At 44.4% G+C, this 142297-nt stretch overlaps 10 protein-coding genes and 1 long non-coding RNA gene across 33 annotated transcripts in view; 3 read left to right on the top strand and 8 right to left on the bottom strand.

Annotated features, from left to right (window-relative positions):
• Nucleotides 1-11105: 11105 nt before the first annotated feature.
• Nucleotides 11106-15645, bottom strand: LOC115184166 (rano class II histocompatibility antigen, A beta chain-like). The gene is made up of 4 exons (XM_029745167.1): nucleotides 15348-15645; nucleotides 14602-14883; nucleotides 14213-14338; nucleotides 11106-11875 (listed from the first exon to the last, which is right to left on the bottom strand). Exons 1-4 carry the CDS (start codon nucleotides 15643-15645, stop codon nucleotides 11838-11840), a joined length of 744 nt encoding a protein of 247 aa, XP_029601027.1. The 3' UTR covers nucleotides 11106-11837.
• Nucleotides 15646-27774: 12129 nt separating this feature from the next.
• LOC115184169 (uncharacterized) lies at nucleotides 27775-29563 on the bottom strand. The gene is made up of 3 exons (XR_003874211.1): nucleotides 28869-29563; nucleotides 28580-28726; nucleotides 27775-28249 (listed from the first exon to the last, which is right to left on the bottom strand). It is a non-coding gene; the product is annotated as an uncharacterized LOC115184169 (long non-coding RNA).
• Nucleotides 29564-31277: 1714 nt separating this feature from the next.
• On the top strand, nucleotides 31278-47349 carry LOC115184175 (peroxisome proliferator-activated receptor gamma coactivator-related protein 1). The gene is made up of 13 exons (XM_029745192.1): nucleotides 31278-31359; nucleotides 33612-33716; nucleotides 34356-34508; nucleotides 34754-34861; nucleotides 37382-39365; nucleotides 40003-40056; nucleotides 40305-40388; nucleotides 40669-41527; nucleotides 42390-42614; nucleotides 42801-42870; nucleotides 45377-45498; nucleotides 46073-46224; nucleotides 46693-47349. The coding sequence occupies exons 1-13, from the start codon at nucleotides 31279-31281 to the stop codon at nucleotides 46794-46796; spliced, it is 4101 nt and encodes a 1366-aa protein (XP_029601052.1). The 5' UTR covers nucleotide 31278; the 3' UTR covers nucleotides 46797-47349.
• A 379-nt stretch (nucleotides 47350-47728) lies between these two features.
• On the top strand, nucleotides 47729-62133 carry LOC115184176 (protein O-GlcNAcase). 2 transcript variants are annotated; one of them, XM_029745194.1, is made up of 17 exons: nucleotides 47729-48153; nucleotides 50015-50066; nucleotides 50207-50304; nucleotides 50901-51031; nucleotides 51611-51782; nucleotides 52084-52182; nucleotides 52362-52501; nucleotides 54308-54458; nucleotides 54735-54842; nucleotides 55037-55305; nucleotides 55912-56086; nucleotides 56216-56301; nucleotides 57873-57965; nucleotides 58954-59039; nucleotides 59903-60023; nucleotides 60226-60343; nucleotides 61610-62133. In XM_029745194.1, exons 1-17 carry the CDS (start codon nucleotides 48078-48080, stop codon nucleotides 61744-61746), a joined length of 2112 nt encoding a protein of 703 aa, XP_029601054.1. In that variant the 5' UTR covers nucleotides 47729-48077; the 3' UTR covers nucleotides 61747-62133. The 2 variants fall into 2 exon arrangements, with proteins under 2 accessions (XP_029601054.1, XP_029601053.1); XM_029745193.1 differs by having other exon boundaries at nucleotides 54732-54842.
• On the bottom strand, nucleotides 61855-75352 carry LOC115184177 (soluble calcium-activated nucleotidase 1). Its single transcript, XM_029745195.1, has 6 exons — nucleotides 75147-75352; nucleotides 70258-70733; nucleotides 68392-68518; nucleotides 64029-64169; nucleotides 63671-63874; nucleotides 61855-63436 (listed from the first exon to the last, which is right to left on the bottom strand). Exons 1-6 carry the CDS (start codon nucleotides 75343-75345, stop codon nucleotides 63066-63068), a joined length of 1518 nt encoding a protein of 505 aa, XP_029601055.1. The 5' UTR covers nucleotides 75346-75352; the 3' UTR covers nucleotides 61855-63065.
• Nucleotides 75353-79708: 4356 nt separating this feature from the next.
• Nucleotides 79709-89243, bottom strand: LOC115184172 (kynurenine formamidase). 4 transcript variants are annotated; one of them, XM_029745184.1, is made up of 12 exons: nucleotides 88990-89237; nucleotides 88622-88708; nucleotides 87823-87913; nucleotides 87395-87499; nucleotides 85633-85681; nucleotides 84815-84900; nucleotides 84488-84560; nucleotides 84139-84236; nucleotides 83893-83971; nucleotides 80743-80878; nucleotides 80340-80447; nucleotides 79709-80016 (listed from the first exon to the last, which is right to left on the bottom strand). In XM_029745184.1, the coding sequence occupies exons 1-12, from the start codon at nucleotides 89059-89061 to the stop codon at nucleotides 79987-79989; spliced, it is 1014 nt and encodes a 337-aa protein (XP_029601044.1). In that variant the 5' UTR covers nucleotides 89062-89237; the 3' UTR covers nucleotides 79709-79986. The 4 variants fall into 4 exon arrangements, with proteins under 4 accessions (XP_029601044.1, XP_029601046.1, XP_029601045.1 ...); XM_029745186.1 differs by lacking the exon at nucleotides 88622-88708 and having other exon boundaries at nucleotides 88990-89239; XM_029745185.1 differs by lacking the exons at nucleotides 88622-88708; nucleotides 88990-89237 and adding an exon at nucleotides 88411-88580 and having other exon boundaries at nucleotides 79711-80016.
• On the top strand, nucleotides 88694-92843 carry LOC115184174 (thymidine kinase, cytosolic). 2 transcript variants are annotated; one of them, XM_029745190.1, is made up of 7 exons: nucleotides 89352-89503; nucleotides 89693-89724; nucleotides 90114-90227; nucleotides 90765-90858; nucleotides 91310-91399; nucleotides 91625-91744; nucleotides 92174-92843. In XM_029745190.1, the coding sequence occupies exons 1-7, from the start codon at nucleotides 89408-89410 to the stop codon at nucleotides 92354-92356; spliced, it is 729 nt and encodes a 242-aa protein (XP_029601050.1). In that variant the 5' UTR covers nucleotides 89352-89407; the 3' UTR covers nucleotides 92357-92843. The 2 variants fall into 2 exon arrangements, with proteins under 2 accessions (XP_029601051.1, XP_029601050.1); XM_029745191.1 differs by lacking the exons at nucleotides 89352-89503; nucleotides 89693-89724 and adding an exon at nucleotides 88694-88819 and having other exon boundaries at nucleotides 92174-92408.
• A 2976-nt stretch (nucleotides 92844-95819) lies between these two features.
• LOC115184173 (synaptogyrin-2) lies at nucleotides 95820-106905 on the bottom strand. The gene is made up of 5 exons (XM_029745189.1): nucleotides 106640-106905; nucleotides 100072-100204; nucleotides 98521-98625; nucleotides 98101-98237; nucleotides 95820-97899 (listed from the first exon to the last, which is right to left on the bottom strand). Exons 1-5 carry the CDS (start codon nucleotides 106757-106759, stop codon nucleotides 97648-97650), a joined length of 747 nt encoding a protein of 248 aa, XP_029601049.1. The 5' UTR covers nucleotides 106760-106905; the 3' UTR covers nucleotides 95820-97647.
• An 855-nt stretch (nucleotides 106906-107760) lies between these two features.
• LOC115184170 (Fc receptor-like protein 3) lies at nucleotides 107761-122298 on the bottom strand. 15 transcript variants are annotated; one of them, XM_029745180.1, is made up of 10 exons: nucleotides 121935-122298; nucleotides 121492-121738; nucleotides 120546-120721; nucleotides 118128-118311; nucleotides 117786-117892; nucleotides 114172-114295; nucleotides 112515-112616; nucleotides 108720-108750; nucleotides 108560-108599; nucleotides 108321-108386 (listed from the first exon to the last, which is right to left on the bottom strand). In XM_029745180.1, exons 1-8 carry the CDS (start codon nucleotides 122041-122043, stop codon nucleotides 108729-108731), a joined length of 1071 nt encoding a protein of 356 aa, XP_029601040.1. In that variant the 5' UTR covers nucleotides 122044-122298; the 3' UTR covers nucleotides 108321-108386; nucleotides 108560-108599; nucleotides 108720-108728. The 15 variants fall into 15 exon arrangements, 10 of the variants coding, with proteins under 10 accessions (XP_029601039.1, XP_029601035.1, XP_029601036.1 ...); XR_003874216.1 differs by having other exon boundaries at nucleotides 108332-108386; nucleotides 108515-108599; nucleotides 121935-122297; XM_029745179.1 differs by lacking the exons at nucleotides 108560-108599; nucleotides 108720-108750 and adding an exon at nucleotides 107761-108178.
• Nucleotides 122299-128623: 6325 nt separating this feature from the next.
• LOC115184168 (Fc receptor-like protein 5) lies at nucleotides 128624-134118 on the bottom strand. Of its 4 annotated transcripts, none has more exons than XM_029745170.1 (10): nucleotides 133802-134117; nucleotides 133571-133597; nucleotides 132947-133228; nucleotides 132420-132731; nucleotides 131747-132019; nucleotides 130966-131286; nucleotides 130621-130731; nucleotides 130486-130525; nucleotides 130163-130231; nucleotides 128624-129295 (listed from the first exon to the last, which is right to left on the bottom strand). In XM_029745170.1, the coding sequence occupies exons 1-10, from the start codon at nucleotides 133839-133841 to the stop codon at nucleotides 128965-128967; spliced, it is 1806 nt and encodes a 601-aa protein (XP_029601030.1). In that variant the 5' UTR covers nucleotides 133842-134117; the 3' UTR covers nucleotides 128624-128964. The 4 variants fall into 4 exon arrangements, with proteins under 4 accessions (XP_029601030.1, XP_029601029.1, XP_029601032.1 ...); XM_029745172.1 differs by having other exon boundaries at nucleotides 129153-129295; nucleotides 130108-130231; nucleotides 133802-134116; XM_029745169.1 differs by having other exon boundaries at nucleotides 130108-130231; nucleotides 130486-130731.
• Nucleotides 134119-139884: 5766 nt separating this feature from the next.
• LOC115184167 (transmembrane channel-like protein 7) overlaps nucleotides 139885-142297 on the bottom strand; it is a gene marked incomplete at its 5' end in the record, with an annotated part of 2623 nt that continues 210 nt past the window's right edge. The window contains 4 exon segments of the mRNA XM_029745168.1: nucleotides 139885-141079; nucleotides 141394-141472; nucleotides 141699-141854; nucleotides 142054-142184. Coding sequence (XP_029601028.1) covers nucleotides 140867-141079; nucleotides 141394-141472; nucleotides 141699-141854; nucleotides 142054-142184 — 579 coding nt within the window.

Genomic DNA, 142297 nt, shown 5'->3' with positions numbered 1-142297 from the left:
AAAAGTCAATGGACAAGTGCGACCATGGTCGTTGTGGAACGGGGAGGGGCTGTAACTTCCCTCTCGGTAGATGCCTAGGAGCCTTACTCTGGGCACACACCGAACAGGAAGAGACATAGGACCTCACGTCCTTAGCCAAGGTGGGCCACCAGTACTTCCCCCTTAGACTCCGCACTATCCTCACCTCACCAGGATGACCCGCAGTAGGTAGCGTGTGCGCCCACCGAATCAAACGATCACGAACACTGAACGGCACATACATGCGCCCCACGGGCACCTGCGCAGGCGTAGGTTCCAACACCAATGCCCGCTCGATGTCCGCGTCCACCTCCCATACCACTGGTGCCACCAGCCTAGATGCTGGAATGATGGGAGTTGGATCGATGGACCGGTCCTCCATGTCATAGAGATGGGACAGCGCGTCGGCTTTAGTATTCAGGGAACCCGGTCTATAGGAGATGGTAAACCTAAACCGGGCGAAGAACATGGCCCACCTCGCCTGACGTGAATTCAGTCTCCTCGCTGCCCGGATGTACTCCAGGTTTCGGTGGTCGGTCCAGATGAAAAAGGGGTGCTTAGCCCCCTCAAGCCAGTGCCGCCACACCCTCAGGGCTTTGACCACAGCTAGCAACTCCCTGTCCCCCACATCGTAGTTACGCTCCACCGAACTTTTATTCGAAAAGAAAGCGCAGGGGCGGAGTTTCGATGGCGTACCCGAGCGCTGTGATAGCACGGCACCCACCCCAGCCTCGGATGCGTCCACCTCCACTACGAACGCTAAAGACGGGTCCGGGTGCGCCAACACGGGTGCGTCGGTGAACAGCGTCTTCAACTTCTTGAAGGCTCCGTCCGCCTTCGTCGACCATCGCAAACGCACCGGCCCCCCTTCAGCAGTGAGGTAATGGGAGCCGCTACCTGGCCAAAACTCCGGATAAACCTCCGGTAGTAATTGGCAAAGCCTAAGAACCGCTGCACCTCCTTCACCGTGGTTGGAGTCGGCCAATTACGCACGGCCTTAACGCGGTCACACTCCATCACCACCCCCGTGGTGGAAATGCGATAACCCAGAAAGGAGACGGCTCGTTTGGAAAACTCACACTTCTCAGCCTTAACGTACAGGTCATGCTCCAGCAGTCTACCAAGCAGCTTGCGCACCAGGGACACATGCGCGGAGCGGGTGGCGGAATATATCAGAATGTCATCGATATAGACTATCACGCCCTGCCCGTGCAGGTCCCTGAGAATTTCGTCAACAAAGGATTGAAAGACGGCTGGAGCATTTTTCAACCCATACGGCATGACAAGGTACTCATAATGGCCTGATGTGGTACTAAAGGCGGTTTTCCACTCGTCTCCCTTCTTGATACGCACCAAATTATACGCGCTCCTGAGATCCAGTTTTGTGAAGAACTGTGCTCCGTGAAATTATTCCACCGCCGTAGCGATGAGAGGTAGTGGGTAACTAAACCCCACCGTAATAGCGTTTAGACCTCGGTAATCAATGCACGGACGCAGACATCCCTCCTTTTTCTTCACAAAAAAGAAACTCGAGGAAGCGGGTGAGATGGAGGGCCGAATGTACCCCTGTCCCAGGGATTCCGTGACATATGTCTCCATAGCCGCCGTCTCCTCCTGTGACAAGGGGTACACGTGACTCCTGGGAAGCGCAGCGTTAACCTGGAGATCTATCGCACAATCCCCCTGTTGATGAGGTGGTAATTTAGTCGCTCTCTTTTTACAAAAAGCGATCGCCAAATCGGCGTATTCAGGGGGGGATGCGCACGGTGGACACCTGGTCTGGACTTTCCACCGACGTGGCACCTATGGAAACTCCTAGACACCTCCCTGAACACTCCTCTGACCACCCCTAGAGAACTCCCTGTTTCCACGAAATACGGGGGTTGTGACCAGCCAGCCAGGGGACCCCCAGCACCACCGGAAACGCAGGCGAATCAATAAGGAAAAAACTAATGCGTTCCTTATGATTCCCCTGCGTTACCATGTCCAGTGGCACCGTAGACTCCCTGACTAGCCCTGACCCTAATGGTCGGCTATGTCGGGAGTGCACGGGGAAGGGGGAATCTAACGGCAACCGCGGAATGCCCAGCTTAATGGCAAGTCCACGATCCATAAAGTTCCCAGCTGCGCCTGAATCGACTAGCGCCCTATGCTGGGAAGAGGGAAAAAATTTGGTAAACAAAACAGGTAAAAACACGTGACCAACAGGGGGTTCTGGGTGACTCTGGTGCTGACTCACCTGAGGTGACCGAGAAGTGTTCTGCCTGCCCTCTCGACTCCCAGACTGGCTCCTCCAGCACCGGTCGGCCGTGTGTCCTCTTCAACCACAGCTGGTGCAGGAGGAGCCACCTCCTCCGGTGCCCCTTGGCACGGCCCCCCCTACCTCCATAGGGCTGGGGGTGGGGGTGCACGGGGGTGGAACGGGCAGGACCCTCTCCGAACGCCCGCGGGCAGCCAGCAAATTGTCGAGACGTATAGACATGTCTATCAACTGGTCCAGGGACAGAGCTGTGTCCCGACAGGCCAGCTCCCTGCGGACGTCCGCCCAGAGACTGCAGCGGTAGTGGTCTATGAGGGCCCTGTCGTTCCACCCCGCCCCAGCAGCCAAGGTCCTGAACTTCAGCGCGAAGTCCTGAGCACTCCTCGTCTCCTGCCTGAGGTGGAACAGCCGTTCACCCGCCGCTCTTCCTTCTGGAGGGTGGTCGAACACGGCCCGAAAGCGGCGGGTGAACTCTGGGTAGTGGTCCCTCGCCGAGTCTGGGCTGTTCCAGACCGCATTAGCCCATTCCAGAGCCCGGCCCGTCAGGCAGGAAACGAGGGCACTCACGCTCTCCTCTCCTGTGGGAGCAGGTCTGACGGTGGCCAGGTACAGCTCAAGCTGGAGCAAAAACCCCTGGCACCCAGCCGCCGCCCCATCGTACTCCCTTGGGAGCGCCAAACGAAGCGCGCCAGAGCCAGACGTAGTAGGAGGCGAAGGTGGCTGTATCGGAGGAGGTGGAGGTGGAGAGAGGATTCCACTTCTCTCCCATCGGTCCATCCTCTCCATCATCTGGTCCATCGCCGATCCGATGCGGTGTAGGACCGTAGTGTGGTGAAGCACACGTTCCTCCATCGAGGGAAGAGGAGTGCCCGCTGCTCCCGCTGATTCCATGCCTTTTCAGTGGTGCGGGATTCTGTAATGGCTTCGGTAGTCGTGTAGGAGGAATGAGGCGCAGGAAGCAGCGAACACAGGAAGTGGTGTTTTTAATAACACTGGAGAATAAACAAAAGTTCCCAAACATAGGGAATCAATACAAAATAGGCGACCAGGTAAAGCCAACGAACAACACGTCGCCAATGAACAAAATTAATCCCGCACAAACAACAGACGGGCCAGCTAAACTAAATACCCCCTCTAATAGCTAATTGGCCACAGGTGCCCAAAACCCAAAAAAAGGGAAAACCAAAAAGGGGATCGGTGGTAGCTAATAGGCCGGTGACGACGACCGCCGAGCGCCACCCGAGCAGGAGGGGGCGCCACCGTCGGTGGGAATCGTGACAACGACACAACAGTGGTAGGCCTGATCACCAACAACGACGAGACAGCCTATAGGGAGGAGGTCAGAGACCTGGCCGGGTGGTGCTAGAATAACAACCTCTCCCTCAACGTAACCAAGACTAAGGAGAATATTGTGGACTACAGGAAAAGGAGGACCGAGCACGCCCCCATTCTCATCAACGGGGCTGTAGTGGAGCAGGTTGAGAGCTTCAAGTTCCTTGGTGTCCACATCACCAACAAACTATCATGGTCCAAACACACCAAGACAGTCATGAAGAGGGCACGACAAAGCCTATTCCCCCTCTGGAAACTAAAAAGATTTGGCATGGGTCCTGAGATCCTCAAATGATTCTACAGCTGCAACATCGTGAGCATCCTGACTGGTTGCATCACTGCCTGGTACGGCAATTGCTCGGCCTCTGACCGCAAGGCACTACAGATGGTAGTGCGTACGGCCCAGTACGTCACTGGGGCTAAGCTGCCTGCCATCCAGGACCTCTACACCTGGCGGTGTCAGAGGAAGGCCCTAAAAATTTTCAAAGACCCCAGCCACCCCAGTCATAGACTGTTCTCTCTAGTACCGCATGGCAAGCGGTACCGGAGTGCCAAGTCTAGGACAAAAAGGCTTCTCAACAGTTTTTACCCCCAAGTCATAAGACTCCTGAACAGGTAATCAAATGGCTACCCAGACTATTTGCATTTTGTGTGCCCCACCCCAACCCCTCTTTTTACGCTGCTGCTACTCTCTGTTTATCATATATGCATAGTCACTTTAACCATATCTACATACTACCTCAATCAGCCTGACTAACCGGTGTCTGTATGTAGCCTTGCTACTGTATATAGCCTGTCTTTTTACTGTTGTTTTATTTCTTTACTTACCTATTGTTCAACTAACACCTTTTTTTGCACTATTGGTTAGAGCCTGTAAGTAAGCATTTCAGCATTTCATTCTGCCCTACCAAGCAAAAAGGCAGTAACTGCTCATAGCGTGGAACTGAGAAAAATTGCTTTAATTTACCTTGGTTTCACAGTAACGTTATACAGTTACTGCTAACATGACCCCCATTTTCTCCAAAACACAATACAAAAGAGGCAGGATACTTGTTCACATGATTAAGCATGTATTCAACATAGCAAAAATGACATTAACAAATTTTCGACCAAATGAGCAGTTACTGACTTTTTGAGAGCAGCATAGGGCTCTGAACAAAGGTCAAGGGCCAATAGGGCTCTGGTTAAAAGTAGTGTGGTATATAGGGAACAGGGTGGTGTTTGGGAAGTAGCCCAGGTTTGAATGTAATTACAGTATCCATCTCATTTTACTCCTGTTCAGCCATCTTGGATTAAACTGAATTAAACTCAGGTGTGATGGTGATTAATTATAGAAAAGCTGAGATTCTCCTCAGAGGAAGAGATGTGTTAGGTTAGGTTGGGTTGGTGGGACAAAGATGGGTTTCTTCAAGGCTTCATCAGGTTTCCCAACATGACGCTTTGTCAAGTTAGATTGTGAGGTTGATCAGTTTTCGATTTGATAAAAACATTTTCCCTAAGTGTCTCATTCCTGTTATCTGTCAATCCAGCAGCAACATCAAATAATCAGACAGGTACACTAGCCGGGCCACAAAAAAGTCAGGAGATGGGCCGACATATGGTTTGACCCACCTGTGTTACAGAATTACAGCTACACACTCACTCTACCCACACTCACACACACTACACTGACACTCCAACACACACACACACACACACACACACACACACACACACACACACACACACACACACACACACACACACACACACACACACACACACACACACACACACACACACACACACACACACACACACACACACACTACATACGTTCCAAAACACACACCCACTTCACATACGCTGCTGCTACTCTGTTTATTATCTATCCTGATTGCCATGTCACTTTTACCCCTACCTACATGTACATATTACCTCAACCAGCTCAACTACCTCGTACCCCTGCACATTGACTCAGTACTGGTACTCCCTGTATATAACCATGTTATTACCTCATAGCCCTGCACATTGACTCAGTACTGGTACTCCCTGTATATAACCATGTTACTACCTCATACCCCTACACATTGACTCAGTACTGGTACTTCCTGTATATAACCATGTTACTACCTCATATCCCTACACATTGACTCAGTACTGGTACTCCCTGTATATAACCATGTTATTACCTCATACACCTACACATTGACTCAGTACTGGTACTCCCTGTATATAACCATGTTATTACCTCATACCCCTAAACATTGACTCAGTACTGGTACTCCCTGTATATAACCATGTTATTACCTCGTACTCCTGCACATTGACTCAGTACTGGTACTCCCTGTATATAACCCTGTTATTACCTCATAGCCCTGCACATTGACTCAGTACTGGTACTCCTTGGATATAGCCATGTTATTACCTCATACCCCTACACATTGACTCAGTACTGGTACTCCTTGTATATAACCATGTTACTACCTCATACCCCTACACATTGACTCAGTACTGGTACTCCCTGTATATAACCATGTTATTACCTCATACCCCTACACATTGACTCAGTACTGGTACTCCTTGTATATAACCATGTTACTACCTCATATCCCTACACATTGACTCAGTACTGGTACTCCCTGTATATAACCATGTTATTACCTCATACACCTACACATTGACTCAGTACTGGTACTCCCTGTATATAACCATGTTACTACCTCATATCCCTGCACATTGACTCAGTACTGGTACTCCCTGTATATAACCATGTTATTACCTCATACCCCTACACATTGACTCAGTACTGGTACTCCCTGTATATAACCATGTTATTACCTCATACACCTACACATTGACTCAGTACTGGTACTCCCTGTATATAACCATGTTATTACCTCATATCCCTACACATTGACTCAGTACTGGTACTCCCTGTATATAGCCATGTTATTACCTCATATCCCTACACATTGACTCAGTACTGGTACTCCCTGTATATAACCATGTGACTACCTCGTACCCCTACACATTGACTCAGTACTGGTACTTCCTGTATATAACCATGTTATTACCTCATAGCCCTGCACATTGACTCAGTACTGGTACTCCCTGTATATAGTCATGTTATTACCTCATATCCCTACACATTGACTCAGTACTGGTACTCCCTGTATATAACCATGTTACTACCTCGTAGCCCTGCACATTGACTCAGTACTGGTACTCCCTGTATATAACCATGTTATTACCTCATAGCCCTGCACATTGACTCAGTACTGGTACTCCCTGTATATAACCATGTTACTACCTCATACCCCTACACATTGACTCAGTACTGGTACTTCCTGTATATAACCATGTTATTACCTCATACCCCTGCACATTGACTCAGTACTGGTACTCCCTGTATATAACCCTGTTATTACCTCATAGCCCTACACATTGACTCAGTACTGGTACTCCTTGGATATAGCCATGTTATTACCTCATAGCCCTGCACATTGACTCAGTACTGGTACTCCCTGTATATAACCATGTTATTACCTCATACCCCTACACATTGACTCAGTACTGGTACTCCCTGTATATAACCATGTTATTACCTCATACCCCTGCACATTGACTCAGTACTGGTACTCCCTGTATATAACCATGTTATTACCTCATATCCCTACACATTGACTCAGTACTGGTACTCCCTGTATATAACCATGTTATTACCTCATATCCCTGCACATTGACTCAGTACTGGTACTTCCTGTATATAACCATGTTATTACCTCGTACCCCTGCACATTGACTCGGTACTGATACTCCTTGGATATCGCCTCGTTATTGTTTTATTTTTGTTACTATTTCCTTTTTATTTAGCAGATATTTGGTTTACTTTTTTAACTTTGCATTGTTGGGAATGAGTTCGTAAGTAAGCATTTCACTGTAAAGTCTACACTTGTTGTATTCGGCACATGTGACCAATAAAATCAGATTTGAATTGATTTGACACAAGAGACAGACAGATACAGTACGTCTCTACATAGCGTGTTTATCATTTGAACAGGTACTGCCACCTAGTGGATAAAATAGGTTACAACAGCTAAACCGACTTGAATAGGCCTACTACTCTGACAGTAATGAGCTGATCTACATGTCTTTAAAAGAGGTCCCAGACAACTTGGTAAAGGATGCAGTGATGAGTATTAAAGCTGTCAGATGTAATAAATGAAGGTCGCTGTGATAAACACAATCAAGAGATTTTAGAGAAGAGTCAGTTGTACTTCAGGAGATGGTATCACCATAGTCAAGAACAGGTAGAAAAGTTGATTCTATAATTGGCTTCCTGCTAGCCAGAGAAAAACAAGCTGTTTCTATATAGGAAACCCACTTTACACTGCCAAAATCCCATTTAATCATGTAGTTTGCTAATAAAATAAAACTGTCCATATCCTGCATGTGCTTTCTCACATGCTCACCAATTTCACTTGTTTTATTTGTTGTTGTTGTTTATATAGCACAGTCCTAGCCTACCTCAAACCAGCTATTTCCAATCATGTTGAAGGGGTATTTATCACCCATTAATTTGACTGATATGATCTAGGTGTGGATCAGCTCATTAGACAGGTCGTCATTGTTATCATATTCCAGCCATGACTGGCTACAGTTTACATTTGTTTAGATATAAACACTACTTTGGATTAGGATCCATAGGCATAGGCTCCATAGGGTCCAAACTGCCTCCTTAAATTACCATAGACTCCATAGGGTCCAAACTGCCTCCTTAAATTACCATAGACTCCATAGGGTCCAAACTGTCTCCTTAAATTACCATAGACTCCATAGGGTCCAAACTGCCTCCTTAAATTACCATAGACTCCATAGGGTTCAAACTGTCTCCTTAAATGACCATAGACTCCATAGGGTCCAAACTGTCTCCTTAAATTACCATAGACTCCATAGGGTTCAAACTGTCTCCTTAAATTACCATAGACTCCATAGGGTTCAAACTGTCTCCTTAAATTACCATAGACTCCATAGGGTCCAAACTGACTCCTTAAATTCTTACTTCAACATAGTGCATTCAAGATAAGTCTTACTTCAGCAGAGTGCATTCAAGATAAGTCTTACTTCAACAGAGTGCATTCAAGATAAGTCTTACCTCAGCAGAGTGCATTCAAGATAAGTCTTACCTCAGCAGAGTGCATTCAAGATAAGTCTTACTTCAGCAGAGTGCATTCAAGATAAGTCTTACTTCAGCAAAGTGCATTCAAGATAAGTCTTACTTCAGCAGAGTGCATTCAAGATAAGTCTTACTTCAGCAGAGTGCATTCAAGATAAGTCTTACCTCAGCAGAGTGCATTCAAGATAAGTCTTACTTCAGCAGAGTGCATTCAAGATAAGTCTTACTTCAGCAAAGTGCATTCAAGATAAGTCTTACTTCAGCAGAGTGCATTCAAGATAAGTCTTACTTCAACATAGTATATTCAAGATAAGTCTTACCTCAGCAGAGTGCATTCAAGATAAGTCTTACTTCAGCAAAGTGCATTCAAGATAAGTCTTACTTCAGCAGAGTGCATTCAAGATAAGTCTTACTTCAGCAGAGTGCATTCAAGATAAGTCTTACTTCAACAGAGTGCATTCAAGATAAGTCTTACCTCAGCAGAGTGCATTCAAGATATCAACTGAAAAGTAGAATTCCTGTGACTAGAAGTCAAGTGGTAGAATGTGTCTGAGTCTGACCAGCTCCCTCCTCAGTAATACCATCGATGCTTCCTCCGCTCTCAATACTTTCCAATCTGCTTCAACTCCTAGAGCCTCCCATCCTGACTTTCTGACGTTTTAAATGACCTTGTTCACTTGTATGGGAGGTGTACTGTAATTCAGCTTTTTAGCTGCCAAGTAGAGCCTACATGTAACAATAATAATGAACCAGTACTGTTACTACTAACTGGATCCACCTCATCCACTAGGTGGTGGTGTTGACTAAGCCAATAGAGGTAACTATACTTTTAACTGTTTCCCCTTTTATCTGTGGTAATAGTGTCTCGCTGTTATTGTAATATGAATGTATCCACTCTCAAATCCCCATATATTACATGGTCATTGACTTCTAATGGTTTCTAGTTATTGCTAAATATTGTCAGATAAAAATGCCCATGAAGATATTGTAACCTTTCATTGAGAAAGTGAGGCCAGTTTCAAAACTTCATTTTTAAGCTTTATTAGTAAACCCAAAACTCCGAAGTATTACAAAAGTTATATGTATAAGCAGTGGTGGAAAAAGTACTTTATTGTCATATTTGAGTAAAAGTTGAAATATCTTAATAGAAAATGATTCAAGTAAAAGTGAAAGTCACCCAGTAAAATACTAATTGAGTAAAAGTCTAAAAGTACTTGGTTTTAAATATACTTCAGTATCAAAAGTAAATGTAATTGATAAAATATACTTAAGTATCAAAAGTAAAAGTATCAATAATTTCAAATTCCTTATATTAAGCAAAACAGGTGGCACCATTTTTTTGTAAACTCAGTCATCGTTTACAAAGGAAGCATGTGTGTTTAGTGAGTCCGCCAGATCAGAAGCAGTAAGATGACCAGGGATGTTCTCTTGATAGGTGTGTGAATTGATCAATTTTCCTATCCTGCGAAGCATTCAAAATGTGACGAGTATTTTTGGTTGTCAGGTAAAATGTATGGAGTAGAAAGTACATTATGTTCTTTAGGAATATAGTGAAGTAAAACTAGTCAAAAATATAAATAGTAAAGTACAGATACCCCAAAAACCTACTTAAGTATTACTTTAAAGTATTTTTACTTAAGAACTTTACATCCATCCTATACAGAGGCTGCTCTCCAAATGGTTACAAATGGCACCCTATTCCCTATGTAGTGCACTACTTTAGACCAGGGCACATATGGCTCTGGTCAAAACTAGTGCACTATATAGGGGATAGGGTGCCATATTGGCCCTGGCCAAAAGTAGTGCACTACATAGGGAATAGGGTGCCATTTGCGACGCATCCAGAGTGTTGCTGCAGTAAAGTATTTAGTTGGTACTGTAACAGCAATGTAAAAAGCCTCAGTGATACACAGAAACACACATACACAGATGTCGGATCTTAAATTGATCACTCTTTTGTTGCTGAGAATTTACCTGCACCACAGGAAATGCAGATGAGCTTTGTGATGTACATAAGTTCACTGAAAGCCCCACCCTAAAACACAAGATTATATGAACAGTATTGCACTTTTCATGTAGCCTACTTTTGTCCAGCTTATAGCCTAACCACCGATCCAGCAATATTATGGATTAAACATTTCAATCCTGTTACTACAGGATTATTTTGCTATGACAATATAGCTCAAATTACGATCCTACATCTGTAGCCTACACACACACATTATACACACACACATACCACACATGTTTACAGTAATAGCAAACACAACATTCTTAACGCTGAAATCCGCACCAGGGGAAACAGCGCCACTGTTCAACCCAGCACATTTGTTCATGTTTTTGTTATTGTTTTTGTTATTGTTTTGTTGAGGAGCATCAACAACAACAACATTTTTGCAGTACATACTCTGCTGTTATATTGTATGTACAATGATGTACAACGGTGTCCAAGGAGAAAAACTGTGTTCATTGTTGTTGTAATATCGAAAAAGGATGAGGCAGTTTCACAATGACGGATTCCAGGGTTAAAGGGATACTGCGAGATTCTGGCATTTACAATATCATTTTTACTTCTCTGCGTGCAGTATGAAGGAAGTTAGCGCTAGTTTCGCGCAATGACAGGAAGTCCACAGGTACGGTAGCATTGAAGGCTAGTTTACAGAGTTTTACATTAAGGTCGTTCAAGAACATAAAAAGTGGTTCCAACTACTTGGTTTGTTCAAAATATTTCAAGACAATTTGTGAGGAACAAACTACTTCATAAAAATGTATCTTGTATCCTATAGCATATATGTAGGAACTTACTTTAAAATGTTACTGTAACAATAATATAAACTCTTGATAGTCTTTAGAAAAGCAGCAGGCACTCCTTACACATTTATAACATATAGACACCATCATCAAACCTGCAGTCAGAGACATAATAACAATTAGGCAGCATCCTAAATGGAACCCTATTCCCTATATGGTACACTTATTTTGACCAGGACCGGGGTCCATATAGGGAATAGGGTGCCATTTGGGACTCATATTTACACTATGCAGAACTGTAATGTAGTCACTGAGAGATCACTGGGATGGGTGACTTGTTGGCACCAATTCCATCCCTGTTGAACAAAATACACCACAGTTTGAGTTTTTACATTTGTGCATTTTGGTTATTAGCATTGATTGACTAAGAAGCAGTTAATAACATATTATTCATTTATATTGTTGGTCTTGAAAAGTGACAGCAGCACAATCATGGGGGATAGATACTGCAGAGAGTTATTCCTCTAACCTTGCGGTTATGGTATCTCACAGGTAGCCTAGCGGTTATGGTATCTCACAGGTAGCCTAGCGGTTATGGTATCTCACAGGTAGCCTAGCGGTTATGGTATCTCACAGGTAGCCTAGCGGTTATGGTATCTCACAGGTAGCCTAGCGGTTATGGTATCTCACAGGTAGCCTAGCGATTATGGTATATCACAGGTAGCCTAGCGGTTATGGTATCTCACAGGTAGCCTAGCGGTTATGGTATCTCACAGGTAGCCTAGCGGTTATGGTATCTCACAGGTAGCCTTGCGGTTATGGTATCTCACAGGTAGCCTAGCGATTATGGTATCTCACAGGTAGCCTAGCGGTTATGGTATCTCACAGGTAGCCTAGCGGTTATGGTATCTCACAGGTAGCCTAGCGATTATGGTATCTCACAGGTAGCCTAGCGGTTATGGTATTTCACAGGTAGCCTAGCGGTTATGGTATCTCACAGGTAGCCTAGCGGTTATGGTATTTCACAGGTAGCCTAGCGGTTATGGTATCTCACAGGTAGCCTAGCGGTTATGGTATCTCACAGGTAGCCTAGCGGTTATGGTATCTCACAGATAGCCTAGCGGTTATGGTATTTCACAGGTAGCCTAGCGGTTTTGGTATCTCACAGGTAGCCTAGCGGTTATGGTATCTCACAGGTAGCCTAGCGGTTATGGTATCTCACAGGTAGCCTAGCGGTTATGGTATCTCACAGGTAGCCTAGCGGTTATGGTATCTCACAGATAGCCTAGCGGTTATGGTATTTCACAGGTAGCCTAGCGGTTTTGGTATCTCACAGGTAGCCTAGCGGTTATGGTATCTCACAGGTAGCCTAGCGGTTATGGTATCTCACAGGTAGCCTAGCGGTTATGGTATCTCACAGGTAGCCTAGCGGTTATGGTATCTCACAGGTAGCCTAGCGATTATGGTATATCACAGGTAGCCTAGCGGTTATGGTATCTCACAGGTAGCCTAGCGGTTATGGTATCTCACAGGTAGCCTAGCGGTTATGGTATCTCACAGGTAGCCTTGCGGTTATGGTATCTCACAGGTAGCCTAGCGGTTATGGTATCTCACAGGTAGCCTAGCGATTATGGTATATCACAGGTAGCCTAGCGGTTATGGTATCTCACAGGTAGCCTAGCGGTTATGGTATCTCACAGGTAGCCTAGCGGTTATGGTATCTCACAGGTAGCCTTGCGGTTATGGTATCTCACAGGTAGCCTAGCGATTATGGTATCTCACAGGTAGCCTAGCGGTTATGGTATCTCACAGGTAGCCTAGCGGTTATGGTATCTCACAGGTAGCCTAGCGATTATGGTATCTCACAGGTAGCCTAGCGGTTATGGTATTTCACAGGTAGCCTAGCGGTTATGGTATCTCACAGGTAGCCTAGCGGTTATGGTATTTCACAGGTAGCCTAGCGGTTATAGTATCTCACAGGTAGCCTAGCGGTTATGGTATCTCACAGGTAGCCTAGCGGTTATGGTATCTCACAGATAGCCTAGCGGTTATGGTATTTCACAGGTAGCCTAGCGGTTTTGGTATCTCACAGGTAGCCTAGCGGTTATGGTATCTCACAGGTAGCCTAGCGGTTATGGTATCTCACAGGTAGCCTAGCGGTTATGGTATCTCACAGGTAGCCTAGCGGTTATGGTATCTCACAGGTAGCCTAGCGGTTATGGTATCTCACAGATAGCCTAGCGGTTATGGTATTTCACAGGTAGCCTAGCGGTTATGGTATCTCACAGGTAGCCTAGCGGTTATGGTATCTCACAGGTAGCCTAGCGGTTATGGTATCTCACAGGTAGCCTAACGGTTATGGTATCTCACAGGTAGCCTAGCGGTTATGGTATCTCACAGGTAGCCTAGCGGTTATGGTATCTCACAGGTAGCCTAGCGGTTATGGTATCTCACAGGTAGCCTAGCGGTTATGGTATCTCACAGGTAGCCTAGCGGTTATGGTATCTCACAGGTAGCCTAGCGGTTATGGTATCTCACAGTATCCCTTGTTGAAAGCCGACAAGATGTGCACATGAGCAAGGCACTTAACCCTAATTTGCTCCAGGGGCGTTGTACTACTAAAGCTGACCCTGTAAAACAACACATTGCTGCTCCTATCCGGTGTATTTGACAATAAAACATCTTCTACTCACCACCACCACCAGTGGTCGTCCTCCTGTTGTAGTAAAGGAGACCAGCTGCAGCAAAGACCACCCCCAGCACCAGCCCAGACGCCCCGATGGCTATCTTATTTCTCCCAGACTCTGGCAGAGACATGTCTGGGATGAAACGTAGTGAGATGAATGTAGTTATAGTTACAGTTGTTTGAAAAACAACACACATCATTAATAACCCACACTTATCAGAGCTCTTTGCTCCCTTATTTCAATCTTTCCTTACTTCATTGCTTCCTTACTTCCTTATTCCCTCCCCTAAAACCATTTCCAGTAACACTCGGTTTGTTTTCTGACTTCCTTGTCCCATTATTCCTTGTTCCCTTACTTCCTCGTTCCTTTACTTCCTTGTCCCCTTACTTCCTTACCCCAGTGGAGGATCTTTGGTTCAGTGAAGCTGGCATGCTCCACCATGCAGGATATCTTCTCTCCAGGTGTGGGAGTGTACTCCAGGTAGGAGTGGATCTGGTAGTGCCAGTCGCCATTGGCTAGCTCCTCAGAGGAAGTCATGTTTGAGGTCACTTCCTGTCCATTCCTCAACCAGGTCACCCTGATCTGTTTGGGGTAGAACTTGTAGACGCTGCAAGTCAACATGGAGGGGTGTCTGTCACTGTGGGGCGTCATGGACCTCAGATGAACGGAGGGCTCCACTGAGAGGGGAAGATAATATCATAAAACAGTATTCTTTTGTTTTCTACTGCTTGCCGTTTTTTCAACGGACAGGTATGTGCATGTCCACTAAGGTCGTAACTCTATATACTGGTCAGTTCCCTTTCTAGCTTGGGTGTCAATGTGTTCCACCTATAAGCTTTAGTAAGTGTACTTTTAGACGGGGTCAATTGAGGTGGCTTGTGTTGTGTCAGACTGATACCCAAGCTAGTTCTCTATTATTCCCTCAAAACAAACTCAGTAAGACTCCACCCTGGGATGGTGTGAGTTAGATAAGAACAGCACAGAAAGGTTTCTTTCTGGTAGTTCCCTGACTTGTCAAACCCAAACGTGACTCATGTAATAATAATAATATTGTACAATTATGATGTGAAATCAATTTTCCCTGAAATATCTTTTGCAAATGTATTTTATTTTCACCACTGTTCTCCATAGAACTGCTTACCATTGCTGTTCAATCCAGCTTTGTAGGCGAGGGCACCATAATATTTGCAGAAGAAATGAAGTGAAGTTTGAAACGATGCCAGGACCACGGGATCTGCGTTAAATTGCTCAGCCTTATGTTTCCCAGTGGGTGTGTAACCAGTAAATCTATTGAGAGTGCTGTTGTATTCCATAACCTTCACCGTGTCTGAAATAGCTCTCCAGATGTACTCCACATCGTGTGGATCTTCCCCTCTGTAATAACAAAGGTCGAGGGTGGTGATAAAGTGTCCATCTGGTGAGAAAAAACATGAATGCATGAAAACCTTTATACTACCACTTATTAGTTATACGTTATTATACAATAATATGCAGTTCTCTTTTATTTGGCTAGAAATAATGACTCTTAATATACAGTATATATTTTTACTATTACTTTAAAAGGGGCAATCTGCAGTTGCTACATCGATTTATTTAGACTTAAATGATATATACCCATTGATTCTTGGAGAATATAACCTATAAATGCCTCACGAGCTCAGTTCAACAGTCGTACCCCATCAGAATCAGAAATATGAGCTTGTGTTACTACAATGTAAACTTTGTAAATGTAAACAAGCACTGTGCTCATGGGTTGCATGTGCGAGTACCGGCTGACTGTACAGAGATTGTGACAGCCGGTTAAATGGCGTCCCTTGAGAGGGCAAGAACAAGATGTATGTTCTGGAGTAGTGCAGTATTATCATAAGGAGACGTATACTTGGAATAGGGAGGAGGAGTGGAGGGAAAAACAGAGGCAGAGGAGGTCTAAGAGAGAGAGGAAGAGGGCGAGCTTGAGTTGGTTGAAAATGGCGGGAAAAAGGGAGAGGGTTTGTTAAAGAATGGTAGAAATGGTAGAATGGTAGAATGTATGAATGGTAGAATGGTAGAAGAATGGTAGAAAGTGTAAACAGAGTGAGCTGAACGCCGGATCGAAGACAGGAGGAGAAATGGAAGTGAATGAGGGTGAAGGAGGTGGTAGGTGTGGTGAAGTTCTCAGAGCCCCCAGCTTGCAACTAGGGTCAGGATAAAGATGCGTCTGTGACAATAGGAGTAAAGTTGCCTTTTGGCTGATCCATTTGTGGTTTCAGGGTGGGTGAAAACAGAGTTGGGTGCTGTGGAATCGGTGAGGGTAACCAGAAGTGGTCTGGTGATAATTGTTTGTGTTTCTGCTGGTCAGAGGGAGCGGGAAGTCCGTGTTAAATGAATGGGGACAAGAGATGTGAATTGTTTTGCTCTCAAGGAACGGGTGCCATTGAGAGGAGTGACTACAGGGGTAGCGGTAAAGGTGAAAGTTGAACCAACTGAAAGGGAAGATTCCCGGTATTTGTGATGCTCGTTTGGTGCGACGCAGACAGGGTGGCGTGAGTGGTGAAACAGAAGAGTCGTTGTCTGTCCTTTTGAGTTTTGATGTTGAGTCTTTGCCCAAAAAAGTGATGTTAGGATATACAGTACGAGACAAAAGTTTGGACACACCTACTCATTCAAGGGTTTTTCTTTATTTTTACTATTTTCTACATTGTGGAATAATCAGTCCCTCCTGGATTTCCCGATTCTGCGATCGCATAATTCAATGCAAAATCAACCAATCAGCGCATATTATGCGAGAGCTCGAAATGTTGACCAATCCCCGCAATTTTAGCGCATAAAAGGGTCCAATCAAAAGCGGGTTCGTAATTTTGACCAATTACTGCACTGTTACTGTGGAAAACGGCCCGATCCAACCACACGCCAACAAAGTTTTTCCCCCTGGCCTGTCAGAGTATTCACATGTGAAGATGTTGGGTGATTGTTGATGCCTAGAAGTCTATCTTATTTGCCAACAAAAATAACAGCTAACGACCGTGCAAAACAATTTCCAAAGTTTTTGGAAACTAGAGAAAGTTGACAATCAACAGTCACTTGGAATCAGCAAAGCGTATGAGAATGTCAGAACAGTTCCCACAGCAGCGGCAGATCACCATGACTGAAGTGGTACATTTACATTTATGTCATTTAGCAGACTATCCAGAGCGACTTACAAATTGGTAGCAGGGAAGACTGTGGTAAGCGCTGAAAGAATCAAGGTGAGTGGCGTTTTACTCAAACATTTACTCCTCTAACCTTGGGTTTAGTAGGGTGGTCGGCACTCTGCTCTCCCCAGTCTGTCTATGTTACTCCTCTAACCTTGGGTTTAGTAGGGTGGTCGGCACTCTGCTCTCCCCAGTCTGTCTATGTTACTCCTCTAACCTTGGGTTTAGTAGGGTGTTCGACACTCTGCTCTCCCCAGTCTGTCTATGTTACTCATCTAACCTTGGGTTTAGTAGGGTGTTCGACACTCTGCTCTCCCCAGTCTGTCTATGTTATTCCTCTAACCTTGGGTTTAGTAGGGTGTTCGACACTCTGCTCTCCCCAGTCTGTCTATGTTACTCCTCTAACCTTGGGTTTAGTAGGGTGTTCGACACTCTGCTCTCCCCAGTCTGTCTATGGAGAGCGCTGCTCAAAGCACTGAGTGCAATTTGTCAGCTTTACCATTTTAAACTCTGTAAAACTTAATACGGATCACGAAGGCACAATCATTCTGGATTTTTTAGAAATGGAATAGTACATATGAACCACAATACTCTATGTTTATGTTTTCTGTTCTTGATCTCCCTTACAACGCTTTCAGAAAAAAATCACAATCTCAAGTATTTTGAAGACAACTTATTAGAAAGAAATATCGATCCTCAAATTGAAAGCGATTGATCAGCTTTGAATCTATTTGTTGTTGTGAGAGTGTGTAGGAATGAGAGGTGCATCTCGTGTTGATAGAAAGCCCCAAGGCTGATGGAGAGGTGTGTGTGAGTGGATTATGACAGCTGTTTGTTCAGGAAAATAAACACAATTGAGCACTTTAGATGTTTCTAATTGTTTGTGTTTTATGTATTCTGTTTAAAATCGTCTTCAAACTGAGCACATATTACTTTTTATTGCTTTATGAAATTAACGTAGGAAAAAAACATTGCAAAATGTATCACAGAATTTCACAAAAGCTACTGCAAAATCAAGCATTTTTGGCTGCAGAAATCACACAAACATTTCGCGAAATCCAGGAGGGACTGAATAATAGTGAAGACATCAAAACTATGAAATAACACATATGGAATCATGTAGTAACTCCAAAAAAGTGTGAAACAAATCCAAATATATTTTATATTTGAGATTCTTTAAAGTAGCCACCCTTTGGCTTCATGACAGCTTTGCACACTCTTGGCATTCTCTCAACCAGCTTCCTGAGGAATGCTTTTCCAACAGTCTTGAAGGAGTTTCCACATATGCTGAGCCAAGGCCGTGGCCAAGGAGTCAACATTAGGGGGGAACAAATCTGCCGGGGGGTCTGTGGGTCTCCCCCAGAAACAAATCTACATTTTAAAACTAATTTCCTGTCATTCTAAAATGTAAAAAAATTCACTAACACATGGGATTAACTTTTTATTAATTTTTTACAATAATGTTTAATATTGTATTGTATTACATTGCTCTGTTTTTTCTTTTTCAGGGATTAATAAAGGGATTAATAAAGTACAACCATAATCATATAAACAGAAATCTATGCATTGTTATATGAAGACAAGTCCAGATATTGTGGCCAAGATTTAGCAAATTGTAGTTTTTATTTACAAGTAAACTTGTGTGGGCAGCAAGGGCGTTTGCTCTGCTCTGCCTTCCTCTCCTCTTGCCCTATCTTCTCCTCTCCAGCCCTCTCTCCTTCGGTTCTATATTCTCCTCTCCTCTCCAGTCATCTCCTCTCCCCTGCTCTCCAGTCATCTCTTCTCCTTCCTCTGCTCTCCTCTCATCTCCTTTCCTCTGCTGTCCTCTCATCTCCTCTCCAGTCAATGACATGTGTTTTGACTTGCCATTCTCCAAGCAAAGGATCTGAAGGCCTTTTTGCACTTATCGTTGACACCGATAAAAGACTGGCATATTCCTTCAAGGTCCAGTCTGTCCAGTTTCTCCTGGTGCACGTGGCTCATGGCCTCATAATTCAGCCTTGTTTGACTCAACGATGATCTAAGCTATGTCTTAAGCCTCCTCAGGGCACTAAAACTCCTCTCAGCCTCTACAGAGGCAGGGACGACCAGCAGAAGCCTTGCTAAAGCTTCCACCTGACTGAAGAGACCTCTCACCTCTGGCACCATTTCCTGGATAACGCTAGCAACATCTGAGCTCGTTTGATATGTGTTATTAGCTCTAAACATGGCCAGCTGCACCTGCAGTAGTTTTGAATTCAATTCAGAATACTCGTCTACCACCTTGTCCATGTCTCCGCATAGCAGCACATTTTCAAGCTGCTGCAGCTTGTAAAATCCAGCTTGATCAAACCTCTCTATGAATTGAGTATTCACTGTGTCCAAGGCGTTGTAGAATTGGGCTCTGTGCAAAGACTGGGCATCCGTCCTGCATGCTTGTTTTAACATGGTCCACAGCCTCCTACATGCCTGAAACGGTCGGTTTCCTAAGTTGCAGGGAGGAGTTCAGGCAATCCAAATCCCCCAATCGGGTCTTCAGCCATTACAAGGCCGAACTTGCCAGATTGATTAAAGCCCCCCCCCCCCCCATTCATGCACCAGACCCATTGAATCTCTTACTATTGGAGAGGCTACACAGGCAGCCTTCGTAACTAAGTTCACACAGTGTAGACCACAGTGACAATACATATCCAGCGGGTTGTTCTTTGCTTAAAATGGCTTGCACCCCGCAATCGTCCAGCCATGTTTGCGGCACCGTCATAGGTTTGTCCTGGAAGTTGAGACAGAGGAAGGCCTAGACGCATCATCACATCACATGCCATCTGGGCTATATTTTGCCCTGTCGTTGATGACACTTCGTAGAGTCCCAGGAATTCTTCCTTTGGCTGTAGATCTGGATCTAGAGTCAAACATATTGACTCTAGAACATATTGACTTACTATATTATTTTTCATTTGGCCTACATGTACAGTGCCTTCGGAAAGTATTCAGACCCCCTGACTTTTCCCACGTTGTTACGTTACAGCCTTATTCTAAAATGGATTAGATCGTTATTTTTGTTCTCTTCAATCTACACACAATACCCCATAACGACAAAGCAAAAGCAGGTTTTCATAAATTTTTGCAAACGTATAAAAAATAAACAAATCACATTTACATAAGTAATCAGACCCTTTACTCAATACTTTGTTGAAGCACCGTTAGCAGCGATTACAGCCTTGAGTCTTCTTGGGTATGACGCTACAAGTTTGGCACACATGTATTTGGGGAGATTTTCCGCATTTTTCTCTGCAGATCCTCTCAAGCTCTGTCAGGTTGGATAGGGAGCGTTGCTGCACAGCTATTTTCAGGTCTCTCCAGAGATGTTAGATCGGGTTCAAGTTCGGGCTCATATAGAGATTATACTGTGTATTATCACCCAGAGATGATACTGTTTATTATCACCCAGAGACATATAGGAGATTATACTGTGTATTATCACCCAGCGACATTTAGGAAATTATGCTGTGTATTATCACCCAGAGACATATAGAGATTATACTGTGTATTTTCACCCAGAGACATATAGAGATTATACTGTGTATTATCACCCAGAGACACATAGAGATTATACTGTGTATTATCACCCAGAGACATATAGGAAATTATGCTGTATATTATCCCCCAGAGACATTTAGGAAATTATGCTGTGTATTATCACCCAGAGACATATAGGAGATTATGCTGTGTATTATCACCCAGAGACATATAGGAGATTATACTGTTTATTATCACCCAGCGACATAGAGATTATACTGTGTATTATCACCCAGAGACATAGAGATTATAATGTGTATTATCACCCAAAGACACATAGGAGATTATATTGTGTATTATCACCCTGCGACATAGAGATTATACTGTGTATTATCACCCAGAGACATAGAGATAATACTGTGTATTATCACCCAGAGACATATAAGAGATTATACTGTGTATTATCACCCAGAGATATAGAGATTATACTGTGTATTATCACCCAGAGACATAAAGATTATACTGTGTATTATCACCCAGAGACATAGAGATTATACTGTGTATTTTCACCCAGCGCCATAGAGATTATACTGTGTATTATCATCCAGCGACATAGAGAGTATACTGTGTATTATCACCCAGAGACATAGAGAGTATACTGGGTATTATACATTTACATTTACATTTAAGTCATTTAGCAGACGCTCTTATCCAGAGCGACTTACAAATTGGTGCATTCAACTTATGACATTGGGTTCCTTTGACGAGGAAGAATGTTCCGGTAGCGACTCCCAGCAGCCCCAGAGTCAGACCCAGTCCACAGAAAACATCAGGACCAACACTGGCACGGGGGGGCACCTCGAACTCTGTGGGAAGATGTTTCTCTCTTTAAACATGTTTTACTACAAAGATTTCAGTAAAATGTAAGTATAACACTGTTACACAAATATTTAATCACCCCATGTCCTGGTTAGAGGTTCATCTAGGGCCGTGTAAACCCACCAATACAGGGGGACCCAAGATTGTCACAATGGCAATCAATGACCATTTAAACGTTTCCCCATCCCCTGTCTCAAAGCCTGAATCCTCAATATCCCTAAGATCTGAAATCAGATTGGAAAACACTTTCTCATGCCCAAAACATTTGAAATCATTCTCCTTACAGAGCAATTCGGAAAGTATTCAGAACATTTGACTTCTTCCAAATGTTCTTACCTTACAGCCTTATTCTAAAATTGAGAATCATTTTTTCCCCATTCATCAATCTACACACAATACCCCATAATGACAAAGCAGAAACAGGTTTTTAGAAATGTTTGAAAATGTGTATATATATATATATATATATTTTTTTTTACGGAAATCACATTTACATAAGTATTCAGACCCTTTACTCAGTACTTTGTTGAAGCACCTTTGGCAGCGATTACAGCCTTGAGTCTTCTTGGGTATGACGCTACAAACTTTTCACAGCTGTATTTGGGGAGCGTTGCTGCACAGCTATTTGTCATCAAAGATCTCTCTGTACTTTGCTCTGTTCATCTTTCCCTCGATCCTGACTAGTCTCCCAGTCCCTGCCGCTGAAAAACATCCCCACAGCATGGTGCTGCCACCACAGTTCTTCACCATAGGGATGGTGCCAGGTTTCCTCCAGACGTGATGCTTGGCATTCAGGCCAAAGAGTTCAATCTTGGTTTCATCAGACCAGAGAATCTGGTTTCTCATGGTCTGAGAGTCCTTGAGATGCCTTTTGGCAAACTCCATGCAGGCTGTCATGTGCCTATTACTGAGGAGTGGCTTCCGTCTGGCAACTCTACCATAAAGGCCTGATTGGTGGAGTGCTGCAGAGATGGTTGTCCTTCTCGAAGGTTCTCCCATCTCCACATAGAAACTCTGGAGCTCTGTCAGATGTTAAGGAGAGATGCTGCAGACATTTTTTGGAACCCTTCCCCAGATCTGTGCTGTGGACAATCCTGTCTCGGAGCTCTACGGACAATTCCTTCGACCTCATGCTTGGTTTTTGCTCTGACATTTTTTTGCATTGTCAACTGTGTGACCTTATATAGACAGATGTGTGCCTTTCCAAATCAATTGAATTTACCACAGGTGGACTTCAAGTTGTAAAAACATCTCAAGGATGATCAATGGGAACAGGATGCACCTGAGCTCAATTTCAAGTCTCATGGGAAAGGGTCTGAATACTTATGTAAATAAGATATTTCTGGGGGTTTTTTGTTTATACATTTACAAACATTTCTAAAAAAACGTTTTTTGCTTTGTCATTATGGGGTATTGTGTGAAGATTGAGGGGGGGACTATTCAATAAATGTTAGAAAAACCTGTAACATAACAACCGTGTCAAGGTGTCTGAATACTTTCCAAATGCACTGTATCTCCACTTTGCACTATTTTTTAATCTCCACTGCTATTTTAGTTACCAGTTAATCTGACTATTCTCTCGTCATTGATTTAATTGACTTATTTCAGCATTTTTATTTTTTTTATAGTAGTCTAATGTTGGTGGGGCATATTATTCTGTTTTAATGTTACCCTGAATCACTATGATGAATATAATAGTTATTCTTGAATGTATTATACTAAGCTGTAGGAATATAGGTCAAATCAGTCATTGACACAGACATGGTGGCGTAGCAGGAAGATAGCCTTACCATAAACCAAGAGGTTGGAGTTCAAATCCCAGATGAGGACATGTTGAATAATAATTACTGTATAAATATACAGTACATAGACTATGTAATCATTTATGTCAAATATGTACATTGAAAACGCTGATGCTATTTCGTGATGTTCTGGGGACATCCTTATTTTTGTTTGATGGGCGGCATCATTTGAAAATTTGAATGCACATGTGCAAAGTTATGTGAATTGTCATCACATGTGGTTTCACTATTTCACATGAAATTTCACATGTGAAATATGCGCAAATCATGTGTTTTTTTTATAAGGGTAACTGCACATTCTTGTATGATAACAATCAATATGTGGCGGTGCAAGTATACAGGTGAATTCCATGTTTTTTCTCTCCAGATGTACACTTTGTCACCACCCTCGAACTTTGTTATTACAGAGGGGAAGATCCACATGTTCATCATCAGAATCTTTTCAGACATGGTGACGGTTGCGGAATAGAACAGTGCTTTCAATAGATACACTGGATATATAGTTGGAATATATCATGTTGAGATACAGAACAAAGATCTGTTTTTCTACTGCAAAAAGGATGGTGAACTTGTCTACAAAGCTGGATTTAATACAACTGGTAAGCATCCATAGAGAACAGTAGTGAAAATAAAATGATGGTGAACTTGTCTACAAAGCTGGATTTAATAAAACTGGTAAGCATCCATAGAGGACAGTAGTGAAAATAAAATGTACTTCAGGCAAAATGTATTTTACATCATGTGTGTTTTATGGCATATAAAATATTCTGCTAAACACTATTTGGTTGACTCTAACATGAGTGAGGTTTGCATTTGACAAGTCAGAGAACTTCCAGAAAGAAACCTTTCTGTGCTGTTCTTATCTAACTCACACCATCCCAGGGTGGAGTCTTACTGAGTTTGTTTTGAGGGAATAATAGAGAACTAGCTTGGGTATCAGTCTGACACAACACAAGCCACCTCAATTGACCCTGTCTAAAAGTACACTTACTAAAGCTTATAGGTGAAATTCATTGAAACCCAAGAGACCTGGCCAGTATAAATCTGTCCAACCTTATTGGACATTTACAGTACCACTCAAAAGTTAGGACACACCTACTCATTCAAGGGTTTTTCTTTATTTTCACTATTTTCTACATTGTAGAATAATAGTGAAGACATCAAAACTATGAAATAACACATATGGAATAGGTGCAGTTGGTCTCATCTACTACTACAACAGGAGGAAGACCACTGGTGGTGATACTCTATAATCTATCAAAAATATAATAGTTCACTGGTGGTGATACTCTATAATCTATCAAAAATATACTAGTTCACTGGTGGTGATACTCTATAATCTATCAAAATATACTAGTTCACTGGTGGTGATACTCTATAATCTATCAAAAATATAATAGTTCACTGGTGGTGATACTCTATAATCTATCAAAAATATACTAGTTCACTGGTGGTGATACTCTATAATCTATCAAAAATATAATAGTTCACTGGTGGTGATACTCTATAATCTATCAAAAATATACTAGTTCACTGGTGGTGATACTCTATAATCTATCAAAAATATACTAGTTCACTGGTGGTGATACTCTATAATCTATCAAAAATATAATAGTTCACTGGTGGTGATACTCTATAATCTATCAAAAATATACTAGTTCACTGGTGGTGATCCTCTATAATCTATCAAACATATAATAGTTCACTGGTGGTGATCCTCTATAATCTATCAAAATATAATAGTTCACTGGTGGTGATACTCTATAATCTATCAAAAATATAATAGTTCACTGGTGGTGATCCTCTATAATCTATCAAAAATATAATAGTTCACTGGTGGTGATCCTCTATAATCTATCAAAATATAATAGTTCACTGGTGGTGATCCTCTATAATCTATCAAAAATATACTAGTTCACTGGTGGTGATACTCTATAATCTATCAAAAATATAATAGTTCACTGGTGGTGATACTCTATAATCTATCAAAATATAATAGTTCACTGGTGGTGATACTCTATAATCTATCAAAAATATAATAGTTCACTGGTGGTGATCCTCTATAATCTATCAAAAATATAATAGTTCACTGGTGGTGATACTCTATAATCTATCAAAAATATAATAGTTCACTGGTGGTGATACTCTATAATCTATCAAAAATATACTAGTTCACTGGTGGTGATACTCTATAATCTATCAAAAATATAATAGTTCACTGGTGGTGATCCTCTATAATCTATCAAAAATATAATAGTTCACTGGTGGTGATACTCTATAATCTATCAAAAATATAATAGTTCACTGGTGGTGATCCTCTATAATCTATCAAAAATATAATAGTTCACTGGTGGTGATACTCTATAATCTATCAAAAATATAATAGTTCACTGGTGGTGATACTCTATAATCTATCAAAAATATAATAGTTCACTGGTGGTGATCCTCTATAATCTATCAAAAATATAATAGTTCACTGGTGGTGATCCTCTATAATCTATCAAAAATATAATAGTTCACTGGTGGTGATACTCTATAATCTATCAAAAATATAATAGTTCACTGGTGGTGATACTCTATAATCTATCAAAAATATAATAGTTCACTGGTGGTGATACTCTATAATCTATCAAAAATATAATAGTTCACTGGTGGTGAGACATACAACAATCTATGGGAGATATTACATTCAGAGGCCTACCTTTTCACCCACAATGACCATGGCAATAAGTTTACCTGTGATAAGTGTGTAACTTTTTCCAATGCCTTCGTTAAGCTAAGCCCAGACCAAGTGGACAGTTTGACGTATGAAACACAGACGCAGAGCGCCTCCCAGCTGTGGGAGGCTCTCCAGAGGGTAGTGAGTTCTGCACAATACATCATTGAGGGCAAACTACTTGCCCTCCAGGACACCTACAGCACCCGATGTCACAGGAAGGCCAAAAATATCATCAAGGACAACAACCACCCAAGCCACTGCCTGTTCACCCTGCTATCATCCAGAAGGCAAGGTCAGTACAGGTGCATCAAAGCTGGGACCGAGAGACTGAAAAACAGCTTCTATCTCAAGGCCGTCAGACTGTTAAACAGCCATCACTAACATTGAGTGGCTGCTGCCAACATACTGACTCAAATCTGTAGCCACTTTATAAAAAAATGGATGTAATAAATGTATCACTAGTCACTTTAAGCAATTCCAATTTATTTAATGTTTTCATACCCTACATTGCTCATCTCATATGTATATACTGTATTCTATACCATCTACTGCATCTTGCCTACGCCGCACGGCCATCGCTCATCCATATATTTATATGTACATATTCTTATTCATTCCTTTACACTTGTGTGTAAAAGGTAGTTGTTGTGAAATTGTTAGATTACTTAGTTAGATATTACTGCATGGTCAGAACTAGAAGCACAAGCATTTTGCTACACTCGCATTAACATCTGCTAACCATGTGTATGTGACCAATAAAATTTGATAAAGAGGAGATGGGGGAGGGGCAAACTAAATAAAGAGGAGATGGGGAGGGGAATAAACGAGATAAAGAGGAGATGGGGGAGGGGCATAAACTAGATAAAGAGGAGATGGGGAGGGGCATACACTAGATAAAGAGGAGATGGGGAGGGGCATAAACTAAATAAAGAGGAGATGGGGAGGGGCATACACTAGATAAAGAGGAGATGGGGGAGGGGCATAAACTAGATAAAGAGGAGATGGGGAGGGGCATACACTAGATAAAGAGGAGATGGGGAGGGGCATAAACTAAATAAAGAGGAGATGGGGAGGGGAATAAACGAGATAAAGAGGAGATGGGGGAGGGGAATAAACGAGATAAAGAGGAGATGGGGGAGGGACATAATGTTAAGAGTAGGTAAGTTCATCAAATTTCTCAGAAGTCTATGAATTCACAAACTGGTAGGGATAAATGATCGTGTGATATTGTGATAACTGCCACTAAATCATCTCATGTATTGAGAGAGGAGTTATGTTGTTACTCATTATGATTTGTTATGCTGTATTCATGATGAAAATGGAGTTCACATTATCTTGACTGAAACCAATAACGTAGTCGACTCTGTAGTCATTTTGTCATGCCCACTACCAACCTTTTTGCTAACGTTGCCTAATCATTTAGTTATGATATGTCACTACTGCAACAAAATATGAATTAAAAAAAGTAGGTTGCCATCTGTCAGTGTTAAATATACTAGCAAGTTGAACATAATTTGGTTGAGTCACTGTATTTCATGTTTTCAAATAAAAATTAAGTAAGTTACATTGAACAATACATTGCAGTTAATGAGGTTACTAGTACCCCCCACTACTTGCTGGAAATAAGCTCCACCCTCAGATTCACAAGGCCAGCACATTCACAAGGCCAGCACAGATCTGTAGTATTTAATCGATTTTGGAGACCAGTGTGATTGGCACAGTCTTTCAAATGCCGTATTGCCCTTTCGACATGGATGCGGACGTTTGCAATACGCCGAGCGTTGGTCACCACCTCACAGGTGAGCTGCCCTCCTTTGCACGTGAACGCTGGAATGACCAAGGTCACTCTACGTTCATCCGGTACGTCCCGGATGTTAAATCCACGACCCCCAGTCGCCTCATCCCCAGAGCGAAGGTAACCCAGAAAAGCCTGAGTGCTGTGTTGTGTGTTTATCACTGCACCTGCCACCATAGACATCTGAAATGAACACAAGGAGGAGCCACTAAATACTTTACAGTGTTGCTGGCATAATAATGTCCGTAAGATTCCCTCTGTGAGTCTAAAGGTTTCAGACTGTGTGACACCAAAGCGCTGTGTTAAATCAGGCATGACCAAGTTGAGTCTAAGTTTCCTGAGGGTCATCAGTGTCTAGTCCACTACATGCACTGAAATTGATGTAGGAGCAAAAGGCTGTAAACATGATACATGGGTATAAAAGGCAAGCAATGGTAGTCCTGTATATAATACAGCATCTGCAGGTTTGGCAACCAGACTGTCGGCAAACGTTCTCCATCCCTCATTGGATACCTGGGTCATCTCCATGGCACTGCTGATCTGTATAGTTGACTGCAATAGTTGTGGTCCTCCAGGATAGGATCCATCCATTGTGTTTGAGCATCAGAGAAGCCCTGGGGTGCAGGAGGTGACCCACTCGCCCTGCTTGACTACAGTCACCTTCAAGGTTAAGCATAAAGTAATAGTTGTCATTGTAAGCTTGGACAGGCAATGGCACTGGAATATCTGATCAATAACATCGACATTTTGGGAGTCAACTAATAAAAACTGTGTGCCTGGTCAGTGAGCTGAAAACACCAACCTTCTGTCGTAATGTTGTCAGTAACTCTTGGTAACTGTCGTTGCCGTTTCTTCTCTGGAGCTCTATCGTAGCCTAGTCATAGCGTTGGGTAAGGGTTCTCGACTTTGTCAACAAAGTGGAACGAGTCTTCGGTGGTTTCTTTAATTTGAGATTTCGCAACCACAATTGCTTGTCTTCTTCCGCAGTTGGTAGACGATGGAATGTGTGCCATGGTGGACATGTGCATTCTGACCTTTTTAATGGTGTATATGATAAAAGCATTGTTGACTTTGCCATAGGTTAAATTCGCCTGGTTGTAGTTGTAGCCTCGAACAGCGCAGGTGGTCCCAGAACTCCTTAGCAACATAACGTTGACAGTACTTTTGAGCGACACTTTGTGATAACGTTATTAGCTTTAACCACAAAAAAAAACAATGTTAACAATGGAGGTAAAATGTAGTATTCAACTAGCGATTAAGTTAGCTAGCTAACTCCGGGAGCAAACATCTGCAATAAGAAGTCTACTTCAAACTGGAAGCTGTTCAGAATATTGTGGATTGAGATTCCTTCACATTCTGGAGCATACATTATTTTTGACTGTGCATCCTCATGCCACTAGATGGCACTTTTGTAATAATGAAGAATAACAATCGATGGGTTAGTTTACCACAGGCAGAAGGCTGTGTGTTGTGATTCTGGATGGCCAGATAGCTAGCAACAATGACAAGAAGCTGCCTTGTGGGGAATCGTATGTGTCTCTTTTCAGCTAGTTATCTAACCAGCAACTGTTTTGATGTATTTGAGAGACAACAAGTGCTCATTGTGCAAATGTATTTATCTTTCAATAAACATTGGAGATTAAATCTAGTTTCCATGTTGTCAACAGTCTAAGCCAACCCAGTGTGTTTTGCCCCATAGTTGCGCACGCATCAGTTTTGTTGCTAAATAACCAACCTTATAATTCGAGGTGTAAAACAGAGGTATACTGGACCCCCTAAAAACATACCACTTCGATACAGCTACGACTAGAAGTGACTTTGGTAACAGCTGCAGACATAGCTGGGGGAAGTAGTTTGGGGGCGTCATATTTCCGTTAGGGAACACCTACTCTGTAAAGTGCACCTATGCAATAACTCAATTCGCCTTTGCACTCCTAAACAATGCAATTTTTGGAAACTTTGACAATGGTAAAGTCTACAAAACTTAGTCCTCTCTGTTCGTAACAGTTTATAGTTTTGGGAACAGAAAACTGTATTGAGATCAAATGTTTAATCGATGAGAAGATTTGCAGAATGTCTGCCAAAATCCATCTCGTTCCATCTTCTCCCATTGCCGGCCACCGGGCTTCCTCTCACTACCACATTTGGTAGTGTGTGGAAACGCCAAGCGGATGCTTCACATTTATACACCCGGTGAAATATCTGTTCCTTAATGCTCAAATGTCAGATGTGTTCAGACTGACATGGCTACTCTAGTTGTCATGGTAATGGCGGGTGTGTGCAGGGGCATAGGCTGATTGGTGGTGGTGCCCATTCTTCCTCTCAATCAGAAGTTGTTTTGTAACATGCAAAGTCTACCCCAGATGCTTTTCATGTTCGATATGAAAGTCTCCCCCAGTTGCTTTGAATGTTTGAAATCTTAGTGTAAGAACACTTTTAAAGCCTCAAAGGATAAGACGATCCAACTTTCAAAATGAGTCCTTTTTGGCTAGCCACAGCATTCAACTAGCTAGCTATGTAGCTGTTTTGCTTGCTAGCACATTCAAGCATTCAAACAATGAACAAACTTGTGAGCTACCAGATGTTCTTGTCAAACTGTCAGCAGAGTAGCTAGCAAGCAACAATATATGCTAAATCAGTCTGGAAACCACTTAAGGGCATTTGACCTTTCAGACAAGTCACATGGCCAGGAATCAGATTTATGTGATTTCAAAATGTGGCTTGAAATATCTTATTCCATGTGCTTTTTGTCTATGCAGACTGCAGGAAAAATATCTGATTATTTTTTGTATTTGAGTCAAACTTCAAACTGCCACTCTGGCGTTGCAGTTGGGTTGGGCATAAAACTAGAAAACATTTATTTGACAGGTATAAAATCCGTTCTTCGTTTCAGGCAATATGGCACATGTGTTGCCTTTGACATGATTAAGATAACTACTGTGCAAGTGCATGACAGCAATAGCATTTGACATATCAAAGATATTTAATTTGGGGCTTTCTGCAGAAGCCAAAGCGAATCGGATGACGATCTGATTTCCGGTCAGTTTTGCGCTTATTGCAAAACAGTACTTGGTTATGATTTGAGCAAGATACATTGATCCCAGATCTGCTTTTACCGGCAACTACCGTGTACTGGCGACCACGTGTCTGTGCGCTGCCCAATGGCAACGCTCCTAGCTATAGCTGAACGAAGCCATGTGAGGATCTGTAAAATGGCGGCGCAGTGGCGTAGAAAAGATGAGCGTATACTCACCGGCAACACGGACTTTCTGACCGCAAACACATTCAATGAGGTACGACTTTGATACATCATATTTCTGCATACATGTGGCCAAATAAAAATGACTTGTACCACTTGTCTTTGGCCTTTTTCATACACAAAAAATAGCAAACCAGCACGCGGTGCCTACACGTGGATGTGAACGGCTAGTAGAAGCTAACGTTAGCTGCGAATCGCATGGTGGCATGGGAAAATAACTGCTGGTGACACAAGTAGCTAACTATGTTGTCTCCGTTATTTCACGATTTAGTTCGGCATTATTTTATTGGCTTTCTGCGAAGTAATACCTGTCTAAGTTGCCTTGACAGTAAATTGAATGTGTTATAATTAAGTAAGGAGTCAGCCAAGTTTCTCCTCTACTCGGAAAAAGCGATGTTCTGTCTGCTGCTAACGTTCATAGTTGCTGGACTCGCACACCTTATAAAGACTGGTCGTGTTGGGTATGCGGAAGCTGGCAACAATCAATGTCGGTTGGCGTCAATCAAAAGCAAATGATAAGATTCAATTGTTGAGTTTATTCTTTCGAATATTCTGTATTCACGTGGCTGCCGATATGCATATTTAGCAACGTGCTGGAACGTACACTCACTGTGCCATACATATTCAGACAGGGACACATTACTTTTGTAATGTTGGAACTGTTACGGTCCAAGTGTTGGGCATGCTACCTATGTCAACCATGGGCTCATACAGAAGTACATCTAATTCCGCTACAATGCACCCTTATTTTACTCGTTTTTATAGCATTGCATTTCAATTGCCTTTGCGTACCACCCATTTCAGTAAACATTCTCCATATATCATTCACACCTGTCAACACTGGTCTCACACCCAGGGTCTTGTTTTGCTGAACTACCTATAGCCGCTCTACTCTTGTGGGAAACATTCATGATAAAGAGTTGTAGCTAGTGTGATTGTATAGGCCTAACATTGACGTTAATAGGAGTGAGTGTCAAGCACCTAGTAGCCGACAATGGCCTATTTCAACGCTGTCCACGTCTTTGTAGTACTGTACCATCCCCGCTCAATTAAAATAATTTATATTTCCTGAGAGGTAATTAGGGATTAGTAGATAGGGACCATATGGGCTCTGGTCCAAAGTAGTGTACTATATAAGGAATAGGGTGCCAGTTGGAACGGGCTCAATAATAAATAAAGGCTAAATAAAAAAATAACGCTACGCTTTTCTGTTTTCCCCAGTCTAAACATTTTACAATGCTCCCATTGTTACTGTTCGCTGTCGGATCTCATCTCCCACACACTTATTGGTTGGGTGACACTGAGAAAAAAACACTGACTGGAAACTCTCCCAAATGGCACCCTACTCCCTATAGTGCACAACTTTTAACCAGAGACCTATGGGCCTTGGTCAAAAGTAGTGCACTGCACTTCATATGTAATAGGATGCCATACTTGTGACTATCACGTTTCTCAAGAAAGATCCATTTGGATCTATAAGTCCTGGTCATAAGTAGTGCACTGCATTTGGGAATAGGGTGTCTTTTGGGACGTAGCCCCATAATCATATTATAGACAGACAGTGTCCCAGCAACAACCACCACCACACCCAGGGAGGGGCCGTTGTTGTCAAGAAGTGAGAGTGCGGACTAGTGTGCTATGGGCTAACTCACTTTTTATGACAAGACAACGCATGTCCTTATGAAGCGAGACACTTTGTGCTGCTGTTTTTACACCTCATTGGATAAATCAAACTGAAGTGTGGTAATGACTGTCTGAACATTTCCCTCCTCCGCCCTGCCACAGGGCTCTGCTCTTCAACAGTCTGAAAACATGGCATGCACACACACTCATTCTGATGGGAGGAAGCATACAAACACAGCCTCTCAAACACTGATGACTAGCAGCTTGTTTTATTGTATTCAGACTGCTCTTTGAGTTATGTTGCTCAAGTGTCTTTTAGTGGAAATGTGTTAACTTTCTCAATCTTTCCTTAATTCCCCCCATCCTTCCTCTTTGCCACTTTCTGTAAATACATTAAAGAAGAATGTCAGAAGGGAGGGACTTGACCTTCTCCTCCACTACGGTTGGGAAAGAGACGAGGAGATGGGATGCGGGGAATCACAAAAAGACTTATGATCGAGCAACAGTTTCTGTAGGCTGCGTTTACACAGGAGGCCCAATTCAGATATTTTTGCTTGCTCTTTTGACCAATCAGATCAGATCTTTTTCCAATAATTGGGCAGCCTATTTGCCTGACTCGTGATTGAACTTGTTCTCCCTTTCTGATCTTGTTGCTTGTTACAGGCTGTCCTGGGTAAAGGGGAAGTCAGTGATCTGGAAATGGACACTCACTCCTGCCTGGACCCTTCCATCCTGGCTATGTTTGAAGACTCCGCCGTAGCTGCAGAGGTCAGTATCAGGACACAATGTTGGCCAACATTCAGATATACTGGGGCGTATTCATTACGCTGATTCTGTTGTAAAACGTTTCTTAAAAGAAGGCAAACGAAACGGGAGGGAACTACCTGAATTTGTCCAATAGAAACTCTAATTTTGTTGTCTGCTACCGTTTGGGTCTTAAACGGTTTCCGTAATGAATACGCCCCTGATGTAGACCCTGTTCCCATCCGAGACAGGTTCTACATCAGTGGTTCCCAAACTTCAGGTCGGGACCCAATCTGGGGTCCCCTGAGAAAATGTGTGATCTTATCAAACAAATGAAGATTTTTTTGAATCTTCAAATGGGTACAGAGTACAACCTTTTAGTGTCAACTAAGGGCCTTTTACACTATTAGAATGTTCTTTCATCGAGTTGGGACAGCCTGCGGGACCTAAAGCTGAGTAAATATCAACACACCGCGTTAACTAAGGAATATCATGTTTCCAAGTGGTGTCCCCTACATTTTCTACTGTCAATTTGGAGTCATGTGCAGAAAAACTCCTGGTTTACATTAACTTGTCCAATTAGAAACAGAAATGAGAGATGCCATTTGTATTATTTTTAATTCATTCAATTTATTTCAGAAATGAATGCCATTTGTTTTTCAGACTAGGAGCAGACTGGATGAGGAGAGTGAGTCCACGTTGTTGACAGCTCTAACAGAGATACTGGACAGTGTTGACGATGAGACCCTGTCTCCCTTTGACACCCTGCCTGACACTGGGCTCTTCTCTGACCAGAGGCTACGGGACAACTCACCGGTGGGTAAAACCACGTCTGGGTCTGTGTGTGTGATTCAGAATCAGTTGAGAATTAAGAGTAACCAGCTGTCCTACTCTGAGACGCTGTGTGAATACAGTCCCAGGTGTTCTTGATTTGATGAGAATCAGGGGTACTGCTTTTATTTTGGTTTTATCTGGAAGTCATGGTGAAAATGGTGTCTGTGGGAGGATGTGATTGTTGTTTTGTAATTACTGTATTTCTCCTGTTTGGTGTGTTTCTCCAGTTGAGGCGGCTGCTGAGTTTAACACGGTCTCCACCTGATAAAGAAGCAGTCTTTTGTTCCATAAAGACCCCCTCTTCATCTTCATCCCCCTCTTCCTCTGTTGGAAAGGTAGAAACCTCATCCCTTTCTGTTTTATGGAAGTCCGTGTGTGTGTGTGTCAGATTAAGATTAGCCGTACTACTACTGGTAATCCCACCCGTTAATCTAGGTTTACAGAGGTAATTTCAATGATAAAAGAACCACCAGAAGAGTGCTCTCCAACCCTGTTCCTGGAAGCTATCCTCCTGTAGGTTTTCACTCCAACCCTGTTCCTGGAAGCTATCCTCCTGTAGGTTTTCACTCCAACCCTGTTCTTGGAAGCTAACCTCCTGTAGGTTTTCACTCCAATCATGTTCCTGGAAGCTATCCTCCTGTAGGTTTTCACTCCAACCCTGTTCCTGGAAGCTACCCTCCTGTAGGTTTTCACTCCAACCCTGTTCCTGGAAGCTACCCTCCTGTAGGTTTTCACTCCAACCCTGTTCCTGGAAGCTACCCTCCTGTAGGTTTTCACTCCAACCATGTTCCTGGAAGCTACCCTCCTGTAGGTTTTCACTCCAACCCTGTTCCTGGAAGCTACCCTCCTGTAGGTTTTCACTCCAACCCTGTTCCTGGAAGCTACCCTCCTGTAGGTTTTCACTCCAACCCTGTTCCTGGAAGCTACCCTCCTGTAGGTTTTCACTCCAACCCTGTTCCTGGAAGCTACCCTCCTGTAGGTTTTCACTCCAACCATGTTCCTGGAAGCTACCCTCCTGTAGGTTTTCACTCCAACCCTGTTCCTGGAAGCTACCCTCCTGTAGGTTTTCACTCCAACTCTGTTCCTGGAAGCTATCCTCCTGTAGGTTTTCACTCCAACCCTGTTCCTGGAAGCTACCCTCCTGTAGGTTTTCACTCCAACCCTGTTCCTGGAAGCTATCCTCCTGTAGGTTTTCACTCTAACCCTATTTGTAACTAACCTGGGGTGTATTTATTAAGTCTTGCAACAGAAACCGTTTACTGTTTAAGAAGCAAACATAATGAAACTGGGAGGGTCCTACTTGAATTTTTCCAATAGAAACTCGATTTTATTGCAAAACGTTTTTCCATTTGGAGTAAACTGTTTCTGTTGCAGAACAGTCATTTAGCTGTGGCGCTTCGCTTTTTTCCGTCACTGAGTACATTTCAGGTCTGCTGACTGCAAACTTGAACATTGTGAAAATTCAGTGAAACTTCCGGTGCGTGTTTATTGTGGCCACTGAGGCTGAACCAGCGTTAAGTTAGTTAGTAGGCTACTGTGGCTGTTTGATCATCATGTAGGCCTACCATCAAAAACAAGGGAGACAAATGCATCCCATAACATTTGAACATGGAAATAGCTGTTCAGTCATTCAGCCTCCAGCCAATGTGTGGTGTTCAATATAGGCCTACATCCATGGGACTTTTGGGGGGGAAAAACATGTAGGGCTTGACATGAACCTGTTCATCCACTTGTCCTTCATACAAGGAGGTGATTGAAAAATGTTGTTCAATGCAAGAAACCACTTTACAAAATAAAATGCATTGTTATTCCCATACCATTATTACAGAGAATCAGACAAATGATGCTACCCTCTGCCTATTGGCTACTTAGCTTATTCAAGCCTGTCTCAAAATACAACACAAATACAACACTGCCCCATGCTGTCCAGTGGCCATATAGGATCTATATGTGGCAATGGCTATTTTCATATAGGCCTACTACGGCTCTGATTGGTTATGGTGCACTGGTCTGTGTAGTGGTGCATGTCAATGCAATAGAATCCTACTCCGATGTGTTCTGCCTACAACAAAATCTCTTTCACAGTTAGTTTTGCATACGAAGTCTTGCGTAGTTGGCTTTGTTTCTGTATGTTACATTGAAAGTAGCTAATATTGCGTTGATTCGAGCACAATTCCCACAGTAGAGGGAAACGTTGATAGTGTTAACTAACGGGGAAAACTCTAGAAAGTTGAGGGAGGTTCAATCTCGTGTTTCTCTGCGAGGGCTCATATTTAATCTGTGTGGCAGTCCGAGGCAAGCTGGGCCCCCACAAATGCGCGCACCTTAGAGGGAACATTGGCCGTCACGCAAACAAAATATTTCTGTTGAGGCGCACTTTGAAGATGCTGGAACAGTCAACATTTACTTTTCCTCTGCAAACAAAACGAGTGACGAATAGAAAAATCTGACAACCCCATTGTAGAATTATCTATTTCTATGCAAGATAAATATTCCTCTCGAGGCACATTCAAGTTATGAGTACCATAGGAAGAGCCCTGCACTGGAGTAACTTGTTTGGTTTCAAATAAGAAAAACAGTTAAACATTTACATTGGTTTTAATGTACTAAATAATAATAAATAAAATGCCTAGCATAATGAATTTGACATTTGTATGGGATTGGGTTGTCATAGTTTGTAAATCATATACAAAGAATATTAGTGTACTACACTATGGGATTGAGTTTGTCATGAAAAATAATATAGAGAAGGATGTCTTTATTAAAAATAAATAAAAATGGAGAAATAGCCAGCACGATTATGAGCATAGCTAGCTCTGCTGGAGTAAGAGTCTTGACGTCATTCTTCTTTACAGGTTGAGACAGTCATTACTGACAGACCCAGGAGGGCTAGGCTAACTCCCAGAGCCCAGGGCTCTTCCACATCCATACAGAGGAGCGATGGAGAGGAGGAGGAAAGGAGTGATACAGAAGAGGAGGGCGGCGGCAAGGTCCACATTCACAGTCCGCCTCGGGGCTTCAATCTGACCAATCAGGACTCGGGAGAACTCTCCCTCGACCAATCAGAAGTGAGAGCGCTGAACTCTGTAGAGAAGGACCATGGCTACTCCTCCACGGTGTCCCTGGTGGACCTGGTGAAACTCATGCACCCCTACTGCCTGAGGGTGTGCCTGGATGAGGAGGGGAAGGACTGGATCGGCACATCCAGGCAGGAGGCCTCCTCCCTGGGGGAATGGAGCGCGGACCAGAGAGTACCCCTTGAGGGCGAGGTGTGGAGGTATACGAAGCCTGGTTCGGAAGAGAGCGACGAGGAAATTGATGTGGACGGATCAGATGACGAGTGTCCCTCGGGAGGAGGGATGAAGGATGAGAAAGAGGCGGGTGGAGAACAGGGAAGTAAAGGTGAAGAAGTGAAGCAACTAAAAAGTCTACTTGTGAAGTGGGACGGGCCCAAAGAAGGCCAGAAGACCAAGAACAAAAAAAGAGTGAGCTTCGGACCTGTCCTGGTGATATCCTACGAGCTACCAGAAACAGACGAACTTGACTTAAACGTGCTCCCGGACTTGAGCGAGCTCACCAGCCAAATCCCCATTTTTGACTTCAACACCAAAACAACGACCATTTCCCTCACAACATCCTCTCCAGAGTCTTCAGCAGCATCTTCAAAGGACAACCAACATCCGGTTGTAACTGACTTATCTGAAAGGACCAGAGATAAGTCGTCGTCGGAGCCTCCACCACAGCAAGGCGAGTCCAAGCCCAGACCGGCCCTCAGTCTTCAGCAGTACCGCCTGCTGCGCCAGCAGAAAAGACTACCCCTGGTGGTGAAACCTGAGAATTACACCACCAAATGGCCCTCTCTACCTGAAACCCCCAAGGAGTTGCCTCCTATACCCTATTTGCAAGGACCTAAATATGTTTGGGGACCAACGACCACACATCATTACATAGGAAGTAAAGCCGGGGATGATGTCAGTGGATTCAAGCCTATATCTAAGACTAGGACAAAGATTGTCTCTCCTGCTTGTCCCACTAAACCTGGTAAAGGCATTGGCATCAATGGATCAAAGCCTGTAAGAAGTGGGACTAAGACTTCTCCTGCCAGCTCAGCTTTAAAGCTCAAACGCAACTCAGTGGAAGCTAAAACTGCTAATTATGTTGGTGTATTAAAGCCTATTTGGACTGAGACCATCTCTCCTGCTAGTCCCTTACCAAGTCCCAACCTGAACTCCAACTCAGTGGCGGGTCTGGGCCAGAACAGGACTAGCCCAGAAAAGAGTGCTGTTGCGATCAGTAGCGACCCCCCAAACCCTGTCCTGGTCCCACTACCAGGAACCCGTCCATCTTTGGATGGATTTGATAGGAGCCATGGGACCAACCAGGAGAAGCAGGAACAGGAACAATCTCTACCTCTGTCCACCACCCAGGAGTCTCCGGCGCCCAAGCCCAAAATGGTGTTCTGCAACCGGGATCCAAGCCTGAAGAGCACCAGTCTCCTCTTTGAGATCCAGCGGAGGTTCTCCACCAAACAACCATTGCGGAAAGCACTTCACACCCAAAACATTGCAGAGAGCATGAAACAAGGGGATCAGCCACGCTCTCTCAGCCCAAGGAAAGGGATTGAGACCATACCAGAAGGGTCCAAGTTTTCCCCAAGTGCACCAGTAATGGCAAGTCCGTCCTCCAGACCCTCAGTCCATCCACCCACCCATGCTGTTGTTGCTCCTTACCCAGAGATGGAGAGGGCAAAGCGGGTAGCCCTTGGGAACCTCCCCCATGTCCAACTGTCCACCTCTCCAGAGAGTAACACCTGCATACAGACCCCCACCTGCGGCACAGGTAAGCCAGATGAGCCATAACACACACATAAACAATATATTTTGGTGTAGGGTGAAGTTGACTCTGATTTTGGGTCAGTTTATCATTTTACTTACTACGTGTTAAGGTTAGGATTGGGGGAGTGGAATCTGATCCTAGATCTGTACCTAGGGGAAACTACCCTGAGTATGTATTTCTTCAGATAAAGCTAATTTAGCTAGAGCTAAAAGTGGATGATTTGTGATTTAGTTAGATCTGATGTGAAATTAACAAAAATGTATCATTTGTGATTACTTTGATATCCTGTGTCATTCTTTCTAAGACCCATTCAGAAAGAGATTGTCTCCATGTCCAGCGAAGGAATCAAAGCTTTAAACATATACTAGATTGACGACTGCTTTTCAGAACGTTTTTATATTTTTGTATTTATTTTGTAAGGAGTGGGGCAGTCCCACTCATATTTTTCAGATAGGAAAGATGGAGAGGAAAAAGTGAGGAGAGTTGCTGAAATAGCAGGGGTCTGGACCGGAACCCATGCTGCAGCGGTATATGTGTTCCAGAGGAAGCAGCTTAGAACACTAGACCAGCAGAAAGTTCACCTTGATGAACTGCTACTGTCGCTGCATTCAGAAACTGATTTCTCTTGGTCACGTTGCAGGAATCGAAGCCACAGATCTGACCAGCCTTCTGGAGCGGTTTGAGGAGACACAAGGTGAGTGAGGGATCAGTGGGGTTTTGTTAACTCTCTCCCGTGCTTCTTCCAGCTATACTACGTCCCATCCATTCTGGGATTTGCATTAAGATGTATTGATTTGGTTGATGCATACATCCCAGCTACCCCTGTCCTTGTCATCTTAAACATGGTGATGGAAAAAGGCACAACAGATCCTAAATCAGCACTCCTACTCTAAGATTCAACCCCTGACCTTTCCTCCCTCATGGCTGTGTCTCTTCCCACAGCCAAAGAGGAGACTGAGAGTGAACCTGTAGGCAGTCCAGATAGGAGCCCTGTTAGAGATGAAGAGCTGAGCAACAACACTGAAGGTGAGTTAAAGGAAGGTCCTTTCTATTATGCAGAAGGACTCAGCCTGGAGACTTGCACCCTATTACCTCCTTAGTGCACTACTTTTGACCAGAGCCATATATGGGCACTGGTTAAAAGTAGTGCACTATAAAGGGAATAGGGCGCCAGTTGTGATGAACCTGTTCTTCGACTTAATTTCTAGTTTAGTCCACACAGTTGCTCAGAGGACTTTGCTGTGGTTATTCTCATGCTTTAGAACAGAACTTCAGTTCATCATCTGGTTCGTTGCTTTCTTTCCAGGGATGCTGACACTGCTGGGTGCCTATCTCCTCAGCACCCAAGAAAAACTCTGTGTTCCAGAACCCGCTGGCTTTCCAGAACTTGTCAACACACTTGAACCCCTCAGAACTCCGGAACCCCTCAGAACTCCGGAACCCCTCAGAGCTCCGGAACGTTGCGATACTCAGGAACCTCTCAGCACCCAGAATGTTCTCAGCACTCAGGAACAGGCCCCTGCACAGCCGCGCTGGAAACCGCTTACCCCTGTCGCACCTCAGAGGAAGCAACCGGCAACCCCCAAACCTGTCCCTCCCAAGGCCATCCAAATCATAAACCCCCGTCCTCTACCACCCAAAAAGGCCCACCCCCTCCCCCCGAAGCCCCCTGTCACCCCCCCTGAGTTCCAGACACCAGTATCTTTCTCCTCGGACCATGACTACTGTCTATCTCAGGATCAACCAGGGAGTAATACTACTACGCTATGCAGCAAAATACAAACGATACTCCCCGACCACCAACCAATCACCAACCCCTCCTCAGTGCCTGGCACACAGAACTCTGGGAAATATTTGCGCCAGCAGCAGCCAATGGACTCCAGGACTGTTCCAGAGACAGAACATCCCTCAGACTCTGCTCCGCCATCTACAGATAGCTCCCCCTTTAGGACGGACGCCATTACTGCAGGGGAGACACAGGAAGAGAGAACCAGCCCCTGCATCCCTTCCCCTCCTTCACCCAGTCCCCCTGCCAGAGGTAGGAGGTCGTCCCGGCGCTATCGGTCAAGGTCTTCATGCTCGGACTCTAGCTCTAGGTCCCCTTCTTCATCATCATCTTCCTCATCCTCCTCTCGATCCAGGTCTCGCTCTCCACCCCGAAAGAGGTAGGTTAAAGTTCTGTGTGGTGACTGTTAATGCTTTTGAATTGAAGTTGGGGAGAGCGGAGAGGGGGCATGTTAGTGGGTGTGGCCAATGGTAAGGTACTTTCTTTTGCTGTTTTAAACCTAATTTCTTCCAATTCTACACATTTTGCCATGAGGCTGACAGAATAAAAAAATCAGTTTTTAAAGATAATTTTTTGCAGTTTTACACATTTTGCCATAGCATAAAAACACGTTATAAGCCACCAATCAATGACTTGAAATCTTTTGAATTTGAACTTCTCCCTGACTGTCTACTTTTTATTTTGGTGATTGTTAGTTCTCAAAGATGATCTTCAAAATAAATATCTCCATTATATCTTCTACATACTTTACATCTGGTTTTAGTCATTTAAGTTTACAACTTTTTACCCAAAATGGATTTTCTTGCTTTAACCCACTCTCCTTCCTCTTTCTCCAATCCCCATCCCTCCCTCCCCCTCCCTCCCCATCCCTCTCCCTCCCCATCCCTCCCCATCCCTCTCCCTCCCCATCCCTCTCCTCCCCATCCCTCTCCCTCCCTCTCCCTCTCCCTCCCCATCCCTCCCTCCCCATCCCTCCCTCCCCATCCCTCTCCCTCCCCATCCCTCTCCTCCCCATCCCTCTCCCTCCCTCTCCCTCCCTCCCCATCCCTCCCCATCCCTCCCTCCCCATCCCTCCCTCCCCATCCCTCCCTCCCCTCCCCATCCCTCTCCTCCCCATCCCTCTCCTCCCCATCCCTCCCCATCCCCATCCCTCTCCCATCCCTCCCCATCCCTCTCCTCCCCCTCCCCATCCCTCTCCCTCCCCATCCCTCTCCCTCCCCATCCCTCTCCTCCCCCACCAGGTTCTGTCCCAGGCGTTCTGAAAGCAGCACCTCCTCCTCATCCTCTTGCTCCAGCTCCGTCTCCCGTTCCCCGGTTCCCTGCCGGTACCGGCTCCCCTACCCACAGTCCTGGAACCGCTCTCGGTCCACATCAAAGTCCTGGACTCAGTCTGGTTCCAGATCTAGGTCCAGGTCCCCCACCACATTGGCCTACAGCAGAGCCCAGAGGTGGAGGGACTGCTACAGGTCAGTGATGGCATTAATACATTTTTTAAATAACTTTTTAAAAAGTATTTAGTAAAACTTTTTAGGGGTGTGTATTATTAAAGGAGTTCTGAATGATTGTATTAGACTCTGATTAAACTATAGCCACACTGGTCTTCCGTAGTCCAGCTCACCTCGCTGTCTCCTCTCCTCTTCCCCAACCTTCAGCTCCAACGTCAGGGACTCCAGGAAGCGAAAGAGACAACAAGATATGAGGAATCAAAAACTAAAAGCCATAGTGAGTACTGAGTGGTACATTTACAAACCGTGGTACACCTTGTGTTTTTGCTGTTAACATTTTTGAAATATATTTTTTGAAATATATTTTTATACTTTTTAAGATGTTAAATGTAAACGTGCCATTACTTCCTGATTGATTTGGAGACCAAACTGTCGCCTACTGTCCTCTTCGGTTCCCACCAGATGGCCAAGCTGCAAATTGAAGATTGGCTATATCATAAACATTTTTGGACACCAAAATTAGCTTTTTGGTGTTCAATTTAGGTCAGGAATAAGGTTAGCAAATCAAATCAAATGTATTTATATTGCCCTTCGTACATCAGCTGATATCTCAAAGTGCTGTACAGAAACCCAGCCTAAAACCCCAAACAGCAAGCAATGCATGTGAAAGAAGCACGGTGGCTAGGAAAAACTCCCTAGGAAAAACTCCCTAGAAAGGCCAAAAACCTAGGAAGAAACCTAGAGAGGAACCAGGCTATGAGGGGTGGCCAGTCCTCTTCTGGCTGTGCCGGGTGGATATTATAACAGAACATGGTCAAGATGTTAAAATGTTCATAAATGACCAGCATGGTCAAATAATAATAATCATAGTAGTTGTCGAGGGTGCAGCAAGCACATCCGGTGAACAGGTCAGGGTTCCATAGCCGCAGGCAGAACAGTTGAAACTGGAGCAGCAGCACGGCCAGGTGGACTGGGGACAGCAAGGAGTCATCATGCCAGGTAGTCCCGAGGCATGGTCCTAGGGCTCAGGTCTTCCGAGAGAAAGAAAGAAAGAGAGAAAGAGAGAATTAGAGAGAGCATATTTAAATTCACACAGGACACCGGATAAGACAGGAGAAATACTCCAGATGTAACAGACTGACCCTAGCCCCCCGACACATAAACTACTGCAGCATAAATACTGGAGGCTGAGACAGGAGGGATCAGAAGACACTGTGGCCCCATCCGATGATACCCCGGACAGGGCCAAACAGGCAGGATATAACCCCACCCACTTTGCCAAAGCACAGCCCCCACACCACTAGAGGGATGTCTCCAACCACCAACTTACCGTCCTAAGACAAGGCCGAGTATAGCCCACAAAGATCTCCGCCACGGCACAACCCAAAGGGGGGGCGCCAACCCAGACAGGAAGACCACGTCAGTGACTCAACCCACTCAAGTGACTCACCCCTCCCATGGACGGCATGGAAGAACACCAGTAAGTCAGTGACTCAGCCCCTGTAATAGGGTTAGAGGCAGAGAATCCCAGTGGGAAGAGGGGAACCGGCAAGGCAGAGACAGCAAGGGCGGTTCGTTGCTCCAGCCTTTCCGTTCGCCTTCACACTCCTGGGCCAGACTATACTTAATCATAGGACCTACTGAAGAGATAAGTCTTCAGTAAAGACTTAAAGGTTGAGACTGAGTCTGCGTCTCTCACATGGGTAGGCAGACCATTCCATAAAAATGGAGCTCTATAGGAGAAAGCCCTGCCTCCAGCTGTTTGCTTAGAAATTCTAGGGACAATTAGGAGGCCTGCGTCTTGTGACCGTAGCATACGTGTAGGTATGTACGGCAGGACCAAATCGTAAAGATAGGTAGGAGCAAGCCCATGTAATGCTTTGTAGGTTAGCAGTAAAACCTTGAAATCAGCCCTTGCCTTAACAGGAAGCCAGTGTAGGGAAGCTAGCACTGGAGTAATATGATCAAAGTTTTTGGGGTTCTAGTCAGGATTCTAGCAGCCGTATTTAGCACTAACTGAAGTTTGTTTAGTGCTTTATCCGGGTAGCCGGAAAGTAGAGCATTGCAGTAGTCCAGCCTAGAAGTAACAAAGGCATGGATTAATTTTTCTGCATCATTTTTGGACAGAAAGTTTCTGATTTTTGCAATGTTACGTAGATGGAAAAAAGCTGCCCTTGAAACAGTCTTGATATGTTCTTCAAAAGAGAGATCAGGGTCCAGAGAAACACCGAGGTCCTTCACAGTTTTATTTGAGACGACTGTACAACCATCCAGATTAATTGTCAGATTCAACAGAAGATCTCTTTGTTTCTTGGGACCTAGAACAAGCATCTCTGTTTTGTCCTAGTTTAAAAGTAGAAAGTTTGCAGCCATCCACTTCTTTATGTCTGAAACACAGGCTTCTAGCGAGGGCAATTTTGGGGCTTCACCATGTTTCATGGGTTAAAGTTGGATGAGTTGTGGTGTAACTGCCTCGTCCGTTTGTGATATTACAATAACAAAGATGTTTCAAACAACAAGCACTTTTATTCCCTGACATCATTGCATGTGTGATATAACAGCATGTACTACAATGTATTTCAATGACATTGCTGGAGGCTCATCTCCTTGTCTAAAACAAAACCATAACAGATGGCCTGGGAGAGACCTATGGCACCGTTTCCCCTTTCGCAGATCTCAGCTTTAATGTTTGGGTTTAAAATCGGATTTTAAGAAGATCATTTGTAGAAATCTACAGGGCTTGTGATAGTGACAACCCTTGGTGTGTTGTTTTGTGTGGCCAGGACGAGCGCAGGGTGGTGTACGTGGGCCGCATCCAGAGGACCATGATGCACGCGGAGCTGAGAGAACGTTTCTCTCTGTTTGGAGAGGTGGAGGAATGCACCCTGCACTTTAGAGACATGGGGTGAGTCTTGCTTTCTCTCTGTTTGGAGAGGTGGAGGAATGCACCCTGCACTTTAGAGACAGGGGGTGAGTCTTGCTTTCTCTCTGTTTGGAGAGGTGGAGGAATGCACCCTGCACTTTAGAGACAGGGGGTGAGTCTTGCTTTCTCTCTGTTTGGAGAGGTGGAGGAATGCACCCTGCACTTTAGAGACAGGGGGTGAGTCTTGCTTTCTCTCTGCATCAAAAGAGATCATTAGCATCAATGATCAAAAATCATTAGCATCAGTGTCTTTAAACTCTTTCTTCTCTAGACTCTCTGTACTCTTTCCCCTTCTCGCCCCCTCACCTCTCCCTCTCTGTCCCCCTCACCTCTCCCTCTCTGTCCCCCTACCTCTCCCTCTCTGTCCCCCTCACCTCTCTCTCTCTGTCCCCTTCACCTCTCTCTCTCTCTCTCTCTCTCTCTCTCTCTCGGCCCCCTTAGATATAATCATACTTCATTTTATTTATTGAACACTTATTTCACCAGGTAACTTACCTTTGTCCATGTCAAGTGGTTGGGAAATAACAATTTCTTAACCTGTGTTCTGTTTCCATAGCGACCACTATGGCTTTGTGACGTTCTACAACATGAAAGATGCGTTCGCAGCCATTGAGAACGGCTACAAGCTGAGGAGACCTGACGAGCTGCCCTTTGACCTCTGCTTCGGGGGCAGGCGTCAGTTCTGCAAATCTACGTACGCCGACCTAGGTGAGAACCTTTAAGGGTGGTCCCAAATGGGAAAGAGGGATACCTACTCAGTTGTTGAACTGAATGCCTTCAACTGAAATGTGTCTTCCACATTTAAGCCAACCCCTCTGAATCAGAGAGGTGCGGAGGGCTGCCTTAATCAACAGCCACGTATTCGGCGCCTGGGGAACAGTGGGTTAACTGCCTTGCTCAGTAGCAGAAAAACAGGTTTTACCTTGTCAGCTCAGGGATTTGATCCAGCAACCTTTCGGTTACTGGCCCAACGCTCTAACCACTAGGCTACCTGCCACACAATGGCGCCCTATGTTTATTAAGAATGTGTCGGCCTCTCGGACGAAGGCTTTCCCCTTTTGGGAAATAGATGACATGAGTTTATTAAGTCACATGCACAGGGTCGCAGATGTAATTGCAGGGTGAATGTGATTGAAATCATAGCATATTGGTAACCGAACTGGTTTGTTTCACCAGATTCTAATCGAGAAGAGGAGGACCCCACTCCAGCGAAAAGTAAGGAGGAGGAGCTGGACTTTGACACGCTATTGAAGCAGGCACAGAAAGGCTTGAAGCGGTAGCAGAGTCCTGGAGGGAGCCAAGAAAGAAAAAAGGAATGATGGAGAGGAGAAAAGGTCCCAAATGTCGCCCAATTCCCTATAGAGGGCACTAACCTTAGGGCTCTGATCCCAAAGCAGTGCCCTCTATAGAAGGGAATGGGTTTTAATTTGGGACTGAGCCAACAAGTTAGCAAGACTTACCTCAGAGCTATACACATGTGCATACTTTAACATTATAGAAATGTTGTTTTAACTTGTATTGGTTCACTTTTATCAACTCATCTTATTTTATTTACTGTGCTAGCAAAACTTTGTTGATGCAGTAAAACGATTTAAGGAAAAAAATCATATGTTAATTATTAGAATATTGTAATAAAAAAATATATATACAAAAAAAATGTTTAAAGGAAGGATCTTTAAATATCTTTGTTTGCACTAATATTGCATTTGCAAGCTTTGCTTTACTCTCGTCTGTTACAATGTTTAAAAAGTTGAGATTCCCTTAGTCATTTTATTCCCAATTATGAACATGTTCTTTATGAATGAATAAAGACTATTATTGTGTAATGCTGAACTAGTGTCCATCCCATTGCCCTGACTGGATGGATCCATGAACTGACAGATGAAGGAATATCTCAAACCCTACACTGTCAGTCTTCCTAAAGTGGAAATGAGTTGCTTAGTAACAGCCAAGCTTTGGCTTTGAAGCTCACAATGTAGAAAATAATTAACCTGCCAAACTATACATTTCCAAAACTACATTAACTTTGAAAAGGATGGTACAAGGTAATCACAAGCAAGACTAGTTTAAGATGAAGATGAATTAAGTTAAATTAGACTTGTGAACTGATGCCTATTTTTTTCATTTGGCACGTTGATAAGGTGGAGAGCGGACCCTTTAAAGGAAATGGTGCACTGTCTCTTTAAGCACGCACCAACCAATCGATCCACGATTGTACACGCGTATGGTTAACAAAAACAATATTTTCTTCACTTTTAATTATGATTCTTCCTATGATTGGCATTCCACTGTCTAATTGTGTAATACAACTTGTATCGATTTATTTGGCGAGCTACTGAGTCTGCGCACTAGGGCGCAATAAGGAACTCAACTATCATTTAAATACAATCCCATGCAGAGCTACGTGGTTGACAAACTCAGCTAGGCCATTTTCAGTGATCGATTGTCAGTGAGTAACTTTACCTAGCTCGATGTGCTACTAAAGGCTTCATCTAACGCCTGATCAAATCATCTCCGGGACAGGTACACAAATTGAAACTATCTAGAACTTGGAGAAAACCATGCCGAAGCCGAGCGCTTCCAAGGCGGCAGCCGAGACGGGGAAGACCCGCAGGTTCATCAGTGGTGTGGTGGAAGGTGAGAGTTCTACTCGTCATCACGTCAAATGGTCTACTGTAAGATGTCAATCAAATAGCCTGCTGTAGGAAAGGCCTACAAATAGTGTCTGTTTTGATTCAATGTAGTTACATTAAGCCACACATTTCAGTGCATGTATCAGATTATAATAATATATTTGTATATACCATATAAACTCCTCTCACTGTCAACTGCGTTAATTTTCAGCAAACTTAACGTGTAAATATTTGTATGAACATAACAAGATTCAACAACTGAGACATAAACTGAACAAGTTCCACAGACATGTGACTAACAGAAACAGAATAATGTGTCCCTGAACAAAGGGGGGGTCAAAATCAGAAGTAACAGTCAGTATCTGGTGTGGCCACCAGCTGCATTAAGTACTGCAGTGCATCTCCTCCTCATGGACTGCACCAGATTTGCCAGTTCTTGCTGTGAGATGTTACCCCACTCTTCCACCAAGGCACCTGCAAGTTCCCGGACATTTCTGTGGGGAATGGCCCTAGCCCTCACCCTCTGATCCAACAGGTCCCAGATGTGCTCAATGGGATTGAGATCCGAGCTCTTCGCTGGCCATGGCAGAACACTGACATTCCTGTCTTGCAGGAAATCACGCACAGAACGAGCAGTATGGCTGGTGGCATTGTCATGCTGGAGGGTCATGTCAGGATGAGCCTGCAGGAAGGGTATCACATGAAGGTGGAGGATGTCCTCCCTGTAACGCACAGCGTTGAGATTGCCTGCAATGACCACAAGCTCAGTCTGATGATGCTGTGACTCTCCACCTCCAAATCGATCCCGCTCCAGAGTACAGACCTCAGTGTGACGCTCATTTCTTCGACGATAAACGCAAATCCGACCATCACCCCTGGTGAGACAAAACAGCGACTCATCAGTGAAGAGCACTTTTTGCCAGTCCTGTCTGGTCCAGCGACGGTGGGTTGTTACACGTGGTCTGCCACTGCGAGGACGATCAACTGTCCGTCCTGTCTCCCTGTAGGGCTGTCTTAGGCGTCTCACAGTACGGACATCACAATTTATTGCCCTGGTCACATCTACAGTCCTCCTGCCTCCTTGCAGAATGCCTAAGGCACGTTCATGCAGATGAGCAGGGACCCTGGGCATCTTTCTTTTGGTGTTTTTCAGAGTCAGTAGAAAGGCCTCTTTAGTGTCCAAAGTTTTCATAACTGTGACCTTAATTGCCTACTGTCTTGTAAGCTGTTAGTGTCTTAACGACTGTTTCACAGGTGCATGTTCATTAATATTTTATGGGTCATTGAACAAGCATGGGAAATAGTGTTTAAACCCTTTACAAATGAAAGTAATTTGGATTTTTACGAATTATCTTTGAAAGACAGGGTCCTGAAAAAGGGCCGTTTCTTTTTTTGCTGAGTTTATATCAGGGATGGGGAAACTCCAATCCTGAGGGGTGGAGGGGTGTCACTTTTCCCCTATCTTTAGCAAACACAGCTGATTTAAACTAATTGCATTCTAAACTGAAGATCATGATTAGTTGATGAAATTAGCTGGGGCAAAAAGAGTGACACCAATCAGGCCCTGGAGGACCGGAGTTACCCATCCCTGATATATATATACAGTACCAGTCAAAAGTTTGGACACACCTACTCATTCCAGGGTTTTTCTTTATTTTTACTATTTTCTACATTGTAGAATAATAGTGAAGACATCAAAACTATGAAATAACACATATGGAATAATTTAGTAACTTAAAAAGTGTTCAACAAATCAAAATATATTTTATATTCTTCGAAGTAGCCACCCTTTGCCTTGATGACACTCTGTGCTCCACGTTCTGCATGACAACTGTAAAAGTTTATATGACCTTTGCTTCACTCAGGCTTTTACGGGCGACCATGGACTATGGAACAGAGGACTGAGCTTTTCCAGAGGTAGTAAACCATTTCTAAACACACACTCACCCATACTCTTTCTCTCCCTCTTCTTCACCGTGTTCCTTTCACCTATCCAGTCCTTACAGGAAGTTGTTGCTTTACCGGAAGTGTCTCATACAGTGTGTTTGTTTGTGTAGGGAGCAGAAGTGGGGTCTGAACACGTACCTCTACGCCCCTAAAGATGATTACAAACACAGAATGTACTGGAGGGACCTGTACTCACCTGAGGAGGCAGGTTAGGAGGCCACAGCGTTACACACACACACACACGCACACAGCGTTGCAAACCCCTGACCCCTACATCAGTACCACCTAGTTACACCCCACCCTTAGTTCAGATAAGAGACATAGTGATTGTGATGTGTTGTTGTTGTTGTGGTGTTGCCTAGGAGATACAGCTCCATATTGTGTCTTGATATGTTGTCATGTCAGATCATCGTTGATGCCCTCACTTTGACCTGAAGATCCACTCCCATTTACCTTTGATCTACTTTGATTTAATTGATCTACTTAGCAACTATCACATTGTTGTAAAAGCCTCTGTCTCGAATGACACCATTTCCCCCAGATAGTAAAAGTAGATGGTGTATGTCTTTAGGGTATAGGTAGTCATTTTGAGACATGGACAAATACAATGTGTTCTTGTCAATCCATTTACCTGGTTAAGTCAAGTTAAAATGGTCATTTGTTTTACTTTGACGTGGCACCCTCTTCCCTAATCTATACAGTATGTACAGGATATATAATGCACAACCTTTGACCTGGTCAAAAGTAGTGCACTATAAAAGGAATAGGGTGCCATTTGGGGTGAATCTTAATCGTCTGTTCCAGAGAAACTGGTTGCTCTGATAACTGCAGCGAAGAAGAACGGAGTGGACTTCATCTACGCCATCTCCCCTGGACTGGACATCACATTCTCCAACCCCAAAGAGGTTGCCACCCTGAAGAGGAAACTGGACCAGGTGGGGTTCTCAAACTATGGTAGCCTAGAACTGGACCAGGTGGGGTTCTAGAAGTATGGTAGCCTAGAACTGGACCAGGTGGGGTTCTAGAAGTATGGTAGCCTAGAACTGGACCAGGTGGGGTTCTAGAAGTATGGTAGCCTAGAACTGGACCAGGTGGGGTTCTAGAAGTATGGTAGCCTGGAACTGGACCAGGTGGGGATCTAGAAGTATGGTAGCCTAGAACTGGACCAGGTGGGGTTCTAGAAGTATGGTAGCCTAGAACTGGACCAGGTGGGGTTCTAGAAGTATGGTAGCCTAGAACTGGACCAGGTGGGGTTCTAGAAGTATGGTAGCCTAGAACTGGACCAGGTGGGGTTCTAGAAGTATGGTAGCCTAGAACTGGACCAGGTGGGGTTCTAGAAGTATGGTAGCCTAGAACTGGACCAGGTGGGGTTCTAGAAGTATGGTAGCCTAGAACTGGACCAGGTGGGGTTCTAGAAGTATGGTAGCCTAGAACTGGACCAGGTGGGGTTTTAGAACTATGAGAGAGAAAGTGTGGCCTGTGAGAAGCTGATTTCTCCTCCCCTCTTCTTCCAGGTGAGTGGGTTTGGCTGCAGTTCCTTCTCCCTCCTCTTTGACGACATCGAGACAGAGATGTGTCCGGCGGACAAGCAGGCTTTCAGCTCGTTCGCCCACGCCCAGGTAGCTGTCACCAACGAGGTGTTCAAACACCTGGGACAGCCTGACACCTTCCTCTTCTGCCCCACAGGTGAGGTCAGAGGTCAGACCATCACCACAGAATCAGAATGATCTAGAATGGACGAACGGTCAGTCAGACCCCATAGAAATAGAATCAGAAGGATCTAGACTGGACATTCCAATGTCAGACAACCACACAGTGAGAAGGTCATTGTAATTAAAAGCAGTGTTCCATTACATGTTGTTTGCTGGTAGCCATATTGGACACACCCTGTTTTAAAATTCAATATGAATTATTTATTTTCTCACAATTTGCTGCTTTTTGCAAGTGTCGTCAAGGACTAGAATGTCTGTGTTGTGGTTTGTTTCAGATTACTGTGCAGCATTCTGCACTCCTAACGTCTCCCAGTCGGCCTACCTTCACACTGTGGGAGAGAACCTCCTACCTGGGATTGATGTTCTCTGGACAGGTGAGAGCAGACAGGAAGTCACTTTCCTTTGTTTTGTTTTCCAACAACTATAGTCTGTTTGCTAAATTTTTCTCCTGGAATGTTTCCTCGGATGAGTGAGTTTTAAGGACATTACAAAGCACAGTGTTCAAACTATCAGGCACCCAATCTAACCCACTCTATGCTATCCTGTCCTGCAGGTCCTAAGGTGGTGTCGCACCACATCACGGTAGAGTCCATTGTAGAGGTGTCCTCCGTCCTGAAGAGGGCGCCGGTTATCTGGGACAACATCCACGCCAATGACTACGACCCCCAGAGAATCTTCATGGGACCATACAAGGTTTCTATTAATAATACTATGACCCCAGGGGATGAGACCATAAATAAAATAAAATTTATTTATATAGCCCTTCGTACATCAGCTGATATCTCAAAGTGCTGTACAGAAACCCAGCCTAAAACCCCAAACAGCAAGCAATGCATGTGAAAGAAGCACGGTGGCTAGGAAAAACTCCCTAGGAAAAACTCCCTAGAAAGGCAAAAAACCTAGGAAGAAACCTAGAGAGGAACCAGGCTATGAGGGGTGGCCAGTCCTCTTCTGGCTGTGCCGGGTGGATATTATAACAGAACATGGTCAAGATGTTAAAATGTTCATAAATGACCTGCATGGTCAAATAATAATAATCATAGTAGTTGTCGAGGGTGCAACAAGCACGTCCGGTGAACAGGTCAGGGTTCCATAGCCGCAGGCAGAACAGTTGAAACTGGAGCAGCAGCATGGACAGGTGGACTGGGGACAGCAAGGAGTCATCATGCCAGGTAGTCCTGAGGCATGGTCCTAGGGCTCAGGTCCTCCGAGAAAAAGAGAGAATTAGAGAGAGCATATTTAAATTCACACAGGACACCGGATAAGACAAGAGAAATACTCCAGATGTAACAGACTGACCCTAGCCCCCCGACACATAAACTACTGCAGCATAAATACTGGAGGCTGAGACAGGAGGGATCAGAAGACACTGTGGCCCCATCCGATGATACCCCCGGACAGGGCCAAACAGGCAAGATATAACCCCACCCACTTTGCCAAAGCACAGCCCCCACACCACTAGAGGGATGTCTCCAACCACCAACTTACCGTCCTAAGACAAGGCCGAGTATAGCCCACAAAGATCTCCGCCACGGCACAACCCAAGGGGGGGGGGCGCCAACCCAGACAGGAAGACCACGTCACCATACAAGGTTTCTATTATTAATACTATGACCCCAGGGGATGAGACCATACAAGGTTTCTATTATTAATACTATGACCCCAGGGGATGAGACCATACGAGGTTTCTATTAATACTATGACCCCAGAGGATGAGACCATACAAGGTTTCTATTAATACTATGACCCCAGAGGATGAGACCATACAAGGTTTCTATTAATACTATGACCCCAGAGGATGAGACCATACAAGGTTTCTATTAATACTATGACCCCAGAGGATGAGACCATACACGGTTTCTATTAATACTATGACCCCAGAGGATGAGACCATACACGGTTTCTATTAATACTATGACCCCAGAGGATGAGACCATACACGGTTTCTATTAATACTATGACCCCAGAGGATGAGACCATACACGGTTTCTATTATTAATAAGTGTTTCTATTCACCTTCTATTGTGGAAGGTTTATGATAATTATTAATTGTCTATTCAACCACTATTGCCTATATAATGCACTACTATTGCACTAGAAGCAGTGTTCTATAAGCAGTGTTCTATAAGCAGTGTTCTATAAGCAGTGTTCTATAAGCAGTGTTCTATAAACAGTGTTCTATAAACAGTGTTCTATAAACAGTGTTCTATAAACAGTGTGGTAGACAGGGAGTATGTTAATAGTAGATGTAGAATAATGGAGAAGTCTTTCTCCTCCACTACTGTGGTCCTCTTCTAGTGGGATCTTGGGAACAATTTCAGTTCAGGCAAGTTCACAAGGAGGTGAGCCTGAATTGAACCCAACCAACCCTGCTGCCGACTGTGTCTTTCAAACCTTCATCACATATCCTGCTTGTTTCTCCATTAATCCACCTTGGATAGTTTCCCGGTCAGGCTGAACCCCCCCCCCCTAATTCGCTACATTTCTTCCTCTTCTTAGGATCGTCCCACAGACCTGATCCCCAAGCTGAGAGGGGTGCTGACCAACCCTAACTGCGAGTACTACCCTAACTTCGTGGCGATCCATACCCTGGCGACGTGGTGCCGGTCTGAAGGAGGAAGAGTAGGAGGACAGAGAGACGTGGAGATGAGTGAGTATCTACGAGGTGTTACTGTTTTACACTCCTTTTAATGTCTTATGTGAGGCAGCTTGATGTACAAATAACCCCTGGACAGGACGCTAGTCTATCGCAGGGCCTTGCCCCCAATCCATCCACTGAGTGCCATGCAGAGAGGCATCGACACCCATTTTTAGAGTCTTTGGTATGACTCAACCAGGGGGATCGAACCCCCAACCTTCTAATCTTAGGATGGACCACAATGCCACGGAGTTAAACTAACCCTTAACTATGTCATCGCCCCAGCAGGTGATGATGACGAGGCAGGCTCAGACCCCTGCTACAGCCCCAAGAGAGCCCTCACCCTGGCCCTGACTGACTGGCTACAGGAGTTCCTCAGCACTGACCAGCCTGGAGGTACAGAGGGAAAGATGACCATTCAATACAACTTTATTTATCCCCTCGTGGGCAAACACATGAAAACGACACAAAAACAACACATCCTAGTCTCCATGAGGACGGTGATTCCAGATCCACTTTTTAATTACATCTATTCATTGTGAAGAGATAAAACGGATGAATTAACTCTCTGGCTGTCGTCTTCACCTCAGGCCCTCGACCTCTGAACCCCACCCACCTGAAGAAAGAGTCCTCTGACGAGGAGCCCATGCAGACTGACGTGGGAGACCCCGTGTACGTGCCAGGTTCTGGGGACAACCCCCTGTTCACAGCAGAACCCCTGACCCTGGACGATCTCCAGCTACTCTCAGAACTGTTCTACCTGCCGTATGAACACGGTTCTACTGCTAGAACCATGCTGACGGAACTGGACTGGCTGAAAGCACACAGAGAAGCAGTGGGAGAGGCAGAGACTGAGATGGTGAGGAGTGTGTGTGTGTGTGTGTGTGTGTTGGGACTGGACTGAGATGGTGAGGAGTGTGTGTGTGTTGGGGCTGGACTGAGATGGTGAGGAGTGTGTGTGTGTGTTGGGACTGGACTGAGATGGTGAGGAGTGTGTGTGTGTGTGTTGGGACTGGACTGAGATGGTGAGGAGTGTGTGTGTGTGTGTGTGTTGGGACTGGACTGAGATGGTGAGGAGTGTGTGTGTTGGGGCTGGACTGAGATGGTGAGGAGTGTGTGTGTGTTGGGACTGGACTGAGATGGTGAGGAGTGTGTGTGTTGGGACTGGACTGAGATGGTGAGGAGTGTGTGTGTGTGTTGGGACTGGACTGAGATGGTGAGGAGTGTGTGTGTGTGTTGGGACTGGACTGGCTGAAGGGACTCAGGCAGTGTGGGATATAGAGACTGAGTGGAACTCAATCAATCAATATAATAATTTAAGAATCTGTATTGATGTGGAAATTGTAAGAACTTACATTGATAACTCTAACACACACTCTCTCTCTCTTTCTCACTAACTCCCTCTCTCTCTCTCTCTGTCTCTGTCTGCATGTATCTCTCGGCCCCCCTCTCTCCCTCTCTCCAGACAGCAGAGTGGCGTTCCAGGGCGAAGTGTTTTGACGTGATGTGTGTTGCTGTGTTTACCATGTTTAACCGTCTGTCCAACGCCCCCAACCGGAGCATCCTCTACGACCTCTACAACTACATCTGTGACATCAAGAGTGGTGTCACCCTGGCCCGCGCCTACGTCAAACAATTGGGTACAACAGGGGTGGGGGAATAGTGTGTGTGTGTGTGTGTGTGTGTGTGACACATGAAGCGGCGCCGCCAAACAATGAATAAGCATACAGGTTGATGTCATTCAGGTGTAATATTGTTTGTGTCCACAGGGGGGCAGAGTAGGCCCTCAGCCCAGGTGATGACTGACGACCCAGAGCCCTGGGGGTTTAGAGGGGGTCTCTCCGGGGAGTTCCAGGTACGGCGCTTAACCCCCATCACCCCTTTTAACGAGATTTTATTTATTTAACCATTATTTCACCAGGCAAGTCAGTTAAGAACAAATTATTATTTACAATGACGGCCTAGGAACAGTAGGTTAACTGCCTTGTTCAGGGGGCAGAACGACAGATTTGTACCTTGTCAGCTCAGGGATTCGATCTTGCAACCTTTCGGTTACTAGTCCAACGCTCTAACCACTAGGCTACCTGCCTGCCCCTACGCTCTAACCACTAGTCTACCTGCCGCCCCTACGCTCTAACCACTAGGCTACCTGCCGCCCCTACGCTCTAACCACTAGTCTACCTGCCGCCCCTACGCTCTAACCACTAGGCTACCTGCCGCCCCTACGCTCTAACCACTAGGCTACCTGCCTGCCCCTACGCTCTAACCACTAGGCTACCTGCCGCCCCCACGCTCTAACCACTAGGCTACCTGCCGCCCCTACGCTCTAACCACTAGGCTACCTGCTGCCCCCACGCTCTAACCACTAGGCTACCTGCCGCCCCTACGCTCTAACCACTAGGCTACCTGCCGCCCCCACGCTCTAACCATTAGGCTACCTGCCGCCCCTACGCTCTAACCACTAGGCTACCTGCCGCCCCCACGCTCTAACCACTAGGCTACCTGCCGCCCCTACGCTCTAACCACTAGGCTACCTGCCGCCCCCACGCTCTAACCACTAGGCTACCTGCCGCCCCTACGCTCTAACCACTAGGTTACCTGCCGCCCCCACGCTCTAACCACTAGGCTACCTGCCGCCCCTACGCTCTAACCACTAGGCTACCTGCTGCCCCCACGCTCTAACCACTAGGCTACCTGCCGCCCCTACGCTCTAACCACTAGGCTACCTGCCGCCCCCACGCTCTAACCATTAGGCTACCTGCCGCCCCTACGCTCTAACCACTAGGCTACCTGCCGCCCCTACGCTCTAACCACTAGGCTACCTGCCGCCCCTACGCTCTAACCACTAGGCTACCTGCCGCCCCCACGCTCTAACCACTAGGCTACCTGCCGCCCCCACGCTCTAACCACTAGGCTACCTGCCGCCCCTACGCTCTAACCACTAGGCTACCTGCCGCCCCTACGCTCTAACCACTAGGCTACCTGCCGCCCCAGATGACAGGAATTATTTTGTATGCCTCTTACATCTCAATCGGTCGACAGCGTCATTGCATCAACATTGCGTAATAAATTCTGCAGTCAAACTTTTTTTAAAGTAATTATGTCATCCAAAATTGTTAGTGGGATGTGTGCAACAAAAGTTCAACATTCACCTTTTGCTACTATTTGTGTCAAGTCGACGAGTACAATGTGATGCACAACACAGAACACACTACAGCTGTATGTACTTCTGCTGTACCAAAACACAATGACGCCGTCACATTCACATCACAGATCAACACTCAAACAATGACAAGCCACACACACACAGGGGGATCACAGACAACCACCTAGACAGAGCCATTGATCTCTCAGGCATAACAAAGAGATCATTGACTTGGTACTGACTGGTTGATGACGATAGTATTGCTGTTGTTTATTGTTTAGAGAATGCTGCCTTGCCATGGTAACAGAGATCTGTTCCGTCACCCTCCTATGACATCAGTGTATTCTATACGACCCTTCTGCCCAGAAGACAAGGTTAGTTATTTCAATATATCTACAACTGACTCCATATCTGTTAAAATATACGAGACGTGTGGACTGACTGGGAATGGAAACCAGGTCTTCTGCCATAAGACTGTGTTAGCCCACTGAGCGAAAGCCTGTAGTATAGAGCACCACAGTGGACACGTAATAATTCCCATAAAACCTAGGAGTCAAACAGGGAAATGGTTGCAAATGTTTTTCCTCCATTCATTTTTCCCATCAGGGATTTTAGAAACACTTAAAATAAGGTCTGTGTTTCATGTGGGTTTACCCTGACGTGACGTTTTGATAACCATGTAAATCTCTCTAGGACAAGGTTACTTTTATCAATATATTCGGCACTATTTACTGACTCAAAAATGCTAATTGGCATTAAAGTAGATGACATGCAAAACTACAAATCCCTGCAAGCTCCTGCACCTCATCTCTAGTTGACACCTTTGCTAACAGGTATTGTGTCAAGACAGTTCACAGAATTGTCCATATAAAAAAACTTTAGTCAACTTATTCATTACTACATCGATTAAGCAGTCTCGTCTGTCATGGCATTTGTAGTTCTGTATGATAGCCACATTAGCATTACATTTTTGGGAGGTAAATACAGGCGAATATATTGATAAGTCACCTTGTCTGATGGGGGGATTTACATGGTTAACAGAACGTCACGCCAGGGTAAACCTACACAAAACACAGGCCTTATGGGAAAAATGAATGATGCTAGGTTTTATGGCTATTCTGACTCATACTGTGGTACTCTATTGTTTTAATAATTATGCTAATATGACTCACGCGTTTCATTCTCATTGAGAAGCTAGCTGATGCATGAAGAAGCTAATGCGTGTAGTTATAAGCTAGCCCGGGTGTTAGCTAGCCCGGGCGTTTTAGGTTTGGTTCACCAAACCACCTCTGTAATACGTGAGGCATGTATCGGCTAGCTGACATCTTTATTGATTTTGTCTTTATAACATCTCTGTTTCAGACTGAGATACAGAAGATCCACATGGAGATGCAGAGAGGAGAGGCCAAGGCTCCTGCAGCAGCACTACCTGCTCTGATCAGTGATGGGTGAGGGAGCGTACAGCATGACTCCCCAATGATCCACTCTGGACAGTCTCTGATCAGTGATGGGTGAGGGAGTGTACAGCATGACTCCCCAATGATCCACTCTGGACAGTCTCTGATCAGTGAGGGAGTGTACAGCATGACTCCCCAATGATCCACTCTGGACAGTCTCTGATCAGTGATGGGTGAGGGAGTGTACAGGATGACTCCCCAATGATCCACTCTGGACAGTCTCTGATCAGTGATGGGTGAGGGAGTGTACAGCATGACTCCCCAATGATCCACTCTGGACAGTGATGGGTGAGGGAATGTACAGCATGACTCCCCAATGATCCACTCTGGACGGTCTCTGATCAGTGATGGGTGAGGGAGTGTACAGCATGACTCCCCAATGATCCACTCTGGACGGTCTCTGATCAGTGAGGGAGGGAGTGTGTGTGTACAGCATGACTCCCCAATGATCCACTCTGGACAGTCTCTGATCAGTGAGGGTGTGTGTACAGCATGACTCCCCAATGATCCACTCTGGACAGTCTCTGATCAGTGAGGGTGTACAGCATGACTCCCCAATGATCCACTCTGGACGGTCTCTGATCAGTGAGGGAGGGAGTGTGTGTGTACAGCATGACTCCCCAATGATCCACTCTGGACAGTCTCTGATCAGTGAGGGTGTGTGTACAGCATGACTCCCCAATGATCCACTCTGGACAGTCTGATCAGTGAGGGTGTGTGCACAGCATGACTCCCCAATGATCCACTCTGGACAGTCTCTGATTAGCCAGTAGTTTTTGTTCTTCAATATGTGACTGTGTGCTTGTCTAGACAGCCAGTATGTAATGTCCCAGTGTACCTCTCTCTCTCCCCAGGCTAGCAGGAGGGCAGCTGTCCCCCTCCCCAAACTGTGGTCTGGTTCTGGAGGATGAGAGGGGGGTGTGTGGGTATGCCCTGGGCCTTACTGACGCCACAGCAGCTGCACTGAACAACCAGGTAACCGCTAGGTTCCAACGGCACAATCACACACTGGAATATGACTTGGTCTTGTTTGAATCATTGACCCCAACATTATTCTATATGGTTGTAGTTCAGTTCTGTCTCTCTGTATTACTTCAGATGTTTTCTCTCTGTTTTGTATGGAGTTCCTTGACTCTGAAAATACGATTTGATATTTTCTCCCCCGTCTTTCTTGTAGAGGGCGTTGCCAGGGGACTTCCCTTCCTTGGTAACCATGCAGCTCCACCCCCGGGTTACAGACCCCGCCCCCGCCAGGCGTATGATTGGCAGCTTGCTCTCGTTGATGAAGACCAGTGGTGAGTTAACTTGTGTATTCAAGTGCCACTACTGTGATTAGGGTGCTGACTCCCTTGTAGTTGTGCACCTGCATGGTGGGTTTCTGGTCACTGTTTGACTGAGCCTAGAGCAGGACTCTCCAGCGGTGTTCCTGGAGAGATGCCCTCCTGGAGGTTTTCACTCCAACCCCAGTTGTAACCTGATCAACCAGCTAATTATTAGAATCAGGTGCACTAGATTAGGGTTGAAGTGAACCTACAGGACGGTGGCCTTCCTGGAACAGGGTTGGAGTGAACCTACAGGACGGTGGCCTTCCTGGAACGAACCTACAGGACGGTAGCCTTCCTGGAACGGTTGGAGTGAACCTACAGGACGGTGGCCTTCCTGGAACAGGGTTGGAGTGAACCTACAGGACGGTGGCCTTCCTGGAACAGGGTTGGAGTGAACCTACAGGACGGTGGCCTTCCTGGAACAGGGTTGGAGTGAACCTACAGGACGGTGGCCTTCCTGGAACAGGGTTGGAGTGAACCTACAGGACGGTGGCCTTCCTGGAACAGGGTTGGAGTGAACCTACAGGACGGTGGCCTTCCTGGAACAGGGTTGGAGTGAACCTACAGGACGGTGGCCTTCCTGGAACGAACCTACAGGACGGTAGCCTTCCTGGAACGGTTGGAGTGAACCTACAGGACGGTGGCCTTCCTGGAACAGGGTTGGAGTGAACCTACAGGACGGTGGCCTTCCTGGAACAGGGTTGGAGTGAACCTACAGGACGGTGGCCTTCCTGGAACAGGGTTGGAGTGAACCTACAGGACGGTGGCCTTCCTGGAACAGGGTTGGAGTGAACCTACAGGACGGTGGCCTTCCTGGAACAGGGTTGGAGTGAACCTACAGGACGGTGGCCTTCCTGGAACAGGGTTGGAGTGAACCCTGGCCTAGTGTGATGGCTGCTATGCAGCGTGATGATGTCATAGTTCAACAATACCCTTGACCTATTAGTAATCAGACCCGGGGTTCAAGCACTTTCAGCTTTTGCTTTAGAGGTGGGGAATTGAATATTGGCACAATATAAAGTAGGATTCCGTTACTGATCCAGAAATGGGTCAGATGTGTCTATGCCAGATGGTGCTTCTCTCCCTGATGGCATAGGGCTGGATTATCAGAACTAACACACGTCTATGTACAGCCCCTCATTCAGTTTGTCTTGTTCCTCACATTCTTTTCCCCTCGTCATTTGACTGTAGTTAAAATCTGAATCTACCCTGTCTGTCTCTCTGTCTCTCCTACAGGTTCCAGAGGTGTGTTCTGTGAGCTGAGGCAGGGTGACAGGAGGATGTTTGACTTCTACTCTAAACTGGGCTCCTTCACAACGCTCAAAATGGCGGGGCTGCCTCAGGACGTCGTCGCCATGGGAACCAGCTTGTAAACAAAGATGGCTGCCACAGAGTCATCGCCATGGGAACCAGCTTGTAAACTTGTCGCCACCTTGCACTACTACATGGTCAGGTTTTTAAAATAAGAGACGAGAACGTTTGATTAAAAAACATCTTGTTTAATGGCCATGTGTCAATCAATTACTATAGGATGATGTGTGAAATGTATCTGATCAAGTTTGTCAATGGGATCCACATTGTTTGACAGTATTTGTGGGACGTATCTTTGTAAATTCCAATCAGTTAATGGTATGTTTTAAATTATGACTTCACAATCCCATATTAATGGAATGATTGATGCATTTAAATCAGCCTGTAAGACGATCTAACTAATGTACTGTATCTGTTTTATGTTGATCAATAAAGATTTGACATTTGAATCTGTATGACCCATGTTTTCTGTGGTAAGCTGTCCATTATTCAACCAACTCAGATGAAGAACCAGAATGACATAACAATGAACATTTTAATGAGGTGTTCTGTTTTAAAAGAGAGAAAACAAGTTATTAACATAACAGCTGGTGGAAGAAGATTATGCATCTTATTCAGTAGTCTGTTCAACGTCATCTAAGTTCTGCGTTTGAGTCAGTGTTACTTTAAACAAGGGTCCTCTTCAGAAGGCACAAACGTAAAAAAAATACATTAACAGAAAACCCCCAAAATTACTGGCCTTATTGGACAACTTCAGGTAATTCCGTGTGGCTCAGTTGGTAGAGCATGGTGTTTGCAACGCCAGGGTTGTGGGTTTGATTCCCACGGGGGGCCAGTACAAAAAATTAAAAAAATGCATGAAATGAAATGTATGCATTCACTACTGTAAGTCGCTCTGGATAAGAGCCTCTGCTAAATGACTAAAATGTTTCTTTCCGATTTGTGCCTACTGAACACAACCCTGTCAATTTTAGTATTTTTGTTCCTGTGAGCGTCACTGTTGTTTGACCACTGTTCAACTATAGGTCTTCTTCGGCTGTGTTTAGATGACCAGTCAGATGTGATGGGTAAAAACCTCAGAATTGGGCTGCCTGTTTAAACCCAGACTTAGTGGACTACATTACCCAGACTCCTTTGGGGGCAGGAAGTTGCCCATGTGAAGAATCTTAGGGTGTCTGTCACCAAACACGAGTCGTTTTTCTGGACAACCTTGATGACTGGGACCTTAACCCTTCCTGGAACAGAGTCCTCCTACCTCATCACACTACCTCACAGGTGTGTCAGGTCACAGGTAGGTGATGTTTGTAAGTTCTAACAACCTGTCCTGTTGTATTCTGCATCCAACCCTCTCTCCAGTCTCTTTCCTTCCCATCCCTCCATTTTAAATAAACTCCAGTCCTTCATACTTCAGGTCTCCTATCTTCGTCTCTGGCAGTAACATCCTCCCGTCTAACGTAAACGCCAGGATATACGTCGCTATCTTCCCCGCGTCCTCCTCCGACTTCAACGCTAGTACGATCTGATCGTCGGTGTCCGGTACGAACTTGAACGAGGAGAAACCGTGTGTTGGGTGGAGGGGTCCAGCGCGCCCCACGGTGATGTCGCCGAAGTCCGAGGGGCAGGAGAGGAGGAGGTTGGTGGCGCGGCGCTCGTCGGCGATCTCATCGTAGCGTTCGGAGCTGGCGCGGCGGGGGAGGAAGAACCAGCGCTGGAGGCGGTCGGACCACGCCGCAGACTCATGGATCAGGTAACCTGGACGGGAGAAAGAGAGAAAGGGGAGAGAAAGTGTGAGATGATCGAGGGAGTGTTTTTCCACACAACTGACTTGGTGCATCAGGTCGCCTCGGAGAAGAGACAATAGAAAGTGACATCTTCAGAGGAACAGAGAGAGTTAACGTGACACAAAGATTAAAGGGTGCGTCATACATTCTTCCAGGAACCAAGAGGATTAAAGACAGGTGTATTAGACTCCGCCCCCTCCCTCACCTGGCGGTTGAATCCCGGCTGCGCTGCGCAGGGCGTTGTAACGCGGCACCCAGTTCTCGTGTTCCACGTCGCCGCGGTAACCCACCACCTTGATCCATTGGGGGTTGTCGTTGATGAACTCTCCGGTAGTGGTCGTCCACTCTTTACCCAGACCACCCACGTAGAGGCACTCATCCTTCACCGCCAGCCACTCCGCCTTGAACCCTACACAGAGGTCAAGGGTTATTACAGTATGGTCCTGGTGATCCACTCTTTACCCAGACCCCCCCCCCCACATACAGACACTCATCCTTCAGAGCCGGCCACTCTGTTTTGAACCCTACACAGACCACACACACACACACACCATAACACTGACCTTTTGAGACAGACCCGTCTCCATCAGTCAGTATAACCCAGGGTACCGCCTGGTTCCCCTCTATCCTGTAGACAACTCCTGTACGGTCGTCCACACTGTACAGGTGACCGTTGAACGCAACTAGCTCCGACAGCTCCATACCTGGGGGTATGTATAATGATCAGTCAGTCAATATGATGATCAGTCAGTCAATATGATGATCAGTCGGTCAGTCAATATGATGATCAGTCGGTCAGTCAATATAATGATCAGTCGGTCAGTCAATATAATGATCAGTCGGTCAGTCAATATAATGATCAGTCGGTCAGTCAATATAATGATCAGTCGGTCAGTCAATATAATGATCAGTCGGTCAGTCAATATAATGATCAGTCGGTCAGTCAATATAATGATCAGTCGGTCAGTATGATGATCAGTCGGTCAGTATGATGATCAGTCGGTCAGTCAATATAATGATCAGTCGGTCAGTATGATAATCGGTCGGTCAGTATGATGATCGGTCGGTCAGTATGATGATCGGTCGGTCAGTATGATGATCGGTCGGTCAGTATGATGATCAGTCGGTCAGTATGATGATCAGTCGGTCAGTATGATGATCAGTCGGTCAGTCAATATAATGATCAGTCGGTCAGTCAATATAATGATCAGTCGGTCAGTCAATATAATGATCAGTCGGTCAGTCAATATAATGATCAGTCGGTCAGTATGATGATCAGTCGGTCAGTATGATGATCGGTCGGTCAGTATGATGATCAGTCAGTCAATATAATGATCAGTCAGTCAATATGATGATCGGTCGGTCAGTATGATGATCGGTCGGTCAGTATGATGATCGGTCGGTCAGTATGATGATCGGTCGGTCAGTATGATGATCGGTCGGTCAGTATGATGATCGGTCGGTCAGTATGATGATCGGTCGGTCAGTATGATGATCAGTCGGTCAATATGATTCACCCAGCGCAGCACAGTCTTCATTAATATTAAGTACAGAAAGTATTCACACTCCATAACTTTTCCTTATGTTGTTGTGTTACAGCCTGAATTTAAAATATATTAAATTCAGATTGTTTTGTCACTGGCCTACACACAATACCTCATAATGTCAAAGTGGAATAATGTTTTTAGACATTTTTACTAATTAATTCAAATGCAAAGCTGAAATGTCATTTAAGTATTCAACCCCTTTGTTGTGGCAGGCCTAAATAAGTTCAGAAATAAAAAAAATATGCTTAACAAGTCACATAAGTTGCATGAACTCACTCTGTGTGCAATAATATTCTAACATGATTTTTGACTACCTCATCTTTTATTTACATTTTGTATTTTTTATTTAACCTTTATTTAACACACGGGTCCCGTGTGGCTCAGTTGGTAGAGCATGATGTTTGCAACGCCAGGGTTGTGGGTTCGATTCCCATGGGGGGCCAGTACAAGGAAAATAACGTATGAAATGTATGCATTCACTACTGTAAGTCGCTCTGGATAAGAGCGTCTGCTAAATGACTAAAATGTAATGTAAAATGTAACTAGGCAAGTCAGTTAAGAACAAATTCTTATTTACAATGACGGCCTAGGAACAGTGTTCAGGGGCAGAACAACAGATTTTTACCTTGTCAGCTGGTGGATTCGATCTAGCAACCTTTCAGCTACTGGCCCAACGCTCTAACCACTAGGCTACCTGCCGCCCCTCTGTACCCCACACATACAATTATCTGTAAGGTCCCTCAGTCAAGCAGTGGATTTCATTCAAACAGAGATTCAACCACAAAGACCTGGGAGGTTTTCAATGCCTTACAAAGAAGGGCACCTATTGGTAGATGGGTAAACATAAAAAGCAGACATTAAATATCCCTTTGAGCATGGTAAAGTTATTAGTTACACTTTGGATGGTGTATCAGTACACCCAGTCAAAAATACAGGCATCCTTCCTAACTCAGTTGCCGGAGAGGAAGGAAACCGCTCATGGATTTCACAATGAGGCCAATCATGACATTAAAACAGTTACAGAGTTTAATGGCTGTGATAGGAGAAAACTGAGGATGGATCAACAACATTGTAGTTACTCCACAATCCTAATCTAATTGACAGAGTGAAAAGGAGGAAGGCTGTACAGAATAAAAAATATTCCAAAACATGCATCCTGTTTGCAACAAGGCACTAAACAAGTAATACTGCAAAAAATGTGACAAAGCAATTAACTTTTTGTCCTGAATACAAAGTGTTGTATTGGATCTGTCCCAAACATATTACAGAGTACCATTGTCCATATTTTTAAGCATAGTGGTGGCTGCGTCATGTTATGGGTATGCTTGTAATTGTTAAGGACTGAGTAATTTTTCAGGATAAACAAGAAATGGAATAGAGCTAAGCACAGGCAAAATCCTAGAGGAAAACCTGGTTCAGTCTGCTTTCTAATAGACACGGGCAGATTAATTCATCTTTCAGCAGGACAATAACCAAAAACACAAGGCCAAATCTACACTGGAGTTGCTTACCGAGAAGACGGTGAATGTTCCTGAGTAGCCGAGTTACAGTTTTGAATTAAATCTACTTTAAATTTGATGGCAAGACTTGGTTGTCTAGCAATGATGAACAACCAATTTGACAGAGCTTGAAGAATTCTTTTAATTACCGTAAATTCCGGACTATAAACCGCAACTTTTTTCCCAGGCTTTGAACCTTGCGGCTAATATATGGATTTTTCCCGCTTTCAATTTTTTTTTCTCCAAAAAAACACATTCTGTGATGTGCTCAGTTTTTTGGCGGCATGAAGCTTTCATTAGACCAATGAAATTGCCGAACGGGTTAAGGTCAAACAACTTTTTTGTTTACTGTTTAGATTAAATCGAGCGCTCTCAAACTTCCCATCATTCTGATTACGGTAGTCATTTTGTCACCCTCATCATGGCAAAGACATGGAGAAATGCATATGATGCAGCTTTCAAGTTGAAGGCGATTGATCTGGCTGTTGGAAAAGGAAATAGAGCTGCTGCACGGGAGCTTGGTCTTAATGAGTCGATGATAAGACGTTGGAAACAGCAGCGTGAGGAATTGACTCAGTGCAAAAAGACAACTAAAGCTTACTGCAAATTTTTTTTTTGTTACAAGCCGTGTTTCGTTAAAGTCTGTGTAAAGTTCATTTGTTTCAATGTACCGGTAGGCACCTTATAGACATTTGCGGCTTATTTATGTTCAAAATAATATTTCTTTTTTAAATTCAGTGGGTGCGGCTTATATTCAGGTGCGCTTAATAGTCCGGAAATTGTGGTAATAAGGCAAATATTGTACAATCCAATTGTGCAAAGCTCTTAGAAACTTTCCCAGAAAGATTCACAGCTGTAATCGCTGCCAAAGGTGATTCTAACATGTATTGACTAAAGGGTGTGAATACTTATGTAAATGAGATATTTCTGGATTTCATTTGCAATAAATGTTTTGACTTTGTCATTACGGGGTATTGTGTGTAGACGGATGAGAGGAAAAACATCTATAAAATGTGGAATAAGTCATTGACTATGAATCCTTTCTGAAGATTCATACATTCCAACTACTGTTGTGTGATACTAGCCTGGCTGCCAGTCCGTCTCTGCTCTCTAGCCACTCCTTACACAGCATGACGGTTCCATAAGGAGTTGGCAAGAGAGCAGAATCAGAGTGGTCTGGCAGCCAGGCAGAGAGAACACAACACAGTGGTTTAAACCAGTGGCTTTCTAACCTCTCCTCGTGGAACCTCGGACGTTTCACAATTCCATTGTAGAACTAGCTCACCTGATTCACCTAGTTGACGGTTTGATGATTAGTTGACAAGTTGAATCAGCGGTGCTAGCTCTGGAATAGATTAAAAACATGGAACTGCTTGGGGGTCCCTGAGAAGAGGTTTGAGAACCCCTGGTTTAAACCATTCTCCTCTTCTGCTTAGTCTTTGGGGTCTAGGCCGGGTTACTGTAAAGATGCACTATGCAGAAATCGCTCTGCCATTTCCTGGTTGCTACAATTCTAATAGTTGTGACAAAACGCAGGTATAGTGTAGAGAATCTAAACCTTAAGAACAGGAAGCATAGAAATAGCGCACATAGGACAGATCTAACGCTTCTTAGACTTGCTTTCAATGAGAACTACAGATCTATAACACGCATTTCCATGTGAATTTGATCGGGTCGGCCCAAAAAGTGGCATATTGTAGCTTTAAAAGCAGTTTGTAACAAATGCTGATATAAAAAAAAGCATTGAAGCCATTTGAATAAATGGTACAACACGGTTCGAGTCCCAAATGGCACCCTATTCACTATATACTGCACTACTAAGTGGCGCACTAAATAGGGAAGAGTGCCATTTTAGATGGAACCACAGTAATTGAAACCACCTCGTCCCTTCTCAGCCAGGTGGCTCTCCAGGGTCAGGCTGTCTGCGTCCCACTCCACCTCCACTCTGTCCCCACTCTCAGACACCACCAGGTGGCCCCTCCGCATGACGCTGAACCACGTCTGACCCTACAGGACATGAGATAAATACTTTATTTTAGCATGTAGCTGAACCACGTCTGACCCTACAGGACATGAGATAAATACTTTATTTTAGCATGTAGCTGAACCACGTCTGACCCTACAGGACATGAGATAAATACTTTATTTTAGCATGTAGCTGAACCACGTCTGACCCTACAGGACATGAGATAAATACTTTATTTTAGCATGTAGCTGAACCACGTCTGACCCTACAGGACATGAGATAAATACTTTATTTTAGCATGTAGCTGAACCACGTCTGACCCTACAGGACATGAGATAAATACTTTATTTTAGCATGTAGCTGAACCACGTCTGACCCTACAGGACATAAGATAAATACTTTATTCTACTCCTAAGATAAATTTAAAAATACTGTATTAATCCCTGATGTAGCTAAACACGTCTGCTCCTTAAAATAAAATAAGCTTGTTGAATTAACATCAAATACAATCACATTTTATTTTGAGTACACTTAAAATCCTCACACACTTCAGAGTAAAATAGTTAAATGAAAGAAATAAAGCAAACTGATGAATAAAATAAACACATAGGCCTCCCTAGTGGAGCTGGTCTAAGGCTCTGCATCGCACTGCTAGCTGTGGTCTAAGGCTCTGCATCGCACTGCTAGCTGTGGTCTAAGGCTCTGCATCGCACTGCTAGCTGTGGTCTAAGGCTCTGCATCGCACTGCTAGCTGTGGTCTAAGGCTCTGCATCGCACTGCTAGCTGTGGGCTAAGGCTCTGCATCGCACTGCTAGCTGTGGTCTAAGGCTCTGCATCGCACTGCTAGCTGTGGTCTAAGGCTCTGCATCGCACTGCTAGCTGTGGTCTAAGGCTCTGCATCGCACTGCTAGCTGTGGTCTAAGGCTCTGCATCGCACTGCTAGCTGTGGTCTAAGGCTCTGCATCGCACTGCTAGCTGTGGTCTAAGGCTCTGCATCGCACTGCTAGCTGTGGTCTAAGGCTCTGCATCGCACTGCTAGCTGTGGGCTAAGGCTCTGCATCGCACTGCTAGCTGTGGGCTAAGGCTCTGCATCGCACTGCTAGCTGTGGTCTAAGGCTCTGCATCGCACTGCTAGCTGTGGTCTAAGGCTCTGCATCGCACTGCTAGCTGTGGGCTAAGGCTCTGCATCGCACTGCTAGCTGTGGTCTAAGGCTCTGCATCGCACTGCTAGCTGTGGGCTAAGGCTCTGCATCGCACTGCTAGCTGTGGGCTAAGGCTCTGCATCGCACTGCTAGCTGTGCCACTAGAGATCCTGGTTTGAGTCCAGGCTCTGTCGTTGCCGGCCGCGACCGGGAGACCCATGAGGCGGCGCACAATTGGCCCAGCGTCATCCGGGTTAGAGGAGGGTTTGGCCAGCAGGATGTCCTTGTTCCATCGCGCACTAGCGACTCCTGTGGGGGGCCGGGAGCAGTGCACGCTGACACGGTCGCCAGGTGTACGGTGTTTCCTCCGACACAATGGTACGGCTGGCTTCCGGTTTAAGCGGGCATTGTGTTAAGAAGCAGTGCGGCTTGGCTGGGTCGTGTTTCAGAGGACGCACGGCATCTTGGCCTTCGCCTCTCCCGAGTCCGTACGGGAGTTGCAGCGATGAGACAATTGGATTCCACGAAATTGGGGAGATTTATAAAAAAAAATGTAATCGTCTTTTTAATATAAAATGTAATAAATGAAAAATAAAAAATAAAAGAACATAATGACGGATGATTCATGATTCAAATACCTTGGTGCTCCTTGAGGCCGTGTCCAAGTCGGCGATCACCCCAATACGGTACCGGATGCTCCCGGACGCCGTCCTCTCCGGAGGGCTGAGAGGATATGTGTCGTTGTAGTGTTTATTCTTCGTGTCGACGTCGCCGTTGGATCCCACTGCAGCCACCGGTTGACGGTTACCATTATTGTTTACTTCATTGACATTGTTCGTCCACCAGCTGTGCGCCCCGTTACCGTGGTGATGGAAGCCACCAAAGACGTCATTGCCGCCAGTTCCGACCCCCGTTGTCTGGTGCAGGTAGAGCAGCAGGGCGAGGGCGAGGAGCGTTGCCACGGTGATGGCCCTCCATTTTAGGCGGAAGCGGGGGTCGGAGGCGGCGCCGGCCATGAAGGCCAGGGCGGGAAGGCCTCGAACGGAGATCCGCAGGGAATTCATGGAACTGGAATCATCAGGACCACCACCACGTTCCAGCTCTGAATTATACCCTGAGATAATGGACATGGGGGAGGGGAAAGAAGGGACGGGTTAGAGAGAGGCAAGAGACAGAAAGAGAGAGAGAGAGAGAGAGAGAGAGAGAGAGAGATGGACAGAGAGAAAGTAGCCAGAGATGCAGGGGGTAAAAGGGGAAAGAGAATTGGAAAAAGAAAAGGAGTGGAAAAGGGAAGAGAGTAAATGTTCATTTCATTGTTGTTCATTCATTATATTGTCCACTGTTAATTGTTATACTGCAGCCTGGTGCTGAGCATTATATTGTCCACTGTTTATTGTTATACTGCAGCCTGGTGCTGAGCATTATATTGTCCACTGTTAATTGTTATACTGCAGCCTGGTGCTGAGCACTAGTCAAAATGTCCATTCCACTAACCACGTTTCAATCCACAGTAAAGTCATCCCTTATAAAAAGGAAAAATAAATCACGACAGCTGAGATGGAAACAGGTAGTTTCGGTACAATTGTATTAATTCCGAGAGATAATTTGTTCGTTCGACATGGTGGGATCTTTTTGTGTCTGTAAAATGTATTATGCGAGAGATGGTGGTGGAAATGCCTTTCTCAGCAAATATTGGTTTATTATCCATCATATGGAAGTAAACATGGAGTCACGTGATGAGATGGTGTGGGTGGTCCTCCCACTATGACTCAGGACAGCATGCCGTTTATCAGGCTACAGATGAAATAAGTTATGAACTTCACAGGGTGGGGAAAGTGCACGGTGATCAGCTTGATGCTCCTTTCAATAAATATCCAGGGTCTTATTCTGGTGACATAATGATTGATTCTGTTGACAAACTGCCGCTTGACAAATAAAATCCTCTTGCTCTTATCCATAATAACATCACAATGTAGATATCCTACCCACACTGCATGTGTCAGCTGTTGTCTAGAGAACACGTGGAGGTGAAAATGTGATGGAAACACATTGAACTTTAAGTTTTCATGTACCAAATAAAAACGTAAGTTAAAAAGTACATTTTGTTCACCAAGTCATCAAGCACTAACTTTTAACCGCAACAAGTCTGTTTGGTGGAAACCCCACTGTTGGGAAAATGCAAAAATGTTTCTTTACTCAGATTTGTTTATATTTGCATGAAGATCTGTCAGCAAATTAGATGGAAACCAGCTAGTGACTGAACAAGGCTCCCCAGGACTGGGTCGTATTCACTAGACACTAAACCAGCTAGTGACTGAACAAGGCTCCCCAGGACTGGGTCGTATTCACTAGACACTAAACCAGCTAGTGACTGAACAAGGCTCCCCAGGACTGGGTCGTATTCACTAGACACTAAACCAGCTAGTGACTGAACAAGGCTCCCCAGGACTGGGTCGTATTCACTAGACACTAAACCAGCTAGTGACTGAACAAGGCTCCCCAGGACTGGGTCGTATTCACTAGACGCTAAACCAGCTAGTGACTGAACAAGGCTCCCCAGGACTGGGTCGTATTCACTAGACACTAAACCAGCTAGTGACTGAACAAGGCTCCCCAGGACTGGGTCGTATTCACTAGACACTAAACCAGCTAGTGACTGAACAAGGCTCCCCAAGACTGGGTCGTATTCACTAGACGCTAAACCAGCTAGTGACTGAACAAGGCTCCCCAGGACTGGGTCGTATTCACTAGACGCTAAACCAGCTAGTGACTGAACAAGGCTCCCCAGGACTGGGTCGTATTCACTAGACGCTAAACCAGCTAGTGACTGAACAAGGCTCCCCAGGACTGGGTCGTATTCACTAGACGCTAAACCAGCTAGTGACTGAACAAGGCTCCCCAGGACTGGGTCGTATTCACTAGACGCTAAACCAGCTAGTGACTGAACAAGGCTCCCCAGGACTGGGTCGTATTCACTAGACACTAAACCAGCTAGTGACTGAACAAGGCTCTCCAGGACTGGGTCGTATTCACTAGACACTAAACCAGCTAGTGACTGAACAAGGCTCTCCAGGACTGGGACGTATTCACTAGACACTAAACCAGCTAGTGACTGAACAAGGCTCTCCAGGACTGGGTCGTATTCACTAGACACTAAACCAGCTAGTGACTGAACAAGGCTCCCCAGGACTGGGTCGTATTCACTAGACACTAAACCAGCTAGTGACTGAACAAGGCTCCCCAGGACTGGGTCGTATTCACTAGACACTAAACCAGCTAGTGACTGAACAAGGCTCCCCAGGACTGGGTCGTATTCACTAGACACTAAACCAGCTAGTGACTGAACAAGGCTCCCCAGGACTGGGTCGTACACTAGACGCTAAACCAGCTAGTGACTGAACAAGGCTCCCCAGGACTGGGTCGTATTCACTAGACACTAAACCAGCTAGTGACTGAACAAGGCTCCCCAGGACTGGGTCGTATTCACTAGACGCTAAACCAGCTAGTGACTGAACAAGGCTCCCCAGGACTGGGTCGTATTCACTAGACGCTAAACCAGCTAGTGACTGAACAAGGCTCCCCAGGACTGGGTCGTATTCACTAGACGCTAAACCAGCTAGTGACTGAACAAGGCTCCCCAGGACTGGGTCGTATTCACTAGACATTAAACGAAAGAAAACAGACAGAAACTGAACTTATCCAATAGGAAAGAATCTCAGTTTACTTTGCATAACATTTCCTGATGCAACACGTTTGCACTAATGAATATGACCCTGGGCTACCAGCGCTTCTGGGTGTAGTTTACCACTAGGTACAGATCTAGAGTCAGCTTCACCTACCCCACCTGACCCAACAACAGCGTCTAGGGGCAACTTCCCCCTACCTGAACACAGGTGAGGAACCTGAACACCCATTCTGTATGTAGTGTACTACTGTTGACATGGTCCCATAAGGCTCTATGTAGGGAATAGGGTGCCATGGCTGGGTGGAGGAGAGGGAACAGGTGCCTTCCAGTTGAAACTGGAGAGGGCTCTGTGTGTGTGTGTGGGTGGTACAGACAAGATGACCCGTTCTCTGCATGTCTTGCATCGTGGTTGCTAGGGGCAACAGACTTAAAAAAGGTAGAGACAGGTAGGTACTAGTTCCGTTGTTCCTCTGTCACAGTTATGCACCCACTCACTTGTACTACTGAGTCACGCAATGCTACAAGACAGTCAAGGGCTAGACACTACAATACTGTAGAATACGTACCAGGGTTCAAATACTATTTGAAATCTTTCAAAGACTTTTAGCGTTTGCTCTTTAGCATGTTGGAGTCCCAGATGGGTGGGGTTTGACTGCTTGCAACTATTCTACTGGTTCCACTGTGCCAGGCAAGCTCAATCAAGCCCAGATAATGTATTTGAAATGATTTTAAATAGTATTTGAACCCAGGGAAACACACATTTGCTCTGTAAGGGGAACCAACTGTTGTGGAGTGGCGTCTCCCATGATGCTATCTGCCTCTGGTCTAGGAGAGACTAAATGATTACTAAACACTGTAGGATGTGTCCAAAACGGCACCATATTTCCTGTTTAAGGCACTTATTTTGACCAGGGGCCTTAGGGTTGAAAAGCAGTGCACTATGTAGGGAATAGGGTGCCATTTTGGAAAGAAAATTGTTACATAAACACTGGTTCTGTTCCACTTCAGTTAGGGCTGCTGAGTGGTGCAGCAGTCTAAGGCACTGCATCTCAGTGCTAGAGGCGTCACTACAGACCCTGGTTCTATTCCAGGCTGTATCACATCCGGCTGTGATTGGGAGTCCCATAGGGTGGCGCACAATTGGCCCAGCGGAGTAGGCCGTCATTGTAAATAAGAATTTGTTCTTAACTGACTTGCCTAGTTAAATAAAGGTTAAATAAAATATGTCAACAGGTTAGCTGTGTAGGTAAGGAGAGTAGGATGTATCATCATGAGGTTATCAGCCAGTCTGTGAGGACTTACTGAGGTAGCCGACCACAAGAGACTAACACAGGTCTCTCCTATCAAAACCATGTACCTCTAACACAAACACACTCTCACTTTCTCTCACTCAGGCAGTCACTCATCAAATCACCGCCCTCACACGTCAAAAGCTAGGTGAATGACTGTCAATCAATGGAAACTCTGAAAAAGTCAAAGGTCGGAAATAGTTTCGGAAAGTATATTCCACTTTTAGCAAGCGCCTAGCTAGCTTGTGCAAAAACCTTAGCATTAGGGGCTAGCTTATTGGATAGCATTGATAAATCCGCCTCCAGACTGCTTGTCAATTGAAATTATCCGTTACTTTATTATGCACGGCTGTGTATACTTTAGACAGACCGTACTTACTGGGTATACTTTAGACAGGCCGTACTTACTGGGTATACTTTAGACAGACCGTACTTACTGGGTATACTTTAGACAGACCGTACTTACTGGGTATACTTTAGACAGACCGTACTTACTGGGTATACTTTAGACAGACCGTACTTACTGGGTATACTTTAGACAGGCCGTACTTACTGGGTGAGAAGGAGGTCTCCGCGTCCCCCTGTAGCGACTGTTTGGAGGAGGTTATGCGGTGTTTCGGTAGTTCTCGGTCCCTACTGCTCCATCGCTGGAAGAGAGTTGAGGCAGCCAGCTCTACTTCCGCCTTGTCGCTGCTTCCCTGGCGCGAGCGGAATAAACTCTGGAAAACTCTGCCAACTTGCCAGCCGCGCATGACGACGCACAGCCGCCGCCTACCCGACGCATCCCAACGAGCTTCCTCATTGGTCCGTTCCTTTCCGCGTCGCTTGACCCAGCGTTTGCTTAAAATATTCTGTCCGTCGCGCTGAGTTGAACACATTGACCCTGACCTTCTCGGATAACCTGTACAGTCCATACAAGTGGGACCAGTACAGTTCAGACTCAGATAAATAATATTTTCCTAAAAACTCCAAACGAAACGAATAGAACTGCTGGTGTGGTAGAATTAAAATAACGTTCTATAACAACGCGTTATTTTCTGGTCGAACACAATATCCCTTATGTTCCCCCAAAACAATGATCCTATTTATAACGTTTCATATGAGGGTTATGAAAAGGCTAGACTCCTTCCCTTGCAACCACAGTTTTCCCTGACAGTCCCGTCTCTGAAACTCACCACTATTTTCTCAAAAAGAAAGCTTTGACAGAATTGGCACACTTCTATGACATACACAATTATTGTGATACTTTACATAATTCTCCCACCAACATTATTACTAGTCATGTCATGTAAACAATAATATAAACAAGCATTTAGGCTACTAGACAAAGAAGCATAATGACCCACATAGAACAATTACTACATTTTAGTGTGCAAATCTAGATTGACAATTTCATATTAGGGTAGAATAATAAACAAAATACAGTGTTCCTTAGTTCTAGATTGTGAGAGACAAATTCAAGTGTCAAAAGGTTATTTTAGGGTAAATGTTTTAATTAATTCCATGTGTAACACACATCTGACAATTATATTGGTAAACATTGACATATTCCAAAATGGCAACCTTTTCCCTAATATAGTGCACTACTTTTCACCATTCGAGACGTACCTATTGAACGCCAACATTCACCTTTCGTCATACTGATTTCAATTCATGTCATGTACTTAATCTTAACACGAGAAGTCCAGACCCTGTTCATGTCCTTTAGAAAATAACCAGGGTTTGAATTACAGGGTGGGGGTTAGGCCAGACTGAACACCCCCAAGAAGAGCCGATGTATCATTTGAACCCTGGTTCTAATGACAGGTGAATAAAGTTATAATAACAGTTGAACAACATAGTGGGGAAAGATTCCCAGTCAATATGGTTCAGAGAACAGGCATCCTTATTCAAGTCAATGACGCCATAATGGGTGGACTATTTCTATGGTTCCGAGAGGTTTAGAAACAAACACAGGAAGTGATGTAACAATACAAAGAAACAACAAAGTGCCACTGTCGCCGCGTTATCAACTACACTGTGCCACTAAAACAAGCAATGAAATCGACTGGCATTGGCAAAATTGCCATGAAGACAATATTAATTTGTGCATAGTAATTGGTTAACTGATTAGCTATCTCGCTCGCTCTGGAAACAAGTGTTGCTACTTTATCCTGGCAGGCTATGCTTCAGTCCCAAATGGCACCCTATACCCTACCTAGTGAAATAGACCTGGTTAAAAGTAGTGAACTATATAAGGATGCAATTTGGGACACATATTATGTTGTCAAAGTTTGGCTGGTCCAGGATCAGTTTGACCATTTCCCTAAAAGATTCCTAAGAGCTAACCCCAAACCAGTTGTTATAGCAGTAACAGAGTGAAGAGGTATAGGTTACATCCAAAATGGCACCTTTAACCAGGGCCCATAGGTACCCATAGGGCTCTAGTCAAAAGTACTGTTGGCTGGGCTCCCTGCCTGTGCCATTAAACCCCTACAACTCATCCAGAACGCTGCAGCCCGTCTGGTGTTCAACCTTCCCAAGTTCTCTCATGTCACCCCGCTCCTCCGCTCTCTCCACTGGCTTCCAGTTGAAGCTCGCATCCGCTACAAGACCATGGTGCTTGCCTACGGAGCCGTGAGGGGAACGGCACCTCCGTACCTTCAGGCTCTGATCAGGCCCTACACCCAAACGAGGGCACTGCACTCATCCACCTCTGGCATGCTGGCCCCTCTACCTCTGAGGAAGCACAGCTCCCGCTCAGCCCAGTCAAAACTGTTCGCTGCTCTGGCACCCCTATGGTGGAACAAGCTCCCTCACGACGCCAGGACAGCGGAGTCAATCACCACCTTCCGGAGACACCTGAAACCCCACCTCTTTAAGGAATACCTATGATAGGATAAAGTAATCCTTCTAACCCCCCCTAAAAGATTTAGATGCACTATTGTAAAGTGGTTGTTCCACTGGATATCATAAGGTGAATGCACCAATTTGTAAGTCGCTCTGGATAAGAGTGTCTGCTAAATGACTTAAATGTAAATGTAAAATGTACTGCACTATATAGGGAATAGGGTGCCATTTGGGACAAAACCATAGTGTAGTGTGAGATAGTACTGGGCCAGACGGTGAGATAGGGTGCATCCTAAATGGTACCATGTTCCCTGTATAGTGCACTACTTTTGACCGGAGCGCTATATATATAGGGAATAGGGTGCCATTTGGGATGCAAACTTAGTTTCCTCTGGTTGTTACTGTAAGACCGGGTAGGGAGGGGATTTGGGGTTTAAAAAACACTCCAGGCCACTCTTGAACAATGTTCCCTCTAATATTTTAGGGCACTGAGCAAATGTTAGGTCTTGTGTGAGTTTACAGTGTACCCCTACAGTTTGACAGTAGCCAATAGGCTGTACCCTTAGTTTTAGACAGTAGCCAATAGGCTATTGTGACTATTGAAGCATAATGTAGACCTACCAACAAAACCAATGGAGAAAATCCTATAACATTTTCACATGGAAATAGCTTTTGATTTCTATGATATAGCCTACAGTAGCCTATATGTGGTGTTCAATGCAGGACTACATTGCATGACACTTTTATAATAATATTTTCCTTATGAAGGGCTTGACGTTAATTCATGAATGATTTTTTAACTTGGTCTGTAACACCATGGGCCAAATAGGTGACTGTAAATTGTATTGTGTTGTATGATGCAAGAAACCACTTACAAAATACAATTAATTATTATTACCATACAGAGAATTAGATAATGTAGGCTACCCCTCTGCCTATTGGCTTATTTGAATATTCAAACCTGTCTCAAAATACAATACTACCCCTTTAATTAAGACATAAGCTTTTTACCTGACTGGCTTTTCGAAGACAGCTTGAAATGTAGCCTACAGGTTTTGTGCTCTTGTAGGAAACAGTAACTCAACATTGCTGACCTATACTTATCTATAACTAGGCTAATAAGTCGCTAACTAGCAAAGAATATCAACAAATGTGCACAGCGTGGCTCTACGCTCTGATCTGAACTAATCTGAAAAGCGCATTCACTCGTGGGTGATTGAAATACCGCTGGTGGGCTACCCCCACCAACAAACTTTTATCTATATAGTGCAAACTAATGGGGCGAACTCAGTGAAGTTCAATCTCTATCGTCTCATCACGGCATGGCCTACCGAGTGACGCAGCGGTCTAAGGCACTGCATCGCACACCCGGGTTCTATCCCGGGCTGTATCACAACCGGCCGTGATTGGGAGTCCCATAGGGCGGCGCACAATTGGCCCAGCGTCATCCGGGTTAGGGGAGGGTTTGGCTAGGGGGGCTTTACAAGTAGGCCATCATTGTAAATAAGAATTTGTTCTTAACTGACTTGCCTAGTTAAATAAAGGTAAAAAAAGAAGAAAAATATGTCAACAGGTTAGCTGTATAGGTAAGGAGAGTAGGATGTATCATCATGAGGTTATCAGCCAGTCTGTGAGGATTTACTGAGGTAGCCGACCACAAGAGACTAACACAGGAGAGACCAATCAAAACCATGTGCCTCTCTAACACAAATACTCTCAAAAGATCTTCTGTGCAGCAGTCCTGGAGGAAGTCGCAGCTTAGAGGGAACATGACTCTTGAACGTTTAAAATTAGAAAGTATGTAGAGATTATATTGGACCTAAAAGTTAAATAACGTCCCTTTTTCTGGCCCACAAATTGCTTTTGACAAACAAATCGGTCTGGGAAAAAAATCTGTGCGGCCTTCCTCGGAATTTAGAAAATCCCGATGCGGCCTTTGAGCCAAAATGATTGCCCACTTTTCTATAAGACATAAAGCTGGGCCTGGAGTATTTCCTGGAGTATTTCCTGGTCATGACTTGAACCAGGAAGAACTCCAGGCGATAGCTTTTGTAACGGAGCAGGGTGAAGTTGCCCCTATACGCTGATCTTGGGTCAGTTTTGCATTTTCTCCCCACTAATAGTTAAAGTTAAGTGGAATCAAAACTGATCCAAGAACTGTAACTAAGGGAATCTTCACCCTGGAGGTTCTGTAACACAAAACATAATACATTACATTTGACATTTTAGTCATTTAGCAGATGCTCTTATCCAGAGCGACTTACAGTAGTGAATGCATACATTTCATACATTTCAATTAATTTCATGCATTTTTATTTATTTTTGGTACTTAATACCTGTTACCTAACCACCTTGTTTAGCCAATAGCCATCAGTCCATAATAACTGGTGCGTGGCGCCTCTAGATGTGGTTCAGAACAGAGGTGTTTGTGGTTGATATGTAAATGAATGATTGGCCAGTGTCCCTGTATCTCTTCAATGATTGTCTGGTGTCCCTGTATCTCTTCAATGATTGGCCAGTGTCCCTGTATCTCTTCATTGATTGGCCGGTGTCCCTGTATCTCTTTAGCTCTTCCCCATCATCTTTAACAGCAGCTGTACAAGGAGGAGGTAGACGCATAAAGACAAAGGTCACAAAGGTCAAGTTCATCTTAACCTTTGAGACAGACAAACTGATACTCATGATGAGTAATGACCATTAGCTCAAGGAGAGTGACTCACAAAAAGCACACCACACTAAGGTCTGGAGGAAATAACACTGTCTAGCCAATACATTTTTTTCTTCTTCAAAAGGTTGACTGTGACTTGGAAAGAGATAGGGAGTGAGGGAGGAGATAGGGAGGGGCGAGCGAGAGAAGGAGAAGAAAAAGATAGATAAGGAGGAAGAGGGAGAAAGAGGTAGGGACGAGGGTACCTACCTGAGTGAGGTGGTAGTCTCCGTCGACTAGCTGCTCGATGATGTTGAAGTGATCTGTGTTTGGAACGTCCTCCAATGTTACCTTCAGTCCTTCTGTTGACTCCAGAGCCTGCAAGAGGGAAGGAGGTGAGGAGGGAGAGAGGAAGGGAAGAGAGGGAGCGCAAAGAGGGAGAAAAAAAAGGGACAGAAAGTTAGTTTTCTAGGCCCTAAAACTCTTCCAAAAATATGAGGGTGCAGCTGTGTTAAAGGTGAATTGTTTTGTCACTTTCTGAAATCTTGCTACAAGAACAATCTAGATAATGTGTCCCAGACAATGTCTGTTTTTCCATCCATGGAACTCGGACACATTCTATTCATCAGCTCTGATTCTGTGTTCTACGTCTATGTGTTCAGTCTGTACTGACTTTGTAGTAGTCCTCCGACTGCTTCCGGAACTCTGGCGAGTCGTTCTGCGCCACGGCAACCACGATGTCACAGTTGGAGGAAGAGAGTTTGAGCTGCGGAACCAGCTGACTAGGACTGTTCCTCAGAGCCACCTCTCTGTGAAGAGACAGAGATAGTGAACCAGCTGACTAGGACTGTTCCTCAGAGCCACCTCTCTGTGAAGAGACAGAGATAGTGAACCAGCTGACTAGGACTGTTCCTCAGAGCCACCTCTCTGTGAAGAGACAGAGATAGTGAACCAGCTGACTAGGACTGTTCCTCAGAGCCACCTCTCTGTGAAGAGACAGAGATAGTGAACCAGCTGACTAGGACTGTTCCTCAGAGCCACCTCTCTGTGAAGAGACAGAGATAGTGAACCAGCTGACTAGAACTGTTCCTCAGAGCCACCTCTCTGTGAAGAGACAGAGATAGTGAACCAGCTGACTAGGACTGTTCTTCAGAGCCACCTCTCTGTGAAGAGACAGAGATAGTGAACCAGCTGACTAGGACTGTTCCTCAGAGCCACCTCTCTGTGAAGAGACAGAGATAGTGAGACAGAGAGAAAGAGGAAAAAAGAGGCGAGAGAGAGAGGGGAGCTTCTGGTGATGGCTCTGACTGGCACTGACTGCTACTGGACACCCACAGAGCAAACACACAGACTACATCTCTCTCTCTACATATAGGATTCATTTATTCTTCTTCACTCTCTCACATACACAATGCCAAACACACACAAATAATTTGGCCATTGATAAACACCATTACCCACTGACCTTAGATGACCATTAGTAGATAAGGTAGAGCAGTGGTTCCCAAACTTTTTATAGTCCCGTACCCCTTCAAACATTCAACCTCCAGCTGTACCCCCTCTAGCACCAGGGTCAGCGCACTCTCAAATGTTGTTTTTTGCCATCATTGTAAGCCTCCACACACGATACGATACATTTATTAAACATAAGAGTGAGTGTGAGTTTGTTACAACCCGGCTCATGGGAAGTGACAAAGAGCTCTTATAGGACCAGGGCACAAATAATAATAATCAATAATGTTGCTCTTTATTTAACCATTTTACATATAAAACCTTATTTGTTCATCAAAAATTGTGAATTACTCACCACAGGTTAATGAGAAGGATGTGCTTGAAAGGATGCCCATAACTCTGCAATGTTGGGTTGTATTGGAGAGTCTCAGTCTTAAATCATTTTCCACACAGTCTGTGCCTTTATTTAGTTTTTCATGCTAGTGAGGGCCGAGAATCCACTCTCACATAGGTACGTGGTTGCATAGGGCATCAGTGTCTTAACAGCGTCATTTGCTAAGGCAAGAAACTCTGCGCGCAGCCCTATCCAGAAATCTGGCAGTGGCTATCTGATTAAATTCAATTTTCACAGAACCGCTTGTTGCAATTTCTAAGAGGTTCTCTTCAGATATCGGTAAGTGGACTGGAGGCAGGGCATGAAAGGGATAACGAATCCAGTTGTTTGTGTCATCCGTTTCGGGAAAGTACCTGCGTAATTGTGCACCCAGCTCACTTGCTATATCACATTTGACATTGTCCATAAGCTTGAGTTCATTTGCACACAAAAAAAATCTTACAATGATGGAAAGACCTGTGTGTTGTCCTTGTTAATGCAGACAGAGAAGAGCTCCAACTTCTTAATCATAGCCTCAATTTTGTCCCACACATTGAATATAGTTGTGGAGAGTTCCTGTAATCCTAGATTCAGATCATTCAGGCGAGAAAAAACATCACCCAGATAGGCCAGTCGTGTGAGAAACTCGTCATCATGCAAGCGGTCAGACAAGTGAAAATTATGGTCAGTAAAGAAAACATTAAGCTCGTCTCTCAATTAAAAAAAACATATCGATACTTTGCCCCTTGATAACCAGCGCACTTCTTTCTGTATGTTGTAAAAGTGTTACATGGTCGCTGCACATATCATTGCATAATGCAGAAAATACACGAGAGTTCAGGGGCCTTGCTTTAACAAAGTTAACCATTTTCACTGTAGTGTCCTAAACGTCTTTCAAGCTGTCAGGCATTCCCTTGGCAACAAGAGCCTCTCGGTGGATGCTGCAGTGTACCCAAGTGGCGTCGGGAGCAACTGCTTGCACGCGCGTTACCACTCCACTATGTCTCCCTGTCATGGCTTTTGCGCCATCAGTACAGCTACCAACACATCTTGACCACCAAAGTCCATTTGATGTCACAAACCTGTCCAGTACTTGAAAAATATCCTCACGTTGTCCTGGTTTCCAGTGGTTTGCAGAAGAGGATGTCTTCCTTAATTAACCCCCCATAAACGTAACGGACATATACCAGGAGCTGTGCCAGGCCCTGTTGACTCATCCAGCTGTAACGCATATAATTCACTGGCTTGTATGCAAAGCAGTAATTGTTTCAAAACATCTCCTGCCATGTCACTGATGCATCGTGACATGGCAGTGGCATGACAGTGTTTGATGAAGGCATTGTCTATATAGTTTTTTGGGGCTTTTCCCCCAGCATTGTCCCTGCCAAATCTGCGGCAGCAGGAAGAATTAAGTCCTCCACAATAGTATGGGGCTTGCCTGTCCTAGCCACTCGGTAGCTCACCATATAAGACGCTTCTAGCCCCTTCTTATTAATGGTATCTGTTGCTTTTATACATGTCTTACCACTCGAAAGTCATCTTTATTCTCGCTCCAAAAACTCCTGTGGCTTATTTTTCAAATTGTCATGTTTCGTTTCTCAATGTCTGCGTAAGAGTGAAGGTTTCCCGCAAGAGAGTAACGGTTAATGTGATTGGATGTTAATTATTTAACTAGGCTACCTGTATTTGACATTGTGTTGTTATTTCGCTGAACACTAGATGGTTTAATTTTATTTTTGGCAGTGAAACAAGGCTACTCAGGCGAGAAAAAAAAAACTCACCCAAATGTATAGCCCCGTTGGAAAATATAAATGTACTGTTTGAAAATGTGAGAAAAAATAAATGAAATGATATATATATATTTTTTAATGTGAATCAAATTTTTATTTGGTGTACCCCCGACAGCATTGCGCGTACCCCAGTTTGGGAATACCTGAGGTAGAGCATTCAGTGGTGCATCTTCAGGGGTGGATGGGTGTGGGGGTGTGTGGTACGTACTCTGTCATTTTCAGAGGCTCGTTGACATAGGTGGACAGGATGGGCAGGAGGTCATATATACCACTGACCAGGAACGCACCTGAGTGAGAGAGAGAGAGACAGACAATGTATGGTTAAGGAGATAGGAGGGAGAGAAGATTGTCAATCATTCAAAATAAAAAAGCAGGTCTTTCTGTGATTATTGAGAAAGATTACTGAGCTCACGTCTCTGCTGACAACCCGCTATCTCCTGACCTCTAACCTCACCTTTGATCTGAGGGGTCACACTGTACTGAGACCAGTCTGTAGAGAGGATCATAGCAGCCAGGTGGGCCCCCGCAGAGTGGCCACACAGGTACAGACCACTAGAGAGAGAGAGAGAGAGAGACAGAGAGAGAGACAGAGAGAATTGCCAGTCAGAAACCAACCCCTAGCCTAGACATTCATATCATCAAATCATGACATATTTGTTACTATCTCCTTTAGTCAGATAGTAAAGATTATATTCAGCCACTCTTGGAGGGCAATGGAAGTTGATTTAAAAGTTGCTTCTATATCATTAAGACTGCCTTTAGTAAGTACAGATCTGAGATTGAGACTGATGAAGAGGGCGCACCTAATGTGTGAATACTGTTGAATGACGGACACCACACTCCTCCGCACCTGAGACACCATCACATCCATGTTCCCTGGATAGGTAACAGGGGGAAGAGGAGGAAAGTAAGAAAAAATAGGAACAAAACGAGGGACAGATGGAGTGCACTATTTTAGACCAGGGCCCATAGGGCTGAAGCTGCTCTCGACCAACAGGCTGCTGTGCTCTGAAGACCCCAGCTGCAGTCTACAGTAGTAGTACGCTATAGATAAACAGGGAGACATTTGGGATGCATTCATGTCTCCTATGTTGCTATGACATCACAAACGAGGGACACACCAACGATACCTTTGGGAGCGATGTCGTAACCCACGGCGACCACCACGACGCCCTTATGGACCAATGGGACAGCCATAAACCCAGACTCCTCCTTACTAGGAAGAAGAAACATATAGGCCTTTTCTCAAATGGATTTGCTCAACTCCTGTGTCCTCTCTCCTGCGTCCTCTCTCTCGCCTCCTTTTGAAAAAGGTCAAAAGTAACCGAGGAGAGGTGGAGAAGTAACGTGGAGAAAAATGCGCTTGTATGAAATTAGACTCCTCTCCACACACGCGGCATCAGGCAAATTACGTTTACACGGGTGAAAATCCCAAAATATATGTGTAAAGTGACAAAACACATTTTGCAAAACATTCTATATATAAATGGATAAGTAGCATTATCTTTTTCAAATGTTTTGCCTGCTGTTCTCTATCTGCTGTTCTCCTTTGAGAAAACAACTGCTTCAAAAGGGGGTGTGAAGGACTCAGTAGGATACTGAAGTAGGATACTGAAGTAGGATACTGTCCATGAAGGACTCAGTAGGATACACATGACTGTCCTCGATGAAAGGTGGCTATTGAGGAGGGGAGGACACTTCCATTTCACCTACTAACAAAATGACTCTCTCCCACCACATTTCGGTTTCCGGGTCACAGAGGAGAGAGGATGGAGGAGAGAGGACGGAGGAGAGAGGACGGAGGAGAGAGGATGGACTTTTTCCCAAATGAGAAAAGCCGAGCGAAATAGAATATGTAAAATGGTTAATTACCCAATATCACAGCCATGACCAGAGAGACAAATGCCTCTTTCTTTCTTTCGAGATAGATAGATAGATAGATAGATACCTAAGGAACTGCCAGTAGCCTCCATGGAGGTAGATTACCAGTGGGACATCTATAAGAAGAAAGAAAACATTGGTTATGGGCAATTCCACAGTAACAGAATGATGCGGACACTCAGATTTCTTTACTTTAAAATGTATGTCAAACAAAAAACGAAGTTAAACAGCCCCATACAACACAATAACTACTTTTAACCATTTCCACTGAAAATTGACCAAAAAAAACACATTTACTTGAAGAACAGTGCATATGCAAAGTTTGGTAACAGAATGATGATTTGTGCCATTTTTTCCGTCATTCCACACACCTTCACCCCCTCCCCCGCAAACACCCACTTAGAAGATCCATGGCCAGATGCATATGAGCTGTCTAACCCAGGGCACTGCCTGTGTCTGTGTGGATCATATGAGCTGTCTAACCCAGGGCACTGCCTGTGTCTGTGTGGGTCATATGAGCTGTCTAACCCAGGGCACTGCCTGTGTCTGTGTGGGTCATATGAGCTGTCTAACCCAGGGCACTGCCTGTGTCTGTGTGGATCATATGACACCACAGTACAACACTACAGTACAACACTATTACACTACAGTACAACACTACATTACTCCACTACAGTACAACAGTACTACACTACAGTACACTACAGTACTACATTACTCCACTACAACACCACAGTACAACACTACAGTACTACACTACATTACTCCACTACAGTACAACACCACAGTACAACACTACAGTACATTACTCCACTACAGTACAACACCACAGTACAACACAACAGTACTACACAACAGTACTACACTACATTACTCCACTACAGTACAACACCACAGTACAACACTACAGTACTACACAACAGTACTACACTACGGTACAACACCACAGTACAACACTACAGTACTACACAACAGTACTACACTACGGTACAACACCACAGTACAACACTACAGTACTACACAACAGTACTACACTACGGTACAACACCACAGTACAACACTACAGTACTACACAACAGTACTACACTACGGTACAACACCACAGTACAACACTACAGTACTACACAACAGTATACCCCCTTTGGTCTCAACGACATACTGCAGCTGCAGTACACTAGTGTTCGAGATTGAATCTGGAGAGTTTTGGTTTATGCTTCCTTTTAACACTATTTTGATGTAATATCTTAAATAATCAGTGACAGAAAATAACTCAGTTTTCATTGAAACCCTTCTGTTATTTCATTTCACCACGAGATAAAGAATGAAGGTGTGTGTCTCAGTAGCTGGGATCAGAGGGATGATGCCCGAGGGCTGTCTGTGGAGATGCCTGAGGGCTGTCTGTGGAGATGCCTGAGGGCTGTCTGTGGAGATGCCTGAGGGGGTGTCTGTAGTGATGCCTGAGGGGGTGTCTGTAGTGATGCCGGAGGGCTGTCTGTGGTGATGGGGGGGGCTGAGGAGTAGTTCTGTCTGTAATAAAGCCCTATTGTGGAGGAAAGCTCATTCTGATTTCCAGGCCCACCCATGGCTGCGCCCCTGCCCAGTCATGTGAAATCCATAGATTAAGGCCTAATGAATTTATTTCAATTGACTGCCCTGGGTTAGACAGCTATCCTTATATTAACTGTAACTCAGCAAAATCTTTGAAATTGTTGCATGTTGCGTTTATATGTGTGTCACTTGATTATCCTGTTATTCTATCTTCATCTTCTAGTTGAAGACAATATCAGGGAGGGTGTGTTGTTGACAAGCAGGCTATATGACACACACACCTAGAGAAGTGGTGGTGGGAACATAGACGTCGAGTTTCTCTCCCTCTCCTTCTCCATAGGGAACGTTGAGGAGGGTCTGGGCCAGGCCACGGGCACGCTCCGTACCTGCACACGCACCAAAAACATGCACACGGAGAAATATACAGAGACACACCCTTTGTTTACTTTGCAAAAATATATTTTGACTAAACTGTAGTGTAACCTACGTATACAGAAATACTTGTTAAACATACGGGGCACAACAACAATATAAATCAAACCAACGACATACAGTTGGTTACTTTCCAATCATTCATTTCATTACTCGGACTGCGGGCACCACCCATATGTCATGGCTAGCCTAAAGATCCCTATTGCTCTTTCCTGAACCCACACACACTCTTGTCAATAATCAACTTTATCGGCTAGTTAATCAATCATCGACAGACCTTCTTTGAGCGCCGTCACGTGGGATTTGATAACGTCGTCTGCCGACATTCTGTGCGACCACTGGCTGGGCGAGAACTGCCTCTCTAGCTCCTGTCAAAGTAACCACACACCAGTGTGTTGTGAATCGGGGCGGCCATACGTACGAGCCGGTCGGAGTGGGAACGTTAGCTCATAAAGATCAGGCAGACAGCGAGGGCGCAGTCCAACAGCGCCCTCAGTCGGTCATTCAGAACTTTTCATTCACAGCAGAAGTCAACAGACAGGTTTTTGTTTATACTTTTGTTGTTGTTTCAACAGGTGATGTGAGCAGTGAACTAAAGTATTTATAATCGATATTTCGATATGAGAAACGGTGCTTTATTTTATAGTAATAATGGCAAATGGATAGGCAAAGTTTAGAAATGAAGAGAGTAGGTTATGAAAAAGAGGAACTAGGCTACTTGCAGACATTATTATATATTTCTAACAGTTGTTAAAATACTTTGTTATATAAAGGTTACATTTTTAAAAAGTAATCTTTTTTTTAATTATGTTGATTTGTTATTATGCATGCCTGCATCCTGGGGAATAGGAGAGCGCGTACTTACGTGAGACGCACATATTTGTGCTCTACAAATGTTGTGTATTTTCTTTTGGATGCAGGAGAGAGAACTATAATGCATTAAAACAACCTGATATCCGAGGTCCACGTCTTTAGTCTCAATCAATCACACACAACGCAGAGCTACAGCTGCGCCGGTTACATATTTACAGTACAATGTCTACTGTATGAACAGACATCATCTTAACATCACTTACATCCTTATTCATATCCTTCCAACGTGACATTGTTGCTCTTGAATGTAACAACAGCAGATAGACTCCGATCGGCACAGCACAGAGAACCTTTGGAATTGGACAAAAGATAAGCAGGGGGAAAACGACCATCGAGGACAGTGGGTCAACGGGTCTGCGGGAAGGGTGTCTGCGGAGTGGCCCAATGTTCTCAGGCAAAAGGTTCCAGTTGGCTAATTCTACATAAACAGCTGTTTATTTGTTAACGACAAGTGCTAAGATTTTGTACTAACAGTCAGTGAACCACCGTAACTTTATAGCACAACAATAACAGCTGGTTAGAATTGTAGCCCGCCAAATGTAACAGTGCATTAGTACACGGTGTACTGTACCTTGTGCTGGAGAACATTACATCCTGTGTTGGGCGGAGTAAAAAGGGTTTCACTAACTAAACGGGAATACATGCAACACAGTTAAACAGAACGCACTCTTGCTAGCCTAGGCCTACTACAGTAGTGCCTTCAGAGTATTATAATGAATTGTCTAGATAAACGTTAAATACTGCGGAGCTCAGTACAATCACAAATGAGTTGTGTCCAAGCTAAATGAAAGTCCAACTTTAAAATGAGTCTAATCAACAAAGTCTCCCGCCTGAAGAAGGAACGTCGCGTTTGTCACGTGATTATTCTGCGAGCTGATTGGTTCTTTCAGTGACGTAGATCTGTGCGCGTATAAAGAAACCGTCCGGGCGGGAGATTCGTTAACTTCTCAGCCTCCCGGTAGAGTGCGGAGTTATTTCTCATAGTTATTATGGATATTGTGACACAGAAGGTTAACTTAATGGAGTGTTTGAATGTTCCAAGAATCCTGCCAAATTCCCCACGAAAAGCAATAGGACAGATCCAGGTACGTTCACCATTTCTTTAATTAAAAACAGACAACCTCTCTCTCGAAGATGCCCAACTTTACCCTAAACCTTTTTATAATCATCTTATAACAAAACAAATAACTCAATCATATGCAATGCACTGACTACGTTTTATATTTCTATGTCGATCGTACACATCAAACTCATTGTCTCTCATTTGTTTGCAGGTCATCTTTGGCCCAATGTTCTCAGGCAAAAGGTTTCAGTTGGCTAATTCTACATAAAAGCTGTTTATTTGTTAACGACAAGGACTAAGATGTTGTACTAACAGTCAGTGAACCACCGTAACTTTATAGCACAACAATAACAGCTGGTTAGAATTGTAGCCCGCCAAATGTAACAGTGCATTAGTACACGGTGTACTGTAATCAGCAAGTACTAGCTCGTAACAAGCTACTGTAGTGTGTACTTTACATAGTTTTGCAAATGAGAACATATTAGTAATTTAATAGCATCTTTGCATTTATCCTATAAACTGTACCCATCTACTCCACGTCAGTGTTTTAGAGAGCGCTTCATAGCTGTATTACTAGTTTGTGATTTAAATAAAATGCTATAACTGACTGAAATCTATGTTCTTATTAACAGCACTGAGTTGATACGGCGAGTGCGTCGTTTCCAGATCGCTCAGTACAACTGTTTGGTGGTCAAATATGCCAAAGATACACGCTACTCCGAGAAGGGCATGGCCACGCATGACAAGTAATGTCAAATACATGACCTCCTGATTTGTATAGATAACATTACATTTAACCGCACCCCCATGAACTAATGAATACCCTGTTTGACCTGATTCTCATTGTTGCCACCCAGGACAAGTTGTTTCCCCGCTTTTGTGAGTTTGAATAGTAGAATACACAAGGTGCCATTTTGAAATGTGGCAGTGCATTAGCAGTTTCTCTTGTGTGTCTCACTGACAGACAATCAAAGAGCCCATGTCGGCTAACATTCTTTAGATTGCTAAATTAGTTTAGTGGCCAGCTATTTAAACTTGTTATCGTGGTCAAATTACCAGCCGGGGGCGATTGATTTTGTTAGTCATTCTCACTCAGATATTAAACTTTCAACATTTCTCTCCACTCTGTTGCAAAATGTGTAGCATTGCATGAAATTAGCTGTAAAAGTTCATTTTCCTCTCCGCCCCATGGCAAAATGTACAGAATTGCAGCATCACTAATGTATTTAGTAGGATGGTCTCTTTTTTATAGATGTGTGTATTTATTTCTACACAAACACCAGAAACACAATGGAAGCTGTACCAGCCAACTGCCTGAGTGACGTGCGTTCTCTAGCTCTGCAGGCTTGCGTCATCGGAATCGACGAAGGACAGTTTGTAAGTATAGTACATTTAGTCTGTTACCCTCTCACTGTGTCCAACCGAGTGATCCTCTTTGTTCCTCACTAGATCATTACCTGTATGTCCTCTACAGCTGAATAACCTGCCAGTTATATTCATCTGTTATATTCATCTGTTAAGCGCATGGCATCATCAGCACCATATTCCTTAGTGTTATTATGACCTAGGCCCACCTTTTTTCAGACGTTCCACGTATTTAAACTATTCCAGAGCGAGCACACCTGATTCAACTGGTCAACTAATCATCAAGCCCTTGATTAGTTGAATCAGGTGTGCTAGTTCAGGGCTACAACAGAGTGGTGAAACATCTCTGAGGAGATCACTGACCTAGGCTACATTACCAATGATAACCAACCATGTCCCAACTGTTATACCCGTATGCTTATGAATCCATGCCATGTTCTTATTGTTGTTGTGTGTTTGTCAGTTCCCAGACACTGTGGAGTTCTGTGAGGAGATGGCCAACATGGGGAAGACTATAATCGTAGCTGCCCTGGACGGAACCTTCCAGAGAAAGGTAGGCATGGATGATAAGTCATATCCAACGTTTGCTGCCTGCCTCCTGGTTGTCTAGCATCGTAATCGTGTCGTCATCGGTAACAGTTGTCTCAGGTAATAGAATATTTGACATGTAGAGTTTCAGTCAGTTTAATTTGAATTAATAATGGTGTGTCTGTACAGCCAGTACTCTAGCCAGAGAAATGTCATATCTGACCGAACTCTCTGCCCTGTCTGTCTGTAGCCCTTTGGAAACATCCTGAACCTGGTTCCCCTGGCTGAGAGCGTTGTGAAGCTGAACGCTGTCTGTATGCAGTGTTACAAGGAGGCAGCATACACCAAGAGACTGGGGGCAGAGAAAGAGGTGAGGGAGAGGGGATATGATTTATATTAGAGCTGAGGAGGGGTCATACAGTAGAAACATCACATGCCTTTCAGACTCAAAGGTTGTATTCCCTTGAACTTCTGGGAGTGAAATGAGACTGGTGGTTTTTCATATCCTCTTTGTCGTCACAACCAATCTCTATTGACATTCACTGTCCTAGTTTACCTGCTTCTCTCCCTTTCTGAAATCCCCTCTTGATCTCTATCATCCCTGTTTTATTAGTCAACCAGTTAGGACTGAAATTCCCTGCAGGAATCACAATTATCACTGTCCCATTTTACCGTTTATTACCCATCCGGTCCTTTCGCATCTGCCCTAAGGAGTAAGGGTTAGGAGGTTGATTTTAGGACTGTGCCTATATTTGAACATGACCTCACTTCCTGTTTCTTGTCTGTGCCCCGCCCCCAGGTGGAGGTGATTGGTGGAGCCGATATGTACCATGCCCGGTGCAGGAAGTGTTACGGTGGCTTGATGGATGTGATGAAGGAGAATAGTGCCCCCCACAGGGACGAGACACCACCGCATGTGATGACAGAGAAACTGCTTGACAACACATCGCCACGGAAACTCTTCGCCACCCTGCAACTCTGATCATTACCAGTAGACTATTCTTAAAGGGATAGTTCACTCACATGACTTTAAAGGGAAAGTTGACTTAAATTGGAACTTTGAATGATATGGTGAACAATCCCTTTCAATTTTAGGTTTGGTAATTTGACTGGAGATGAGTTAAAAGGGATAGTTGTCGACTTCATTTTCTAATTGGAGTAATGAACTATCCCTTTAAGTTTTGCACTTGGGATGAGCGGGGACAGTAAATGAAACTCCATCAACCCACTGAACTGTATTTTATCTGTGTAATAACTGTCATATTATAGGGCTTCATATACTTCAATGTAAATATTTCTAAAACATTGACCAAATTAGTACATATCGTATATATCAAGACTTGGATACACCTGCTAAAACATACATACTGCCATGCAATGAGTCCAGTGTACACAACTTAATATTCAACTGTTACTTTTTGTAGTTCTGGTCTGATTTGCCTCCTATAATACAAATATAATTAATGGTTTGTGTTCAGTCATTTTCCAGATTTTACAAAATGTTAAGTTGAACCCATAACTGTCAGTGTTCAAGGTATTTTTTTTATTTCTTGCCAATCACCCCAAAAAACATAACAGGGAGGGGCTCGGTTGTGCCACTACATCATGCCAATTGCACGCTCCCTCAACATGAGACATCTGGCATTGTGTTGTGACAACTGCACCTTTTAGTGGCCTTTTATTATCCCTGGCACAAGGTGCACCTGTGTAATCAGCTTCTTGATATGCCACACCTGTCAGGTGGGTGGATTATCTTGGCAATGGAGGAATACTCACGAACAGGGATGTAAACACATTCGAGCACAACATTTGAGAGAAGCTTTTTGTGCGTATGGGGAAAATTCTGTTTCTTGAGCTCATGAAACATGCACCCAACACTTAAGATTATAGTTGCCAATCACCCTAGTAACTGAGTGAAATAAATGTTGTTGGATTGCAATCCAATGTACTAGCCTTGACTGAAATAACCTGTTTAGGTCTTGGCAGTTGGCATGTTGTTGCACAGTACAACTAGCTGCCAATTAAGATTATTTTTATGGTAATACAGAAATCCCCTATGCACTACAATGCACATTTTACCAGTACTGTAGCATGGTTACATTAGACAGTCATTTCAATCTGGATTTGTAAACATGTATTTTTTTTTAACCAGTCAAATTATGACCAAATATTGGATTTAAGGCAGATTTTATTCTGCCCCACGAAGACACACACATCATTTAGACAGAACAGAAATTGAATTAGAACCTTGTGACATCACAAACATGCTGCTGTTGAAAGGCACTTCCTAATTATACAACAATGGATTCAATAGAACACAACTGAACTAACAGGTTTCTGGTGCATTAAAGTTATAAGGAAGTGCGACACAGAATTTGCAAATGGACTTCATAAATGTAAAATAAGTGAGAAACTCAAATCTACACTATTTCATTTAGATCTGTGGTGGTGGTGGAGATCAATGGTAAATCAAAATCACGTAACAAAACAATGGACAAAAAGTGAAATATACACATCACCCCTACAACTACAGAAAACAAAATGCAATCAATTAACTCAGTCCCAATACTAAACTACAAATCACATACAGAACTCTTGGTTATCAATCATAAAGGTTGCTAACAGGTGAGGTTTCATTTGAACAGTAAGGTTGCATTTATGCAGGCAGCCCAATTCTGATCTCACTGGTCAAAAGATTAGAATTGGCTGCCTGTGTAGACGCCGCCTTACTAGGCCAAGCTGGACGTCTAGGGGGTATGTTCAGGATTGCAAACAAATTGCAACATCACTCGTCTCCCATACACATCTGCTGACATTTATGAACACAAGGCAACAGTTTGATAATCCTGAATATGCCCTTCAGTTTTTGCTCAAGTGCGTGCCATCATGACTTTAAATTAATTTGTTCAAGGTTTTATAATGTAAATATATGGACAGTTTGAGGAGGTTGATTGGGCAAAGAGAGTGTACACACCATCGCGTTTGAGCCTTCTGTAGGAAAGACACTACACAGGCACTAGCGGAAAAGTTGAAATGGTTGATGACACTATCAGTGGAGGCTGTTGAGGGGAGGACGGCTCATAATATTGTCTGGAATGGAATCAAACATGAGACAACCACGTGTCTGATTCCATTCCAGCCATTATGAGCCGTCCTCCCCTCAGCAGCCTCCACTGTCCTGTATACATATAAATACCGAGGGAGCGTTTCCACCCTCCCAAAATGTTTCCACTACTAGCCTAGCAAAGTAGCATCACTCACATTTAATAAATACACCCTTTTGCCCCAAACGGCACTATAATCCCTATGTAGTGCACAACTTTAGACTAGGGCCCATATAGTGTAGTGCACTATATAGGGAATAGGGTGACATTTTGGGCACAACCAGTGAGGTCTTCCCTTTGACCAAGTGGACTCCAATGATTTATATAAACACAACTTATTTATGTGTGTGTCTACATTTACCTACCTATATGTGAATAAGTACATATATGCTTATCTATGGTGGACTCAAGGTCACCATGGTGTCAACATTACATACAGTAAGTCTAAGGCACCGTCAACAAAGTATACCAGGGTTCTTGTTAAGGAGAAGTGCATAACATTTACATAGAAGCCATTCTTCCATGTATTCTACGTCTACTGTTTTCAGTCTTCTCCTTTAATGCGCCAATCAGCAGTTGAAACAATAACAAATCGTCTCCCCACCTGTTTCGGTAAAAAGCTGAGGGATGGGGCTCAAACTCATAGAGTTATGGATACGAGGTCTGACCAGCCATGATATCAAAATTATAGTTAACCATGTTGAGGCTAAATAGGGTTTGTTTACATTTACTTTGTTTACAAACATTGTAGTAAAACAAGCTTAGAATTTTGGGTTCTGATGGGGTACAACAGTTGAACTAACCTCATGAGGCATTTCTAAGTTCTATTCTTCAAGAATCAATTGCTACATATCATTAATACATCCAAAAATATATCTGCAGATTGCCACTTTAAAGAAGCAATTGATGAAATCCCAAGTATTGTATTGTTATCAAGTGCTTAAGTTAGTCCTGTATGATTTACATTTAAAGTCAGTCAGATGGTTTGCAGTAGTAATCTATGAAGTGCCAAAGCACACTTGGACCTTGGTGGACAGGAGCTATACAGCCGCAGCCCTTGGTCGTGTTCATTACTGCACACCACAGCAAAACCTTTTGCAATGGAAAAACAAACTGAGCATTTGCCTGATGAAAACCTTCCAACTGTTTTACTTGTTTTGAAAGCAGTAACTCCCCTCAATGTACTCTGAACATTTAATGACTCTTGGACCAAGAACATGTATTCAAAATAGCTTCTGAAGTTCGGTAATTGTGTGTTTGTTAATATATAGCCGGTTTTTCTTCCATTTGGTGCCTAATGAACATGACCCAGCTGCTGCACCGAGGTTCCTGAAGTCAGTCTTGGCAGTAAGAGGATTTATTCATGAATTACTGTACTTTTACCTTTAGTAGTACAAAGCAGGGAGTGGTCTCAGACTCAGAAAGACTGATAGGAAACCCACTAAGTAATACAAACCATAGATGGCTTTATCTAGCGGCAGTGGAAGACTTATGTTCCCATCCTCCACCCTTTCCAGTGCACATGGTTCTAAACGCATAGCACTGGTGTAAGGATTGGCTGGAGGGAGTTTCCACCATTGTCAAAGCCATAGGGGAAAAAGTAGGCCAGTGCAGTGCATGCTTTGGGAGAAGGATGGAGAATTGGGACTAATTTATCTCCTGGTTACAGCCTGGTTTCCACCCATCCAGTTGCTATAGTTTTTGTGGACAGTAGACATATGAAAGATGACTGAAAACTCAATCAATACATAATGACTAGATAGGAACATGCATATTACACAGATCAGTTGAGCAAACAAGCCTTGTGTTTTCAACGGCGGTTTAACGTGTGGTTTAATGTGTTTTTTTTCTTTAAGCTTTTTAAGGCTTTATCTTGACTGTTATCAGATAGACAGGGTTAAAGAGTTATGAAAAATGACTTGTATACTGCATCCTAAATGACACCCTATTCCCTATATATAGTGCACTGCTTTTAACCAGAGCCTTATGGGTCCTGGTCAAAAGTAGTCCACTATAAAGGGAATTGGGTGCCATTTGGGACACAGACAAAGTCTGTCTACGGCTCCTGAAGTGGGGCAAAAACCCAGCAGTTTACATAAGACATTAATAATAAGGCTTTCTTGGGCATTTGGCTTATAGTTGGCTTATCCTGTAGAATTCAGTAGTCTCATGATACACTGGTCAATTAAATAAACATACTTTTTTGACATTGAATAAAACATTGTGCTTGCATGTCATCAATATAATTGTGCTAAATTGAAAACAAAAAGATAAAATGTTTAAAAAAAAAGACACTACAGCCATTCAAAGAATTGGCGGTTCGACTATGAATATCTAGTATGTACAGACACCAGAGGCGGCTGGTGGGAGAAAGCTATAGGAGGGCTGGCTCACTAATGGCTGGAATGAAATAAACGGAACCGAGTCAAGCATGTGGTTTCCATGTTTGATAGCGTTCCATTTATTCCATTCCAGCCATTACAATAAGGAGGTCCTCCTATAGCGCATCCCACCAACCTCCTCTGACAGATACACATTCTCCTTCCTTCTGGAACACAGAAGCAGGGGACTAGAGTTCTGAACAGAGAGGGGGGAGACAAGCACACTGATTAGCTAAAGCAAGCACTTGCCCCTCCCACGAGAGCTCTCATTGGCTGTTTTTCGCATATCCCAAATCATGTGAGCTCCAGTGTCATGTGACCAGGCTCTGACTATTGCCCCTCCCCCTCAGCTGCACCCCTGTCTCAGGGTAGAAGTCTCCCTTTAACCACATCATCCACTGAATTAGTAGTAAGCAGACCTGTGTTCAAACACTATTTAAAACCATTTCAAATACTTTATCGGTCTGTGCTTTCATCCAGTTTCCCTGTTGCAAATTAAACCAATATAAAAGTTGACCGAGTGCAAACTCCACCCACCTTGCACTGCAGACAGACAAAAGCAAAACAAATATTTCAAATAGTATTTGAACCCAGGTCTGGTGACAAGGAGCTTCCACCTCCTTTCTCCATACTTCTATCCCAGTAATAGTATGGTGAAATTGCCCCTTGGCCTAGATGCTGATCTTGGGTCAGTTTTGCATTTCCCCCACTAATGGTTAAGGTTAGGAATGGGGGAAGTGAAGCTGATCCTAGATCTGTACCTAGGGGAAACTTCACCGCGGAGCCCCTCAGTAGTTGGGGGGTTGGTAGTCCCCCTGGGGTTGGGTGGAGGTGATGGTGCTGGGGGTGAAGGGGGGTTGTTGGAAGTCGTCTGGCGCACTGGAAGGGTACGGGGAGTAGGTGGTGGGGGTGTAGGCCGAGGGGGCGTAGGTCGGAGGGTAAGGGGTGTGCTGCTCCGGCGGAGGCTCGGCGTAGATGCTCTGGGTGACATCAGCAACGCCACGGCGATATCTCCCCAAAGCGAAGTAGGTTAGGATTCCCTGTTGTAGACACAAAGAGGAGTCAATTCATGAATCAATTAATGAATTAAATCAATCAATGAATCAATTAATGAATGAATCATTCAGTCAGTCAATGGATCAATGAATAAGTCAGTCAGTGTGGTGAAGCTATGACCAGGCCATAGTGTAGCTGTCGTAAAGGAGAGGCAGTAAGGCAGCTGTAGTGACAGTCCTCCTCACCCAGGTGGCAATAGAGAAGAAAGAGAAGGCGATAGTGGCACGGGCGGCATCCTGGGGGATTCCTCTGACATCAAGCGTATGACTCCATTGGCTAGCCAGGAGGCAGAAACACACGAACCACAGGAACGTCCACACACCTGATACAAACAGACAAGAAACAAGGAATATACTTATTTACACTACAACTACCTACAGGGTCACATTCATTAGGGAACACAACTGAGAATGTTATGAAACCTTTAAATCAATGGAAAAAAATATAAGTGTTTCTTATTGTACGTTCCAGGCAGTTCCTCCCCGTTTCAGTCCGTTTTCTTCCATGTGGTGCTATGATGAACAAGACACATGTGCCTGGAAGCTCTTTCCTCACACCACAACCCTAGGTTTACACACACACACCTCCCCTTACCCCCTCCTCACCTGAGAATCCCAGGTCGGCCATGACAGCGTACTTCCTCTCTTTTGCGTTGCTCATCAGCGGCATGTAGGCGTCCAATAAGAGGAAGAAAAAACAGGCCAGGAAGGCTAGAGAAATAAAGAGATACTTTATAAATATATATTTTAACACTGTATTGAGACTGTAAGGAAATGAGGTGGGGAGTCAGGCAAGTGGGAGAAACAGTAAGAAGGACGCAGGGTTTGAACCCCAGTCTCCTGCGGGGAGTCGTATTATGAGACAAAGACTGAACCCTAGTCTCCTGCGTGGAGTCGTATTATGAGACAAAGACTGAACCCCAGTCTCCTGCGGGGAGTCGTATTATGAGACAAAGACTGAACCCCAGTCTCCTGCGGGGAGTCGTATTATGAGACAAAGACTGAACCCCAGTCTCCTGCGGTGAGTCGTATTATGAGACAAAGACTGAACCCTAGTCTCCTGCGGGGAGTCGTATTATGAGACAAAGACTGAACCCTAGTCTCCTGCGGGGAGTCGTATTATGAGACAAAGACTGAACCCTAGTCTCCTGCGTGGAGTCGTATTATGAGACAAAGACTGAACCCCAGTCTCCTGCGGGGAGTCGTATTATGAGACAAAGACTGAACCCTAGTCTCCTGCGGGGAGTCGTATTATGAGACAAAGACTGAACCCCAGTCTCCTGCGGGGAGTCGTATTATGAGACAAAGACTGAACCCTAGTCTCCTGCGGGGAGTCGTATTATGAGACAAAGACTGAACCCTAGTCTCCTGCGGGGAGTCGTATTATGAGACAAAGACTGAACCCCAGTCTCCTGCGGGGAGTCGTATTATGAGACAAAGACTGAACCCTAGTCTCCTGCGGGGAGTCGTATTATGAGACAAAGACTGAACCCTAGTCTCCTGCGGGGAGTCGTATTATGAGACAAAAACTGAACCCTAGTCTCCTGCGGGGAGTCGTATTATGAGACAAAGACTGAACCCCAGTCTCCTGCGGGGAGTCGTATTATGAGACAAAGACTGAACCCTAGTCTCCTGCGGGGAGTCGTATTATGAGACAAAGACTGAACCCCAGTCTCCTGCGGGGAGTCGTATTATGAGACAAAGACTGAACCCCAGTCTCCTGCGGGGAGTCGTATTATGAGACAAGGAATCAGCCCCAGTCTCCTGCGGTGAGTCGTATTATGAGACAAGGAATCAGCCCCAGTCTCCTGCGGGGAGTCGTATTATGAGACAAGGAATCAGCCCCAGTCTCCTGCGGGGAGTCGTATTATGAGACAAGGAATCAGCCCCAGTCTCCTGCGGTGAGTGGTATTATGAGACAAGGAATCAGCCCCAGTCTCCTGCGGGGAGTGGTATTATGAGACAAGGGTGGTTTCCCCTAGGTACAGATCTAGGATCTGCTTCCCCTCCCCCAATCCTAACTATTAGTTAGTGAGGGATGGAGGGGGAAATGCTTAACTGTCCCAAGATCAGCATCTTGGGGCGACTTCACTCAACACCATTTTTACGTCAGCCCTGGGATTAGAACCTGTAACCCAGAACCACTAGACTACTTACCTATGACACCGATGCCCACAGCGTAGTGACACGCCGAGTCATTCTGGTTGAAGACGCAATGCGCCTCGGGTTTGTGCGGCTTGTTGACAAATCCCTCCGCCGTGATGCAGGAGAAGACCACGATGGAAAAAATCTAAGAAGGGGAAGAGAGGAAAGTTTCAATTTGACTGTGACCTGCATGTTCATTTATCCATCTAGTCGTCAATCAACGACGGGGCCTCGTTTCTCCATCCGTCAACGGCGGGGCCTCGTTTCTCCATCCCTCAACGACGGGGCCTCGTTTCTCCATCCCTCAACGACGGGGCCTCGTTTCTCCATCCCTCAACGACGGGGCCTCGTTTCTCCATCCCTCAACGACGGGGCCTCGTTTCTCCATCCCTCAACGACGGGGCCTCGTTTCTCCATCCCTCAACGACGGGGCCTCGTTTCTCCATCCCTCAACGACGGGGCCTCGTTTCTCCATCCGTCAACGACGGGGCCTCGTTTCTCCATCCGTCAACGACGGGGCCTCGTTTCTCCATCCGTCAACGACGGGGCCTCGTTTCTCCATCCGTCAACGACGGGGCCTCGTTTCTCCATCCCTCAACGACGGGGCCTCGTTTCTCCATCCCTCAACGACGGGGCCTCGTTTCTCCATCCGCTCAACGACGGGGCCTCGTTTCTCCATCCCTCAACGACGGGGCCTCGTTTCTCCATCCCTCAACGACGGGGCCTCGTTTCTCCATCCCTCAACGACGGGGCCTCGTTTCTCCATCCCTCAACGACGGGGCCTCGTTTCTCCATCCCTCAACGACGGGGCCTCGTTTCTCCATCCCTCAACGACGGGGCCTCGTTTCTCCATCCCTCAACGACGGGGCCTCGTTTCTCCATCCCTCAACGACGGGGCCTCGTTTTCTCCATCCCTCAACGACAGGGCCTCGTTTCTCCATCCCTCAACGACGGGGCCTCGTTTCTCCATCCCTCAACGACGGGGCCTCGTTTCTCCATCCGTCAACGACGGGGCCTCGTTTCTCCATCCGTCAACGACGGGGCCTCGTTTCTCCATCCAGTCATCCCTCAACGACGGGGCCTCGTTTCTCCATCCGTCAACGACGGGGCCTCGTTTCTCCATCCCTCAAAGACGGGGCCTTGTTTCTCCATCCCTCAACGACGGGGCCTTGTTTCTCCACCCAGTCATCCATCAACGACGGGGCCTTGTTTCTCCATCCAGTCATCCATCAACGACGGGGCCTTGTTTCTCCATCCAGTCATCCATCAACGACGGGGCCTTGTTTCTCCATCCAGTCATCTATCAATGACGGGGCCAGTAGAAACATACAATGAGAGGAGATGAGAGGTCTTCTGAAAGATATTCTAACAGGCGACACCATCCAGTTATGCTCTCTCTTTTTCCATTCCAATGACTGAGAACAGAAAAACTAGGGCCTGATGCCAACACCAGGGTCGTGTTCGTTAGGACAACAGAAAACCTTTTACAACTGAAAACAAAAATGAACACTTCTTATTGGAGTCCCTCCCTGTTTTAGTCTAGTTTTTTCTCTCTCCATTTGGTGCCTAATGAACCAGACCCAGGCCTCTTGTCAGTTCAGTTCCAGTCTCTGTCTTGTTACTGGTCCACCACCGTCATGTGACCCAGCAGCACTGACATACTTGTGACCAGAGATGCCACCAATTTCCTCTTCAAATATTAGTGAGACTGAGAGAAATGTGTTTCCTTTGAGAATGGGATGGAAAAGAGAGAGAAAGGAGAAAATAGTGTCTCTTTCCAGAGAAAGAAAGACAACGGGAGAGAATGGTACAGATAGTTACTGGGGAGTTCCAAAAAGAGAGAACTGAAAAGTGAGAGAAACAGATATCAAAGCCAGGGAGACAGAGAAACCGAGAGAGACAGAAATAATTCAACAACAGCAGAGAGAGAGTCTGCTGACTGAGGGAAGTGATGGGGAGAGAGAGAGAATGTGTTGATAATTTCACTTGCTTTGGCAATGTAAATGCATGTCTCCCATGCCAATAAAACCCTTTTGAATTGAAATTGTATTCAACAACAGCAGAGAGAGAGTCTGCTGACTGAGGGAAGATAGAGAGAATTCAACAACAGCAGAGAGAATGCTGACTGGGGAAGAGAGAATTCAACAACAGCAGAGAGAGAGAATGCTGACTGAGGGAAAGGAAGAGTGATGGAAGAGAGACAGAAACAAAGGAAACAGTGTGAGAGCACCAACAGATGATAACCCACATGTTATTTCCTTACGCCATGTCATACAACAATGGTGTGTGTGTGTGTGTGTGAGTGAGCGTGTGTGCGAGCAAGTGTCTATGTGATGACGAGTGTGTGTTCCACTGGATATGAGAGGGTCCTTGGAAGACTGCTAGAGAGAGCACTGGAGGGAGGGGGGGCTAGATGGGGTATCACCTTACCTCCCATCTGCCCCTTTCTGCTCCCACCGTTAGGGAGCAGGGAGAAGTGGTTGTGTCGACAGACAGCACATTCTGTCCAGACCTAGGAAGTGTCCCAAATGGCTACCTATTCACTACATAGGGCACTTCTTTTGACCAGAGGTCCATGGGCCCTGATCAAAAGTAGTGCACTATATAGGCAATAGGACGCCATTTGAGTCACAGACCCTACTGTGTTACACTGTTTACATGTTGGTACGCTACACTGCTCAGGCTTACAGACTTAGAAACCAACTAGACTGACAATTTCCACCATGTGGCTCTAGTGTTATCTGTTAATGTATGTCTCTGTATGGAGGAGACTGTCTGAGCAACAGACATCTTGGTGGTATGTAGCTACAAGACCTGAGGTTAGATATTGTTGAACAGGGCCTAGGGACATCTGGTCTTGGTCAGATATTATTGAACATGGCCTAGGGGCATCTGGTCTTGGTCAGATATTACTGAACAGGGCCTAGGGGCATCTGGTCTTGGTCAGATATTACTGAACAGGGCCTAGGGGCATCTGGTCTTGGTCAGATATTATTGAACAGGGCCTAGGGGCATCTGGTCTTGGTCAGATATTACTGAACAGGGCCTAGTGGCATCTGGTCTTGGTCAGATATTACTGAACAGGGCCTAGGGGCATCTGGTCTTGGTCAGATATTACTGAACAGGGCCTAGGGGCATCTGGTCTTGGTCAGATATTATTGAACAGGGCCATCTGGTCTTGGTCAGATATTACTGAACAGGGCCTAGGGGCATCTGGTCTTGGTCAGATATTATTGAACAGGGCCTAGGGGCATCTGGTCTTGGTCAGATATTACTGAACAGGGCCTAGGGGCATCTGGTCTTGGTCAGATATTACTGAACAGGGCCTAGGGGCATCTGGTCTTGGTCAGATATTACTGAACAGGGCCTAGGGGCATCTGGTCTTGGTCAGATATTATTGAACAGGGCCTAGGGGCATCGTCTTGGTCAGATATTACTGAACAGGGCCTAGGGGCATCTGGTCTTGGTCAGATATTATTGAACAGGGCCTAGGGGCATCTGGTCTTGGTCAGATATTACTGAACAGGGCCTAGGGGCATCTGGTCTTGGTCAGATATTATTGAACAGGGCCTAGGGGCATCTGGTCTTGGTCAGATATTATTGAACAGGGCCTAGGGGCATCTGGTCTTGGTCAGATATTATTGAACAGGGCCTAGGGGCATCTGGTCTTGGTCAGATATTATTGAACAGGGCCATCTGGTCTTGGTCAGATATTATTGAACAGGGCCTAGGGGCATCTGGTCTTGGTCAGATATTACTGAACAGGGCCTAGGGGCATCTGGTCTTGGTCAGATATTACTGAACAGGGCCTAGGGGCATCTGGTCTTGGTCAGATATTACTGAACAGGGCCTAGGGGCATCTGGTCTTGGTCAGATATTATTGAACAGGGCCTAGGGGCATCTGGTCTTGGTCAGATATTACTGAACAGGGCCTAGGGGCATCTGGTCTTGGTCAGATATTATTGAACAGGGCCTAGGGGCATCTGGTCTTGGTCAGATATTATTGAACAGGGCCTAGGGGCATCTGGTCTTGGTCAGATATTATTGAACAGGGCCTAGGGGCATCTGGTCTTGGTCAGATATTACTGAACAGGGCCTAGGGGCATCTGGTCTTGGTCAGATATTATTGAACAGGGCCTAGGGGCATCTGGTCTTGGTCAGATATTATTGAACAGGGCCTAGGGGCATCTGGTCTTGGTCAGATATTATTGAACAGGGCCTAGGGGCATCTGGTTTTGGTCAGATATTATTGAACAGGGCCATCTGGTCTTGGTCAGATATTATTGAACAGGGCCTAGGGGCATCTGGTCTTGGTCAGATATTATTGAACAGGGCCTAGGGGCATCTGGTCTTGGTCAGATATTACTGAACAGGGCCTAGGGGCATCTGGTCTTGGTCAGATATTACTGAACAGGGCCATCTGGTCTTGGTCAGATATTATTGAACAGGGCCTAGGGGCATCTGGTCTTGGTCAGATATTATTGAACAGGGCCTAGGGGCATCTGGTCTTGGTCAGATATTATTGAACAGGGCCTAGGGGCATCTGGTCTTGGTCAGATATTATTGAACAGGGCCTAGGGGCATCTGGTCTTGGTCAGATATTATTGAACAGGGCCTAGGGGCATCTGGTCTTGGTCAGATATTATTGAACAGGGCCTAGGGGCATCGTCTTGGTCAGATATTACTGAACAGGGCCTAGGGGCATCTGGTCTTGGTCAGATATTATTGAACAGGGGCTAGGGGCATCTGGTCTTGGTCAGATATTATTGAACAGGGCCTAGGGGCATCTGGTCTTGGTCAGATATTGCTGAACAGGGCCTAGGGGCATCTGGTCTTGGTCAGATATTACTGAACAGGGCCTAGGGGCATCTGGTCTTGGTCAGATATTACTGAACAGGGCCTAGGGGCATCTGGTCTTGGTCAGATATTATTGAACAGGGCCTAGGGGCATCTGGTCTTGGTCAGATATTACTGAACAGGGCCTAGGGGCATCTGGTCTTGGTCAGATATTACTGAACAGGGCCTAGGGGCATCTGGTCTTGGTCAGATATTATTGAACAGGGCCATCTGGTCTTGGTCAGATATTACTGAACAGGGCCTAGGGGCATCTGGTCTTGGTCAGATATTACTGAACATGGCCTAGGGGCATCTGGTCTTGGTCAGATATTATTGAACATGGCCTAGGGGCATCTGGTCTTGGTCAGATATTACTGAACAGGGCCATCTGGTCTTGGTCAGATATTACTGAACAGGGCCTAGGGGCATCTGGTCTTGGTCAGATATTATTGAACAGGGCCTAGGGGCATCTGGTCTTGGTCAGATATTACTGAACAGGGCCTAGGGGCATCTGGTCTTGGTCAGATATTATTGAACAGGGCCTAGGGGCATCTGAAAAGTAGATATGTACGCGCATCGACATCTGCAACACACACATTTTTTGGAGTTCCTCAAACCTAATGGACCAATCAAACCAGGAAGATCCCTAAAATTACAATCTCTACCATTAGGCATATCAGACCACAGACTGACTAACCTCTCTCTCTTTCTCTTCCTCTTTGGAAAGTCCCTCTCACTGCCTTCTGGTGGAGCAACATGACATTACAACATGCCTGTTGATGACCAACCAAAATGGGCTGGCAGTGGGTGCTGCTACCACTCACTTCTATATGACACGTCTTTTGCTATGTCAAAGAATAGGCCTAATGTCGAGGGAAAAAATTTTTCCTCAGAGTTTAATTTGTGTGCGTGATTGTCATTATTGGACAAACAGGCCCTGGTATCTCAGAAGGCAGAAGTGTCCATGTGTTCAGACTACTTTAGGCTGTTGTCCCATTACTTCCTTTGTCCTATAACCTCACCTGTATCAGACAATGGAAACACACAGTGTTCACTAAGTTTCACTTCAGCTAGCCTAGTTCAAGCTGTGTGAATCCTTTAAGTCTTATATGTACACTTCTGCGTTGTGTTTCTAAACAATAACAGCAGCAGCTGCTGCCACGGGCATCACATGGGGGTTGGTTCCCCTCAGTCTGTGTGTTGATAACATCTTCAATACACTGTCAGTCCATATGCGTGACATTACACAATGAAGCTCCATGTAAGCCTAGTTAGAAGTGTAGCCTAGGCACATAGCTAGGCCGAATCAATTTATCATGATAAAAATGAAATGAATTGGAAATAACTCCGGCCCCCACCCACTTCAATATTATCTTGATTGTTGTTGTCAACACGGTTGGCAACAGTTGCACGTCCGCGTGAGCAGATGTACTTTGCAGTGTCGTGACATCAACTGTAACATTATACATCTATCAAGAGGAATACGAGTCGACAATAACACATTGGCTAATATGCGATTAAAGGGCTATCTGTGGTAAAAAAAATATATATATATTCGGGATGATCAGATCAACATTTAACACAAACGGCATAGTTCGCTCAGTTGCGTTTGAAATTATACAAAGAGGCAGGTAACGTTTGACAATGTGTTAACGTTAAGCCTCTGTGCTCAACTTCCTTGAAACATTTGTCAATAAGTAACTCCAGTTATTACTCTCTGTGTTCCTTGCTTTGTCAAACTCACCCAACTCAAGAAGCGCACGATAGTGTACGGTTGTTTAGCAAACTTCTGAAAGTCGAAGCTACCGCCTGCGAGCGAAGCTCCGTACGCACTAGCGCCACCAACTCCCCCGGTCTCCTCCATTTCTGTTGCTCAAGTTCAGCACAAGTCACAAGACAAGCAACCGTTGATTTAGACACGAATCTTCCTTGTAACACAGATAGCTAGACTACCAACCGCCTTCTTGTTTTTTCGCCGACGAGTTTCCTGAAAGTAGAAGGACGCCTACACATACGTACGTAGCGCGCTATCTCCCAAGGGACCGTCGTGAAAATGTAATTTCACACAAAAGTGAAGAATATTGATACGATGTGGCTCACTTGGTCATGAACATGGTATGACCATGTTCATGACCAAGTGAGCCACATCGTATCAATATTCTTCACTTTTGTGTGAAATTACATTCTGGTTCTCTTTGTGAAAACGTAGCAGACAGAAGAAGTCATAATTGTCTATCCACTTTTATTCGACAAAAATATATTTAATTTGTCTGTCTTGTAGCAATGGACATCTCCCTAATAGTAAATTGTATTCAGTTCTCTCTCTCTGAATACATGTGTTTACATTGCCAAAGCAACTGATATAAACAACAAACAAAAGTGAGAAGACAAAACATTAACAAAAAACTATTAGAAGTAAACATTGCAGTGACAAAGGTTTGAAAATGACATTTCAAGTGTTATATTATCATCTATGTACAATGTTTGAGCAACGTGCAAATAGTTGTAGTACAAATAGTAGGGGAATATAAATAAACATAAGTATGGGTAGTATTTACAATTCTGTTTGTTCTTCACTGGTTGCCCTTTTCTAATGGCAACAGGCCACACATCTTGCTGCTGTGAAGGCACACTGGTATTTCACCTAGAAGATATGGGAGTTCATCAATATTTAAATTGTTTTCAAATTCTTTGTGGGTCTGTGTAATCTGAGGGAAATATGTGTCTCTAATATGGTCATACATTTGGCAGGAGGTTAGGAAGTGCAGCTCAGTTTCCACCTCATTTTGAGGGCAGTGTTCACATAGCCTGTCTTCTCGAGAGCCAGGTCTGCCTACAGCGGCCTTTCTCAATAGCAAGGCTATGCTCACTGAGTCTGTACATAATTTTGGGTCAGTCACAGTGGTCAGGTATTCTGCCACTGTGTACTCTCTGTTTAGGGCCAGATAGCGTTCTAATTTGCTCTGTTTTTTGGAGTGATTATTTCCAGTATGTGAAATAATTATCTTTTTGCTTCCTCATAACTTGGTTGAGTCTAATTGTGTTGCTGTCCTGGGACTCTGTGGGATCTGTTTGTGAACAGAGCCCCAGAACCAGCTGGCTGGGGGGACTCTTCTCCAGGTTAATCTCTCTGTAGGTGAGGGCTTTGTGATGGAATGTGTAGGCAGCACTTCTTTTTAGATAGTTGTAGAATTTAAAAGCTCTTTTCTGGAATTTCATCCTCCAAGGTCTTCTTCAGTTCCTGTTGTAGCTGCAGCCACTCGTCTGTCGATTCTACTTCCTCCTGTGGATCAGTGACATCAGTCTGATTGGGTCATTTAATGATTGATAATTGGTTAACTGATTCATGGTGGGTGGATGAATGGATTGATTGATTGATTGGTTGATTGATCGGTTAGTTGATTGATTGATCTAGGCTACTTTACCTGATCCGAGTCAATGATTCTGGCTGCTCTTACCACTCCCTCATCCTCCATGTATTCCTCTTCATCCTTCATTGGGAGAAAATGGGAATATGTTACACTCTGTGGGGATGTTCGAAATGAACTTGAATGTGAAGTATGTACTTATTATCTTTCCACACACACACACACACAACTTCGTTATCATCCTCGGCCACCATAATGCACGGGCGACCCAGGAACCGTTCATCATCAACAGACACCATTATGTTGTGCATCTCCAGACCCAACTTGAGATCCAGCCTGTAGGAGATGGAGGAATACGGGGATAAATATCTGGCCACTGTAGTGGTTGGAAATACAGCCTGGTGAAACAGGTGGGATCTCAGGGCTGAGATTGTTAAGGGAAGTAAATTAACTTACGTAGACTTTTCAACAAGACACTGTCTTTTCCCTGTGGGAAAAACAGGCAACAGGGTTAGAGTTAATAACCTGTTGGGGATAGGGGGCAGTATTTGCACGGCCGGATAAAAAACGTACCCGATTTAATCTGGTTACTACTCCTGCCCAGTAACTAGAATATGCATATAATTGTTTGATTTGGATAGAAAACACCCTAAAGTTTCTAAAACTGTTTGAATGGTGTCTGTGAGTATAACATAACTCATTTGGCAGGCCAAAACCTGAGAAGATTCCAAACAGGAAGCGCTCTCTCTGACTATTTCTTGGCCTTCTTGATCATCTCTATCCAAAACAGGAGATCTCTGGCATAACGTGACATTTTCTAACGCTCCCATAGGCTCTCAGAAGGCGCCAGAATGTTGAATGATGACTTTGCAGGCCATGGCTGAAAAACAGTAGCGCATTTGGATAGTGGTCGATCTGAGAACAATATGACTGGGGCGCTCGTGCACGAGACTCCACCATGTTTACTTTCTCTCTCGTTGAACGAAAACAACGACTCCCGGTCGGAATATTATCGCTTTTTTACGAGAAAAATTGCATAAAAATTGATTTTAAACAGCGTTTGACATGCTTCGAAGTACGGTAATGGAATATTTTGATTTTTTTTGTCACGAAACGCGCCGGGCGCGTCACCCTTCTTTACCCTTCGGATAGTGTCTTGAACGCACGAACAAAACGCCTCTATTTGGATATAACTATGAATTATTTGGAACCAAACCAACATTTGTTATTGAAGTAGAAGTCCTGGGAGTGTATTCTGACGAAGAACAGCAAAGGTAATCCAATTTTTCTTATAGTAAATCTGAGTTTGGTGAGTACCACACTTGGTGGGTGTCAAAATAGCTAGCCTGTGATTTATTTATTTTTATTTATTTCACCTTTATTTAACCAGGTAGGCAAGTTGAGAACAAGTTCTCATTTACAATTGCGACCTGGCCAAGATAAAGCAAAGCAGTTCGACAACATACAACAACACAGAGTTACACATGGAGTAAAACAACATACAATCAATGATGCAGTAGAAAAAAATAAGACTATATACAATGTGAGCAAATGATGTGAGATAAGGGAGGTAAAGGCAAAAAAATGCCATGGTGGCAAAGTAAATAAAGTATAGCAAGAAAAACACTGGAATGGTAGATTTGTAGTTTGAAGAAAGTTCAAAGTTAAAATATAAATAATATGGTGCAAAGGAGCAAAATAAATAAAATAAATAAATACAGTAGGGGAAGAGGTAGTAGTTTGGGCTAAATTATAGATGGGCTATGTACAGGTGCAGTGATCTGTGAGCTGCTCTGACAGCTGTTGCTTAAAGCTAGTGAGGGAGATAAGTATTTCCAGTTTCAGAGATTTTTGTAGTTCGTTCCAGTCATTGGCAGCAGAGAACTGGAAGGAGAGACGACCAAAGGAGGAGTTGGCTTTAGGGGTGACCAGAGAGATATACCTGCTGGAGCGCGTGCTACAGGTGGGTGCTGCTATGGTGACCAGTGAGCGGAGATAAGGGGAGACTTTACCTAGCAGGGTCTTGTAGATGACCTGGAGCCAATGTGTTTGGCGACGATTATGAAGCGAAGGCCAGCCAACGAGAGCGTACAGGTCGCAGTGGTGGGCAGTATATGGGGCTTTGGTGACAAAACGGATGGCACTGTGATAGACTGCATCCAGCTTGTTGAGTAGGGTATTGGAGGCTATTTTGTAAATGACATCGCCGAAGTCGAGGATTGGTAGGATGGTCAGTTTTACGAGGGTATGTTTGGCAGCATGAGTGAAGGATGCTTTGTTGCGAAATAGGAAGCCAATTCTAGATTTCACTTTGGATTGGAGATGATTGATGTGAGTCTGGAAGGAGAGTTTACAGTCTAACCAGACACCTAGGTATTTGTAGTTGTCCACAAATTCTAAGTTTGAACCGTCCAGAGAAGTTATGCTGGACGGGCGGGCAGGTGCAGGCAGCGATCGGTTGAAGAGCATGCATTTAGTTTTTCTTGTGTTTAGGAGCAGTTGGAGACCACGGAAGAAGAGTTGAATGGCATTGAAGCTCGTCTGGAGGGTTGTTAACACAGTGTCCAAAGAAGGGCCAGAAGTATACAGAATGGTGTCGTCTGCGTAGAGGTGGATCAGAGATTCACCAGCAGCAAGAGCGACATCATTTATGTATGCAGAGAAAAGAGTTGGCCCAAGAATTGAACCCTGTGGTACCCCCATAGAGACTGCCAGAGGTCCAGACAGTAGGCCCTCCGATTTGACACACTGAACTCTGTCAGAGAAGTAGTTGGTGAACCAGGCGACGCAATCGTTTGAGAAACCAAGGCTACTGAGTCTGCCGATGAGGATGTGGTGATTAACAGAGTCAAAAGCTTTGGCCAGGTCAATGAATACGGCAGCACAGTATTGTTTCTTATCGATGGCGGTTACGATGTCGTTTAGGACCTTGAGCGTGGCTGAGGTGCACCCATGACCAGCTCTGAAACCAGATTGCATAGCGGAGAGGGTGCGGTGGGATTCGAAATAGTCGGTAATCTGTTTGTTGACTTGGCTTTCGAAGACCTTAGAAAGGCAGGGTAGGATGGATATAGGTCGGTAGCAATTTGGGTCAAGAGTGTCACCTCCTTTGAAGAGGGGGATGACCGTGATGGCCGGGCTATCTACTCAGAATATTGCAAAATGTGCTTTCACCGAAAAGCTATTTTAAAATCGGACATAGCGATTGCATAAAGGAGTTCTGTATCTATAATTCTTAAAATAATTGTTATGTTTTTTGTGAACGTTTATCGTGAGTAATTTAGTAAATTCACGGAAGTGTTCGGTGGGAATGCTAGTCACATGCTAATGTAAAAAGCTGGTTTTTGATATAAATATGAACTTGATTGAACAAAACATGCATGTATTGTATAACATAATGTCCTAGGAGTGTCATCTGATGAAGATCATCAAAGGTTAGTGCTGCATTTAGCTGTGGTTTTTGTGACATTATATGCTAGCTTGAAAAATGGGTGTCTGATTATTTCTGGCTGGGTACTCTGCTGACATAATCTAATGTGTTGCTTTCGTTGTAAAGCCTTTTTGAAATCGGACAGTGTGGTTAGATTAACGAGAGTCTTGTCTTTAAAATGGTGTAAAATAGTCATATGTTTGAGAAATTAAAGTAATAGCATTTCTAAGGTATTTGAATATCGCGCCACGGGATTCCACTGGCTGTTGAGTAGGTCCTAGCCCATAGAGGTTTTTAAGATATTCATTTGTGACACGTAAAAGTAATTTTAATTAAGGAGTGGTACAGAGAGAGAGAGAGAGAGAGAGAGAGAAGTGGAGAAAGAGAGGAGCGAGAGAGACAGAGAAACTGAAAAGAGAGAAGAGTGTGAGAGACAGAGACACAAACTGAAAAGAGAAAGAGACAGAGAAACTGAAAAGAGAGAGAGGAGCGTGAGAGACACAAACTGAAAAGAGAGAGAGACAGAGATAATCTGAAAAGATAGGAGCGTGAGAGACACAAACTGAAAAGAGAGAGAAAGACAGGAGTGAGAGAGAAATAACAGACACCAACTGCAAAGGGAGAGAGGAGAAAGCGAGACAGAGAGACAAACTGAAAGAGAGAGAGCAGTGAGAGAGAGAGACAAACTGAAAAGAGAGAGAAATGTGAGAAACAGAGAGACAAACTGAAAAGAGAGAGAGGAGTGAGAGAGACAAACTGAAAAGAGAGAGAGAGGTGTGAGAGACGAGATAGAGAAGAAAAAGAAAACAGTGTACACTCACGGTACAGCAGACCAATGAAACAACAGGTGGTCACCAAGGTAACCAGGAAGAGGAAACAGCCGAACACAACAGCCACCACCACGGTAGGGAGGTGGTTCAACACTGGCAGAGGAAGAAGAAGAGGTAAACAAACAAAAACAACTTCAAACATCTGAATACAGGCTTTGATTGAACTACATACAACCCCTTGACCTTATGTAGAGCCATGTGTCTGTAAAATTCACACACACACACACACACACACACACTCTCAATTCCAGTCAAGCAAAGACTCTCATGCTTGGGATGGTCCAGTGGTCTAAGCCTCTGTGTCTGGAGCATTTGTACAGTGTACCGCTGCCAGCATGGGTTTGAATCTGGCCTCAATGTACCGCTGCCAGCATGGGTTTGAATCTGGCCTCAATGTACCGCTGCCAGCATGGGTTTGAATCTGGCCTCAATGTACCACTGCCAGCATGGGTTTGAATCCGGCCTCAATGTACCGCTGCCAGCATGGGTTTGAATCTGGCCTCAATGTACCGCTGCCAGCATGGGTTTGAATCTGGCCTCAATGTACCGCTGCCAGCATGGGTTTGAATCTGGCCTCAATGTACCGCTGCCAGCATGGGTTTGAATCTGGCCTCAATGTACCGCTGCCAGCATGGGTTTGAATCTGGCCTCAATGTACCGCTGCCAGCATGGGTTTGAATCCGGCCTCAATGTACCGCTGCCAGCATGGGTTTGAATCTGCCCTCAATGTACCGCTGCCAGCATGGGTTTGAATCTGGCCTCAATGTACCGCTGCCAGCATGGGTTTGAATCCGGCCTCAATGTACCGCTGCCAGCATGGGTTTGAATCTGGCCTCAATGTACCACTGCCAGCATGGGTTTTAATCTGGCCCACTGCTCTTTCAGCTATCTCTCTCTATCCAATAAAAATATATTTAAGAAAAAAAGAAAAGACTCATCTCAGACCAAACCTTCTTTATCGATGTACCTCTCCTCACTGCTGATCACCATAGTGCCATCAAAGCTGTTGGACACATCACAATGGTACGTTCCGGCACTGCTCCTCCCCACAGATAACAACAAAATTGATCGCTCCGGCTGGTTCTCCACCCAGTAGAAGTCTCCACGGCCTTCTAGAACAGTTCCATTGAGGAACCAGCGGTACTGTGGAAAGGTTCCCCTCTCCACGGAACAGTAGAAGCTCAGGCCCACAATGGAGAAGTTTTCTCCCACGTCGGTGTTGTAGTGCATCGTCACAGCTCCACCTACTGAAACTGGGGGGGTAGATATACTCAGCGGAACAAATGGCACCCTATTCCCCACATAGTGCACTACTTTTGACCAGAGCAAAAACATTTTCACTCTGTAGGGAAAAAGGATGCCATTTGGGATGCAAACATGAAATGATGAGTTTCAATGTATGAGAATTGATTAGTCTAGTGGGTCTTGAGTGCTGAGAACAGAACTATAGGTCAAATCCTTTTCTTGAAACAGACTGTCGAACAGACGGACGGACGGACGGACGTGCATGGCCGTCCACTGACCGTACACCACCCGGTCTCCGTTCTCCGCCTGACACTGTAGAAAGCCCATGTGGAGATCTAGAACCACTGGAATAGAGAACGTGGCGAATCGCTCGTCAACCGTCTCCGTGCTGATGAACTCTGACCTGCTGTAGAGGGAGAAGGTGATGGGCGGAGTCCCCTTGAGTGATTGACACGTGACGAGGGCAAAGTAGGTCCCGTCTCTTTCCTTCAGTACCAGGAAGAGGAGGTCCAGTTCAGACACAAGCTCTGAAAGAGAGGAGAGGATGGATGGAGACAGTTTTGAACAAGATATCATCTGAATACAGGGTTTGATTAAATACTTACACTGACTTCACCAAAAATAATTTAAAAAATACAAATATGTGACAGACATGACAGAATCCATTTTAGCTGTCAGGAGCTTTGAGAAATACGCAGGGTGGGGTTTTCCTGACTGCAGGACCTGACCAGGGAAAACTCCTGCCCTAGACAGGAGAGATAGGGCAACTTGGAGGAAAACAACCCCCTTCATGCAAATGTCTCTTTTCTAAAAGAAAAAAGCACCGTGTGGTAAGACTTAGACATGTGCATACTGGCTATCATTTTACCAGACATTCTTATCCAGAGCAACTAACAGGAGCAATTACGGTTAAGTGCCTTGCTCAAGGGCACAGACAGATTTTTGACCTAGTCGGTTCAGAGATTCAAACCAGCGACCTTCCGGTTACTGGCCCAACACTCTAACCACTAGGCTACCTGTCGCTATACTTAGGCAAACACATTCTGAAGGGAAATACGAGGGCAGATTTTTTTGCGTCTGTGTTCTTCAATAAAAACAGAAACTTTAGAAAGGGGGTGTTTAACCTGTTTCCTCCCCTTCGTCTACACTGATGTAAGTGGATTTAACAGGTGACATTGATAAGGGATCATATATTTCACCTGGATTCACCTGGTCAGTCTATGTTTACATGTTTTGTGGTTTAACAGAGGCTCTTATCCAGAGCAACTTACCGTAGTGAGTGGTTACTTTTCTGTACTGGTCACCCCTGGAAATCAAATCCACAACCCTGGCGTTGCAAGCGCCAAGCTCTACTAGCTGAGCCACACAGGAAAATTTAATGGAAAGAACAGGTGTTCCTATTGTTTTGTACGCTCAGTGTGTATATAGAATGTTTATAGATCTAATTCATTAGATTAAATAAATAATTTTTGCTAAATGAGGAAAATATTACCTGAAAATTGTTTAGTGGATTGACTTAAACAGTTGTGGTTAGATAGATTACATTTTTATTTGAGCAAGACTAGCGATATCCAGGGAAAGACTAGCGATATCCAGGGAAAGACTAGCAATATCCAGGGAAAGACTAGCGATATCCAGGGAAAGACTAGCGATATCCAGGGAAAGACTAGCGATATCCAGGGAAAGACTAGCGATATCCAGGGAAAGACTAGCTGTATCCAGGGAAAGACTACTGATATCCAGGGAAAGACTAGCGACATCCAGGGAAAGACTAGCTGTATCCAGGGAAAGACTAGTGATATCCAGGGAAAGACTAGTGATATCCAGGGAAAGACTAGCTGTATCCAGGGAAAGACTAGTGATATCCAGGGAAAGACTAGTGATATCCAGGGAAAGACTAGCTGTATCCAGGGAAAGACTAGTGATATCCAGGGAAAGACTAGCGATATCCGGGGAAAGTGTTAAAAAATGTTGGTAACATCAAGTGGTTTCTGTGAGAATTACAGGAGGGGGGTTGTTTAACCCCATCAAATAAAATCAAATAAAATGATATTTGTCACATGCGCTGAATACAACAGGTGTACAACACCTTACAGTGAAATACTTACTGACAAGTCCTTAACCAACAATGCAGTTGTGAGAAAATAGAGTTAATAAAATATTTACTAAATAAACTAAAGTAAAAAATAAAAGCAAAAGTAACACAATAAAATAACAATAACAAGGCCATATACAGGTGGTACCGGTATAGAGTCAATGTGCAGGGGTTGCAGGGGTAAAGGTTAGTCGAGGTCATTTGACCATATAGGCAGGGGTAAAGTGACTATGCATAGTGATGTGGACAGAAAGGAACTTGAAACTCTCAACCCGCTCCACTACAGCCCTGTCGATGTGAATGAGGGTGTGCTCGGTCCTTCTTTTCCTGTAGTCCACGATCATCTCCTTTGTCTTGCTCATGTTGAGGGAGAGGTTGTTGTCCTGGTACCACACGGCCAGGTCTCTGACCTCCTCCCTATAAGCTGTCTCAACGTTGTCGAGGTGGGAAAGCACAGTGTTGGGTGCGATGGAGATTGCGACATCTGTGGATCTGTTGGGGGGTATGCAAATTGGAGTGGGTCTAGGGTTTCCAGGATGATGGTGTTGATGTGAGCCATGACCAGCCTTTCAAAGCACTTCATGGCTACCAACATGAGTGCTACGGGGCGGTAGTCATTTAAGAAGGTTACCTTCGCTTTCTTGGACACAGGGACTATGGTGGTCTGCTTGAAACATGTACACTGTAGGTATTACAGACTAGGTCAGGGAGAGGTTGAAAATGTCAGTGAGGACACTTGCCAGTTGGCCCGCGCATGCCACCCTGATTCTAGCTCCGGGGTGAAGTTCCCCCATAGAACAGTGGATCCCAACCAGGGGTACTGTAACGGGCATCATAAGGATTGGACCAAGGTGCAGCGGGAACGTGTATACCCATCTTCTTTATTCATTTAAAAGAAGGAAAAACAAAACAACGACCGACACTAAACAGTCCTGTCAGGTGCACAGACATAAAACAGGAGCTAACTACCCACAAACCCCCATAGCACAAACGCCCCTATACATTGGACCTTCAATCAGAGGCAACGAGGAACAGCTGCCTCCAATTGAAGGTCAATCAACAAACCCTAAACATAGAAGTAGAAAAACTAGACTGAACATAGAAAAACACTAACCTAGAACATAGACCAAAAACCCCGGAACACTCTAAACAAACACCCCCTGCCACTTCCTGACCAAACTACAATAACAAATAACCCCTTTACTGGTCAGGACGTGACAGGTACTAGGACCTCTGGGGGTACTTGGCAAGACTGATGAGACCGCAGGCCTGCTGGTAAAATGCACATGAGGGGTACTACGGGCAGAGCAAAATTCAGTTGGTGGTACAGTAACCAAAAAGGTTGAGAACCACTGCCATAAAGAATAATAGAGGACTCTTTTTTGTATCTGTCCCATTATGACATCTGTGAAAGCACAGGCAGCACCATTGAGGGCATCTCCATTTTGAAGTAGTCCATTTTCTTCTTCTACTACTCCTATGACTTGGTAAACAAGCTGAAAGGGTACATCCTGCCACCTGGAGTGTGTTGTTTGAACAGGTATAAAGCCAAGGTTGGTGATATACTGTCAGCTGCAGTTATGGAATGTTTGCTCATGAGCATAATTCATTGGCTGATCCCTCCTGATGACCCGGATGGAATTATGTGATCCTTCCTTAACCCATAGGAAGTCCCACCCAGTTGACTAATTCAAAATGGTGAAATTCCTCTATGTTGCTGCCCATCCTAAAAAATGTTTTGGGGCACTAGAGCCCTCTATCTATCTCTATGAGTATCCCCTAGGTACAGATTTAGGATCAGCTTCCCCTCCCCCAAGCCTAACCTTAACCATTAGTGTGGAAAATGCAAAACTGACTCAAGATCAGCATCTAGGGGCAACTTCACCTTACTCCATAATTATGTGATACAAATTACCCCTGACCTCTGACCTTGATGACCTTGGCAGTGCTCCTGGAGTAGTAGACCTTGGTAAAGTTGAGTTGGTTGGTAGCAACACAGATGTACTCCCCACTGTCCTGGGGCACCATCCTGTAGTAGTGCATACAAATACAGCTATTGTCAACAATATTTCTAGTGAGTTTTCACATATTTTCAAGAAGCTAAATAATAAAACATTGACGAAGATCTATGTGACTAGAATGGTGTATTTGTCAATAAATATATCAGTTCATCTTCAGGTGTGCAAAAGTGAACCTCTGAAAGACAAACACAAGACAGACAGACCATACAGCCCAGTAATAACAGACCATCCACAATACAGTACCTGTAGATGAAGAGTTCCTGTGTCTGATTGGGTAAAGGAGACAGGGGGAGGGGCTTCCCATCCACCAGCCACTGGTAGGAGACGTGGTTCCCTTTGGTGATGTTACAACGTAGGGACAGTGGCTTCCCTTCGTAGAACTCCACAGACCCTGATTGGACTACAACCTCTGCACCGTTGACTGGGTCTGTGGGAGAACACATAGAACCATACAGTAGAACCATTCTTAGCACCATATAATCTGATAATGTTGTGTTCTAATTCTAGGAGGGCATTTTAGATCTATGAAAACATTTTAGTTCTATTAAGACATTGTAATTGTATAAAGACATTCAAATTCTATGAGGACATTGTAGTTCTATGATGACATTTGAATTATCTGAGGACATTCAAGTTCTATGAGTACATTCTAGTTCTATGAGTACATTCAAGTTCTATGAGTACATTCTAGTTCTATGAGTACATTCTAGTTCTATGAGTACATTCTAGTTCTATGAGTACATTCTAGTTCTATGAGTACATTCTAATTCTATGAGGAAATTGTAGTTCTATGAGGAAATTGTAGTTCTATGAAGACATTGTAAAACGCAGCAAAAAAAGAAACGTCCTCTCACTGTCAACTGCGTTTATTTTCAGCAAAGTTAACGTGTAAATATTTGTATGAACATAAGATTCAACAACTGAGACATAAACTGAACAAGTTCCACAGACATGTGACTAACAGAAATGGAATAATATGTCCCTGAACGAAGGGGGGATCAAAATCAAAAGTAACAGTCAGTATCTCGTGTGGCCACCAGCTGCGTTAAGTACTGCAGTGCATCTCCTCCTCATGGACTGCACCAGATTTGCCAGGTCTTGCTGTGAGATGTTACCCCACTCTTCCACCAAGGCACCTGCTAGTTCCCGGACATTTCTGGGGGGAATGGCCCTAGCACTCACCCTCCGATCCAATAGGTCCCAGACGTACTCAATGGGATTGAGATCCGAGCTCTTCGCTGGCCATGGCAGAACACTGACATTCCTGTCTTGTAGGGAATCACGCACAGTACGAGCAGTATGGCTGGTGGCATTGTCATGCTGGAGGGTCATGTCAGGATGAGCCTGCGGGAAGGGTACCACATGAGGGTGGAGGATGTCTTCCCTGTAACGCACAGCGTTGAGATTGCCTGCAATGAAAACAAGCTCAGTCCGATGATGCTGTGACACACCGCCCCAGACCATGACCGACCCTCCACCTCCAAATTGATTCCGCTCCAGAGTACAGACCTCGCTGTAACGCTAATTCCTTCGACGAATCCGACCATCACCCCTGGTGACACAAAACCGCAACTCGTCAGTGAAGAGCACTTTTTGCCAGTCCTGTCTGGTCCAGCAACGGTGGGTTGGTGCCCATAGGCGACGTTGTTGCTGGTGATGTCTGGTGAGGACCTGCCTTACAACAGGCCTACAAGCCCACCGTCCAGCCTCTCTCAACCTATTGCAGACAGTCTGTGGTCTAGAGTTTTTTTCCTCTGGTTGCACATGTGACATGCTGGTAGAAATGATGTAAAACGTTTTTAAGTTTGTCTGTTAAAGTCCCCGGCCACTAGGAGCGCCACTTCTGGATGAGTATTTTGTTCTTTGCTTATGGACTTATACAGCTCGTTGAGTGTGGTGTTAGTGCCAGCGTCAGTTTGTGGTGGTAAATAGACGGCTACGAAAAATATAGCTGAAAACTCTCTTGGTAGATGGTGTGGTCTACAGCTTATCATAAGGTACTCTACTTCAGCAATACCTTAAGCAATACCTTGAGATTACCTTAATATTAGACATTGCACCCCAGCTGTTACTGACAAATAGACACACACCCCCACAGCTCGTCTTACCGGACGTAGCTGTTCTGTCCTGCCGATGCACGGAAAACCAAGCTAACTGTATATTATCCGTATCGTCATTTTTGGTGAAACATAAGATATTACAGTTTTTAATGTCCCATTGGTAGGATAGTCTCAAACTGAGCTTTTCCAGTTTATTCTCCAGTGATTGCACGTTGTCTAATAGAACGGATTGTAGAGGCGGGTTACCCACTCACCGACAAATTCTCACAAAGCACCCTGATCTCCGCCCCCTGTATTTCCTTATTTTCTTCATGTGAATGAAGGGGATTTGAGCCTTGTCTGGGAGAAACATTATATCTTTCGCTTCAGACTCATTAAAGAAAATAATCTTTGTCCAGTTTGAGGTGAGTAATCACTGTTCTTAAATCCAGAAGCTATTTTCGGTCATAAGAGACAGTAGCATCAACATTATGTACAAAATAAGTTACAAACAATGCAAAAAAACACAACTGGTTAGGAGCCCGTAAAATGGCAGCCATTCCCTCCGACGCTAATTCTTCCAGAACAAAAAAAAAGTATTAATACAGGGCCTACGACTCACCGACTACTCTGAGGTGGTGTCTTTCACTGACAGTGGGTTGTATTACTGTGTTGTTCTGGACGCTGGCTACACACACCATGTAGCCCTCGCAGGAAGCAGTGATGAACAGAGGGAAATTGGCCATCTCACCAGACAAAGCGCTGTAGAAGCCTAAGGTCTTGGACCGGTCACCTTCCCTGAGGACAGATTACAGTAATGGATTGGATACATAACAGTGGTAAAATGTATATTTTATTGTGTTGTTTACATGGCATTATATTGACAAGGCTCTGTAGAATCTTAAAGCTGCAATATGTAACTTTTTGGGGGCGACCCAACCAAATTCACATAGAAATGTGAGTTATAGATCTGTAATCCTCATTAAAAGCCAGTCTCAGAAGTGGTAGATCTGTTCTATGTATGCTATTTCTATGCTTCCCGTTCTTAAGTTTTGTTTTTGCATCTTTTACTTTCAATTTTGAACACCAGCTTCAAACAGCAGAAAATACTATATTGGTTATGGAAAAGATATTTCACAGCGGTTTAGATGGTACAAGGATTCTCAACACTATACATGCATGTTTTGTCACATAAACTGAAATTAGGCGAACTATTCGAATTTTAACAACCAGGAAATGGCGGAGCGATTTCTGCATAGTGCATCTTTAAGGTCTTGTCTCATGTGATTTTCAAATTGACCCCTAGAACCCTACCCCCTAGGCACTGCATTGGATTGATTAGCCTACTTGCCTACTGGTATATTCATATTGACAACACCTCCTGTCAGATCTCCAGTACTTAGGGTCTTGAGGTAGATATTGTAGCGATCTTAACCAAACACTTAGCAAGCTGGTCAAGAGGTTCGGAAAAGGATCTTTTGGCGTAACAACTAAGGTTTTGGGTTGACAGTCGTTTGAGTCTCGGTCAGGGCTACCCCCTGAATTCCCTACAATACAACAACACCCACCTGAATAGCTGGTAGAGGATGGACACTTCTTTAGGGTAATGCAGCACTTCACACTGGAATTCTTCTACAGTCTTCTGTAGGGCTGTTGAGGGGCCGTACAGCAACAGTCTGCCTAGGACTGAGGCTCCTAGGACTGAGGCTCCTGGGACTGAGGCTCCTGGGACTGAGGCTCCTGGGACTGAGGCTCCTGGGACTGAGGCTCCTGGGACTGAGGCTCCTTGGACTGAGGCTCCTAGGACTGAGGCTCCTGGGACGGGGATATCCAACACAGTCAGACACACTTAGAAACACACACACACACAACTTAGACAATGGTACAAAACATACTTGTCTTCTGGCAGAAGGTGTACAAACCTTCAGAGAAGAAGAAAAAGAAGACAGACTGTTGGTGTTCTATAAAATAATAATCTGAAAGCCATGATAACAAGTACAGCACAACTCACCCAGTAAAACTACTACTGTTGTTCTGAGAGTAGTCATCTTCTCTCCTTCCTCCTTATCCAGAAAACCCCATTTGACTGGAAGTTTGTTTTTGACTGAAGAAGCAGACATGGAATTTGCATCCGTGTGTGTGTAAAGGTTTGAATGTGTTTACATTTGTTGTGTGTGTGTGTATGTACTGCAGATAAAGTGGTTATGGAGGGCGGTGAGTGTGAATGAATGGTGGAGACAGAGAGATAGAGAGCAGGATGTGGGGACCGATAAAAATAACAGAAAAAGGTTAGAACCTAGTAACCTACACGCCCCACTACACACACACACACACCACTACACACACACCAGACACACACACACACACACACACCAGAACCACTCCAGACACACACACCAAAACCACTCCAGACACACACACGTGCACAGAACTGATAGTACAATACACCGTCCCCCTCCCTTATACCCCCTCTCTCTAACTGCAGTTCCACGAAAACACAACATGCTTCAAATGTCGCAACTTTATTAACACACACGAGATGTAGCATTACATTTTTTAGCGTTTCAGTATTGATAACAATTCTTCCATAAAAAGTCATAAAACATTTGAAAAGACAATTTACAGTCTTAATTTTTTTCACTTTGGTGCAATTTTCACAAGTATGTGGTACATTTTCACAACTTTAAGTACAAAACTCTAAACAGATAATCAAAATGTCACATGGTCAAAACTCTAAACACATATTCAATTGACTGAGTACTACAAACAGATTCACAAAGTCATTTGTTCACTGCCCCAAATCACTCTTTCAATTTGCACACATATTCAAGTATCTGCCTTTCAAAATGCAATATTCACTTTACTTTTGATATGATTTTCTTGTAATTTGTTAACAATACATTTGTCTATCACTTAATCAAACGGCTCAAAACAGATAACTGCTGAACCAAAATGGAGTAGTGCTTACCTATATAGTTTCATAACTGTAATAACTGTATATTACATTATATTTATACCTAAGTTGTATAACAATATATTTATACCTGAGTTGTATAACAAAATATTTATACCTGATTTGTATATTACAATATATTTATACCTGGGTTGTATGTAACAATATATTTATACCTGAGTTGTATATAACAATATATTCTACTCGTTATCCAAATTTCATTGATACACTGTCAACTGATGAATTTCAAGCAGAGAGACAGGCGATACTGTATCAGTTGACAAGTCACACAGAAAAAGTGTTCCTGAACAGTGTTGCATGGGGCAGAAATAGCTACACCAGGCTACACCAGGACGTTTCAACTGTAGCCTACTGCATTACAATACCTACTGTTACGGCTGTCGTAGAGAGGGGACCAAAGCGCAGCGTGGTAAGTGTTCATTATATTTATTAAACAACGAAACACTAGAACAAAAGAAACAAAACGAAAAGCCAAACAGTTCCGTCAGGTAACGAAATACAAAACAGAAAATAACTACCCACAAAACACAGGTGGGAAAAGGCTGCCTAAGTATGCTTCCTAATCAGAGACAACGATAGACAGCTGCCTCTGATTAGGAGCCATACCCAACACAAAGAAATACAAAACATAGAATGCCCACCCCACACCCTGACCTAACAAAATAGAGAAATAAACCGTCTCTCTCAGGTCAGGGCGTGACACCTACACAATACCCCATATATCTGATCATTTGTTCTACACATGTACTGTATAAGGATAATGAAACTGTAAGACTGACATATGTACTGTATATGTCACGACCGTCGTATGAATAATTGGAACAAGGCACAGCGTGAGTAGAGTTCCATATTTTAATGATAGTGAAGCTTCCAAAATAACAAAGATATAATGATTGTGAAATACGTAGCGCACATAGGCACTCATACAAAACAAATCAATATCCCACATTGCAGGTGGGAAAAAGGACACACTAAGTATGATCCCCAATTAGAGGCAACGATTATCAGCTGCCTCTAATTGGGAACCATATACACACACCAACATAGAAATATAATACCTAGAAACCCCCCTAATCACGCCCTGACCTAAAACACCATAGAGAACCCGAGGGCTCCCCCCCCCAAAGGTGCGGACTCCGACCGCAAAACCTGAAACTAGATGGGGAGGGTTAGGGTGGGCAACTAGCGTCGGTGACGGCTCCAGTGCGGGACGTAGAACCCGCTCAGACCGCGGATCCGGCCATGGAGCCGGGCTGAACGCCGTGCCTGGACTGGGCACCTGCGCAGAGGAAGGCTCCGGCCATGGAGCGGGACTGGACGTCGTGCCTGGACTGGGCACCGGCGCAGAGGAAGGCTCCGGCCATGGAGCGGGACTGGACGCCGTGCCGGGACTGAGCACCGGCGCAGTGGAAGGCTCCGGCCATGGAGCGGGACAGGACGCCGTGCCTGGACTCAGCACCTGCGCAGAGGAAGGCTCCGGCCATGGAGCGGGACTGGACGTCGTGCCTGGACTGGGCACCGGCGCAGAGGAAGGCTCCGGCCATGGAGCGGGACTGGACGCCGTGCCGGGACTGAGCACCGGCGCAGTGGAAGGCTCCGGCCATGGCACCGGCGCAGGAAGCTCCGGGCCGTGGACCATCATTGGAAGCTGCGGGTCGTGGACCGTCACTGGAGGCTCTGGACTGTGAACCGTCGCTGGAAGCTCTGCACTGTGAACCATCGCTGGAAGCTCTGGACTGTGAACCGTCGCTGGAAGCTCTGGGCTGTAGACCGTCGCTGGAGGTTCCGGGCTGTAGACCGTCGCTGGAGACTCCGGACTGTACACACGCACTGGTGGACGAGTGCGGAGAGCCGGCACAGGACATACCGAGCTGGGAAGGCGCACTGGAGGCCTGGTGCGTGGAGCCGGCACAGGTTGCACCGGGCTGATGACACACTCTTCAGGGCGAGTGCGGGGAGCCGGCACAGGACGTACCGGGCTGGGAAGGCGCACTGGAGGCCCGGTGCGTGGAGCTGACACAGGTTTCACCAGACTGATGACACTCTCTTCAGGGCGAGTGCGGGGAGCTGGCACAGGACGTACCAGGCTAGGAAGACGCACTGGAGGCCTGGTGCGTGGAGCTGGCACAGGTTGCACCGGACTGATGACACGCTCTTCAGGGCACCTGTGCTGCAGTATACTCCTAACCAACATCTCTCTCCGATTTCCCTCCTCAAACTGCTCCATCGACTCCCAGACGGTCTCTGGCTCTCTCCTCGGCTCGGCCGACCGGCCCTTGTGCCCCCCCCAAAAAAATCTTGGGGTTGCCCTTGGGTTGTTTGTGGCCGCGGACCCCGGCTTAATTGCTGTCCTTCTTTACTCCTCGGCGACTCCCGCCAAGGAAGGGTCTCGCATCCACCTAGTATCTCTTCCCATGACCAACTCTCCTTCACCTCCTGGGCACGCTGCTTGGTCCATGCTTGGTGGGATATTCTGTCACGGCCGTCGTATGAATAATTGGACCAAGGCGCAGCGTGAGTAGAGTTCCACATTTTAATGATAGTGAAGCTTACAAAATAACAAAGATATAACGATCGTGAAATACATAGCGCACATAGGCACTCATACAAAACAAAACAATATCCCACATCGCAGGTGGGAAAAAGGACACACTAAGTATGATCCCCAATTAGAGGTAACAATTATGAGCTGACTCTAATTGGGAACCATACACACACCAACATAGAAATATAATACCGAGAAACCCCCCTAATCACACCCTGACCTAAAACACCATAGAGAACCCCGAGGGCTCTCTATGGCCAGGGCGTGACAGTATAAGGATAATGAAACTGTAAGACTGACATATGTACTGTATAAGGATAATGAAACTGTAAGACTGACATATGTACTGTATAAATCAAATCAAATTTTATTGGTCACATACACATGGTTAGCAGATGTTAATGCGAGTGTAGTGAAATGCTTGTGCTTCTAGTTCCGACAGTGCAGTAATATCTAACAAATAATCTAACAATTCCCCAACAACTACCAAATACACACAACTCTAAAGGGGTGAATGAGAATATGTACATATAAATATATGGATGAGCGATGGCCGAGCGGCATAGGCAAGGTGCAATAGATTATATAAAATACAGTGTATACATATGATATGAGTAATGTAAGATATGTAAACATTATTAAACTGGCATTATTTAAAGTGGCATTGTTTAAAGTGACTAGTGATCCATTGTTAAAGTGGCCAGTGATTGGGTCTCAATGTAGGCAGCAGCCTCTCTGAGGTAGTGATTGCTGTTTAGCAGTCTGATGGCCTTGAGATAGAAGCTGTTTTTCAGTCTCTCGGTCTCAGCTTTGATGCACCTGTGCTGACCTCACCTTCTGGATGGTAGCAGTGTGAACAGGCAGTGGCTCAGGTGGTTGATGTCCTTGATTATCTTTTTGGCTTTCCTGTGACATCGAGTGCTGTAGGTGTCATGGAGGGCAGGTCGTTTGCCCCGGTGATGAGTTGTACACCCTCTGGAGAGCCTTGCGGTTGAGGGCGGTGCAGTTGCTGTACCAGGCTGTGAACAACTCTCGATTGTGCATCTGTAAAAGTTTGTCAGGGTGTTGGTTGACAAGCCAAATTTCTTCAGCCTCCTGAGGTTGAAGAGGCGCTGTTGCACCTTCTTCACCACACTGTCTGTGTGGGTGGACCATTTCAGTTTGTCTGTGATGTGTACGCCGAGGAACTTAAAACTTTCCACCTTCTCCACTGCTGTCCTTTCGATGTGGATAGGGGGGTGCTCCCTCTGCTGTTTCCTGAAGTCCATGATCATCTCGTTTGTTTTGTTGATGTTGAGTGAGAAGTTGTTTTCCTGACACTACACTCCAAGTGCCCTCACCCCCTCCATGTAGGCTGTCTCGTTGTTGTTGGTAATCAAGCCCACGATGGTTGTGTCATCTGCAAACTTGATGATTGAGTTGGAGGCGTGCATAGCCACGCAGTCATGGGTGAACAGGGAGTACAGGAGAGGGCTGAGCACACACCCTTGTGGAGCCCCAGGGTTGACGGTCAGCGAAGTGGAGATGTTGTTTCCTACCTTCACCACCTGGGGGCGGCCCGTCAGAAAGTCCAGGACCCAATTGCACAGGGGTTGAGACCCAGGGCCTCCAGCTTGATGATGAGCTTGGAGGGTACTATGGTGTTGAATGCTGAGCTGTAGTCAATGAACAGCCTTCTTTCATAGGTATTCCCCTTGTTCAGATGGGATAGGGCAGTGTGCAGTGTGATGGCAATTGCATTGTCTGTGGACCTGTTGGGGCGGTATGCAAACTGAATTGGGTTTAGGGTGGCCGGTAGGGTGGAGGTGATATGATCCTTGACTAGTCTCTCAGCACGTCATGATGACAGAAGTGAGTGCTATGGGGCGATAGTCATTTTGTTCAATTATCTTTGCCTTCTTGGGTACAGGAACAATGGTGGCCATCTTGATGCATGTGGGGACAGCAGACTGGGACAGGGAGCAATTGAATATGTCCATAAACACACCAGCCAGCTGGTCTGTGCATGCTCTGAGGACGTGGCTAAGGATGCCGTCTGGGCCAGCAGCCTTGCGAGGGTTAACACGTTTAAATGTTTTACTCACGTCGGCCACGGAGAAGGAAAGGGGGGGCACTATCCTTGATAGCGGGCCTCAACGGTGGCACTGTATATCCTCAAAGCGGGCAAAGAAGGTGTTTAGTTTGTCTGGAAGTGTTACGTCGGTGTCCGTGACGTGGCTGGTTTTCTTTTTGTAGTCCATGATTTCCTGTAGACCCTGCCACATATGTCTTATGTCTGAGCCGTTGAATTGCAACTCAACTTTGTCCCTGTACCAGCATTTCGCTTGTTTGATTGCCTTGCGGCGGGAATAACTACAGTGTTTATATTCAGCCATATTCACAGACCTCTTTCTATGGTTAAAGGCGGTGGTTCGCGCTTTCAGTTTTGCACGAATGCCGCCATCCATCCGTGGTTTCTGGTTAGGGTAGATTTTAATCGTCACAGTGGGTACAACATCTCCAATGCACTTCCTTATAAACTCACTCACAAAGTCAGCGTATAGATCAACGTTGTTCTCTGAGGCTGACCGGAACATATCCCAGTCCGCATGATCAAACAATCTTGAAGCATGGATTCCGATTGGTCAGACCAGCGTTGAATGGTTCTAGTCACTGGTACATCCTGTTTGAGTTTCTACCTATAAGACGGTAGGATCAAGATGGCGTCGTGGTCGGATTTGCTGAAGGGATGGCGGGGTAGGGCTTTGTATGCATCGCGGAAGTTAGAGTAGCAGTGGTCGAGTGTATTACCCCCGCGAGTACTGCAATCAATATGCTGGAATAATTTAGGTAGCCTTGTTGTCAAATTTGCTTTGTTAAAATCCCCAGCTACAATAAATGCAGCATCAGGATATATGGTTTCCAGTTTCCAGTCCAGTGAAGTTCCTTGAGGGCCGTCGTGGTGTCTGCTTGAGGGGGAATGTACACAGCTGTGACGATAACTGACGAGAATTCTCTTGGGAGGTAATATGGCCGGCATTTGATTGTAAGGAATTCTAGGTCGGGTGAGCAGAAGGACTTGAGTTGCTGTATGTTGTTATGATTACATCATGAGTTGTTAATCATGAAGCATACACCCCCGCCCTTCCTCTTCCCAGAGAGGAGTTTCTGTCGGCGCGATGCATGAAGAAGCCCGGTGGCTGAACCGATTCCGACAACATATCCCAAGAGAGCCATGTTTCCGTGAAACAGAGAATGTTACAATCTCTGGTGTCTTTCTGGAAGGCAACCCTTGCTTGAATTTCGTCAGTTCATTATCGTAAGGATGATGAAACTGTAAGACTGACATACGTCTCAACATGCTCACAATTGGATACAACAAAATAGGGTTTTCAAAAATAATTGTGCATGTCAAGTTATGGCCCAATACTGTACGGAAAATTATATTTACCATATACTCTTCTTTCTATTCAGCACTTCAAAGAGGACAGTTTGTATGTATCTTGTATTTTTTGCTATTGGATTAAACGGTAGTTAAAATGACTAACTGGTGAGCCTGTCGTTATCTGATTGATTGGTAACTAAACAAAGTGTTGTCATGGTATGACTCGGGTGAAAGATGTGTTCAGCACAAATGAATGTTAAAACAAAGGTTCTGAACATAAGACAGGGGACATTACAAGTGTTCTGAGTTTTGTTGTAAGAGTTTTGAAAATATAACACTTCAATCTGAAAAATGGGCTGAAGTGTTTGAAAAAAAAGGTTATAATAGTTTGTTGGATAAAATGACATTGAAGGATTATTTTGTGAGGAACCTGTCGGTCTAAAGTTGGGTTTTATTTCATCACGTCGGTTATATTGTGATCTCAAGGGTCTGAAAAGAGAAAGAACAGTTATGATAAAAGGTTGTATTTTCCCAAAATATATATCATAAAAAAGTGATAGACTCTATGGACATTTGTCAGTGCAACATTAAAATCTCCTTTTTACACATTGGATTATTCTGGAGTCAAGATTCAAAATCATGCAGCTAATATCAGTGGTATATTGGCTGTACTATTGCTGCGTTCAAAACAACTGGGAACCCTGAAAAATACAAGGTCAAATCATGACATCAGTGATCTTCAGGTCAGAAAGTTGGAGCTCAAGAAAGAGGCCAGAGTTCCCAAGATGGAATTTCGTGTTGGATGACCTTTCAAAAAGATCACTGCACCTGTACATAGCCCATCTATAATTTAGCCCAAACAACTACCTCTTCCCCTACTTTATTTATTTATTTATTTATTTTGCTCCTTTGCACCCCATTATTTCTATTTCTACTTTGCACTTTCTTCCACTACAAATCTACCATTCCAGTGTTTTACTTGCTATATTGTATTTACTTTGCCACCATGGCCTTTTTTGCCTTTACCTCCCTTATCTCACCTCATTTGCTCACATTGTATATAGACTTATTTTTCTACTGTATTATTGACTGTATGTTTGTTTTACTTGTTCTCAACTTGCCTATCTGGTTAAATAAAGGTGAAATAAAATAAAATAAATAAATAAATTAGACTTTTCCCAGTCGGAGCTCGTTTTCTTCCGAGTTCCCAGTTGTTTTGAATGCAATGAAGTCGGAAGTTGGAGATTCCCGAGTTCTGAATTCCGAGCTCTCAGTTGTTTTAAATGCGTCATCAATTCTACCTGATTCTCAACATCACTGTCAACACAGGAAGTGTCCACTTGCTTGACCCCTGACCTGGTAGTGATGTCAGACAGAGGAAGTGGATCTGGAATGATGCAGAAATGTTCGCTGAATCGTCTTTCACTGAAGGGGGAGACATTAAAGAGACAGAGAAGAGAGACAGACAGGCAGACAGACAGACAGACAGAAAGACAGAGACAGACAGAAAAAGAGAGAGAGAGAAAGAGAGAGAGAGAGGGAGATGTTTGTAAGGGCAATGACACTAATCTGAGACAGTACAAGGAGGTTTTGGAAGGGATCATAGTTGGGTTGAATTAAACTGGATAGTTTCAAAACACTGTAGGCCTACAATATGCGTAAAGAAATACAGGACTCACTTTGCCGCTCTCGCTCTCTGCTCGCTGCTTGCAACAATGTCTGAAAGAGAGGGGGAGGAAGAGAGAGTAAGAGAGAACGAAAGACTGAGAGTGACACATTTAAGAACAGTGACCATATTCTGAACACACACACACCTCGTTGGCGGTTGAGCATCCTCATCACACAGGCCACACCCCCTGCCAGGGTCAGCATGAGGAAACAGCAGAACACTATGGCCATGACCTCTATGGTTGTCGTGGCAACTTCTGTATGGACAGAGATGAGAGGGGAGAGAGAGGTCACCACAACCAATTCACCTGTAAAGTTTCAACCTAACTCACCTGTCAACTCGCCAACATGCATAAAGTTAATACAGTTAAAAAATATATATCATTTAGGGTGCTTCCAAAATGGAACCCTATTGCCCATTTGGTGCACTACTTTTGACTATGGCCTATGGGTGACTAATTCTTCCTCATTTGGGACACATCCTAACTCACCTGTGACCTGCACAAGGACAGGTTGGCTTTCCACCCAGGCGGACGTTACGTCATAACTGTCCCTTGCCCTGCACCGATAATACCCAGAGTCCTCTAGGGTGATCTCGGTGAGGAATAGGGTGCGCCCTCCATCCGCCAGGGCGTGAGAGGGGTGAGAGGAGTCTCCCTCGGAGGGGTGAAGGAGGAGGGAGCCGTTGAGGGACCAGGAGAAGAAAGGGAATGTCCCGAGGCTCAGGAGGCATTGGAGACGAGCAGCGACCATCTTGGAATCAACCCTGTAAAGGTACTCCACATCCACCTTTGGTGAGCCTCCTACTGGGACTGGAGGGAGGGAGGGAGGGAGGAAGGAAGGAGAAGGAGGAAGTGATGGGAAGGGGAGGGAGGGGAAGGAGGAAGTGATGGGAAGGGGAGGGAGGGATGGGAAGGAGAGGGAGGGAGGGAGGGATAGGCAGGAGGAAGGGATGGGAAGGGGGGAGGGAGGGCGGAAGGAATGAGAAGGAGGAAGGGATGGGAAGGGGGAGAACGAGGGAGCGATGGCCACAGTCGACACTCATACAGCTATCATGGCATATACGCAGTCAACACTCATACAGCTACCATGACATAAACACAGTCAATACTCATACAGCTATCATGACATAAAAACAGTCAACATTCATACAGCTATCATGACATAAACACAGTCAATACTCATACAGCTATCATGACATAAACACATGCAGGAAACACATGGAATACTACAATACACACACACACACACACACATAGGTTTAGCCCGTACCCACTACCAGAGTCAGGGGTCTGCTGGTCAGTCTCTGGGCATCACTCTCCACTGTGCACCGCACCGCGCCCATGTCACGCCCGGGAACCATGGCAACGGGGAACCAGGCAACCAGCGACTCCGTTGCCACGTCGGAACCCACCTCCTTGTCGTCAAGGAAGAGGTAGAAGGTCACGGGAGGGGTTCCCCTTGACGACCTGCAGGTCACATTGCCGCGGTAACTCGAACCCTCTTTGGAGATGGTGAAGGATATTTGGGGTACGGAGAGGTAGGCTGAGGGAGAGAGATAAAGAGAGAGATCGAGAGAGAGAGAGATAGTAGGGCAGAGAGAAAGGAAGAGAGAGATAGAGGGGGGCAGAAATAGGGGGCAGAGAAAGGAGGGTGAGAAAGGGAAAGGAAGAGAGAGAGATAAAGAGAGAGATCGAGAGAGAGGGAGAGAGATAGTAGGGCAGAGAGAAAGGAAGAGAGAGACAGAGGGGGACAGAAATAGGGGGGAGAGAAAGGAGGGCGAGAAAGGGAAAGGAAGAGAGAGAGATAAAAGAGAGCAAAACGTTTGACACGGTTAACATTTTATATGTTCTCTGTGTAAATAGTCTCTGTGATCGCCATTCCCCAGGTCCAGTATGGTTGTGGTTGTGACTTAACCTTCGACTTTTAAACTCTGCAGTTGTACCTTTGACCCTGACCGTGACCTCTCTGCTGCTGGAGAACCTGCTGTTGGTCTGCATCCTGGTCCCGGCAATGCACGAATAATTCCCAGCATGCTTTGTTGTGACCCTCTCCACCACCAGCGTGTTCCCCACCGGCCAGAGCAGAAGCGGGGTCAAAGGTGAGGTTGGAGATGATGTCACTTCCTGTCTGTTGTAGAACCAGGTGTAGGATAGGTGGGAGCCCTTGGTGACATCACAGGTGAGAGTGAGCCGCAACCCTTCGTAGAGAATTGGAGGATCGGGGTCAGAGGTCACCATAGTGCCTGAGACAGGGACTGAGGTGGGGTGGAGGAGAGGGGGATGGAGGAGAGGGGATGGGGGAAAGCATTTAGCTGTGAAATGATCGATTCCACTGAAACAGCTCTACCACTTACTTGTAAGCACACACACGTCTAGTTAACACACACACAGTCCATCCCCCTCTTTACACACACACACACACACACACACACACACACACACACACACACACACACACCCTTCTACTCACTCACTACTTGCAGGCGGACTGTTCCACTGAGGCCCATGTTTCCACCTGCTGTCACCCTGCAGTGGTACGATCCTTCTGACGTCACAGAGATCTTCAGGAAGAACGTAGCCGATTGGTCGTCTTGGAGGTCGTTGCTCGTGGCGACCAGGTGGTTGCCGTCCTTCAGGAGCTCGTATGTGTTTGGTGGAGGAGACCCAGGTGACCTACATTGGAACACTACCTTGGAGTTTAGGTAGGCCTTCTCTGGACCAATCAGAATAGGGCTAGGGAGAGGTGAACCACCTGCAGAGAGGGAGTAGGTTGAAGTAGCCTCAAGATGCTGATCTTGGGTCAGTTTTGCATTTCCTTAATGGCTAAGGTTAGGGTTGGGGAAGCAGATCCTAGATCTGTACCTAGAGGAAACTTCAGCCCAGAGCTAGGAAGTGGGCCACAGAGCTCAGAAACATAGATTTGTTTAGGTTCTTTAGAACGGTGCTGTCAAGCAGTTGGAGAGCTTAGTATGGATGTGAAACTCATTGAATCATATGGAGGAATATAATAGACTGAAAAGAGTCATATGTGAGATACAACTTTTAATTGAATGTAATTGGAAAACAGAAAAAACGGAACAATTTGAAAACATACCCATTATGGACACTAGACAGGCCACAACTGGAAGAGAACAAACCAACAGAAATGCTTTAGTACAGGACACTGTCAACTGTACTATGTTAGCCTGGGTCCTAGTCTCCTTATGGCATTGCCATGTTTGGCTTGACAATAACAGCAATGGAGTTGTTAAGAGCCACAAGCAGATCTGGGGCCAGGGTATAACTTTGTTTAAAAAATGAATACAAAATTGTTTCACTGACTCACCTAAAACAGGCAATAAACATAATTCTTGTTTTTTCTTCATACCCAGGTTCGGTCTTCATCCGAAGCATGAAGTCTGTATATGTGTCATGGGTGTGTGTGTGTGTGTGTGTGTGTGTGTGTGTGTGTGTGTGTGTGTGTGTGTGTGTGTGTGTGTGTGTTTCAGGGTGTTGCACGGTTCACCACATGCTAGAGAGAGATAACGTGATGATGTGCGTCTCTCATCAAAAAGTTTCAACTACACTGTCTAGACAACACACTATGACTACTAACCTACTACAACTACAACTACACTGTCTAGACAACACACTATGACTACTAACCTACTACAACTACAACTACACTGTCTAGACAGCACACTATGACTACTAACCTACTACAACTATACTGTCCATCTAGACAACACACTATGACTACTAACCTACTACAACTACAACTATACTGTCCATCTAGACAACACACTATGACTACTAACCTACTACAACTATACTGTCCATCTAGACAACACACTGTGACTACTAACCTACTACAACTATACTGTCTATCTAGACAACACACTATGAATACTAACCTACTACAACTACAACTATACTGTCCATCTAGACAACACTATGACTACTAACCTACTACAACTATACTGTCTATCTAGACAACACACTATGACTACTAACCTACTACAACTATACTGTCCATCTAGACAACACACTATGACTACTAACCTACTACAACTATACTGTCTATCTAGACAACACACTATGAATACTAACCTACTACAACTATACTGTCCATCTAGACAACACACTATGAATACTAACCTACTACAACTACACTGTCCATATAGACAACACACTATGACTACTAACCTACTACAACTACAACTACACTGTCTAGACAACACACTATGACTACTAACCTACTACAACTACACTGTCTAGACAACACACTATGACTACTAACCTACTACAACTATACTGTCCATCTAGACAACACTATGACTACTAACCTACTACAACTACAACTATACTGTCCATCTAGACAACACACTATGACTACTAACCTACTACAACTATACTGTCCATCTAGACAACACACTGTGACTACTAACCTACTACAACTATACTGTCTATCTAGACAACACACTATGAATACTAACCTACTTCAACTATACTGTCCATCTAGAAAATACACTATGACTACTAACCTACTACAACTATACTGTCCATCTAGACAACACACTATGAATACTAACCTACTACAACTATATTGTCCATCTAGACAACACTATGACTACTAACCTACTACAACTATACTGTCTATCTAGACAACATTATGACTACTAACCTACTACAACTATACTGTCCATCTAGACAACACACTATGACTACTAACCTACTACAACTACAACTATACTGTCCATCTAGACAACATTATGACTACTAACCTATTACAACTATACTGTCCATCTAGACAACACACTATGACTACTAACCTACTACAACTACACTGTCTATCTAGACAACACATTGTGAATACTAACCTACTACAAGTATACTGTCCATCTAGAAAACATACTATGACTACTAACCTACTACAACTATACTGTCCATCTAGACAACACATTATGACTACTAACCTACTACAACTATACTGTCTATCTAGACAACACACTATGACTACTAACCTACTACAACTACAACTATACTGTCCATCTAGACAACACACTGTGAACACTAACCTACTACAACTACAACTATACTGTCTATCTAGACAACACACTATGAATACTAACCTACTACAACTATACTGTCCATCTAGACAACACATTATGACTACTAACCTACTACAACTATACTGTCTATCTAGACAACACACTATGACTACTAACCTACTACAACTACAACTATACTGTCCATCTAGACAACACACTGTGAACACTAACCTACTACAACTACAACTATACTGTCTATCTAGACAACACACTATGACTACTAACCTACTACAACTATACTGTCCATCTACACAACACACTATGACTACTAACCTACTACAACTATACTGTCCATCTAGACAACACACTATGAATACTAACCTACTACAACTATAATGTCCATCTAGACAACACACTATGAATACTAACCTACTACAACTACAACTATACTGTCTATCTAGACAACACACTGTGACTACTAACCTACTACAACTATACTGTTTATCTAGACAACACACTATGACTACTAACCTACTACAACTATACTGTCCATCTAGACAACACACTATGACTACTAACCTACTACAACTACAACTATACTGTCCATCTAGACAACACACTGTGACTACTAACCTACTACAACTATACTGTCCATCTAGACAACACACTATGAATACTAACCTACTACAACTATACTGTCCATCTAGACAACACTGTGACTACTAACCTACTACAACTACAACTATACTGTCCATCTAGACAACACACTATGACTACTAACCTACTACAACTACAACTATACTGTCCATCTAGACAACACACTGTGAATACTAACCTACTACAACTATATTGTCCATCTAGACAACACTATGACTACTAACCTACTACAACTATACTGTCCATCTAGACAACACACTATGACTACTAACCTACTACAACTAAAACTATACTGTCTATCTAGACAACACACTATGAATACTAACCTACTACAACTATACTGTCCATCTAGACAACACATTGTGACTACTAACCTACTACAACTATACTGTCTATCTAGACAACACACTATGACTACTAACCTACTACAACTAAAACTATACTGTCTATCTAGACAACACACTATGACTACTAACCTACTACAACTATATTGTCCATCTAGACAACACTATGACTACTAACCTACTACAACTATACTGTCTATCTAGACAACACACTATGACTACTAACCTACTACAACTACAACTATACTGTCCATCTAGACAACATTATGACTACTAACCTATTACAACTATACTGTCCATCTAGACAACACACTATGACTACTAACCTACTACAACTACACTGTCTATCTAGACAACACATTGTGAATACTAACCTACTACAAGTATACTGTCCATCTAGAAAACATACTATGACTACTAACCTACTACAACTATACTGTCCATCTAGACAACACATTATGACTACTAACCTACTACAACTATACTGTCTATCTAGACAACACACTATGACTACCAACCTACTACAACTACAACTATACTGTCCATCTAGACAACACACTGTGAACACTAACCTACTACAACTACAACTATACTGTCTATCTAGACAACACACTATGAATACTAACCTACTACAACTATACTGTCCATCTAGACAACACACTGTGACTACTAACCTACTACAACTATACTGTCCATCTAGACAACACACTATGACTACTAACCTACTACAACTATACTGTCCATCTAGACAACACACTATGAATACTAACCTACTACAACTATACTGTCCATCTAGACAACACACTATGAACACTAACCTACTACAACTAAAACTATACTGTCTATCTAGACAACACACTATGAATACTAACCTACTACAACTATACTGTCCATCTACACAACACACTATGACTACTAACCTACTACAACTATACTGTCCATCTACACAACACACTATGACTACTAACCTACTACAACTATACTGTCCATCTAGACAACACACTATGAATACTAACCTACTACAACTATAATGTCCATCTAGACAACACACTATGAATACTAACCTACTACAACTACAACTATACTGTCTATCTAGACAACACACTGTGACTACTAACCTACTACAACTATACTGTTTATCTAGACAACACACTATGACTACTAACCTACTACAACTATACTGTCCATCTAGACAACACACTATGACTACTAACCTACTACAACTACAACTATACTGTCCATCTAGACAACACACTATGACTACTAACCTACTACAACTACAACTATACTGTCCATCTAGACAACACACTGTGAATACTAACCTACTACAACTATACTGCCCATATAGACAACACACTGTGACTACTAACCTACTACAACTACACTGTCCATCTAGACAACACACTATGACTACTAACCTACTACAACTATATTGTCCATCTAGACAACACTATGACTACTAACCTACTACAACTATACTGTCCATCTAGACAACACACTATGACTACTAACCTACTACAACTAAAACTATACTGTCTATCTAGACAACACACTATGAATACTAACCTACTACAACTATACTGTCCATCTAGACAACACATTGTGACTACTAACCTACTACAACTATACTGTCTATCTAGACAACACACTATGACTACTAACCTACTACAACTAAAACTATACTGTCTATCTAGACAACACACTATGACTACTAACCTACTACAACTATATTGTCCATCTAGACAACACACTATGAATACTAACCTACTACAACTACAACTATACTGTCCATCTAGACAACACACTATGAATACTAACCTACTACAACTACAACTATACTGTCCATCTAGACAACACACTATGAATACTAACCTACTACAACTATACTGTCCATCTAGACAACACACTGTGACTACTAACCTACTACAGCTATACTGTCCATCTAGACAACACACTATGACTACTAACCTACTACAACTATACTGTCCATCTAGACAACACACTATGACTACTAACCTACTACAACTATATTGTCCATCTAGACAACACTATGACTACTAACCTACTACAACTATACTGTCTATCTAGACAACACACTATGACTACTAACCTACTACAACTACAACTATACTGTCCATCTAGACAACACACTATGAATACTAACCTACTACAACTATACTGTCCATCTAGACAACACACTGTGACTACTAACCTACTACAGCTATACTGTCCATCTAGACAACACACTATGACTACTAACCTACTACAACTATACTGTCCATCTAGACAACACACTATGACTACTAACCTACTACAACTATATTGTCCATCTAGACAACACTATGACTACTAACCTACTACAACTATACTGTCCATCTAGACAACACACTATGAATACTAACCTACTACAACTATACTGTCCATCTACACAACACACTATGACTACTAACCTACTACACCTACAGCTATACTATCCATCTAGACAACACACTATGACTACTAACCTACTACAGCTATACTGTCTATCTAGACAACACACTATGACTACTAACCTACTACAACTATACTGTCCATCTAGACAACACACTATGACTACTAACCTACTACAGCTATACTGTCCATCTAGACAACACACTATGACTACTAACCTACTACAGCTATACTGTCTATCTAGACAACACACTATGAATACTAACCTACTACAACTATACTGTCCATCTAGACAACACTATGACTACTAACCTACTACAACTATACTGTCTATCTAGACAACACACTATGACTACTAACCTACTACAACTATACTGTCCATCTAGACAACACACTATGACTACTAACCTACTACAACTATACTGTCCATCTAGACAACACACTATGACTACTAACCTACTACAGCTATACTGTCTATCTAGACAACACACTGTGACTACTAACCTACTACAGCTACAACTATACTGTCCATCTAGACAACACACTGTGACTACAACAGGCTAAATTCACAGACACAGTTAAGTTATGAATGGATGACAGAAGGAACCAGGGTTTTGAGAAAACAACAACAGAACAGTGAACAACAACAACAGAACAGTGAACAACAACAACAACAGAACAGTGAACAACAACAACAACAGAACAGTGAACAACAACAACAGAACAGTGAACAACAACAACAACAACAGAACAGTGAACAACAACAACAACAACAGAACAGTGAACAACAACAACAGAACAGTGAACAACAACAACAACAGAACAGTGAACAACAACAACAACAGAACAGTGAACAACAACAACAACAGAACAGTGAACAACAACAACAGAACAGTGAACAACAACAACAACAGAACAGTGAACAACAACAACAACAGAACAGTGAATGACATAAAACAGCCTTTTAATAGAAGCTTTTTAATAACTTCATTCATAGAAGTTCACATTTAAAAACAGTATTTGATCAAATGTAAAATACGTATTTAAAAAAAAACTCAAGCTGTTGCAGAAACAACATCTACTTCATAGTAAGAGTTTTTACATGTATATTTAAAACCATTAAACACATCAGTATTCTATCAGTACACATTAGTAGTACTCTGTCCTTAACGCTGTTTACAGGTACAACCTATATAGCAACATCATCCCCAATGATACCACATACCTGAGAGTTAAGCTTTTACAACTGCATCATAGCCACTAAACACATCAGTACAGTAACACTAGTACTGTAACTTTACTCTTGTTGTTCTTAATACTGTATATGACATTTAGGTAGAGCCCAGAGCAGTAAACCCTGAATGTTAGGGAGTGACAAAAAGCTCAAAGGTCACATCTACTACTACTTTTGCAAGCTAAATATGGAATATGGTGCCATTTGGCTATGTCTGCTCCATAGAGTTGGATAGAGGGTGCATTTGACACAATGATAGGTGGTGGGCTCTATTTCTATCTCTCTGGGCTGCATAGAGATAGTTAGAGAACACAACAGTGTATCTGTCCCAATAGGGCGTCTGTGGTAGCATGGGAAGAGCCATTGAGGCAATCTTCATTTCGAAGTAGTTAATTTTCTTCTTCTACTACTTCTATGAGTTGGTAAACAAACTGAAAGGGTACATACTGCCACCTAGAGTGTATCGTTTGAACAGGTATAAAGCCAAGGTTGGCAATTTACAGCTACCTGCAGTTATGGAATATTTCCTCACAAGTATAATTCTTTGGTTGAACCCTCCTGATGACCTGGATGGAATCATGTTCCTTAAACCATAGGTAGTTCCACTCAGTTGACTACTTCAGAATAGTGAAAGTCCCGAATGTCGCTGCACATGCTAAAACTGGCTTTTGGGCACTAGAGTCCTCTATCTATCTTTATGATGGGCTGTCATCGCCTGTAGGCTGTGCAGAGGGGTCCTTCAGTTGAGCGATATGGCTGTCCTCTCCAATGCCTGCTGAGGGGTCTTTCATGGTGGTAGGGCTGCCCTCTCTAGTGCCTGAAACAGTGGTGGGGGCCTTGAAGGTTTTCTTCTGGCGTCTGAGTGAGAGAGTGTGCTGCTTCAGCAGAAAATGCTTATCTGAGGTGCTCTGGGGGAGAAACACAGAGAAAGAGAGAGAGAGAAAGGGAGAGACAGAGAAAGAAAGAGAGAGAGAGAGAGAATGAGAGAGAGAGAAAGAAAGAGAGAGACAGAGAAAGAAAGAGAGAGAGAGAAGGCGAGAGAGAGAAAGAAAGAGAGAGAGAGAGAGAGAGAGAAAGAGAAAAGAGAAAGAGAGAGAGAGAGAGAGAGAGAGAGAGAGAATGAATGTATTGCACTATTTGAACTGTCTTACTATGAAGACACAAACCTATCCTCAGCAGCTGGATTAGGCTTAACTAATAATGTTATCAGTAGGTAACCTACCATCACCAGCATGTCCTTCAGTCTCTCGATTGCTTTTCCATTGGCTCTCCTCCGCGACTCAAAGGAGGTCAGGACAACACTGGGGAAAATGGTAAGATGATATACGATCTGTAACATTTACATCCATGGCAACAGGAAGGTGTCATGTTCTATTCATTTTATTTCTATGATCTGTAAGAAACAGTATCTATGAGAGGAGTCAGGTTCTATTTCACGTATTGCACCTCTGAGCCAGTAGCAGTGGGTGGCAGGCCGGTGTGTGTGTGTATGTGTATGTGTATGTGTATATGATCTATATCACCTACATCTGCGCCAGTATCACCGGCAAAACAAAGGCCTCTGAGGACAGGTATCTCAGGGTGGACTGGGCCGGTCCTGGTAGACTGTTCACACACACAGCTGTTACATTAAACACTGTAGCGCTGCCCACAAATGGACCACAGCTGGAGGAAGGTTCGAACCTGGGGGGGGGGGGGATAGAGGAGAGAACAAGTACAGTGCTTTGTGGATAGGAAGAAACCTTGAGAGGAATCAGACTCAAGGAACCAGAGGAGTAATTTATGATCCGTTTCTATTTCTTTCATAATTACTGGTGGAGGGTGATTCTAGTAGAGTGAAACAGGAGTGAAAGAGAAGAGAAAGAGAGGAGGGAGGTCTTACTTGTGTAGGTTACTTCCGAGGGTGATGACTGCCATGATGAGACCCAGTAGTAACATGAAGTGGAACAGAACTGAAGAACTGGAGGCACGGAACATTCTCTGGGCCGGAACACAGCACTGGAGAACTGTCAACTGGGAGGAGGAGGGGGATGAGGGGGAGAGAGAGGGAGAGAGAGGGAGAGAGAGAGAGCAAGTCAGAAATGAGAAATGAAACAGTGAGAGATGATTTGTCGAGAGAAAGAGTT

Source organism: Salmo trutta, unplaced genomic scaffold, assembly GCF_901001165.1.
Source record: "Salmo trutta unplaced genomic scaffold, fSalTru1.1, whole genome shotgun sequence".
Classification (NCBI taxonomy): domain Eukaryota; kingdom Metazoa; phylum Chordata; class Actinopteri; order Salmoniformes; family Salmonidae; genus Salmo; species Salmo trutta.
Note: the sequence above shows the minus strand (reverse complement) of the source record. Positions and strands in the feature narration are given on the sequence as shown.

Excerpts from the sequence above, each read along its gene's own strand:
- LOC115184166 (XM_029745167.1), bottom strand. The coding sequence starts at position 15,645 with ATGCATTCATGTTTTTTCTCACCAGATGGACACTTTATCACCACCCTC. Across the intron at positions 14,884-15,347 it reads AGCTGGATTGAACAGCAATG|TGGAGCCCTCCGTTCATCTG; the intron begins GTAAGCAGTTCT and ends TTCCCCTCTCAG. Across the intron at positions 11,876-14,212 it reads GACGACCACTGGTGGTGGTG|GGATGGAATTGGTGCCAACA; the intron begins GTGAGTAGAAGA and ends TTTGTTCAACAG.
- LOC115184175 (XM_029745192.1), top strand. The coding sequence starts at position 31,279 with ATGGCGGCGCAGTGGCGTAGAAAAGATGAGCGTATACTCACCGGCAAC. Across the intron at positions 41,528-42,389 it reads CGCTCTCCACCCCGAAAGAG|GTTCTGTCCCAGGCGTTCTG; the intron begins GTAGGTTAAAGT and ends CTCCCCCACCAG. Across the intron at positions 42,615-42,800 it reads AGGTGGAGGGACTGCTACAG|CTCCAACGTCAGGGACTCCA; the intron begins GTCAGTGATGGC and ends CCCAACCTTCAG.
- LOC115184176 (XM_029745193.1), top strand. The coding sequence starts at position 48,078 with ATGCCGAAGCCGAGCGCTTCCAAGGCGGCAGCCGAGACGGGGAAGACC. Across the intron at positions 54,459-54,731 it reads ACAGAGAGACGTGGAGATGA|CAGGTGATGATGACGAGGCA; the intron begins GTGAGTATCTAC and ends TCATCGCCCCAG. Across the intron at positions 55,306-55,911 it reads GAGAGGCAGAGACTGAGATG|ACAGCAGAGTGGCGTTCCAG; the intron begins GTGAGGAGTGTG and ends CCCTCTCTCCAG.
- LOC115184177 (XM_029745195.1), bottom strand. The coding sequence starts at position 75,345 with ATGCGCGGCTGGCAAGTTGGCAGAGTTTTCCAGAGTTTATTCCGCTCG. Across the intron at positions 68,519-70,257 it reads CGGCCTCAAGGAGCACCAAG|GGTCAGACGTGGTTCAGCGT; the intron begins GTATTTGAATCA and ends CATGTCCTGTAG. Across the intron at positions 64,170-68,391 it reads CCTGGCTGAGAAGGGACGAG|GTATGGAGCTGTCGGAGCTA; the intron begins GTGGTTTCAATT and ends ACATACCCCCAG.
- LOC115184172 (XM_029745184.1), bottom strand. The coding sequence starts at position 89,061 with ATGTATTCCCGTTTAGTTAGTGAAACCCTTTTTACTCCGCCCAACACA. Across the intron at positions 87,914-88,621 it reads GGAAGGATATGAATAAGGAT|GAGCTAGAGAGGCAGTTCTC; the intron begins GTAAGTGATGTT and ends TTACTTTGACAG. Across the intron at positions 84,237-84,487 it reads CAACAGTATTCACACATTAG|TGGTCTGTACCTGTGTGGCC; the intron begins GTGCGCCCTCTT and ends CTCTCTCTCTAG.
- LOC115184174 (XM_029745190.1), top strand. The coding sequence starts at position 89,408 with ATGGATATTGTGACACAGAAGGTTAACTTAATGGAGTGTTTGAATGTT. Across the intron at positions 89,504-89,692 it reads AAGCAATAGGACAGATCCAG|GTCATCTTTGGCCCAATGTT; the intron begins GTACGTTCACCA and ends ATTTGTTTGCAG. Across the intron at positions 91,400-91,624 it reads ACGGAACCTTCCAGAGAAAG|CCCTTTGGAAACATCCTGAA; the intron begins GTAGGCATGGAT and ends GTCTGTCTGTAG.
- LOC115184173 (XM_029745189.1), bottom strand. The coding sequence starts at position 106,759 with ATGGAGGAGACCGGGGGAGTTGGTGGCGCTAGTGCGTACGGAGCTTCG. Across the intron at positions 100,205-106,639 it reads TCGTGCGCTTCTTGAGTTGG|ATTTTTTCCATCGTGGTCTT; the intron begins GTGAGTTTGACA and ends TCCCCTTCTTAG. Across the intron at positions 98,626-100,071 it reads TGTGGGCATCGGTGTCATAG|CCTTCCTGGCCTGTTTTTTC; the intron begins GTAAGTAGTCTA and ends TTATTTCTCTAG.
- LOC115184170 (XM_029745174.1), bottom strand. The coding sequence starts at position 122,043 with ATGTCTGCTTCTTCAGTCAAAAACAAACTTCCAGTCAAATGGGGTTTT. Across the intron at positions 121,739-121,934 it reads AACAGTAGTAGTTTTACTGG|GAGCCTCAGTCCTAGGAGCC; the intron begins GTGAGTTGTGCT and ends TCCCCGTCCCAG. Across the intron at positions 120,722-121,491 it reads ATCCTCTACCAGCTATTCAG|GGAAGGTGACCGGTCCAAGA; the intron begins GTGGGTGTTGTT and ends ATCTGTCCTCAG.
- LOC115184168 (XM_029745169.1), bottom strand. The coding sequence starts at position 133,841 with ATGAAGAAAAAACAAGAATTATGTTTATTGCCTGTTTTAG. Across the intron at positions 133,598-133,801 it reads ATGTTTATTGCCTGTTTTAG|TTGTGGCCTGTCTAGTGTCC; the intron begins GTGAGTCAGTGA and ends GTTCTCTTCCAG. Across the intron at positions 132,732-132,946 it reads AGTCCGCCTGCAAGTAGTGA|TCCCTGTCTCAGGCACTATG; the intron begins GTGAGTAGAAGG and ends ACCCCACCTCAG.